At 43.8% G+C, this 144179-nt stretch overlaps 4 protein-coding genes and 3 pseudogenes across 7 annotated transcripts; all 7 read right to left on the reverse strand.

Moving 5' to 3' along the window:
* Positions 1-28925: 28925 nt before the first annotated feature.
* LOC119856745 (olfactory receptor 1019-like) lies at positions 28926-64930 on the reverse strand. Of its 3 annotated transcripts, none has more exons than XM_038404704.2 (2): positions 64340-64930; positions 28926-30105 (listed from the first exon to the last, which is right to left on the reverse strand). In XM_038404704.2, exons 1-2 carry the CDS (start codon positions 64928-64930, stop codon positions 29158-29160), a joined length of 1539 nt encoding a protein of 512 aa, XP_038260632.1. In that variant the 3' UTR covers positions 28926-29157. The 3 variants fall into 3 exon arrangements, with proteins under 3 accessions (XP_038260632.1, XP_038260634.1, XP_038260633.1); XM_038404706.2 differs by lacking the exon at positions 64340-64930 and adding an exon at positions 32399-32407; XM_038404705.2 differs by lacking the exon at positions 64340-64930 and adding an exon at positions 31058-31073 and having other exon boundaries at positions 28926-30110.
* Positions 64931-74463: 9533 nt separating this feature from the next.
* LOC119857702 (olfactory receptor 8U3-like) lies at positions 74464-75306 on the reverse strand. Its single transcript, XM_043517191.1, has one exon. It carries the CDS (start codon positions 75304-75306, stop codon positions 74464-74466), a length of 843 nt encoding a protein of 280 aa, XP_043373126.1.
* An 11030-nt stretch (positions 75307-86336) lies between these two features.
* Positions 86337-86917, reverse strand: LOC119857437 (annotated as a pseudogene).
* Positions 86918-102483: 15566 nt separating this feature from the next.
* LOC119856852 lies at positions 102484-103124 on the reverse strand (annotated as a pseudogene).
* A 12039-nt stretch (positions 103125-115163) lies between these two features.
* On the reverse strand, positions 115164-116101 carry LOC119857869 (annotated as a pseudogene).
* A 9332-nt stretch (positions 116102-125433) lies between these two features.
* LOC119857223 (olfactory receptor 1009-like) lies at positions 125434-125958 on the reverse strand. Its single transcript, XM_038405854.1, has one exon. It carries the CDS (start codon positions 125956-125958, stop codon positions 125434-125436), a length of 525 nt encoding a protein of 174 aa, XP_038261782.1.
* Positions 125959-132814: 6856 nt separating this feature from the next.
* On the reverse strand, positions 132815-135329 carry LOC119857254 (olfactory receptor 5W2-like). Of its 2 annotated transcripts, XM_043517188.1 has the most exons (3): positions 135314-135329; positions 133690-134608; positions 132815-132959 (listed from the first exon to the last, which is right to left on the reverse strand). In XM_043517188.1, the coding sequence occupies exons 1-3, from the start codon at positions 135327-135329 to the stop codon at positions 132917-132919; spliced, it is 978 nt and encodes a 325-aa protein (XP_043373123.1). In that variant the 3' UTR covers positions 132815-132916. The 2 variants fall into 2 exon arrangements, with proteins under 2 accessions (XP_043373123.1, XP_038261862.1); XM_038405934.1 differs by lacking the exon at positions 132815-132959 and having other exon boundaries at positions 133665-134608.
* Between the last annotated feature and the right edge of the window lie 8850 nt (positions 135330-144179).

A 144179-nucleotide genomic window follows, 5' to 3' on the forward strand; every position in this document is an offset into this window, starting at 1 on the left:
GTGCTAAACTTTTTGTAATGTCCTATTATCTGGTTTTTGTATGATTCTTATATAATGAAATATAATATGGTATTTGAACTGTCTTGTCCTAATACTTAAAATTTGTGATATTAAAATGGTAAAAAACAAATTTTCCCTCTCTGGTTTCTCTGCATGATCACAATAATGAATAGCTATTCAATGAATAATTAATCACTTCACTCTTTGGACCCAAATCTGCTCTCTGCTCTTAACTCCCTTTCATTTAAGTGTGATCATTTCCGGAATAAGATACAGTGGTTGACTTAAAATGTTCCTTTTGGTTGAATCAGTATTATAAGTTTAAGCAGTAATATCCTAGTTAAATTGTAAGGACTATCTACCAAACCATTACTCTCTCTGTAAATGGAAGGAACTTTTCCAGTGTTCCTACTGTACTAGTTCATGTGAGACTCAGGTCTGATATATTTCCCTGTGGAACTTACTATCATAAGATATCATTGAGGCACGATTAAAAAAAGGAAGGGACATTTTATGGATAAAACAATATCCAGATTTATAATAAAGGTTAAAAAATATGAGGAGTATTTGTGGCACCTTAGAGACAAACACATTTATTTGGCATAAGCTTTCAGGGACCGATATAAACCATATTCATGAGAGCAGAAAACAACCTCTAACCAGTGGCTGTTAGGAAGAAACTTTCTACAAACAAGTTATCTCATTGCAAGAGGGATGGGCAATGAGAAGAAGGTTATCCTGACCCTATAGATATTTTGTGGATGTTCTAGCCAGAATATAGGTAATGGCCCCTGCTATGAGACATCAAAGTATGCAAGGGCATGTGATCAGCTCATATGACACTGTTCTCTATCTTGTGCCTGTACTTTTCCAGTAACTATGCTGGGGGCTTTGTTTGAGACAATGAAGTTCCTCAACACCTCAGAAGCAATAAAAGGGGGAAGTGACATCATCACTTGGCTTCACTCCCCCCACAACTGAACACCTGGAAAGATGGCTAGAGGACAAAGACTTTGACTGGGGAAGTGGCCCCAGGTGGGAAAGGAGGAATTCCAGCCTGTGTGTGTAAGATTGGTGAGCTGTTTGTACCATCACGGTGAGACACTGCTTGATTCAAATCCTGTCTAGGTTATAGAAGTTAGATTGTTATTTTGTTTTATTTCTTAGGTGATCTGCTTTGATCTGTACACTTATTATTTATAATTACTTAAAATCTGTCTTTTGGTAGTTAATAAACCTGTTTTATGGTTTGTTTGTTTTTTTTACCTAAAACAGTGTGTTGTTTGAAGTGTAAAGGGAAATTTGCTGGTGCATTGTCCTCTCCACATTGAGGGAGGGTGGATGGAGTAATAACTTACACTGATCTGGCTTCTGATCAGGGCAGGACAATACAGGTCTGGGATCCTAGGTTGGGGAGCAAGAGGGAACTGACTGAAGCCTATTGTTGGTTCATAGCAGCTGGCAAAAGCATTCATGTAACTCAGCTGGGTGTGTCCCTGCCTTTGAATGTTTGTGTCGGTGCGAGACCTGTTGCATCATTACAATATGAAAGGGAGCTCGGGTTGGTAAGAGAGAGAGCTTAGCGGTACCCCAGTTCCAGGTTGCACCCCGAGAACACCTGTCACAATCATGCCACCGGGATTAGGGACCCCAGTGCACATGAAGAAGCAGGATAAACTCTGATGCTGATAGCAACTGGATGCTGATGGAAATGCTTTGGAGGCAGAATGCAAATGTGTTCCTGTTTGATATAGGTCTGAAACATTGGAGTTCTGTCTCTCTGCCAATCATCTTTTGTTTTCTTTTAACATCTTCTACCCTTTCTAATTTTGTATTGATTTTTTCCTCATTTGAGTAAAAGAATTAATTTTTTTTTGGTATTTTATTCAGTTGAAAGGTCAGGAATTATATGCTGATGCAGACCAACTAGGGATTTAATTTTCACACAGCTGAGTGGGGAAAAACAAAAAGAAAATGAGTACTTGTGGCATCTTAGAGACTAAGAAATTTATTAGAGCATAAGCTTTCGTGAGCTACAGCTGCATCCGATGAAGTGAGCTGTAGCTCACGAAAGCTTATGCTCTAATAAATTTGTTCGTCTCTAAGGTGCCACAAGTACTCCTTTTCTTTTTGCGAATACAGACTAACACGGCTGCTACTCTGAAACCTGGAGAAAAACAGTAATGTTTAAGAATGCTAATATGTTTTTCCTCAAAACTTCTCTTTTTGAAAATGAGTGAATGATGTTTTGTTTTAAACTTGTTCAGAATGTTTTGAGCGAACATTCTTATGTTTCCTGGGCAAAAAAGGATCGCCTCTGAATCTTCTTCCTGCAAAATCCCATAAGAACAGAAGAAACATAAGAATGACTATATTGGGTAAGACCAGTGGCCCATCTAGCCCAGTATTCTGTCTTCTGACAGTGCCCAATGCTAGGTGCTTCAGTGGGAATGAACAGAACAGGTAATTATGAAGTGATCCATCCCGTTGCCCATCCCTCTCTCAATGTGACTGATTTTCCATTGCCTTGCAGCTTGTATGGTCTTGTACACCTTTGCATCATAAGGCCCTGATCCAGAGCCCACTAAAGTCAGTGGAAAGATTCCTATTTACTTCAGCAGAGTTTGAATCAGCACCACATATGGCACAGTAGTTAGTGACAACACAAGATGGTCAGCAGTGCAGAATCAGGCACCTTGGAACTAGAACTGACAAAAACAGAAATGTAAAACAGTTTGATTCAACATTTCAAAGTTTGGGTTTCTAGGTTTCAATACACACTCGTTTTTAATGTTTGGCAAGGTATTGTCATTTAGCTTTTTCCGTTTTCCTGCTTTCCTCTTTTCTTCAGCCCTCTTCTGAAATTAAAAAGGAAAGACAAAGGGGGTGGAGGGAAGCCGGGGGGAAGAAGAAGCCAGGGAAACACTTAAATAAAAAATATTGGCAAGCAATACTGAAAAAAGATACCATTGAACATTTTGAAAGTGAACACATTTTTTAGTGAAAATTATTAGTTTAGGAATATAAAAAGGCTATTTTTGACTAAAAAAGATTTTCATCTTAAAAAATGTCTGCCACCTCTAATGGTAAACTTTTCTCCACCAAGAATGTGTCAGAGAGAGAGAAAAATTTCCTACCAAATTCTGCTCACATCAAAACATTCTTCCTGCAAACACTAGAATGATGAGCCAAACTTTGTCAAGCCACATAGTAGGCCTTTGCCTCCCCACTCCCACCACTTTGTGGTTAGTCCACATAATAAATTAACAAATCTACAGCAGAGGCCAACAAAGAGGGGCTTAATATTTGAGTTCTAAGTGTAGATGCTCCTACTTTTAGGACCTACTCCGACACAGCCAAAGAAAATGGGAGCTTTACCACTGACTTCAATGGGTGCTGGATCTGGTTCCTAATGCAGTAGATCCTGAGTCAATCTCTGTGTATGTCCTATGTCAGGCGACTGCAGTATTGCCAACCACAAACATTAAAAAATCATGACACAGGTCCTCAAAACTAATAAGATTAAGGAAGACATACAATAGTTCTTTTTGTTTGCCTCCTGGTTTTTGAGCCTTTGGGCGTCATGTAAGTCATGTTTACAAGTTTTTCTTTGTAATCACGAGCGCTAAACAATTAATTATCTTGAAATGAAAGCTGAAATTCACTTGACTCCAGGCACTGGAGCTTTAAGAAAAGCACCAAATGTCATGAGGTAGGCAATAAATTCATGGCAGTTGGCAAAACTGCGAGTTGTCGCACATCCGTGGTTACCGAGATGTTAGTAACTTCTTGTATTTGCTCTTTATTCTTTTTAAAAATGTACCCTGGGAATGAAAATAGAGATTTACATGTTTTAGAAGGTGTCAATCTATTCTTTCTTGAGCTACTGGAACCCAGAAAAAGGTTGGAAAAACAGATCTGGTTTTTATTTTGAATATTTTAATTTTTAAAGCCTAAGTAGCAAAAAGGTATGCCAAGAGAATGCCCTGCCTCCTCCTTGTCAGCTCCGCCCCCTCCCATAAAACCTCCTCAGCTGTGCCATTCTTACCCTGTCTATCCACATAAAGGCCAGGAACAGTATGGCTATAAAACTCTCTGGTGTGTATCTTTTCCCCACTCATGCCAAGCACAGGCAATCTCTGAAAACTGACTGTGTAAAAATGTCACCTGCCTACACCACAGACCTGCTCCCTGTCTGCATTACAGTCACATCTTCTATCTTCAGTGACAGAAATCAGTTTTTACTGCTGATTATTTCTGTTAGCTCTGGAGAACTGATGTAGCTGAGAGAGAAGGAGCTGGACACTTTCCAATCTTATACATCATCAGTAAAATTGTTTCTTTAGGTCCAATCGATTACAACTGGGCAAACCTACTGAAGTTGCTGTGACTGGAGAGGTGTCACTGAGGGCCCAGTTTGGTTAGTGATAATCATGCATGAGGTGGACAATACCCCATTTAACTCTCAGAGAGCAGGCCAAGTTTTCAAAAAACTACCAGGTTTAGCAGTGGGATATGATCTGAGCATACTTGGTGTAGATATTAGTGAGAGACAATAAACATTGAGAGCCATGATGCCATTTTTACTAAGTGACTTTTCAAAGAGCTCACTACATCTTAAAGTGAACATGATGCGAGTGACAGGTGTCTGATGGACAGCTCTGGAGACTGAATACTGCTCTCAGTCACCCACATCAGCCACACTGTGGGCAGCTACAATAAAGAGTTACATGCAAGCCAGTTCCAACTAATGTGCCTCAGTGCTGACCTAGAAACAACATCTCCAGGGGATGATAGGAACATTCAGTCTCTGTGGCCGATTCACTCTTTGCTTTCTCTGCTGAAGTTGCCAACAAGGTACCAATAAGCACTAATTGCAATGGTGGAATTTGTGATGTGGGTAGAGCTGGTCAAACATTTTCCATCAAAATTCTTTTTCATGAAATATTAGGCTTTCAGCTAAATGGATTTTTTTTTTGTCATCTGAAACCTGAATTCCTGAGAGCCCAAATATTTTGTGGATTTAATTTGAAAACTAAAGTACTTCAATTCTGAAATGCTGCCAGGGTACCTCATGGGAGCTGTAGCTCCAGTAACTCAAATGCTTCAATTCTCCACTGCATCTCCCATGATGCACTGGGGCCATGTATCTGTAATGATACGCCTCCTCCCCTCACCAAGAAGGGAGACCATAGCGCATCATGGAACATGTAGCCCAACCAGGGTGTGCGGCCTGTAGAGAAAAGTGGGAGCAAGAGGCTCTTGAACTACAACTCCCATGAGGCACTGCAACAGCATTTCCAAGTCAAAACATTTTAGTGTCCAGCCGGAATATGACACATTATAATTTTTCAATGAAAATTTGAAATTTTCACTGGGAAAACAAATTCCCAACCAGCTCTAGATGTGGCCACCTATCGTGCTAGAAGATGCAGTGAGGGACCCAACTCATTGCACAAAGGCCATCAATCAGACTTAAGATAAATCACAATTTCTGATCACTATCAACTGAGCTTTCAACCTGATGTCTTGAGTGGAAAAGGAGTATAACTCATTCCCAAGAGTTACTCTGTCCTCCCCCTCCAGCCTCTTGGATGGTTTATTTTCCTAGAATAGTCACTCAAAAACTATAGCTGGGTTTGATTTTAGTGTTTTCCATTTAGTGTCCTGCCCTGCAGGATGCGCAGCTCTGAGCATCTGCGTTTCCTTTTGAAATTTGAATATGTATTTAATCCAGTCTGTTCCTGGGCTGCACTGTTTAATTGCTTAATACATCCCATAATGGAGATTAGGAGGTTTGGGGTTTGAGGAGGTCTCCTTTGTGGTTCCAGAGTTCCCAGTGCAATATAAATGTTACTGCACGATCAGCACATGAATTGTTCCCCAGCTCATAGAATCATAGAACTGGAAGGGACCTTGAGAGACCATCAAGTCCATTCACCATATTTTACGGGACTCTGATCTTTACATACTTATGCCCCAACAGCAACTACTCACTGGGCCAAGACCAGGGGGCCTAAGTGTTCTACATGGTGGTGATCCCCATGCTGAACCCCCAATCCACAGCCTGAGGAACAAGGAGGTGAAGGACGCTCTGGGGAGATCACTGCGGAGGGAAAGTGGTTTCAAGATGAATGCATTTTCTTGTCATTTTAATGACCAATAAACCTATTCATCTCCTCTCTTTATAGTTTCAGGGAATGTGGTTGAGGTGGCTGCTCTCTCTGGCACTTGCTCTTTCCATAGGCATTCTAAATAATAACCACATCTCATAGAACTGCTCACTTAAAGCTGGGCATGAAATCACTGACCTTAAAATAGTTTTAGAGACCCATGTCTGCTCACTTTAACAGTCTGTAAGGCTCTCCAATTCGACAGTGATATGCCCTGTATAAGAATGTAGATAGGTAGACAGAGAGGCAGACAGATTCAGAAGTACATGTCACAGAACAATCATTTTGTTAGTGTGAGAGAAGAAACATTTGTACTTTATATTCCGGTATCAGCCAAGCCATAGCAGGATGGCATAGAGTAAATGAACTTAATGTGCTTTAAAAAAAGGAAAACAATGTACAGCTACATATACTATTAGTGTAATAAGATTTGCAGGTTTCAGAGTAGCAGTCATGTCAGTCTGTATGTGCAAAAAGAAAAAGAGTACTTGTGGCACCTTAGAGACTAACAAATTTATTTGACCATAAGCTTTCGTGAGCTACAGCATCTGATGAAGTGAGCTGTAGCTCACGAAAGCTTATCCTAAAATAAACGTGTTAGTCTCTAAGTTGTCACAAGTACTCCTTTTCTTTTTGAAGATCTCTGCAGCATCTCTGCAGATGCTGCAACAAAGTATCTCCAAGAAGGCCAGCTCCCTCCCAGTTCTTTTGTTAATTTTAATTAGTTCCTATAACTTATAGTCCGTGAAAGAGAGTGTGACGTTACACCCCATAATTCTTTATATAAATATGCTTATGGCTGTAAATATGACAAAACTGGAATATGTTTTATGCTAGATATGCCATGTAACATATCTCTGCAAAGCTTATGATCTACAGGATATATTCATCCCATTTGGATGCATGTATCGTTTTTGTACTCAAAGTTATGAATATTGGCTATATCCCCAAGAAGATGCCTGAAAAAAACTGGACCAAAGGATAATAACTACAGGGATGTGAGTGATTGCTTGACGCAGACTAGGATGAAGTCTAGTCTGTAAAAGAGGCTTATTGGAACATCTGTGAGGGTGAGCTTTACCTGCATTTGGTTTTTTCCTGTATTAGGCTTAGACTTCAGTGTTTTATTTTAGTTAGTTAGGTAATTTACTTTGTTCTGTCTGTTATTACTTGGAACCACTTAAATCCTACTTTTTGTATTTAATAAAAAACACTTATTAATTACCTCAGAGTATGTATTAATACCTGGTCGGGGGCATACAGCTGTGCATATATCTCTATCAGTTTTATAGAGGGCGAACAATTTATGTGTTTACCCTGTATAAGCTTTATACAGGGTAAAATGGATTTATTTGGGGGTTTTGGGCCCCACTGTGAGCTGGGTATCTGACTGCTGGAGTCAGGAGCTCTTTTTCAGCTGTTTTCAGTTAAGCCTGCACCTTGTGGGGGACGTGGTTCAGACTTGGATCTGAGTTTGCAGCTGGCAAGCTTGTCTGGCTCAAACAAGGCAAGGTATTGAAGGCAAGGTACTGAAGCTTAGGCTAGCAGGAAAAACAGGCTCAGAGGCAGTGTCAATACATTGGGTGGCAATCCCAAACGGGGTTTCTGTAACCCAACCTGTCACAGTGGCATAGTTGAGCAGGGTCTGTGCACAGCTGATTGCTTTGAGACATTGGTAGTGATTTTAAATGAGTTTTGGGTGTGGTGGCTGGAGAACAGACAAAGTGGTTACTGGTTTGTTATTGTCCGTTTGCTTATTTCGGGTAAGGGAAATAGGGACAGAAAAATAAGCAAAATAAATAAGAATGAAGATCAAAAGAAGCTAAAAGTTCAGAAGTTGCAGACTTCCCAGAAAGGCTGAACACTGGGCACTGGGAAAGTCTCTGTTAACTAAGAAGCCCCTGAGCTGAGTGCATCTCAGTTTCAATGAACTACAGAGGGATGTGGCCCAGCACAAGAAAGCAGGAAAATGACTACCGGTGAGGCAGCTCTAAACTAGAGCAGGCCATACTGAAAGCAGAAGAGAAGGCAAAGGACCAGGAGTTTCAACTGAAGCTCAAAGAAGCAGAGGCAACTGTGCACAGAAGGGCTATGGAACCAGAGGCAGCCAGGGACAAATGAGCCCTGGAGTTAAGAGACAGAGAAATACAGGCCCAGATTGAGGCCGAGAGGCATGAACTGGCTGTTATTGAGTGAAAGGGACAAATCCCTCCAGCTGCTGGCCCCACTTCCCCAGAAATACACAAATGGGAATGACTATGTCTGTGGTATGATGAGTCCAGTGACACTGCCAAATATTTCATCACCTTTGAGAGACTGTGCACCCTCCATACAATTCCTGACGATCAAAAAATGACCACATTGATAGCAAAATTGACTGGCAGAACTCTGGACATATTCAATAAGATGCCTCTTGATGATGCTTCAAACCATGATAAATTTAAGGAACTGGTTTTGAAACAGTTTAAGATTATACTTGAAACCTACAGGGTTAAATTCAGGAGTCTTAAGCAGTAATCTGGATTGAGTAATGTGTCTTTTATAAATGAAATGAGAGATTTGTTTGATAAGTGGGTGAGGGGAAAAGGCATTACAAGCTTGGAAGAAATGTGTGATTTGGTTACTCAGGAACAATTCCTGAATCCGTGCAGTGATGATGTAGAACAGTATTTGTGCGACAAAAAACATGGATGCAGTGGGTGGATTGGCTGAGTTTTCAGACTCTTTTGAGCCATCGCAAGCGGCAATTAAACAGAAACCAGTGGCAGAGGGGTACAGGGTTGGGGAAAAGCAGAATCACCGTTTTACCCTAGGGGAAAAGCAGGCTGGGCGTCCACCTCCCCATTCCCCTGTTACTCATCCCCAAATCTCCTGTACATGCAGAGGAGCTCAAGAGGTGCTGAGATTATGAGTCCACTGAGCACCTGAGGAATAAATGTCCTTTGCTGAGTGGGGACAGACAGCAGGTAACACATGAAGCTGCTGCTTCTCAGAGCCAGGCTGCTGCCTCTTTCCACACAGGATTTGTAAAGGAGGCTTCTATACAACCAAGCAGTGAGCATATGTATGCTGTTAAACTGAATGGGAAAGTTCTCGCAGGATTGAGGGACATGTGTGCAGAGATTTCTGTGGTCAGGAGGGACCTGATCCAGGAGAAGGATTTGTTGCCATGGAAAATGGCAGAATTAGAACTGGTGGGAGGTTACAAAGTCCTTGCATCTTTAGGTAAGGTACTCATGGAAACTGGTGATTTGCAGGCTGAGCTGACGCCACAGTGGCAAACAATTTTGCAGCATTTCAAATGTGGCAGAATCTGTCCCAGGGTTGGTTAACAGGGAGAAGGAATCTTGTGCTCAAAGCCCCTGGGCAGGATGTGTGTGTGAAGTCACATGGGCTAGTGGGGGAATGCGAGAGAGACACTTAAATTCCTCTGTAGCATTGAAGCATGCAGCTTTGGGGGCAGGAATGGCTATAAACAATTCCTGTAGCTCTGGGGCTCAAGGCAAGTCCTTATGGGAGGGGCTGGACAAAACCAGCTCCTGTTCTGTGATCATCTGCCTGGGGGAGGGGAATGTTCCAAATGTTACAAGGAGGCCATCCCAGCTGCTGACTTCCAGGAAATTGAAGGTCAGCAGGGGACAGGCCCTGTTCTGAAGTGCACAGAAATATGTACCCCAAAGGTGGAAGTTGGGGTCCTGGCAACCGCTGTGGTGGGAAGACACCCCAGGGACTCTGTAGCTGGAAGCAAGCCCAACCTGAGGGAAAGAGGGGGATTTTGCTGGCCAGTGAAAGGTCTGTCCTAGCTGGTAGCTGTGAGCCCACAGCTGGACCAGAGTCACCTTCCCTTTTGGGGTATGCAGGAGTATCTGACCCAGAGGAGAGCCCAGAGAGGGAAGTCTAGATAGAAGGTGAGGGGAGACTGGAGGGTCTGCCCACCTTTTGTAGGGAGGCTTTTTTCCAGGAGGAAGGTGAAAAATCTGCATTTAAAATGCCAGACCCCTCTCCTGTGAATCTGGTTTTAAGGGAAGACTGTAGGTCTGATCTACTGGATTGGATTGCCGACCCAGCTGACCTGTTGGTAATTGAGGGGATTTTACCAATCCAAAGCACTCCATTAAAGGATATTATTCCTGATATCCTTATAAAAAAATAACACTTTCTCTTCAAGGCTGGTGGGAGAAAATCCCAGCACTTGGAAAGCTTCACAAAAGGGAGCGGCCGAGGGCAGGCATGGTTGCAGTGTCCCATTCCTTCCCAAAGTCTCAAATATATACCTGAATTAAAAGCCTTCTCCAAAGAAGCAGAAGAATCTGCATCAGAGCACATACCAGGGTACACAAAGGAACTGGGAAATGCAACAGACACTAAACAAGCTGTCAAGGTTCCTTCCCCACTCTGAACTCTAGGGTACAGATGTGGGGACCTGCATGAAAACCTCCTAAGCTTACTTTTACCAGCTTAGGTTAAAACTTCCCCAAGGTACAAACTATTTTACCTTTTGCCCTTGGACTTCATTGCTGCCACCACCAAGCATCTAACCAGTATTATATTATTAGAAAAGAATCTGTTTGGAAACGTCTTCCCCCACCCCAACATTACCCCGCTTTCCTCGGGAAGGTTTGATAAAAATCCTCAATTTGCATAGGTGACCACAGACTCAAACCCTTGGATCTTAAGAACAATGAAAAAGCATTCCGTTTTTTAAAAGAAGGATTTTAATAGAAGAAAAAGTAAAAAGAATCACCTCTGTAAAAATCAGGATGATAAATACCTTACAGGGTAATTAGATTCAAAACATAGAGAATCCATCTAGGCAAAACCTTAAGTTACAAAAAGACACAAAAACAGGAATATCCATTCCATTCAGCACAGCTTATTTTCTCAGCCATTTAAACAAACAGAATCTAACGAATATCTAGCTAGATTACTTACTAAATTCTAAGACTCCATCCCTGTTCTGTCCCCGGCAAAAGCATCACACAGACAGAGAGGCTTTGTTTCTCCCTCCCCCGAGCTTTTGAAAGTATCTTGTCTCCTCATTGGTCATTGTGGTCAGGTGGCAGCAAGGTTATTCTAGCTTCTTACCCCTTTACAGGTGAAAGGATTTTTCCTCTGGCCAGGAGGGATTTTAAAGGTGTTCACCCTTCCCTTTATATTTATGATGCCCCCCAAATCACAGATAGGGTGAAATGCTGGCTGGGATTTCTTCCTGGAGCTCTAGGGAAAAAACAGAGTTAATAAGACACATGCATCTCTAAATATACTACCAAATATATAAAGACTAACAATATGATCCACATCTCAGGGACGATTTTAAAAAATTGATTCTGGAAAACTTTCAAGGGAGAGTACATCAGCCACTTTTTTAGAAGCTCCTGAGATGTGTTGGATGTCGAAATCAAAATCTCGGAGAGCTAAACTCCACCGAATAAGTTTTTTGTTATTTCTCATGGTGGTATGAAGCCATTGTAGCGCAGCATGGTTGGTTTGCAGGTGGAAACGCTGTCCCCAAACACATGGGCATAGTTTTTCCAGAGTGTAGACAATGGTGTAACATTCTTTCACTGACTGACCAGTTGCTTTCCTTCTCAGACAGCTTCTTGCTGAGAAACACGACAGGATGGAATTCTTGATCCGGTCCTTCCTGCATTAGAACCGCTCCCACACCACGCTCGGACACATCTGTGGTTACTAGGAACAGTTTGTCAAAGTCTGGGACCCTTAGTACAGGGTCAGACATGAGTGTCACTTTAAGCTGGTTAAAGGCCTTCTGACACTCTTCAGTCCACTGAAAGTCATTTGGCTGTTTCTTTTTGGTTAGGTCTGTCAGTGGGGCGGCGATTTGGCTGTATTGTGGTACAAATAGTCTGTAATAACCGGACAAGCCTAAGAAGGATTGAACCTGCTTCTTTGACTTTGGGACAGGCCACATTTGGATAGCATCCACTTTGGCTTGTAGGGGGTTGATAGATCCTTGACCCACCTGGTGTCCAAGGTATCTGAAAATATGAACGCATCCTCAAGGTAGGAGATTGCATATTTTCCTGATCCCGCTAGAAGACCATCCAAAAGTTGTTGGAAGGTGGCGGGTGCATTCCGCAGCCTGAAAGGGAGTATATGAAATTCATATAGGGTGGTGAAGGTTGACCTTTCCTTGGCGGATTTATCTAGCAGTACCTGCCATACCCCTTGGTTAAGTCCAAGGTAGAAATGAACTGGGCCCATCCCAGTTTCTCTAATAGTTCATCTGTGCGCGGCATCGGATAGTTGTCTGGGAAAGTTACAGCATTTAGCTTATGGTAGTACACGCAAAAACATATCTCCCCATCTGGTTTGGGAACTAGAACCACTGGAGATGCCCATGCACTGCCAGAGGGGCGGATTACACCCATCTGTAACATATCCTGGATCTCCCGTTCTATAGCAGTTTTAGCTTGAGGAGACACCCGGTAAGGTTGGACTTTAATTGGGTGAGCATTACCTGTGTCAATGGAGTGGTATGGCTGTTCAGTCAGTCCTGGGGTGGCTGAGAATGTCAGTGCATAGTTAGTGCACAGCTCCTGGATCTGCTGTCGCTGCATACGCCCAAGGGTCATGGAGAGGTTCACCTCTTCCACGCTACCAGCACTTTTCCCTTCATAGTAGACACCTTCAGGCCACTCAACGTCATCTCCTCCCTGGGCTGTAAACTGACAAATCTTTAATTTTCTGGAATAAAAGGGCTTTAGAGAATTAATATGGTATACCTTAGGCTTTTGGTTGGAGGTGGGGAATGCTATGAGATAATTAACAGCTCCCAGGCGCTCCTGGACCGTGAATGGCCCTTACATTTTATGGGCCTCGAGAGCCTTTAAGACCATAACCTGGTCTCCTACTTTGAAGGAACGCTCTCTGGCATGTTTATCATACCAGGCTTTTTGCTCTTTTTGAGCATCTTGTAGGTTTTCTTTAGCAAGGGCTAGAGAGGTTCGGAGGGTGTTTTGTAGGTTGGTTACAAAGTCCAGAATGTTAGTTCCTGGAGAAGGTGTAAATCCCTCCCATTGCTGCTTCACCAACTGTAATGGCCCCTTAACCTCACAGCCATATACAAGTTCAAATGGTGAAAACCCTAAACTGGGATAGAGTACAGCTCTGTAGGCAAAGAGCAACTGCTGCAACATTAGGTCCCAATAATTGGAGTGCTCATTGACGACTTTACGTATCCTGGCCCCCAAAGTTTCATTAAACTTCTCCGCCAGGCTATTTGTTTGATGGTGGTAAGGAGTGGCAACCCAAGTGATTTACCCCATGAGCTTCGCAAAGGCTTTCCATAGTTCCTGCAAGGAAATTAATTCCTGCATCTGTTAGGGTGTCAGAGGGCCAACCTACCCTGGCAAAAATGTCTGCTAGTGCCTGGCACACACTTTTAGCCCTGGTGTTCCTTAGAGCTACTACTTCCGGCCATCGGGTGGCAAAATCCATGAAAATCAGTATGTACTGCTTTCCTCTGGGTGTCTTTTTTGGAAAAGGACCCAGAATATCCACAGCTACTCGCTGAAATGGAACTTCAATGATGGGGAGTGGCTGGAGAGAGGCTTTGAGCTAGTCTTGGGGTTTTCTCACTCTTTGACATACCTCACAAGACCGGACATAGGTAGAAACATCCTTGCCCATTCCCTCCCAGTGGAATGACCTCCCCAAACGGTCTTTGGTCCTGTTCACCCAGCATGGCCACTAAGATGATCGTGGGCTAAGCTCAAGAGCTTGGCCTGGTACTTAGCTGGAACTACCAACTGTCTCTGAGGATGCCAGTTTTCCTGGTAAAAAGAAAAGGAGTACTTGTGGCACCTTAGAGACTAACAAATTTATTAGAGCATAAGCTTTCGTGAGCTACAGCTCACTTCATCAGATGCATTTGGTGGAAAAAACATAGGGGAGATTGATATACACTCACAGAGAACATGAAACAATGGGTTTATCATACACACTGTAAGGAGAGTGATCACTTAAGATAAGCCATCACCAGCAGCAGGGTGGGGGGAAAGGAGGAAAACCTTTCATGGTGACAAGCAAGGTGGGCCATTTCCAGCAGTTAACAAGAACATCTGAGGAACAGTGGAGGGTGGGGTGAGGGGGAGAAATAACATGGGGAAATAGTTTTACTTTGTGTAATGACTCATCCATTCCCAGTCTCTATTCAAGCCTAAGTTAATTGTATCCAGTTTGCAAATTACTTCCAATTCAGCAGTCTCTTGTTGGAGTCTGTTTTTGAAGCTTTTTTGTTGAAGGATAGCCACTCTTAGGTCTGTAATCGAGTGACCGGAGAGATTGAAGTGTTCTCCGACTGGTTTTTGAATGTTATAATTCTTGACGTCTGATTTGTGTCCATTCATTCTTTTACGTAGAGACTGTCCAGTTTGACCAATGTACATGGCAGAGGGGCATTGCTGGCACATGATGGCATATATCACATTGGTAGATGCGCAGGTGAACGAGCCTCTGATAGTGTGGCTGATGTGATTAGGCCCTATGATGGTGTCCCCTGAATAGATATGTGGACAGAGTTGGCAACGGGCTTTGTTGCAAGGATAGGTTCCTGGGTTAGTGGTTCTGTTGTGTGGTGTGTGGTTGCTGGTGAGTATTTGCTTCAGATTGGGGGGCTGTCTGTAAGCAAGGACTGGCCTGTCTCCCAAGATCTGTGAGAGTGATGGGTCGTCCTTCAGGATAGGTTGTAGATCCTTGATGATGCGTTGGAGAGGTTTTAGTTGGGGGCTGAAGATGATGGCTAGTGGTGTTCTGTTATTTTCTTTGTTGGGCGTGTCCTGTAGTAGGTGACTTCTGGGTAGTCTTCTGGCTCTGTCAATCTATTTCTTCACTTCAGCAGGTGGGTATTGTAGTTGTAGGAATGCATGATAGAGATCTTGTAGGTGTTTGTCTCTGTCTGAGGGGTTGGAGCAAATGAGGTTATATCGTAGAGCTTGGCTGTAGACAATGGATCGTGTGGTATGATCCGGATGAAAGCTAGAGGCATGTAGGTAGGAATAGCGGTCAGTAGGTTTCCGATATAGGGTGGTGTTTATGTGACCATCGCTTATTAGCACTGTAGTGTCCAGGAAGTGGATCTCTTGTGTGGACTGGTCCAGGCTGAGGTTGATGGTGGGATGGAAATTGTTGAAATCATGGTGGAATTCCTCAAGGGCTTCTTTTCCATGGGTCCAGATGATGAAGATGTCATCAATGTAGCGCAAGTAGAGTAGGGGCATTAGGAGACGAGAGCTGAGGAAGCATTGTTCTAAGTCAGCCATAAAAATGTTGGCATACTGTGGGGCCATGCGGGTACCCATCGCAGTGCCGCTGATTTGAAGGTATACATTGTCCCCAAATGTGAAATAGTTATGGGTGAGGACAAAGTCACAAAATTCAGCCACCAGGTTAGCCGTGACATTATCGGGGATACTGTTCCTGACGGCTTGTAGTCCATCTTTGTGTGGAATGTTGGTGTAGTGGCTTCTACATCCATAGTGGCTAGGATGGTGTTTTTAGGAAGATCACCAATGGACTGTAGTTTCCTCAGGAAGTCAGTGGTGTCTCGAAGATAGCTGGGAGTGCTGGTAATGTAGGGCCTGAGGAGGGAGTCTACATAGCCAGACAATCCTGCTGTCAGGGTGCCAATGCCAGAAATAATCACAGGTTTCAGAGTAGCAGCCGTGCATCCAATGAAGTGAGCTGTAGCTCACGAAAGCTTATGCTCTAATAAATTTGTTAGTCTCTAAGGTGCCACAAGTACTCCTTTTCTTTTTGCGAATGCCAGAAAGAGTTTCCTGGTATAAAAGTCCTCTTTCTACCACAAACCTGGATCGATTAGAAGACCTGAGAGGCGGTGGGTTGCTCCGTGCCGCCATCCAAGCTCTCTGGAGGCTTTCATCTACTTCCTCTTTAGTCTGGAACTGTTCCCTTGATGCTGGAGACATGAGTTCCCCACTGGACCTATACTTGGTCCCTCTGGAAGCAATGTAGGGGATGGGGCTGTTTCCGTTGACTGTGAACCGCTCTCTGCTCGTGCACTATGTTGGGATTCAGGCTCCAGCTGAGTCTCTTGTGTAGGGTTATCAGCTGCTGCCGGTTCAGGTTCGGTGGAGCCCTCTGGGGCTGGGGTTGCAAGTACTGGGTTCAGTGCTGGCAATGGGTCTGGTACTGGTTGTTCTGCCGGTTCCGGAACTGGCTCTGTCTGGGTCTCTTGGACTGGATCCACTAGTGCTGTTGTAGACATTGGCCTGGGGTCCGGGTCCATCACCTCTGACCGGGTCCTGGTAGAAGTTTCCAGAACAGAGCTAGGCGTGATGTGAATTATATCCGATAGGTCACGCGTAGTTAGAGCCTAGGGCTGAGGCACACAAACGAAGTTCACAACTGCAGAGTTCCCAAAGATATTAAGTTTATTACACTCGAGGGTGGTTCCCCCCTGCTAGTCAGGAGGGGACCCCGAATTCAGGTTATACAAAGATTATATACCTTTTAGCAAAGCAAGTTGCCCTCGTGCATCAGAAACCTTAGCCAATAGACAAACCCTTTCCTTATCTATCACCTATCCCTGCTAGGTACCTTCCCCATGATAAACTATTACTTCAACTACACAACATGGTCCTAAAGCAATGCATCAGTAACCTTTCTTATCAGGATGGGAGGCCCACATCACAAGGCCAGGAGGCAGGGAGTTAGAAACAAAGAACAGAAACCGGGAGTCGAGACAGGCTGGAAACAAGGGGAGGGTTTCCACAGGAATGCAGTATCTAAGGAACGCTCCTCCTGGTGCATGATGTGCTTGCTTTTAGACAATGGTGGGCCCCAAACCAAAATCGAATCACATATACTAACTTTTCCTTAACAGTCCCCCACCTTTTCTTTTGTACGTCAGTAAGCTATATCGGGGCTGAGTAACCACGATGCAGGGTTAGCAGTTGCCGACAGCACATACTACAACATTTTAGGCATACAAAAAATAACAAAAGCAATAACAGCCAAAAGAATTAAATACAAATACGTCTTCCCAGGCATCCACATCTCATGAGGTGAGCCAGTTCCAGACCTCCTGGAATCCAGCACTGGTATTGTCGAGGCTGATGTGGTGGAATAAGGCTGCCTGCTGCATGAGGATGTGGATGTCAGTTTCCACCCTGTGGTGCTGATTTACAAATACACAACAGCTTGAGTTAACCAGAGCACAAACCCCACCCTAGTTTGCAAGGAGATAGTCCAGTGCTAGGCAGTTTTGCAATGTAATTTGTGATAACTGAGTTACTTCAATTTGAAGGGCACATAAGGCACCTGCAGTAGCATTTGCCATTCATTTCAAAACAGCTAAAATGTTAACTATAGCTTTTTCTAGCTCTCTTACTCCTAACCATGGCAGAAACCAATGCATAAAGGAGTGAAAGCCTGTGGGCTGTTGTGAAAGAGGGTTTTAAGGGATACTTCATCGGTTTCTCCATACTAGATTGCAGATCTCTCCCTGGGTCAGGGTCTGGTGTACTTTCACGGCGGGTACTATAGCCCCTAAGGTACATGTACCACACCATCCTGCCAGGAGAACCTTATAGGCTGTGTGATTGCATAATCAATACCAACCAGACCCCTCAGGGACTGGCCACGGGGCCCCGGAGTAGGTGGAGGGGCCTGCCGCACCAGAGCTAATCTGGGTGGTGTCCTTGCACTCCACAAAATTCCCCACAAAAACTGTATTTTCCATGCCCTTACTTCTTGACACACATAAAGCATAATTAACCTTGGCCACCATATCAATAGACCATCTTTGGATCGTAACATTCCATTTAAATGTAGTGGTTGCCCATAGCTTAGCTTGGAGTGTTCGATTAAGAGGGATAGGTACCCCTACCAATGGGATCCCCTGACCCAAAATATGTGGGGGTATGAATACAAATCCAACACTGCGTTCAATTCACACCCTGTTTTATAGCACGGGTTAAATTCAAGAAGCTATTGCCCTCCCATCCTTTTACTGGACATGGGAATAGGGAGAGGACCCCCCAGGCAAACCATACCAATGTCGGCATCCTCCTCTGTACTATACAAAAAACACCACCACCAATGTAAGTCCAATAAACAGGAACACAAGAAGTCCTGGTGGGCTGTAAAGGTCCCAATAACTGGAAAGCTCAGTCCATGGGTTAGTAGTGGTGTTCATTCGTGAAGTGGCTCGTCCAATGGCTTGTCAGGGTCAGGTGGAGGTCCCAGTGCCAACTTAACGTAGCTATGATGGATCCAGGAACCTCTACCTGCAACTTTTAAAGCAGAATAAGTACATAACGGAACCTGGTACGGCCCCTCCCACCGGGGTTCCAGAGGGTCGGTGCGGGGGACCTTTTTTACCATTACCCAGTCCCCTGGGTTAAAAGAATGAACCTGTAACCCTAAGGGTGCAGTTTGAAACAATTGAGCTTCAGACTGGTTGTCAGTCAGCTCCTTTTGCAGTCTGGCAACATATCTGGCCAATGTTTCATCTCCATCCAAGAGGCTAGCATGTGCAGGAACATAAGTTCCAAGGACTAAAGCTGGTCTCCCAAACAACACCTCAAATGGGGACAGGCCTAGGGGCATGCGTGGGGTTCGTCTTATGTGCCATAAGACTATAGGCAAGGCATCTGGCCACTTACGTCCAGTCTCCTTACAGAACTTTGCTACCATTGTCTTAATTGTTCAGTTCATGCATTCTACCTGACCTGCAGACTGGGGGTGGTATGGAGTATGTAACTATCAGATAATCCCCAAGCACCAGTACAATTCCTCCAAAATCTTTGCAGTAAAGTGTGAGCCCCAATCTGAATCAATGGCTTCAGGGACACCAAACCTGGGTACAATGTCTTTCATTAAAAACTTTACCACAGATCTTGCATCTGCCTTTCTGGTTGGTATTGCTTCAGGCCATCCGGAAAGTTGATCCACTATGACAAGGAGGTGGTGAACCCTGAGCTTTTAGGCATTTCTGCATAGTCCATCTGCAAGCGTTGAAAAGGGAAGTTTGCCCAGGGTCTCCCCCGCTTCGAGTCGGCATAGAGCCAAGTCTTAGCAGAGAAGGCCAAGCAAGTAGGACAGGAGCCGAGAGCCCGCTTCACCGCTGGATAAACATGGGGCACCACCCAAGATTTTAGTATAGCAGCCGCCATGCCCTGGATACCAGCGTGACCCAAGGAATGAAAATAATACACAGCTGGGAGTAGATAACGGTGGGGGAGAATAGGTTTGTTCCTGATTCCTCAAACCTTATCGGGGCCCTCAGATCCCTCCCAGCGTTTGCAGTCTCGAAGCTCCTCCAAGGATACATCAGCATACAACAGCATCCAGTCAGCAGGCGGGAAGGGCGTATCCAGGGGGAGGGAAGCCGAAACCAGGAGGGGCTGTAGAGCTTCAGCCTTTGCGGCTGAGTCAGCTAATGCGTTGCCCTGGGGTACAAAAGTGTTAGGCTGCCTATGTGCATAACAGTGAACCACCGCCACCTGGCAAGGGGCCTGAATGGCATTCGAAAGGGCAGAAATTAGAGGGCCATTAGCGACTTTTGTGCCTGAGGAGGTTAAAAATCCTCGTTGTTTCCAAAGCTGGCCCGTAGCATGACAAACACCAAAAGCGTACTTAGAGTCTGTGTAAATAGTAACAGTCCTTCCCGAAGACAACAAACAAGCCCTGGTAAGCGCGTATAACTCTGCACCCTGGGCGCTGAAGGAAGGTGGTAGGGGGACAGCCTCGATAACGTCTGCCTGAGAGGTAACTGAATAGCCCGAGACCCGCTGGCCATCTAAATAGTACGAGAACCCATCGGTGAAAAGGAGTAAATCGGGTTTGGTTAAAGGAGTGTCAGCTAAATCCAGGCGAGGCTTACCATCCTGCGCGACGACATCCATACATACATGGTGAGGGGTACCGTCCCCTGGGAGGGGTACCATCATGGCTGGATTGAGGACGTTGCAGCGGTGTAAAGTAGCGTTGTCAGCAGCCAACAGGATTAGTTCATATTTATGAGCCCGCTGTGGAGACAATGCCTGTGTAGAATGTTGTTTTAAGAGAACCTCAACATTGTGAGGGACCCAGACAGTCAGAGGGTGCCCCAAAACAATAGGTTATGACCGTTCAATCATGACAGTGGCAGTGGCAATGGATCGTACACAGGAGACAGAGCTCCGAATGACAGGGTCCAGCTGTATTGAGTAATAGGCTATGGGGCGTGGGCGATCCCCCAGGTATTGCAAAAGGACGCCGCTGGCCACCCCCTGGTGTTCATGAGTGAAAAGAGAAAATGTTTTACGGTAATCCAGGAATCCCAAGCTGGGAGCAGAGATCAGAGTCTTCTTGGTGGATTCAAAATTGGCTTCCATTTCCGGGGTCCAGAAGACAGAATCGGGGGTTGATGTTGTGATGGCCTGGACTAGGGGTTTGACCAGTTCCCCAAAGGCCACTATCCAGGGTTGACAGAACCCCGCAGCCCCCAGGAAAGCCCATAACTGCTTTTTTGTAACCGGGTGCGGGCAATCCCGAATTGCCTGCACCCTGTCAGGAGAAAGCAAACACTCTCTGGGCCGAATCACAAAGCTTAAATAAATTACCTGATCTTTGCACAGCTGCAATTTGGACGGAGATGCACGATGACCTTTATTGACTAGGTCAGTAAGCAAAACAACTGAGTCAATTAAACATGCATTATAATCAGAGGCAGCAATTAACAAATCATCCACATATTGAACTAGGACAGATGAACTAGGCAAGATAATATCTTTTAAATCCTCAGTGAGAATCCAGGAAAAAATAAGGGGGATCCTGAAAACCCTTGGGGAAGATGCGTCCATGTTAGATGCTGGCCCTTCCAGGTGAACATGAACAAATATTGAGAATCGGGGTGAAAAGGGATACTGAAAAATGCCGCACAGAAAGCTATGACAGTAAAAGAAGTGGCTGACTGAGGAATCAGTGTTAGAATGGTGCTCAGATCAGGGATAACTGGATGGGGGGGCTATAACATAACCATTTATAGCCCGTAAATCCTGAACAAACCGATAGACTGGACGCCTGTCCGGTCCCGGTTTAGGCTTCCTTACAGGAAGAATGCGGGTATTACAGGGCGAACTGCAGGGGACTAGATTGCCCTCTATACCCTGCACCCAAACTTTGGTATCGGAAAGAGAGCCCAGAACAAAAGTTAAAGTGGAGAGGGTGGCACTACTAAAAAAGGCACAAGCTGTTCCCCAATTTTTAGATAAATTTGCAACTGTAACCCGAAATCCCATTTCAACTCTCCCAAGGTTCCCAAAATCTCTGCCTCTAGTCACTGGGGGTCAACAAGGTCCTGGGGAGCGTTAGGGGGAAAGGAAGAATTAGTCTCTACCTGACTTTTCCAAGGAGCCCCTCGGGGAAACAGGGGGCACTCTCTTTTCCAATGTCCCGGTTGTTTGCAGTAGTTGCAGTTCCCATTCCTTCCCCCGTTCCATGCTCCTCCCTGACCCGTTCCTCGCCCACGACCCCTCCCTCCTGAACTGTCCCGACCCTGCCAGGGCTGGTTTCCAAAAGGTACCTGCAATGCTGCTGCCAGCAAACTAACCTCTACCTTCTTCTGTTTACACTTTTCTTTTTCCTTTTCCTCATTAGTCCGCATATACTAACTTTTCCTTAACAGGCGTGATGGCTGGTTTAGCCTGGCTGCGGGTGACCATTCCCACCCTCTTGGCTGACTTCACACAATTGGCCAAGTCTTCCCCCAACAGCATGGGGATGGGATAATCATCATTGACTGCAAAAGTCCACGTTCCTGACCAGCCCTTGTACTGGACAGGCAACTTGGCTGTAGGCAAATTGAAAGAGTTGGACTTGAAGGGTTGAATCGTCACTTGGATCTCTGGGTCGATTAAATTGGGGTCCACTAAGGAAGCATGGATAGCTGACACTTGTGCTCCGGTGTCCCTCCACGCGGTGACCTTCTTCCCGCCCACACTCACAGTTTCCCTCTGCTCCAAGGGTATCTGGAAGGTATCTGGGCCTCAGGACCTCTGGTGTGATTCCAGTGCAATGAACTGTAATCTGTTAGGGTACTTGGGGCAGTTGGCCTTTACATGCCCTGGCTCATTACATTTAAAACATCTTCCAGCTGACAGGTCACTGGGGCAACGTGGGTTGCTGGAGAATGGTGTGGCAGGATGATGAGGTGGCTGGAGGGTTCCTTGGGAGGTAGTTGGGGCCTTGGGCAGCCCCTGGTAGTAGGGGGTAGTCTGAGGTTCTCCCTTCTGGTATCCGCTCCAACTGCGACCAGTTTTTTTCTTTTCTGCCACCTCCACCCATTTGGCTCCAATCTCCCCCGCCTCGATTACAGTTTTGGGCTTCCCATCTAGGATGTATCTTTCTATTTCCTCAGGAACACCCTCTAGGAACTGCTCCATTTGCATTAGGAAGGGCAAATCTTCTGGAGATTTAACTCCTGATATCCAGGCATCCCAATGTTTCACAATGTGGTAGGCATGTCGGGTAAATGACACATCTGGTTTCCACCTTAGGGCTCTGAACCGCCGATAGGAATGCTCGGGTGTTAGCCCCATTCTGACTCTCACCTTGGTTTTCAACAGTTCATACTGGTTCATGTGTTCCTTAGGCATTTCAGCCACCACCTCAGCTAAGGGTCCATTGAGCTGTGGCCTCAGCTCTACCGTGTATTGGTCTGTAGAGATGCTGTACCCAAGGCAGGCCCTTTTGAAGTTTTCTAAGAAGGCCTCGGTATCATCGCCTGCCTTGTAGGTGGGGAACTTTCTGGGATAGGAAGTGGTACCTGGAGAAGGATTGCTAGGGTTTGTTGGTATATTATATTGCCTTCTCCATCTCCAGTGCATACTTCCTCTCTTTTTCCTTCTCCTCCATTTTCATCCGCATGAGTTCTATCTGTCTTTCATGTTCATTTTGTTTTTCCTCAGCCTCAACTCTGGCTAATTCCAGCTCTTTTTGAACCATGGAGTCTGTCATCCTAGCCTCTCTGTTTTTAACTAACTTTACACCTGAGAGTTAGAAAGAAAACAAAAACAAAAACAAAACAAAAACAACTTTGCTTGTAAAATTTTGCTGTGCTGTCTGGATACCCATGTTTTCTGATAGTGATTGTCAGCCTACAGAGAAATCCTTAAAAAAAACCAAAACAACAAACCACAACATCCTAACACCTTTGTCTCCAGGCGAATAGACAGAAAACCCCTCTAGTTGCTCTTAGGTAAAAACAACTTCAGGTCTGTGAAGACTTGTGAATTTCCCTGCAGGAGGTTAACTACCCTGCCTTTAGGTAGAGAAAATTCCAGCTCACAAAAAACAATTCCCTTTTGTCTCTGCTCTGGCCCCAAAGCAGAGAAAAAAAATAACCCTCCAACTGCTTTCAGTTTAAAACCTGCTTTCCAGCAGCCCAAATGAAAAAAAAAATATTTCCTTTTCAAATCTGTTCTTCTGGTTAAAAAATTTGATCTCAAAATGATTTCATATGAATCCCACCACTCTGCCACCATATCAAGGTTCTTTCCCCACTCTGAACTCTAGGGTACAGACATGGGGACCTGCATGAAAGCCTCCTAAGCTTACTTTTACCAGCTTAGGCTAAAACTTCCCCAAGGTACAAACTATTTTACCTTTTGCCCTTTGACTTTCACTGCCACCACCAAATGTCTAACCGGTATTATAATTATTGGAAAAGAGTCTGTTTGGAAACATCTTTCCCTCCCAAACATTAACCCCCCCCCCCTTTCCAGGGGAAGGTTTGATAAAAATCCTTACCAATTTGCATAGGTGACCACAGACCCAAACCCTTGGATCTTAAGAACAATGAAAAAAACTTTCACTTTCTTAAAAGAAGCGTTTTAATAGAAGAAAAAATAAAAATAATCACCTCTGTAAAATCAGGATGGTAAATACCTTACAGGGTAATTAGATTCAAAACATAGAGAATCCTTCTAGGCAAAACCTTAAGTTACAAAAAGACACAAAAACAGGAATATCCATTCCATTCAGCACAGCTTATTTTCTCAGCCATTTAAAGAAATCAGAATCTAACGCATATCTAGCGAGATTACTTATTAAGTTCTAAGACTCTATTCCTGTTCTGTCCCCGGCAAAAGCATCACAAAGACAGAGAGAGAGAGGGGCTTTGTTTCTCCCTCCCCCCAGCTTTTGAAAGTATCTTGTCTCCTCATTGGTCATTTTGATCAGGTGCCAGTGAGGTTATCGTAGCTTCTAAACCCTTTAGAGGTGAAAGGATTTTTCCTCTGGCCAGGAGGGATTTTAAAGGTGTTTACTTTTCCCTTTATATTTATGACACAAGCTAAATTGTGTGAACGAAGCCTGTCCGCCGAAGATTTCCTTTTAATCTTGTGTATTTTGCTACTTCATCTATGGGTCAAGACAAAGGAGATAATAGTCATGGTAAACTCTTGAAAGATGTGAGACACACCTGTTTTGTGGAAACAACTTTTGTTCATGCTAGGGATTATGACAAGACAGTCCCACAAGCATGTTGCTTTTTGGCTTATACCTCTAAACAGGCTGGAAACTTGGCATACCAGCAAAAGCATAACAGGCCTACGCTGCTGTGTGGAAGGGGAAACTGAGGCACACCACCTCATGGCATTGGTTGCTAAATGCCAAGACACCTACACTTTAACAGATATTGCTGTCTGCCTTCAATTAGCAATACTACACCCCAACTTGTTTTCAGGCATCCAGGGACCAAGAACTCCAAACCCTGCTAGAACACCTATGAATGACATCATACGGTTTAAAGGTACTAAAAGGGTGTGTGAACAGAAACAAACAGGGATTTTACATGTCCTGCCTCCACTATGGACAGTGTCCAAGCCTCTGGTAGTAAGTTCAGGAGGAGGATGTGATGTTGCACCCCATAATGCTTTCTAGAAATATGCTTATGAGTGTAAATATGACATAACTGGAATGTGGTTTATGCTAGATATGCCATGTAACATATCTCCACAAAGGTTATGATCTACTGAATATTCATCCTATTTCCATGCATATAACATTTTTGTATTCGAAGTTGTGAATACTGGTTATGTACTTGTTTGATTTTAAGTAGCCTCAGTGAAGCAGTTGGTCAGCTTCTTGAGAAAAGACTATTCTCAGTAAGTGCCCAATCATGAAACACTTAAGCTAACAATGTGAGCTTTCCTGGGAATGTGGAGTCATCCTGTAAGGAACTGAGTCATGCATGGACATGTGATGTGCCCATGTGTCTCCAAAACTCCATCTTGGAGCTGAATTCTGCATAGGAGAGGGGAAGGGGTTTCCACCCCCAAGAAAGAGACTATATAAGCCCCTGGGGAAATCTCTCCATTTTCTCTTCAGCTGGATCAAGAGAGGGTGAGATTTACCTCCATTTAGTTTTTACTGTATTAGGCTTAAATTTGCGTCTTTTATTTTATTTTGCTTGGTAATTTACTTTGTTCTGTCTGTTATTACTTGGAACCATTTAAATCCTACTTTCTGTATTTAATAAAATCATTTTTACTTGTTAATTAACCTAGAGTATGTATTAATACCTGGATGGGGGGGCATACAGCTGTGCATATCTCTCTATCAGTGTTATAGAGGGTGAACAAATTATGAGTTTACCCTGTATAAGCTTTATACTGAGTTAAGCGCATTTATGTGAGGTTTGGACCCCATTGGGAACTGGGCATCTGAATGTTAGAGACAGGAGCACTTCTTAAATTGAGCCATGGGCAGGGCAAGGGACACAAACCTTCCTACACTTGACGTTCAGCTCCACTGTACCCCCCACCACATGCACACAGCTAGTGCGTGATGCACACCAAACACACACACACAGGCAGAGTGCCCACTACACACAGACAGACTGACACTGAGCTTAGTCAGATTGCAGAATAATGTCTACTGGGAAGCTGGCACAGCTGGAATATTTCTAACTAGCCTGAAGAAAAAGAACCAAAAGGGTTTCTGCTGCCATGGCAGGGAGATAGGAAGAGATTTCCCAACTGGCCTTTTTCATCAGCAGCTTCTCTGAGGCCTGGTTTATGCTTAAAGATTAGATCAACAGAGCTCAGTCACACAGGGTGGGGAAACTTTTCAGACCCTGTGCGAGGCTGTTAGCTTGTACTGACCCTCAGTCTAATTCTTCCATTGACCTAGCTACTACCTCTCTGAGACATGGATTAACTACATTGATGGAAAAACCCTTCCATCAATGTGGAAAGCATTTACACTCTGGTGCTGCTGCACACCATAGCTGAGTCAATGTAATGGCTTTAGTATAGACATTCCCTGAATCGAGGGGGGAGTTTCCCCCTTCCTATTAAAGCTATTTTTCTCTCCTCTTCCAGTAACTCTTCTCCCTCCCTGGGTAAAGCTCTTTCCTTCTTTTGTTAAGTAAATATGTCCAGAAACATTGAAATTTCTCCTCTAAGGATAATTCTTTTCTTCCCCTCCCATGGATGGCTCACTGTCATTTCAATTAAAGGCTGAAATGCTCTGAAACTGACTTGTTTGCCTCTCACTTCATTGTACCTCTTCATTTTTTCTCCCTTCACTTACAATTATTTGAGGACGGAAGCAGTACTTGCTCAGAACCCTAAAATCAGCCTAAGAGTCTAATTTTTCCCTGTTTGCTAACCACACCTACGTTACCCTTGATACCTCTGGAGCTGCTTCCTTTGGTGGCAGAGGTTAAATTTGGCTTTGATGACTTTGAGATTTACTCCCTGGAGCATCTTTGCTCCCAGGACAACAGGTGTGCATAGCACAGGCAATTAATGTTGTTACCGTGTCTTTCCTTTTGGAAATGGAAAACAGAGAGCCAGAGCATCAGCTGGCCTGGATTGCTGTCTCTCCCGTGAGGTCTTTTTAATATGATACAAAACTGAGTTGAATGTATTCCATTTTATTTGTTGGTCACCTCTCCAAATATCTCTTTAAGTAATTTCCCTGCGTTGGGACACAAAGATATCTGGAAATGCGTGAATATCTTCTTGACTAACAATTTATTGTCAAAAACAATACTGTTTGGATTGACCTGAAACTCTTCACAAATGTGTTAGAAATACGCCTAATAGCTTTGTCCCAGAACAATGAGTGTGTGCGGGGGGAGGATTTAGATGCTGGTCACAAAGCAGCCACCACAGGAAGCGATGGTGGTCCTTCCCTTTCTAATTTTTAGCCCAATAGTCAGGGTGGTCACCCTCTTCTGTCCAGTGCTGGGCCAAGCCATGTGTAACATTGAAGTCCATATGCTTTATGAAAATATGCTTCTGAATAAGATATAACTGGAATATGCTTTAGGCTAAGTGCCCCATGTAACATGTCATTATAAAGGTTATAATCTACTAAGTGTGTTCATCCCATTTCTTTACATGGATTATTTCTATGTCCGGAGTTTGGAGAATAAGGTATAAATTTGTATTACTGATGTAGACATTTTAAATGGAGGCCATTAAAGGTGCTTCAGAATCAATGAACTGTGAATGGCTTTATTTACCTGCAAGCCTTCCTGTGTACCTGTGGGACAACCCAAGAAGAATGGAGACTGGGGTCTTACAGTGACAGGTGACCATCCATCTTGAAGCTGGTACTTTTCCAGATGAGGGTGGAATTCTAAAAAAGGATTCCTGCCTTAGGGAAGTTGCCTAAGGGAAGCAAACAATGAGTGTCTTCAGCTGTCTTAAGTCATGGCCTCCCCACCCCATGGAGATACCTGCAAGCACCTGGAAACAAAAGGACTGTAACCAGAGGAGTGGGTGAGGACAGGCTGGACCCAAGTCAGAAAAGGCATCTGACCTGAGAAGGATTTTACTGCCAGTAACACCTGGGATAAGAAGTTAACATTTGTAACTGATTTCCGAGTGTATTCAGCTTAGCCTTGCGTGTTTTGTTTTATTTTGCTTTGTGACTTATTTTGTTATCTGTTATTTCTTAAAGTCCCTTAAATCCTACTTTTTATAATTAATAAATCACTTGTTTATTTATAAATTCAGTGCAAGTAATTGTTACCTGGGGGACAAACAGATGTACATATCTCTCTTGCAGTTATATAGAGGGCGAACATTTATCATTTTACCCTGTATAAAGTTTATACAGAGTAAAATGGATTTATTTGGGGTTTAGAGGCCATTGGGAGCTGGATGTCTGCATGCTGGAGACATGCATCCTTCTGAGCTGGTTTCAGTCTAGATCTGCAGTTTTGGGGGTGTGACCCAGACCCGCAATCAGTGTTGTGGCAGGCTAGCTTCTCTGGCTTAACAAGGCAAGGTTCTGGAGGCCCAGGCTGTCAGGGAAAATTGGCTCAGAAGTAATTTCAGCATATGAGGTGACAGTCCCAATGAGGGTCTCTGTGATCGAAACTGTCACACTGTGGACATGGGTTTCCTGCATTTCCAGAAAGCATCCCAACCCCTGAGCGATGTGCTATTCCAGTCTGCACTGCTCTCACCTTTTTTGTTCAACTGTGGATAACTAATTAAATAACCCTTGGAACAGAAACGTGAAATTGAGCATCTCACCCTCTAGGTAGATGCCCCTAGCACCAGCTTATAAAATCAAAAAAAGAAAAGGTGTACTTGTGGCACCTTAGAGACTAACAAATTTATTTGAGCATAAGCTTTCGTGAGCTACAGCTGACTTCATTGCTTCACTGTAGCTCACAAAATCTTATGCTCAAATAAATTTGTTAGTCTCTAAGGTGCCAAAAGTACTCCTTTTCTTTTTGGGATACAGACTAACACAGCTGCTACTCTGACACTTATAAAATCATTCTCTGTTTCTTGCCCTGTGAGTCTTCCTCTGTTTTGTCCACTGATTTCAGTTGGGGTCTGCAGACCTTCTTGGAATATTAACAAATTATTAATAATAACAGTACAGTAATGAACAATACTACAATGGGCTCTGCAAAATTAAATTACAACTGGCTGAGAATTGAATTCACCAAGCTTCCACTCCCCATCACTAAACAGGTACACAGTTAAACAGATTCAAGAATGGTTAGGAGTTTATTCATTGCTCTCCTCAGGGCGTCCTTCACCTCTGTGTTCCTCAGGCTGTAGATGAGGGGGTTCAACATGGGGATCACCAGCGTGTAAAGCACTGAGGCCACTCTGTCTCTGTCCATGGGATAGTTGGAGGGGGGACGTAAATACATGAAGAGTTGTGTGCCATAAAACAGGACCACAGCAGTCAAGTGGAAAGAGCAGGTGGAGAACGTTTTGCGCCGTCTCTTGGAAGAGCGGATCTGAAGAATGGTGGAGATGATATAGACATAGGAGAGGAGGACAGTCACAAAGCTACTCACTGCAATACAGCTCATGAAAGCAAATGTCATAATCTCATTGATGCGGGTGTCAGAACAGGAAAGCACCAGCAGCGGGGGAATGTCACAGAAGAAATGATTGATGATGTTGGAGTGGCAGAATGATAGCCGAAATGTAAGCCATGTGTGTATCATTGAATCCACCAACCCCACAGCGTACACCCCAGCCACCAGTTGTTTACAAAGCTGCCTGGACATGGTAACCGTATAGAGCAGCGGGTTGCAGATGGCCACATAACGGTCATACGCCATCACAGCCAGCAAGAGGCACTGAACATCTGCAAAAATGATACAGAGATACAGTTGCACGGCGCAGGCAGTGAAAGAAATGCTTTTCCTCTTGGCTAAGAAATTCAGCAGCATCTTAGGAGAAATTATCGAGGAAAAGCAGAGGTCACAGAAAGACAAATTCCTGAGGAAAAAGTACATGGGGGTGTGGAGTTGGGGATCAGTTGTGATTAACAAAATCATCCCCCCATTCCCCAGCAGGGTGATACCATAAATCAGTAGGAACACCCCAAACAAGGGGACCTGCAGCTCTGGATGATCTGTCAATCCTGAGAGAATGAACTCAGTCGCCTCCGAGTGATTTCCCTTTTCCATCTCCTCTGAACAGAGATCAGGCAGCTACAGAGATGAGGTCAGGTGAATGGTGTGGAAAACCTGCTCCTTCTCTGTAATGAAATAAGTGAAGATAAATGGAGATCAGTTTCTTAATGGACATCAGTACCTGCTCCAGGAAGGGCTTAGTCCACAGAGCCAGATGTTCACAGCTGGTCATTCCAGGTGTTCGATAAAATGCAGACACTGTTCAAATACAATGACACACAGGTTAATCATGCCCCTCACACAAACACTCCTGTTCACTAATCTGAACAGAAAACAGTGACTTGTGATTCTGCTGTGAGAGAATAAGTTTGAAGGGGTCCAGAGTAGGAGCCATGTTAGTGTGTATCCACAAAAAAAGGAGTACTTGTGGCACTATAGAGATTAACAAATTTATTTGAACATAAGCTTTTGTGAGCTACAGTGAAGTGATGAAGTGAGCTGTGGCTTACTAAAGCTTATGCTCAAATAAATTTGTTAGTCTCTAAGGTACCACAGGTACTCCTTTTCTTTTACTCTGAAGGGATTATTCCTTAGCTAAAAAAGGGGTGAGAGTAAAGGAGTGTCAATCTTTCCACTCTTTTGGGCAAGGTGAGCTCTGTGGCTTGGCATGTCTGTTTGGGGTAAAGTTGCTCACTGTGCTGATTAAGCTTTTTGGCATTTACTGGAGCCTGTATGAAAACTCAAAGAAAGAATGGGAAGCCCTGGCTTCAGTGACTAGGTAATTGCCTATTTTTTCCAACCCAGGAGGTCGCTCCTTTGGCTGAAGGGGTCGGAGTTGGGGCTGAGGCGTTAAGTGCTGGAGGTCTGGAATTCAATAGCTGCTGATCCCCATGGTGTCTGCATGTGTGTGTGACTGTAATTCAGGACAACAGCACATACCTGATGAGGAGAGAGAGAGAGAGAGAGAGAGAAAGAGATGTGGTGGCATTTCTCCATTGACAGAAACTGCCAGTTTGGAGCATTCGGGAAGTTTTATACAGAGATGTATCATCTGTGGGACATGATTCCCCAAGCAACTGGGAATACCTGAGCTCAGAGAGCCATAACACCTAATTAACGCGTGAAAGAAATGCTTTTCCTCTTGGCTAAGAAATTCAGCAGCATCTTAGGGGAAATTATCAAGGAAAAGCAAAGGTCAGAGAAAGACAAATTCTTTCCTACTGTGTAAATGTGAACCAAAGCCACATTCGTTGTAATTAATTCCCTGGAGATTAATTTGACCCACTCTTTCCTACTGTGTTATTAAATGATGCAATTTCTACCAGAGTTACATAGTATGAGGTTAGTGGTATATTTCATCCTGCTGTTTTCAGTGCAAGCCAGCTACCGCATAGAGCTGATACTCAAAGGGAGCTTGTTTGTGGAGACCTAAATCTTTTTGCTAAAAACTTAATATTTTGGCTTGGAAATACCACGGGGGTGCATCCAGTTCCACACACCACCAATATCTTAGATGGGCCAGGCTCCCTGGGTCCACTACATCCCTCATGATGCATGATGGTCTCTCCTCTTCCTGAACTTCCCTGGAACATCACCAGAGTCCCACAGCAATCGTTCAGGGAGGAGGGGAGTTAGGAATGTTGATGGAAATCTTATAATTTCCATGGAAAAGATAATTTCATGGAAAAAAGAGTTGACTGGAAAATCCAATTTCCCATCAAAAACACTTGTGAAGAAAAATTTTCAACCAGCCTTAGCAACAAATTCGGAATCAGAGGAACAGAAAGTTAGAAACAGGTGATACATACTTATTGTTGGCAGGTGTAGCTAATGTCTTCTCAGTCATTCATGATTTCAGAATCACCTCATTGTCCTCACCCCAATAAGTGGAATGTAAAACCTGTAAGACACATAAAAGTACTCCAGATTATCTAGCTATTTATAGCATGCCAAGCACCATGGCATCCTATTTCCTTCCCTTGCTAGGTTATTCCCAAAGGTAGGAAAGATAGCTTCACTGATTTTGCTTGATGGAGACCACATGATGACCAGAGAAGCTCAGGAGTTACAGACATGTTTCGGACTTCAGCAGTTCACAAAACTATCCCTCTTGCATGCATATTATCTGCACAAAGAGCTCAGCTTTAAGATGCTAAATAAATCTATGAGTCAACTAGAAATAGTCATGCTCTCATCATAAATATTAATACATTGTGATAATGTATGAGAAGTTATAAGATTACACTGTATCATGTTATTAAAACATGTTCCAAAAGGAGGCTGGCAAACTGCTCTGTCTTAAACAAAGAAATGTGTGTGCTGCATAATTTTGTATTTAAACAGTAACCAGAGTCATCAAGCAGGAAGGGAAACAAAGGAAGCCCAAAAAAGTGAGGAAAAAGCAGCAGGCGACATCCTACTACATAGACATTTTTTCTTTTGGTAACCAGGTGGAAAAGTTTCTCAAAGGGCACATAGGACTATAAAAAGTAGGGGCAGACATTCCAAGCCATCACGCTCTCTCTCTCTCTCTCTCTGCCTGCCCATTGATGCATCTGAAGGGATAAAGGAAGCAGCCCTGGGACTGGGGGTAGGGTCCTGACCTAAGAAGTTTGGTCAGTAAGACTGCTGAAAGCATGTGGTGAGGAAACTTTTGCTTTGAATTTCACATCATTTGTTAACTTAGGCACAAGTTGCATTCCAGCTTTATTTTTCTTGTAACCATGTCTGATTTCTATTTAAATATACTAGATTGGATAAAACAATAAAATAATGTTTATTGACTACAAAGATAGATTTTAAGTGAGTACAAATTAGGAGATATAGAAGTGTCTGAGAAACTAAGTTGCATCCATATTAGTGCTATTAAAGAAATAATGTATAATGTAGCTGGTATTGTCCAGGAGAGGACAAGACATACATTTCTGGAGGGAAGTCAAAGACTGGAGAGTGTGTTGAAGTCATCCTGCATTATAACCAAGGATGGTGAGAGCCTGAGTATAAGCCAAGTATTCCTGGTCAGGCTGCAGTTACACACATGTGCTCAGAGTGTGATTTGCATGCTAGACGGTTATTTGTGAGTGGTCCAGGTGGAAGCCAATTCAGCAAGGCATTGCAAGGTTGCAGGCAGGTGTGACACAGCTGCTGATTAGTCTGGGTTCGACCCTGGTATGTCAAAGCCATCAACCTAGAAAATATCCCAATAACACCAAATGTGTGGTGCTGACTGACAGTAACGTTGGATTGGCATGAAAGGGTGAGGTCACCACAGGGATGGACCCATGCACTGATCCATGGCTGCAGATGCACAAGGACATTGTGCTTATCACCTCCCACCAAGGAAATCCAAGGCAGGCTCAGTGATGACTCTTCTCTTCTTCACTATGGTAGCAGAAATGATCCCCCATGGATGTGCAGGCTTGGCTGGTATTATCAGTGCTCCAGGACATATTGGTGCCCCCCTCTCCTAGGTGGTGCCAACCTGTGAGGCATTGCAGGATTTATTGTATTAGGAGGAAACATTGATGGTACAAATCAGCTACATTCTTTGGTATAATCCATGGGGGAGGGGTTTCAAAGAATGTACAAAACGTCCTGCTTCCTTGAACACCAGTAGAAATAACCAACAGCCAGAAATCTCTGTATTCAGAAACTTCCAAGTCTGTCACTCCAGGTCTGTGCCCTGGAAAAACTATGCACCTACTTCCTCTAGGAGTCATGCTCGTAACTCCTCCTCCTGGCTTCTCTGCCTCCTGTGACCCAGAAGTGCCTCATTGAAAATGCCAAAGTCAGGGAAGGCTGCAAAAAGGAGGATATTCCCCAAACTGGTGCTTAACGCTGAAGATCTCTGCTACATCTCTGCAGATGCTGCTACAAAATATCTCCGAGCATGCCACCTCCCTCCCGTTTCTTTTGTTAATTTTATTTATTTCCTATAATTTATAGTCCATGAAACAGAGTGTGACCTTGCACCCCTAATGCTTTTAGAAATATGCTTATGAATGTAAATATGACATAACTGGAATATGTTTTATGCTAGATATGCCATGTAAACATATCTCTGCAAAGGTTATGTTCTACTCTATATATGCATCTATCTGCATGCATGTATCATTTTTGTATTCAAAGTTATGAATATTGGCTATGTGCTTGTTTGATTTTAAGTAGCCTCAGTGAAGCAGTTGGTCAGCTTCTTGAGGAAAGACTATTCTCAGTAAGTGCCCAATCAAGAAACACTTAAGCTGACAATGAACTTTGAGAGACACCAGTCCACATCTGAGCTTTCCTGGGAATGTGGTGTCGGCCTATGTGACTCCAAAACTCCATCTTGGAGCTAGATTCTGCGTAGGAGAGGGGAGTATATAAGAGAGATACTATATAAGCTTCTGGGGAAACCTCTCCATTTTGTCTTCAGCTGGCTCATTTATCACCACCCCGGGGAGATGCCTGAAAGAAACTTGAACAAAGGACAGTAACTACAGGGGTATGAGTGATTGCTGGACCCAGGCTAGGAGGAAGTCTAATCTGTAAAAGAGGCTTATTGGAACATCTCTGAGGGTGAGATTTACCTGCATTTAGTTTTTACTGTATTACGCTTTGACTTGCCTGTTTTATTTTATTTTGTTTGGTAATTCACTTTGTTCTGCTTGTGGTTACTTGGAACCACTTAAATCCTACTTTTTGTATTTAATAAAATCACTTTTTACTTATAAATTAACCCAGAGATGTATTAATAGCTGATGGGGGGCATACAGCTGTGCATAATCTCTCTATCAGTGTTACAGAGGGTGAACAATTTATGAGTTTACCCTCTATAAGCTTTATATAGGGTAAAATGGATTTATTTGGGGTTTGGATCCCATTGGGAGCTGGGTATCTGAGTGCTGGACACAGGAGCACTTCTTAAGCTGTTTTCAGTGAAGCCTGCATCTTATGGGGGATGTGGTTCAGACTTGGATCTGTGTTTGCAGCAGACAAGCGTGTCTGGCTCAAACAAGGTAAGGTACTGAAGTCCCAAGCTGGTAGGGAAAACAGGCTCAGAGGGAGACTCAGCACATCGGGTGGCAGTCCCAAAGTGACCCAACTTGTCACAGTGGCGTAGTTGAGCAAGGTCTGTGCACAGCTGATTGCTTTGACACACTGGTTGTGATTTTCCGTTAGTTTTGGGTGTGGTGGGTGGAGAACAGACAAAGTGATTACTGGTTGGTTATTATCTGATTGCTTATTTCGGATAAGGGAAATAGTGACAGAAAAATAAGCAAAACAAGTAAGAGTGAAGATGAGAAGAAGCTAGAACTGCACAAGTTGCAGACTGTAGCTTGATTTATGTTGTAAACTCATAATATTAATTTAATTTATCAATGTTAATTTCATTTCATTTAATTAATAATAATAAAAATAATGATTAATTCTTAATATTAATAGTGTGGGTTTTAGGCTCTCCAATCTTTTTGATCAGAAGATAAAAGTTCTTGTCCTGAATCAGGCTCCACAGAATTTACAAAGAACCCTTAGAGGTATGACAGGTAGCTCACACTCAGACAGATATAGCCCTAAAGACCTTTATTAAAATCAATAATAGCAAGTAAATGGTAAAATACCCAAAGTTACATAAGTTACAATTGCAATACTGCTATTCAAAAGATACATATGCTAATACAGTATTATATGCAACAAAGCTTTGGCCTGATGGTAAGAGACACAGGACCAGCCTTGCAGTTCAGGTTTCACAATTCTTGAGTGAGGGATGCAGTGCTTAGAAGAAAGTAATGCTAAAAGCTAACTTAGGGTTTACATAACTAACTTAAACTTAAAATCATAACCTAATAAACAAAACTAAGAATAATAGCTTAGGGAAACCAAGCTTAGTCTAGTTCCCTTGAAACTTAAAGTTTAAGAAGAACAAGTATAGCTTTCTAATAGTTTCCACCAAATGCATCCGATGAAGTGAGCTGTAGCTCACAAAAGCTTATGCTCTAATAAATTTGTTAGTCTCTAAGGTGCCACAAGTACTCCTTTTCTTTTTGCGAATACAGACTAACACGGCTGCTACTCTGAAACCTTCTAATAGTAGTAGTCATAGTAGATAGAATAGATAAAATAAAATAGAAAGAGTGAGTGAAAGTAAGATAGAGTAAGGGAGAATGATAGAGCGGAGTGGTGTGCTCTAGTGAGGTGGGTCACCTCTTTTATAGGACACAAGTGCTGGAAATCCTTCCTCCTATGCTCAAATTTCATTCCTCACCCAAAAAATGTTAGGGTACATTTTCTCCATAGGCTAGTATGTTTGTGGGTATTGATAACACGTACCTACGCACATAAGTTTCCTTGTGGTGTATCTGTTAAGTTTGTGGATATAACATTGAAAAACCCACTACGCCATTCTCCATTGTCTATTGGTCTAGGTAAAAGGTCATAGACATAAGCGTGGGTACTTATCTATTTAGGTAACAAGATGAAGGTCAACTTTACTTTTCTGGGTAAAAGGTCTTAATATAGATGTGTTAACTTACCTTAGCTTAACATACAGGATATGGCCTGTAGGTCTCTTGCATTACAGCCAAACTTACTTTAATATAAATTTATAAACCTATTACAATAAACCAAATACTTAAACTATAAGAAAAGACATATATATATTTATGCATGTAAGTAAGCAGGTTAGTCCTATAGGCTACACACACCCCTTTGACAGGGTGGTTTGCACCAATGAACCTCATCACACAGGTAGGATGTAGGTGGTTAAGAATTTATGGGGAGAGTTTCAACGCCATTTTCATAAAGATGATAGGCTGGGTTGGATTGAATAATAGTAATGTTTTCAAAAGTGGGAATGGGGAAATAACTTAATTTCCTATCAAAGTAGGTTGCTTTGGAGTAAAACAAAAATGTGGTTCTCTGACAGGACACTCCAAAGAACCATATTGGTACCTCTTTTGGTTGGTAACCACGCAAAATTGGTTATTTCCAGCATAGGTCACTCTCTCTATCAGAGTCTTCCTCTTGGTCAGCCTCACCAGGCATGACAATGATTAATTCCATACTTTCTCTCCCTGCAGTCCACACAGAACAGTGTTTGTTTCAGACATGTTACACCTACAGATGTACTGAGGCTCTTTTTAGAGCAACAACTGTGCCACTTTCTAAGTCTGAGTTGGAGTGTGTTAGATCACCAGGGGAGGTGCATTAATGCATTCCCTATAGATGTCATCTTCAAGGGGACCTATAGAATGGACAGCAACCAGTTGCCTGTACACATCCTTGTCTGGGTCAAACTGGTAACGAGACTGTGAATGAGACATACAAAGATTGTGCCATTATACAATCTTTAGAAAGAAAACAACTGTTTAGGTTGGGGTGAGGTGTCACAGATCCCATTTTTCTCATAGCACTTATTGATAAATGCTGCCATGAATCCAAACATGTGGATTGGTCCTTTTCCAGCTTTTGAAAACATTTGGGACATTACCACCTTAATACTTGCTCATTATTAATTAAGTCAGGAACCTGTCCCAATCTTAAGGATCATAATGCATCAGTGATTACATTTACTACGTATTCCCCATATGCAGAGCATATAATCTCCCTTTTAAAAATGTTGATCCCTGTGCTGATCATTGTTTTAAAGGGATCAGCTGATACTTTTACGTTGGGTCTCATTAAACAGTTGGGTTATGTCATACATATTATAAACAGTAAATTGCTTTTCCTGTGGATAAGTCCTGGGCTGAGTATAATAGTCCATTCCTTTTGTGTTGGTATGTCCTGTTTCATGTGCTCAAGGAATTGAGCACGACTGTGTCATCTGGTTTCATGAGGTTGTAACAGTTAATCCCAAATTTGTGATTTTGGCTCAGTCTTACCCTTAGAGCAATGATAAGGGTGTAGTAAATCAGAAATATCAATGTCCATTTTATGGTTGCAATCAGCTGGGCTCCAGGTGTCACGATTCCATCGGATGCTGTTCACTTAAGTCCTGAGGAGGAAATCGCTCCTGTGACCTGGATGATCTATACAACTTTAACTGATTAGTATGATAGATTCTGTTTCTATTACGCTTGCCTCCTGTCATTCTAATCTTATAGACTGCTGAACTGAGTTTATCGATGATTCAGAAGGGTCCGATCCATCAGTTACACAACCCATATTCTGGTGATTTATACAACAACAACATTACTTGGTTTTTAACCTTCCAAGTATTCTCTCTTTGGTTTTGTCAAAGTAAACTTTTGCCTTACATTTGGCTTTTCCCAGTTTAGCTGCTACCTGCAAGTGGAATTGATTTAAATGTTTTTGCAGATTCTGCAGGTAGGTATCCATTTTTATTCCCTCTAATTGAGTGCCACTTGTGTGCCAAATTAAATGTAATTTCGTTGTTCGGTCTGTCATCACTTCAAAGTGTTTTATCAGTAGTTGCAACAAGTGTTGGTCTCAATACCACTAAAATTAGAGGCATGAGAATGTTCAAGTTACATCCATTGGCATTAACCAGTTTCCTCAACATCACTTTTATACTCTGATTGCTTTGTTCTACCATCCCAGATGACTGTGGTCTGTATGGGATGTGTAGACTCTGCAGGACTTCCATTAACTTAAGACAGTCCCTAAAGAACTGTTTCGTGAAATGTGATCCCTGGTCTGATTCTACCTCTGCAGGGATCTCCCATTGAGAGAAGATTTGCATTACTGGGAACTTGGTGGTGGCTTTTGCAGTATTGGCCTTAAGAGGAATGCCTCTACCCACTTTGAAAAAGGACTGAACGCTAATAGGTATTGGTTACCTCTTTGAGTCCTTGGCAAAGGACCCACAAAGTCAATCTGCAAAGCCATCCTAGGAAATTCGTACACCTGAGATTTTAATGGTGCATTTCTTTTGTACAAAGGATCTACTGTTAGTGACCCTTTTCTTTTTGTTTTGGAAAGCTTTAGGATTACTTTCACCATATTTTTATCCAATTTTTGTATTTCTTTATAATCCGTAATGAGGTTTACCTTGATGGTAATAACTAGAACCGTTAACAAAGAAATGATACCTATTTACAGAATTTGTTTTCTGGATCAATGGTTGGAAAAACTTTTGTTTTTCCTCCCCCCTTAAATCCAATTCTTCTGTATGGTGGTACAGGGCTGGGGGAAAGCAGAATCACCATTTTACCCCAGGGGAAAAGGAGGCTGGGCGTCCACCTCCCCATTCCCCTGTGACTCATCCCCAAATCTCCTGTACACGCAGAGGAGCCCAAGAGGTGCTCGGATTGTGAGTCCACTGAGCACTTGATGAATAAATGTCCTTTGCTGAGTGGGAACCGGCAACAGGTAACACATGAAGCTGCTGCTTCTCAGAGCCAGGCTGCTGCCTCTTTCCACACGGGAACTGTAAAGGGGGCTTCTACCAACAAATCAAGTGAGCATATGCATGATGTTAAACTGAATGGGAAAGTTCTCCCGGCATTGAGGGACACGGGAGGGACCTGATACAGGAGAAGGATTTGTTGCCAGGGGAAATGGCAGAATTAGAACTGATGGGAGGTTACAAAGTCCTTGCATCTTTAGGTAAGGTACTCATGGAAACTGGTGATTTGCAGGCTGAGCTGACTGTTGCGACAGTGGCACACAATTTTGCACCGTTTCAACTGGGGAATGATTTATTATATGTGGCAGAATCTGCCCCAGGCTTGGTTAACAGTGAGAAGGAATCTTGTGCTCCAAGCCCCCAGGGATGGGGATGTGAAGTCACATGCGCTAGTGGAGGAATAGGGGAGAGTCTCTTAAATTCCTCTGTAGCAGTGAAGCATGCAGCTTTGGGGGTGCGAATGGCTGTAACCAGTTCCTGTAGTCCCAGGGCTCCAGGCAAGTCCCTGCGGGAGGGGCTGGACAAAGCCAACTCCTGTCCTGTGATCATCTGCCTGGGGCAGGGGAATGTTCCACCTTGTAACAGGGAGGCCGTCCCAGCTGCTGACTGCCAGGAGAGGCCCTGCCCTGGGGTGCACAGAAACATGTACCCCAAAGGTGGAAGTTGGGGTCCTGATAACCACTCTGGTGGGAACAGACCCCAGGGACTTTGTAGCTGGAGCAAGCCCAGCCTGAGGGAAAGAGGGGGATTGTGCTGGCCAGGGAAGGGTCTGTCATAGCTGGTAGCTGTGAGCCCAGAGCTGGACCAGGGTCACCTTCCCTTTTGGGGGACACAGGAGTGTCTGACCCAGAGGGGAGCCCAGAGAGGAAAGTCCAGATGGAAAGTGAGGGGGGACTGGAGAGGCTGCCCACATTTTGTAGGGAGGCTTTTTCCCAGGAGGAGGATGAAAAATCTGCATTTAAAATGCCAGACCCCTCTCCTGTGAATCAGCTTTTAAGGGAAGACTGAGGGTCAGATCTCCTAGAGGAGAACACCCACTCAGCTGGCCTGTTGGGAGCAGAAAGTGGGGTAACCGAGAGGATCTTACTGATCCAAAGCACTCCATTAAAGAAAGTTATTCCTGTTACCCTTAAAAAAAATAACACTCTTTCTTCAAGACTGGTGGGAGAAAACCTCTGCACTTGGGAAGCTTCACAAGAGGGAGCGGCCAAGGGCAGGCATGGTTGCAGTGCCCCCTTTCCTTGCCAAAGCCTCCACCACAGGCCTGAATTAAAAGCCTTCTTCAAAGAGGCAGAAGAATCTGCATCAGAGCCCCTACTAGGGTACACAAAGGAATTGGGAAATGCAATAGACAAAAAACAAGCTAAATTGTGTGAACAAAGCCTGTCCACCGAAGATTTGCTGTTAATCTTGTGTCTTTTTCTACTTCATCTCTGGGTCAAGACAAAGGAGATAATACATCCCTTTAAAGATGTGGGACACACCTGCTTTGTGGAAAAAAACTTTTGTTTATGCTAGGGATGGTGGCAAGACAGTCCCACAAGCATGTTGCTTTTCAGCTTATACCTGTAAAGAGGATGGAAGCTTGGTGCTGCAGCAAAAGCATAACAGGCCTACACTGCTGTGTGGAAGGGGAAACTGAGGCACACCACCTCAAAGCATTGGTGGCTAAATAGCAAGACACCTACACTTTAACAGATATTGCTGTCTGCATTCTGTTAGCAATACTACACCCCAACCTATTTTCAGGGATCCGGGGACCAGGAACCCTAAACTTTGCTAGAACACCTATGAATGACATCATACGGTTTAAAGGTACTGAAAGGGAGTGTGACCAGAAACAAACAGGGATTTTACATGTACTGACACTGCCACACCTCTGTCAGTATGTTCAGGAGGAGGGTGTGACATTACACCCCATAATGCTTTCTAGAAATATGCTTATGAGTGTAAATAAGACATAACTGGAATATGTTTTATGCTAGATAGGCCATGTAACATATCTCTGCAAAGGCTATGATCTACTAGATATATTCCTCCTACTTGTATGCATGTATCATTTTTGTAGTTGGAGTTATGAATATTGGCTCTGTACTTGCTTGATTTTAAGTAGCCTAGTAGAGCATTTGGTCAGCTTGTAGAGAAAGGAGTGTACAAGTTAAGTGCCCAATCAAGAAGCACTTAACAGACAATAGAACTTGTGGACGCCAATCCACATCTGAGCTTCCCCAGGAATGTGGCTTGTCTGGTAAGGAACTTAATCATGCAGGGAAATGTGATATGCCCATATGACTCCAAAACTCCATTTTGTAACTGGATTCTCCACAGGAAGTGGGAGGGGAGTCCACCCAGAGGAGAAAGTCTATAAAAATCACTGGGAAACCCCTCCATTTTGTCTTCAGCTTGCTCAAGCCTGTCCACCCACAAGCATACATGAAAAAAACTGGAACAGAGGACGGTAACTACAGGGGGTGTGAGTGATTGCTGGACCCAGACTAGAGGGAGACTAGTCTGTAAAAGGAAGCTTAATGGAACACTAATGAGGGTGAGGTTTTTAACTGTATTCAGTTTTATTACTGTATCAGAGATAGATCTGCATGTTTTATTTTATTTTACTTGGTAATTCACTTTGTTCTGTCTATTACTACTTGAAACCACTTAAATCCTACTTTCTGTACTTAATAAAATCACTTTTTACTTATTAATTAACCCAAAGTACGTATTAGTACCTGGGGGGGGAGCAAACAGCTATGCATATCTCTCTATCAGTGTTATAGAGAGCGAACAATCTATGAGTTTACCCTGTGTAAGCTTTATTCAAGGTAAAACAGATTTATTCAGGGTTTGGACCCCATTGGGAATTGAGCATCTGAGTGTTAAAGACAGGAACATTTCTTAAGCTGCTTCCAGGAAAACCTACAGCTGTTAGGGGACGTGCTTCAGACCTGAGTCTGGGTTTGCAGCAGGCTAGCGGGTCTGGCTCAAACCAGGCAGGGCACTGAAGTCCGAAGCTGCCCGGGCAGGAAAGCAGGGAAGTAGTCTCAGCAGAAGTAGTCTCGGCACATAAGTTGGCATCTCCTAAGGGGGTTTCTGTGATCCAACCCATCACAGGTGGATGCTCAGCACTCTCTGAAAGTCCAGTCCTTTTGACGTGCTTCAAGCTAAGTACCCAAAATCACTATTTGCTTTTGAAAAGCTTGACTCCAGTGAGCAGCTTTGCTCTTCTAGCCTTCGTCCCCCACCTCAGACCCAAACCCATAAAGGGAGTGAGTGTTAATGAGAATCAAACTCCTATTAGCATTCTTTAAACATCACTGTTTTTCCCCACTCAGCCATGTGAAAGCTAGATCCCGGCTGGTCTGCGTCAGCATAACTCTATTGATGCCAATGGACCAGGTGTAAATAAGAAATGCTCTATTCAAGTTAATTGCCCAGATCTCCTGCCAATGTACATTGGCCATAAACACTATGTAATTCAATGGGGCCCTGATCCCCAGCTGGCATAAATCAGCTTAGATCCACTGAAGTCAGTGGGCCAGATCCTTAGGTGGTGTGAAGCATAGAAGCCCCATTGAAGTCTCTACACCAGATTCTTTGCTGGTGTAACTGACATCGGTCCTTTGGAGCTTCTGGGTGGTGTAAGTTGGAGTGGTCCCATTGATGTCAACAGGCCGGAGCGACTGCGGGTGTGACTTACACCCTCAGAGGATCTGACCTAAGGATCACCAATGCACAGCCTCCTTTGGGTAACTTCTATACTATGTCCATAGGAATCAGAGCCGGCCGACAATGGCACTTGTATTTATTAAAACTCTCACAAATTATGGTTTTGATATTTGACCAGCTTGAGGCCAGATGTACACTAGAAACTTTTTGCCAATATAGCGATATGAGTTAGGAGTGTGATTTTTTTTTTAAACAACATTTCTGTACCAGCAAAATCCATAGGTCCTCTCTACACTTGGGCTGTTACAATGGCACCTCTGTAGCGCCTCAGTGTAGAGGCTATCTATGCTGACGGGAGGTATTCTCTTCTCGACAGAGATAATCCACCTCCTTGAGAGGTGCTAGATAGTGCTGCCTACTTGGGGACTTAGGTTGGGTTAACTACATTCCTTGGGGTGTGATGTTTTCACACCCCTGAGTCACAAAGCCAGGGCTTTTGCTGATTTAGTTATTTCTTGTGGGGGGAATGGATATAAGTTATACAGGCAAAAATGCTCTTTTGCTTGCATAAACTGAGGCTATGCTAGGTGGGTTTGCCAGTGTAGCTGTACCAGTATAGCTAAACAGGCAAACCTTTTATAGGTAGACTGAGCCTACACAAATAGCTTTTTCCATTATTGGTCATTTATGCCTCATCACTCCAGCTTTTGAAACTCTCTCTGTGAAGAGGTTCTGAAAGAGAAATATTCCATTAAATCTGGAAACACCAAGATTCCAGCAAATAAAAAGTTCTATGGGAGCGTTTTGCACAGGGAAAACTTTGAGTGACTGTAACATACTAGCTAAATGCATCATGCCCCACATCTAGTGGCTGGTCCGGATATAAGATAAAAATCTATTACAGAGACCAGCAAATGGAGTAACTATGTGCTCAAGGGCCTATGCTTTGGTGCTGAAGGTCTTGGGTCCTATAAGCAATTATGACACATAGTTTTGGTGCAGGACATGTTTTCTAGGCCTGGGGATTTGTGCACAGCTACGTTTCTAGGGGAGCAGTTGCGGTCACATTGTCCTTGCTTGAATGTGCATGGTTAAGGAGACAGTGAATGGAAAGCTACCACCGTAGCATCACTGCACAGAGAGCAGGCACAACTGCATTCTCTTTGCTTTCCTGAGTCCAAGCATCACTCCCTGCTAATCCCCTTTTGGCTGCGAGCTATCCCCCAAAAGTAGGGGAGAAGTGGGGGGAGATAGTGTCATGTTCCCCCTCCCTCTTAGAAGGCAGCAGAGATGACTGGACATGGACAGGAGGAGGTGCTGTTCCCTATGGGCCTGCTGTAAGTCCCACTGAAGTTAATAGGTCTATTGATTTCACGTCTGGGCCCCATTGATTTCAATGTGAATTAGGCACATTGGAGGGTGTTGCTGCGAGTTTACCAGTCCCTTCTAGTGAGCTCCGTGTACCATGAGCACAGAGGTCAGCCCGGTGGGCCCTCCCAGCACTAGGCTCTTGGTGGGTTCTCCATCCCTTGGTGGGTCCCCATTAAACACTTCGCCTTCTGAGAGCCTCAGGTGCTCTAATGCTCTGCTTACAACTTCCCGTCCCCAGCCTCTGGTCCTGCTCTCAGGCTGCCTGTTACTTGTCCTTCCACAGGCGCCTCCCAGGCTGCTGCCTCTGGCCGGCCCCTGCCCATTCTCAGCAGCTCCCTGGCTGACCCTCATCCTCTCCTGCCCTCTGGGTGTCACCGCCCTGCCTGTTCACATGGACCCCTCCACTGTCACGATGCGGAACATGGGTAGAGACGGCGACTTCTGGTGGACATACATGAACCAGATCCCCTTCCAGAATGAGCTGTGGCCCCATCCTTTCCCTCCAGCTAATTCTGGAGTGGGTTGGGAGGTGGGGTCTGACCATGAGCCAGCAGGTTCATTACACTATCTCTATAGGGCCCGACACCGTAACACACACTCCCACTCCTGTCCCCGGACATGCTCTGCTATACGTTCCCTCGTTTGTGTGATGCCTCTCAGATGCAAAAGGGTAGTGTGGGAGCAGAGAAATTCAGTACGCTCAGAAACAATGAGGAATCCTGTGGCACCTTAGAGACTAACACATTTATTTGGGCATAAGCTTTCGTGAGCTATAACCCACTTCATCAGATGCATGGAGTGGCAGTACACTCAGTCCGCGTGGTGCTTCCTTGCTCAGCATTGGTCCACAGTGATCTTAGAACCACTGCACAGACTAAGGCACTTCCAGGAAGGAAATGGCCTGGAGACTTTAGACTTTCTTTAGGATGGAGATTGCAGGAAAAACCAGCCCCCCTTCAGTACACAAAGGTCACCGTGTATCAACAATTCTGCCCATGAGTTCCATTACATTGCACCTAAGGCTTTATCCGCTGAAACAAATTCAGTGCACTTATGCATGAAATATTTTATGGAAAAGACTTTAGCAGAGCCGTATGAGGTGTGGTAGGGGGCAAAGACTGAAACATCAGGGTGGGGGGGCCTCTAGCACAACAGGGTTGAGGGGCATCAGCAGAGCTGTGTGGACAGGCTATGACTGCAATTCCAGGGGATTCAGGCAAAGAATTAGAGGGGTTATTACAGGTCAGGTCTAGCTATCTAAGTTCCTTATGTGGCTCCTATTCTCACAGTGTTGGAGCACCTTGCAATCTATAGTTGGTGCTGCAGGCGGAGGTAGCTCACTGGAGCCCTTTGCTGCTCCTTGCACATATCAGTCAACAACTTCTTAAGGCTGTCACACCATTTGTAGGTTATGTTGCTCCAATATCATTTTCAAAAAGGTTTTGGGGCACTTAGAAATGTAAATACTACTGACTGTCAAAATCTCAATGACGGAGGGCAGGGACATGAACCCACCTCATCTAACAGGCTAGCATCCTCTGGCCAGTCCCCAGCCTCCAATTGTGTCTTTGCCCCCACTACGACTAGCCTCCCTGTCCTGCCACAGGCCCCATAAGTTCTAGGCTATCTATCCTCTCAACTAATGTGTGTTGGTAGAGATTGTGTGTGTGCGCGCACATATCCTACATATTTAATGTAATGGAAACCAAGGGGATGCAAATTAGGATTTGATGCAGAGCTGGGGGCATGTGTGGGAATCCTGTAAAATAGAGATGAGATGGACAGGACTGGAATGCCAGGGGATCCAGGAGTAGAAATAGAAATGCCAGGAGGGTTGCTACAGATCAGAAATGAAGTGCACTGTCTATATAGGGAGTGGGTGGATTTTCAAAATATTATTTTCTGTCTTTAGCAACTGGTTTTAATTTTTTTTATTCCATTCTGAATTTACCCAAACAGTTTTGAACACAGAGGCTTCTCTTTGCATTATTTTTAAACAGGAAATTAAGTCTGTACACAGGTCCAAAGATTTTAAGGCCAGAAGAGGTCATGATTATCAGATTGTCTCAGGTCTTGCATGCCACAGGTCAGAATATTCCAGTCATTCCTGCAGTGAAGGGAATTATTCTATCCTATGGGAGAGCCTGTTTCGTAACCTGTGGCTGTGATAGCAGTTTCAGTTTAAAACATTTTTATTCTGTCCATATTCTTCTGCTGTTTCTCCGTGGTATTAAGTTGCATCCAATCAAGATCTGTCTGTCCTGGTCTACAAGGTCTGGGCAGCAGGTATTTGGGCTGTAGAGAGAGAGGTGGATATGTAGGTCTGATATTAGTAGAATTAATAGTAATATTTGACTGATACTAATGTAGTCACTGGAACAACAGTTTTGAATTTCAAATGTATCTTCTGTGCAGTTTTGCAGTTACAAATCAAATAATTAGTGTCTGTCTCTGTATATTCCCTCATAGGGAATTCTCTGCTGGTAATGTCTTTAATTCCCCTGTGAGGAACAAGGTAATGCACTTTGGAGATTATGTGTGCTGGTTCAAAATAATCACCCTGGCTCAGGCAACAAAACAAAAATGCAAATTCCATGGAGGTTACACTTCCAGGACCTGAGGCGATCAATTTAGTGTAATTGACCCATCTCTCCAGAAATGATATTAGCTTCTGACCATTTTAATAAGCTCTCGGTGGGCATGATGAGAAAGTTTGTTCCTGCCAAACTGAGATTGCGTAACTTGGCAAGCAAGTTTGGAAGTGTGGTTAAAGTGGGTCCACTGTGTATCATTAAAATCTGAATGTGTATCAAAGACATTGCAAACATTCATTGAAATTAGCAGCTCCCAGAGATAAATGACCAAGCTTGATGATTGCTGTCCTAACTTTGGGGACTCTGAGAGGCTTCTTAAACCAAAAGAGTCCTGTCGAAAGAGAAGCAGGATTTACACAAAAACAGCGAGGAGTACTTGTGGCCCCTTAAAAAGAAAAGGAGTACTTGTGGCACCTTAGAGACTAACAAATTTATTTGACCATAAGCTTTCGTGAGCTACAGCTCACTTCATTGGATGCATTTGGTGGAAAATACAGAGGGGAGATTTATATACACACACAGAGAATGTGAAACAATGGGTTTATCATACACACTGTAAGGAGAGTGATCACTTAAGATGAGCCATCACCAGCAGCAGGGTGGGAGGGAGGAAAACCTTTCATGGCGACAAGCAAGGTTGGCTATTTCCAGCTGTTAACAAGAACATCTGAGGAACGGGGGGGGGGGGCACCTTAGAGACTAACACATTTATCTGGGCATAAGTTTTCATGGGCTAAAACCCACTTCATTAGATGCATGGAGTGGAAAAAAATAGTAAGCTGGTCTATAGACACAGTGCATGAAAAGATAGGAGTTGCCTTACCAAATGGAAGGTCAGTGCTAAAGAGACAATTCAGTTAAAGTGGAAGTGAGCTAATCTCAACAGTAGAATATCAAGGGAGGAAAAATCACTTTTGAAGTGGTAATGGGGCCAGTGTAGACAGAGTGGCCCATTTCAAACTATTGACAAGAAGGTGTGAGTAACACAAACCCTGTCCTGCAACAATTAGCCTTCGTCACCTTGGAGCTATTAATACCACAAAGACACAGATGGGCAGGTGTAATGAGGCTTTCCTGTGAAAGAAGAACTCACACGTTCAATAAAGATCAAACCGAAGACATCCAAAGATGTTTTTAGCTAAATGAAAGTAATATGCTTTTATAGTGGTTGGGAGCTGTTACTAACTGATGCCCTAATTCAGTGTATTTCACAAGCATCTGTTTTAATCTTCAAGCTACCAACATCACACAAAGACACTGCCCGGGAAGGAAAAGGTTTAATAATCTTTGAAATAGTGGCACAACGGAACAAACATCAGGCTTTATAACCTTAAAGTTAGCAACACATCACAAGATGGCCCTGTATACCAAATTCTTATGTCTTTAGCCAAGAAACACCACAAAGGCCTAGTTTCAGAGTAGCAGCTGTGTTAGTCTGTATCTGCAAAAATAAAAGGAGGACTTGTGGCACCTTAGAGACTAACAAATTTATTTGATCATAAGCTTTCGTGAGCTACAGCTCACTTCATCGGATGTAAAGGCCTAGTAGCTGTTTGGTTAGTCTCATGACCCAACACATCTTTTTGTGCATAAATTCCTGTAGAGGCTTGAGGCTACCTATGTTGCACAGGCATAAAGTCAAATAATCTTTAGAATTAAATAATAAGGATCATCACATGTGATCGTCTGCCATAAATATAATAGAGGCAAGATGGGTGAGATAATATCTTTTCTTGGTCCAACTTCTCTTGGTGAAAGAGACAAAGCTCCCAGAGAGCACTGCTTCAGGTCTGGGAAAGGTACTCAGAGTGTCACTGCTAAATGAAAGGTGGAACAGATTGTTAAACATAAAGAATGAACACTTGTTGCAAGAAACTGTTCAGAAGCTAACCACCTCAAACAGGGAATACCCTACAGGCATAAATCCTATGTCTTGGGACTAGCAACAGCACATTAACCTTGTATTAGTGGCAGGGGACCTGATATATCATGTTCACTGCAGCTCTACCCCTTCCATTTCACCCCAGTTACAGATGTTTTGAGGCTCTCCTTGAGCTTGGGGCCTTGGTACAATTGTTCTCCCTTCCTGCCAATCTACATCAGCCCTGACCATATGTCATGTATTTTCCTGCATTCTGTCATGTATTAGGCTTTGCGTGGGGTACTGCCTCCTAGTGGCTGCTCGTGGACTGACATTGATTGTGTCAGTCATCAGCATCACTGGGATTGTCTGCACTAAGACTGGTGCCACTTTCAGCTAATAATAGGCATTGCCTAGGAAATTTCCTATCTTGTAATCTGTGGCCAAATTGCAGTGCACCAAAGGGCCAGAGAATGGAGCTACACTGATTGTCACCCGCTGAGGATCTGGCTTAGGCCGTACAGCGTAAATCTGTGCCTGACAGTCCTGGTCTAGCCACGGCACAGAGGAACTTTATTGCCGGCACAAAGATTCTTAAGTTTGGGGAGAGTCATGATATTCAAACAGTGGCAACAGGTTTAAGGCATAGTAAAATCTGTGCTGGCACCAGAAATGGATTAAGATCTCCCGGGGCCCTAGGCCAGTGCAAGTTGGGGAGCCCCCAGCACCGGAAACAATCACTCTGCCCCACCCCTTCCTCCTAATGTCCCACCCATGGTCCCACCCCATTCTGCTCCTTCTGTCTGAGGCCCCTCCCATGTCCCCACCCTATTCTGCCCCTTCTTCCACAGCCCTGCCCCCGCTGGCTCCTTTCTGCCCCAGCCTTGCTTCAGCTCCGAGACCTGAGAAGCTCTGTGCCCCAACCACAGCCACAGGGCCAGCACAGGGAGTGAGAACTTCTCCAGCCCTGGGGCGGTGGTCGGGGGAGACTTTTCCAGGGGCCCCAAATTGGCTGGGGCCCCAGGCATGAGACATGTGGTAATCCGACACTGCTGGCAACAACATTGCATTGCAGTTTTATGTCTTGGTAGTATTGGACTTGCAACACTGAAGCCATTCCATGCTGTGTAGTTCAAAGATATAATCCTTGGGTTCACAAGACCATATAGCCTGGCTCGAACAATTCCTATTGATAAGCAATTAAAAACTAAATATATCATCACAATTATTCATAGTTACTAGAGAAATGACTCATGAATTAATTCACCCCGTGGACTCAATTCTTCTGTCCTTTTTATCTTGTTATCGAGTGAACACTTATATTAGCATTTCTGATGGTGCCTAATAATATTTTTCTGTTTCAAATAAATCTACAAATAATTATATGTTTAACATATTGGGTTAATTTGTCAAATAAATATACAAAATTTGAGGTCATATCCAATTTTTATGCATGTGGAGAATGAAAAAAATGACACCAACAAAATGTCTAAAGGTATTCTTACAATTTTTGTGGCAACAGATTAATGTATTAATATTGGTATTTATTAGTATCTTGCAGTTTTGTGATGTTTGATGGTTCTTCTCGGGAAAGGTTCCTGCTATTATTGTACATCAAAATATTTCTGTTAGAGGGTCTGATCTTCATCCCATTTAAGTCAGTAGCAAAGCTCCCATAGAATTTAAATAGGGGAGGATTGGATGCCTATCTTGGATGGTGCTAAACTTTTTGTAATGTCCTATTATCTGGTTTTTGTATGTTTCTTATATAATGAAATATAATATGGCATTTGAACAGTCTTGTCCTAATAATTACAATTTGTGATATTAAAATGGTAAAAAAGAAATGTCCCCCTCTCTGGTTTCTCTGTGTGATCACAATAATGAATAGCTATTATATGAATAATTAAACACTTCACTCTTTGGACCCAAATCTGATCTCTACTCTTAACTCCCTTTCATTTAAGTGTGATCATTTCCAGAATAAGATACAGTGGTTGCACTTGAAATGTTCCTTTTGGCTGTATCGGTATTATCAGGTTAAGCAGTGATATCCCAAATAAATTATAAGGACTATCTCCCAAACCATTACTCTCTTTGTAAATGGAAGGAACTTTTCCAGTGCTTCTACTGGGCTAGTTCTTGTGAGACATAGATCTGATATATATCCCTAAGGAATTTACTATCATAAGATATCGTTGAGGCAGGATTAAAAAAGGAAGGGACATTTTAGGGGTAAAACAATATCCAGATTTATAATAAAGGTTAAAAAATTTGAAAATCTTTTTGGGGACTGATATAAACCAAATTTATTAGTGCAGAAACCAACCTCTAACCAGTGGGTGTTAGGAAGAAACTTTCCACAAATAAGTTTTCACATTGTGAGAGGGATGGGAAATGAGAAGAAAGATATCTTGACCTTATGGACTTTTTGTGGACTTTCTAGCCAGAATACAGGTAATGACCCCTGCTGTGAGTCATCGAACCACGCAAGGGCATGTGACCAGCTCATATGACACTGTTCTCCATCGTGTGCCTGTACTTTTCCACTAACTGTGCTGAGGGCTTTGTTTGGGACAATGAAGTTCCTCTTCACCTTAGAAGCTATAAAAGGGGGAAGTGACATCATCACTTGGCTTCACTCCCCCCCACAACTGGACACCTGGAAAGATGGCTAGAGGACAAAGACTTTGACTGGGGAAGTGGCCCCAGGCAGGAAACGAGGAATTCCAGCCTGTGTGGAAGATTGGGGAGCTGTTTGTACCATCACGGTGAGACACTGCTTGATTCAAATCCTGTTGAGGTTATAGAATTTAGATTGTGATTTTGTTTTATTTCTTAGGTAATCTACTTTGATCTGTACACTTATTACTTATAATCACTTAAAATCTGTCTTTAAGTAGTTAATAAACCCGTTTTATGTTTTTTACCTAGGTCTGGAATCCTAGGCTGGGGAGCAAGAGGGAACTGACTGAAGCCTATTGTTGGTTCATAGCAGCTGGCAAAAGCATTCATGTAACACAGCTGGGTATGTCCCTGCCTGTGAATGTTTGTATCAGTGCAAGACCTGTCACATTTTCACAGTATGAAAGGAAGCTCAGGTTGGTAAAACAGAGAGCTCAGCAGTGCCCCAGTTCCAGGTTGCACCCCGGGAACACCTGTCAAAATCTTGCCTCAAGGATTAGGGTTCCCATTGCTCATGAAAAGGCAGGATAAACTCTGTTATTGATAATAACTGTATGCTGATGGAACTGCTTTGGAGGGAGGATGCAAATGTGTCCCTGCTTGATGTAGGTCTGAAATGTTGGAGTTCTAGCTATCTACCATTCATTTTTGGTTTTCTTTTACATCTTCTACTATTTCTAAATTTGTTTTGATTTTTCCTTGTTTGAGTAAAACAATTTATTCTTTTTTCTTTTCTTTTTTTTTGGGGGGGGAGGGGGTATTCCATTCCATTGAAAGGCCAGGAGTTGTATGCTGATGTGAACCAACTAGGGATTTATCTTTCACATGGCTGCGTGGGGGAAAACAGTAATGTTTAAAGAATGCTAATATGTTTTTCCTCAAATCTTCTCTTTTTGAAAACGAGTGAATAACATTTTGTTTAAAACCTGTCCAGGATGTTTTGAATGAATGTTCTTCAGTTTTCCAGGCAAAAAAAGGCTCACCTCTGAAGCTTCTTCCTGCAAAATCCCATGAGAAAAGAAGAAACATAAGAACGACCATATTGGGTAAGATCAGTGGTCCATGTAGCCCAGTATCCTGTCTTCTGACAGTGACCAATGCCAGGTGCTTCAGTGGGAATAAACAGAATAGGTAATCATCAAGTGATCCATCCTGTCACCCATCCCTCTCTGTGTGACTGATTTTCCATTGCCTTGCAGCTTGTATAGTCTTGTATACCTTTGCATCAGAAGGCCCTGATCCAAAGCCCACTGAAGTCAGTGGACAGATTCGTATTTACTTCAGCGGAGTTTGAATCAGCACATCATATTGCAAGTTGTTAGTGACAGCACAAGCTCAGTGGCCCAGAATCAGGCATGTTGGAACTAGATCTGGTAAAAACAGAAATGTAAAACAATTGGATTCAAAATTTCAAAGTTTTGGTTTGTAGGTTTCAATACACACTCGTTTAAAATGTTTGGCAAGGTATTTTTCTTTTAGCTTTTTCAGTTCCAAGGGAGTCAGGGGAAGGGGGAAAAAAGAAACCAGCGAAATATTCAAACAAAAAATATTGGCAAGCAATAATGAAAAAAGATAGCATGGGACATTTTGAAAGCAGACACATTTGTTGTGAAAATTATCATTTTAGGAATATAAAATAGCTATTTTTGTCTAAAAATGTTTTAAAAATGTCTGCCACTTCTAATGGCAAACTTTTCTCCACCAAAAATGAGTCAGAGAGATAGAAAAATTTCCTTCCAAATTCTGCTCACATCAGGACATTCTTCCTGCAAACACCAGAGCCAGCCTTCATCAAGCCACATAGTTGGTCTTTCCCCCGCACATACAAACTTTGTTGTTAGTCCACATAATAAATGAATAAATCTACAGCAGAGGCTAAAAAAGAGGGCTTAATATTTGAGCTCAAATTATAGATGCTCCTGCTTTTAGGACCTACTCCTACACAGCCAAAGGAAATGGGAGCTTTACCTTTGACTTCAGTAAGCACTGAATCTGGTCCCTAATGCTATAGATCCTGAATCAATCTCTGCATATGTTCCATGTCAGATGACTGCAGTATTGCCAACCAAAAACATTCAAAAATCATGACACAGGTCCCCCAAACTCATAAGATTAAAGAAGAAATACAAATAGTTGGTTCTTTTTGTTGGCCTTCTAGTTTTTAAGTCTCTGGTGGGCATGTAGGTCATGTTTACAAGTTTTTCTTTGTACTCACCAGCGCTAGACAATTAATTGTCTTAAAATGATAGGTGAGATTCACCTGACTCCAGGCACTGGAGCTTTAAGAAAAGCACCAAATATCATGAGGCAGGCAATAAAACTATGGCAGTAGGCAACACAGCTTACACAGATGTTAGTAACTTTATTGTATTTGCACTTTATTCTTTTTAAAAATATATCCTGGGCATGAAAATAGAGATTTACATGTTTAGAAGGTGTCAATCTATTCTTTCTTGAGCTACTGGAACCCAGAAAAAGGTTGGAAAAACAGATCTGGTTTTTATTTTGAATATTTTAATTTTTAAAGCCTAAGTAGCAAAAAGGTATGCCAAGAGAATGCCCTGCCTCCTCCTTGTCAGCTCCGCCCCCTCCCATAAAATCTCCTCAGGTGTGTCATTCTTATCCTGTCTATATATGTAAAGGCCAGGAACAGTATGGCTATAAAACTCTCTGGTGTGTATCTTTTCCCCACTCATGCCAAGCACAGGCCATCTCTGAAAATTAACAGTGTAAAAATGTCACCTGCCTACCTGTCACAGACCTGCTCCCTGTCTGCATTATAGTCATGTCTTCTATCTTCAGTGACAGAAATCAGTTTTTACTGCTGATTATTTCTGTTAGCTCTGGAGAACTGATGTAGCTGAGAGAGAAGGAGCTGGACACTTTCCAATCTTATGCATCATCGGTAAAATTGTTTCTTCAGGTCCAATCGATTACAATTGGGCAAACCTACTGAAGTTGCTGTGACTGGAGAGGTGTCACTGAGGGCCCAGTTTGGCTAGTGATGATGATGCATGAAGTGGACAATGCCCCATTTGACTCTCAGAGAGCAGTGAAGTTTGCAGAAAGAGAAAAAAACTCCCAGGTTAGCAGTGAGATATGATCTGAGCATACTTGGTGTAGATATTATTGAGAGACAATAAACACTGATAGCCATGATCCATTTTTACCAAAAAAAAAGGAGTACCTGTGGCACCTTAGAGACTAACAAATTTATTAGAGCATAAGCTTTCGTGACCTACAGCTCACTTCATCGGATGCATGTAGTGGAAAATACAGTGGGGAAATTTTATATACACAGAGAACATGAAACAATGGTTGTTACCATACAGACTGTAACAAGAGTGATCAGGTAAGGTGAGCTATTACCAGCAGGAGAACGGGGCGTGGGGAGGGGGACTTTTTGTAGTGATAATCAAGGTGGGCCATTTCCAGCAGTTGACAAGAACGTGTGAGGAACAGTGGTTGGGGGGGGGGAATAAATATGGGGAAATAGTTTTACTTTGTGTAATGACACATCCACTCCCCGTCTTTATTCAAGCCTAAGTTAATTGTATCCAGTTTGCAAATTAATTCCAATTCAGCAGTCTCCCGTTGGAGTCTGTTTTTGAAGTTTTTTTGTTGAAGAATTGCCACTTTTAGGTCTGTAATCGAGTGACCAGAGAGATTGAAGTGTTCTCCAACTGGTTTTTGAATGTTATAATTCTTGACATCTGATTTTTTGTCCATTTATTCTTTTTCGTAGAGACTGTCCAGTTTGGCCAATGTACATGGCAGAGGGGCATTGCTGGTACATGATGGCATATATCACATTGGTAGATGCTCAGGTGAATGAGCCTCTGATAGTGTGGCTGATATGATTAGGCCCTATGATGGTGTCCCCTGTATAGATATGTGGACACAGTTGGCAATGGGCTTTGTTGCAAGGATAGGTTCCTGGGTTAGTGTTTTTGGTGTGTGGTGTGTGGTTGATGGTGAGTATTTGCTTCAGGTTGGGGGGCTGTCTGTAAGCAAAGACTGGCCTGTCTCCCAAGATCTGTGAGAATGATGGGTCGTCCTTCAGGATAGGTTGTAGATCCTTAATGATGCGTTGGAGAGGTTTTAGTTGGGGGCTGAAGGTGATGGCTAGAAAACCAGTTGGAGGACATTTCAATCTCTTTGGTCACTCGAGACTAGTTCTAGTGAGACCATGAAAATTAATTATATTCACCACTTATGCCCTCATCCATTACAGGTGTCTGCATTATATTAGACAGTGCTAGAATGGAATCATCTTAGGCCAGGGGTGTGCGAAAAACACCTCCCTGAGTGACATAAGTTACACCATCAGAAGCACCAGTGTGGACAGCATTAGTAGGAGCATAGCCAGCAGATTGAGGGAAGTGATTATTTCCCTCTATTTGGCACTGGCAAGGCCACATCTGGAGTATTGCATCCAGTTTGGGGCCCCCCACTACAGAAGGGATGTATTGGAGAGAGTCCAGCGGAGGGCAACAAAAATGATTAGGGGGCTGGGGCACATGACTTACGAGGAGAAGCTGAGGGAACTGGGCTTATTTAGTCTGCAGGAGAGAAAAGTGAGTCGGGATTTGATAGCAGCCTTCAACTACCTGAAGGGGGGGTTCCAAAGAGGATGGTGCTTGACTGTTCTCAGTGGTGGCAGATGACAGAAAAAGATGCAAAGATCTCAAGTTGCAGTGTGGGTGGTTTAGGTTGGATATTAGGAACACTATTTCACTAGGAGGGTGGTGAAGCACTGGAAGGGGTTACCTGGGGAGGTGGTGGAATAGTCACCCTCAGGGGTTACAGAGATAAATTCTTTCTGAGTATTGATCCTGCAAAGGGAAAGTTTTGCGGAAGTGTGTGTTTCTGTGCCCTAATGAAGAAGTTGGCTGAAAATCTGGATGCAACTGTGGTCAGTAGAAATGACTGCTCTTATGTGGGATAGGGTGACCAGATAGCAAGTGTAAAAAATCAGGATGGGGGTGGGGAGTAATAGGTGCCTATATAAGAAAAAGCCCCCAAAAACGGGACTGTCCCTCTAAAATCAGGACATCTGGTCACCCTAATGTAGGATAAAATGTTGACTAGTATTGTTGCCCTGGAATTTGACATTTCTGTATGCACCCCAGAACCTGACAGTACTGTAGTCCACCATTTTGTATGTGCAGCTGCTGCCGGCTGAAAACCAAGCATCACATCACTAGGAATAATAAGCCTTTGTGAGACAAGGTCGGACAGCTACATATTTTCTGTTTGTTATTTAGAATGGGAGGATGGGACAGAAAGTTATGGAGGAGAGTGGATAGCGACCTTGGTTTTAGGGGGTCCTGACATAGTGTTGTTATGGCTAGAAACACTAGAAACGTTTTGAGATAATGAGTAGTTTGTTGAAATTAGGAGAATTGGTGACCCAGTAGAGGTTATTATGCTGCCCTACTAGGAGTCACTATAGATTATGCTCTTTGTTAGAGTTAGCTATAAAAGATTAGATAAAAGAAGTAAATATCTTGGAGCAGTCTGAGGGAGCTTTTCTTTGGGAAAGAGATGCCATCTAAACTCCCCACCAGCTGGATGGAAAGTGGGCCCCTGGAAGTCCAGCTGGTGATTATTTGAAACCATCTTAGACTGTTGGTAACTATATCTGGGATGTTCTAAACTTATTGCTTCTGCCTGTGTGTGCTTAATATATAATCAATTGTCATTTTAGATAAGACCACACTTGCTTGTATTAATTTTTCATCAGCCAGAGCGCTGTGTTCCCATGAATTTATTTCTGACACCATCTGGAGTGAAACAGTTAAATTACTGATGCTGTGGGATCTGACAACCCTAGGTAACAGTATTTTTGAGTTTACCCATCCTTCAAAGAGGGGTAGGTCTATGGCCAGCCTTACAGGCAGTGGTGGTTTGGCGCTGAGTTGCTTAGCCATCTGGGGACTGAGGAAGCTGTGCACATGCCTAGTGGCAGAATTTTAGGTACCTAGACGATTTTGCTAGTGGAAACTTAGGGCTTGTCTACACTTGAAACAATACACTGGCACTGCTGCTGTACTTCAGTGTAGATGCTACCTACACCAATGGGAGGGACTCTCCCATCAGTATAGTTAATCCACCTTCCTGAGAGATGGTAGCTAGGTCAATGGAAGAAGTCTTCTATTGTTCTAACGTTATCTGCATGAGGACTCAGGTCAGCTTAACTACCCCACTCAAGGGCACCTGATTCCTCCTGCCCCCTCCCCTCCTGTAAGCAATAGGGTCAGGACCATTCCTCTGCTCCTATCCCTCTCCTCCTTTGAGTAATGGGAACAAGATGGCTCCTCTGCACCTTCTCCCTCTTCTCCTGTCAGCAAGGGGGAAGATACATCACCGCAGCTCCTCTCCCCTCCCTCCCTGAAATTAATAGACAGCAGGTTTAAAACAAACAAAAGGAAACACTTCTTCACACAGTGCAGAGTCAGCCTTTGGAACTTGTTGCCAGAGGATGTTGTGAAGACCAAAACTATAAGTGGGTTGAAAAAAAAGGAAAAAAAGAATGAGCTAAGTTGACAGAGGATAGGTCCTTCAATGGCGTTTACCCCCTGTTCTGGGTATCCTAAGCCTCTAACTGCCAGAAGCTGGGATTGGGCGACAGGGAACTAATCACTCCATAATTGCCTTGTTCTGTTCATTCCCTCTGAAGCACCTGGCACTGGCCATTGTTGGAATACAGGATACCCAGTGTGGCTCTTCTTATGTACTTAACTAAGGAGGGGATAAGCTGATGGGGTAAAAATGATGGGGTGGGGGATGGAGGGGCTGAAATAAGGGGATCGACACACCAAAACCCCAGATGTATAGCACTGTCCTACCTTCCACGAACTACAGATTGGCAGCTCACCTGGTGTTATTTTGTCCCACAGAGAGCAAGTATGTTCTGCAGCTTCCCACCCCTAGAGTCTTTGGAGGACACAGGCAGTGGGTAGCAAAGGAGGGGGACACAGAATAGCTCAAGAGGCAGAATAGGTGGACAAAGTGCCAGAGGCAAAGGAACCAAAAGATCAAGCGTCAGATGAAACAATCAGACCGTTTGGGAAATATTTAACATTTTCTTCCTTCAGCAAATTTCAAAACCGATGCATCCGATGAAGTGAGCTGTAGCTCACGAAAGCTTATGCTCTAATAAATTTGTTAGTCTCTAAGGTGCCACAAGTACTCCTTTTCTTTTTGCGAATACAGACTAACACGGCTGCTACTCTGAAACCTGAGCCACTTAGGTTCACAGGGCCCACCGTGGTGTGGGGCATCAGGCAATTGCCCTGCTTGTTACCCCCTAATGCCAGCCATGTCTTTTATATGCAGAAAAACAGTTGTTGTGGCACAGGTGGGCCAGGGATCATGTGTGGGATGGGGTGGGGGTGGTGCTCAGAAAGAAAAAGCTTGAGAACCCTTGACCTACAACATCCAAGGCACCAGATTGCCCCGAGCCACACACCCTTTAAAGAAGCACTGGGCACCAGGTTGTCTTCTCAAGTATAAAAAACCCTTATGTTTAAGGGGCCTGGTTCCTCTGTCTCCAACACCAGTTGTGTCAATGGTATGTTTGTTTCTTCAGTCCCCACAACTTGGTCCAAGTAACCTCCCTTCATTAGCTGCTTGATTTTAGGTGTTGGCAAAGCCTGTTTCAAGGGACTTTTAGGGGTTTTCTTCTTTAATCACAGGCCTTTTCAAGCTGCCCATGCTCTTTGATACAAAAATTGGGCAACCACTGTCTTAATCAATAGTTTAGGGAGAAATGAACACTTCAGCAGTCCATTGGGCTGTCTTCTGAGCTAAGGAGGAACTTTTGTTTGAGTTGTAGTGGGACGGGGTGCAGAGAGGGGGCTTTTGAAAAGGAAAGAAGGTAGGATGAAAACCTTCGCCCACTTAGTTGTGTATTTCAGGTTTCATATTTGTTGATAGGTTAAGTATCAAAACCAAAAGACATATGTTCTTCTGACAATAGGCCCATGTACTTGTGTTGGGATGGGGTAGTTGTATGGGCAGTGAAAAATCTGGCCCAACACAAAGTATCCCTGTACCACTCAGTTCTCCCCTTTTTGTCAAGTCTCCTCCTAAATCAGACCCTTTCCCACTCTAATTATACCTTTTTACTTTCCCTCAGTCGCACTGCATTGGGACTTCAGTCTTACCACCGTTGCTTTCAGTCATTCCTCATGTCTCTCGTTTACGGGCTTGTATTATTTAATGATGTAAAGTATCTAGAGTTACAGCATGTGGAAGATCAAAACATAAAGTGTTAAATAAGACCAGTCAATGATAACTGAGGGCCCTTTCAGTGTGATGCTGAAGCGAAAAATGTCATTGTTCTCTGCAGATGTTGTGACAAAATATCCCCAAGCGTGCCAGCCCTCTCCTGATTCTTTTGCTAATTTTATTTATTTCCTACATTTTATCATCCATGAAACAGAGTTTAGGAACAGGAGAAGCAGCAATGGGCTTCAATTGCAGTAAGGGAGGTTTAGGTTGGACATTAGCAAAAGCTTCCTAATTGTCAGGGTGGATAGGTCTGGAATAAATTGCCTAGGGAGGTTGTGGAATCTTCATCATTGGAGATTTTTAAGAGCAGGTTAGACAAACACCTGTCAGGGATGGTCTAGATCAGAGGTGGGAAAAGTACAGCCCGCGGGACGCTCCTGCCAGGCTCCTGAGCTCCTGGCCTAGGAGGCTAGTCCCCGGCCCCTCCCCTGCTGTTCCCCCTCCCCCACAGCCTCAGCACGTCACCGGCGCAATGCTCTGGGCAGCCGGGCAGTGCAGTTCAAGAGCCGCAACCTGTCCCGGTGCTCTGGGCGGTGCTCCAGGCAGCGTGGGAAGAGGGCAGGGGGTGTTGGATAGAGGGTAGGGGATTTCGTGGGTGTGGACAGGGTTCAGGGTGTGGATAGGGGTTGACGCAGTCAGAGAGTGAGGAACAGAGGGGTTGGATGGGGCAGGGGTCCCGGGCAGGGCAGTCAGGAATGAGAGGGGGGACGTTGGATGGGGTGGCAGGGGGCAGGCAGTGGTGGAGGGTCCGGGGACAGGGAGCAGGGGGTGGCGGATGGGGCAGGAGTCCCTGGGGGGAAGTCAGGGAACAGGGAACAGTGGGGTTGGATGGGGCAGGAGTCCAGGGGGAGTTGTTAGGGGGTGAGAAGCGGGGAGTCTGATAAGAGGTGTGGGCCAGGACACATCAGGCTGTTTGGAGAGACACAGCCTCCCCTAACTGGCCCTCCATACAATTTTGGAAAACTGAAGTGGCCCTCAGGCCAAAAAGCTTGACCGCCTTGGGTCTAGAAAATACTTAGTCTTTCCATGAGTGCAGGGGACTGGACTAGTTGACCCCTCAAACTCCACTCCAGTCCTACGATTCTATGATCGTACAAAGGGCCCTGCACCAGGGGGATGCCAGCCTGAGCACAGGGCAGGGCAAGGGACACACACACCTGCCTACACTTAACTTTCAGCTCCACTGTAACCCCCATCTCACACACACACACATAGTGCCCACTGCACACCAACACACACACACACACAGTGCCCGCTGCATGCCAAACACACACATAGACAGAGTACTCACTCCGCACACATAGCCTGACACTGAGCTTGATCAGATGGAGAATAATCTCTACTGGGAAGCTGAAACAGCTGGAATATTTCCAACTAACCTGAACAAAAAGAACCGAAGGTGATTCTGCTGCCCTGGCAGGGAGATAGGACTAGATTTCCCAACTGGTCTCTTCCATCGGCAGCTTCCTTAAGACCTGGTTTCTCCTTAAAAATTAGATCAATTGAGCAGTGTCTCACAGGACTGAGAAACTTTTCATACCATGTTTGAGGCAGTTACCTTGTACTGACCCTCAGTGTTATTCTTCCATTGACCTAGATATTGCCTCTCGAGGACATGGATTAACTATATTGTTGGAAAAAACCTTCCATCAATGTGAAAGCATCTACTCTATGGTGCTGCTGCACACCATAGCTGAGTCAATGTAATGGCCTTAGTATAGACATTCCCTGAATTGATGGGGGAGTTCCCCCCTTCCTATTATTATTAGTTATTTTTCTCTCTTTTTCAAGTCACTCTTCTCCCTCCCTTGGTAAAGCTCTTTCCTTCTTTTGATAGGTAAATATGTTCACAAAAGTTGAAATTTCTCCTCTCAGGATAATTCCTTCCTTCCCCCCAATGAATGGCTCACTGTCATTTCAATTAAAGGCTAAAGTGCTCTGAAACTGACTTGTTTGCCCATGACTTGGTGGAACCATTTTATTTTTCCTCCCTTCATTTACAATGAGTTGAGGACGAAAGCAGTACCTGCTCAGAACCTTAAAATCAGGCTTAGAGTTAAATCTTTCCCTGAATATCTCTGGAGCAGCTTCTTTTGGTGGCAGAGGTTAAATTTGGCTTTGATGACTCTGAGATTTGCTCCCTGGAGCATCTTTGCTCCCAGGACAACAGGTGTGCACAGCATATACAATTAATGTTGTTGCTGTGTCTTTCCTTGTGGAAATGGAACACAGAAGGCCAGAGCATCAGTTGATCTGTATTGCTCTCTCTCCCGTGGGGTCATTTTAACACGATACAAAACGGAGGTAACTGTTTTCCACTTTATTTGTTGGTCACCTCTCCAAATGTCCAGCGTTGGGACACAAAGGTGTCTAGAAATGAGTGAATTTCTTCTGGACTAATCATTTATTGTCAAAAACAATACCATTTTGGATTGACCTAAAACTATTCACAAATGCATTATAAATATGCCTAATAGCTTTGCCCCAAATCAATGTTTGTGTGTGTGTGTGTGTGTGTGTGTGCGTGTGCGGGGGGAGGATTTAGGTGCCGGTGGCAACACAGCCACTGTAGGAGGCAGTGGTGGTCCTTGCCTTTGTAATTTTTAGCCCAATAATTGGGGTGTTCACCTGTGAGATGGGAGATCCAAGTTAAGTTCCCCATTCTGTCCAGTGCTGGGCAAAGCTCTGTGTGACATTGCACTCCATATCCTTTATGAAAATATGCATATTAATATGACATCATTGGAATATGTTTTATGCTAAGTGCCCCATGTAACATATCATTATAAATTTTATAATCTACTAAGTGTGTTCATCCTATTTCTTTAAATGGATTATTTCTATCTCTGGAGTTAGGAAAATAAGACATAAACTTGTATTACTGATGTAGACAAATTAAGTGGAGGCTATTAAAAGTGCTTCAGAATTAATGAACTGTGAATGGCTCTGTTTTCCTGTAAGCCTTCCTGTGTATGTGTGGGACAAACCAGGAAGAATGGATACTGGGGTCTTACAGGGACATGTGACCATATCACCTGATACCGAAATCCATCTTGAAGCTGGTACTTTTCCTGAGGGGGTGGAATTCCAAATAAAGGTTTTCCACCTTAGTGATGTTCTATATTAAGTGGGGAAGCAAACAATGAGTGTCTTCATGTGTCTTAAGAGATGGCCTCCCCACCCCAAAGAGATACCTGCAGGCACCTGGAAACAAAAGGACTGTAACCACAGGGGTGGGTGAGGCCAGGCTGGACTCAGGTCAGAAAAGGCATCTGACATGAGAAGGATTTTATCTGAAGTAACAACTGGGGTGAGAAGTTAACATTTGTAACTGATTTCCGAGTGTATTAAGCTTAGCCTTATGTGGGTTTTTTTTTATTTTGCTTTGTGATTTATATTGTTCTGTCTGTTACTTCTGATATAGAGGATGAACATTTGTCTTTTTACCCTGTATAAGCTTTAGACGGAGTAAAATGGATTTATTTGGGGTTTAGATTCCACTGGGAGCTGGTTTCAGTCTAGATCTGCAGTTTTGGGAGTGTGACCCAGACCCTGGGTCTGTGTTGCAGCAGGCTAGTGTGTCTGGCTCAACAAGACAGGATTCTGGAGGCCCAGGCTGACAGAGAAAATGGGCTCAGAGGATATTTCAGCACATCAGGTGACAGTCCGAATGAGGGTCTCTGTGACTGAACCCAGCACACTATGCACTTGGGATTCTTGCATTTCCAAAAAAATCACCGCCCTTGAGCAATGAGCTGTTCCAGTCTGGGTTGCTCTCAGTCTCTCCTTTCAAATTTGTTCTACTGTGGATAAGTAATTAAATAACCATTGGAACAGAGAGGTGAAGTTGAGAATCTCACCCACTAGGTGGTCCCCTTAGCCACCAGCTAATAGAATCATTCTCTCTCTCTGGCCCTGTGATGCTTCTTATGTTTTGTCCACTGATCTCAGTTGGGGCCTGGAAACCTTGTTGGAATAAAAACAAATTAATAATAATAACAATATAATAAAGAACAATACTCCAACAGGCTCTGCTAAACTACTTTGTAATGGGATGGGAATTGAATTCACCTGTTTCCACTCCCCACCACTAAACCAATACTGAGTTAAACAGATTCAAGAATTGGTTACAAGTTTATTCATTGCTTTCCTAAGGGCGTCCTTCACCTCCGTGTTCCTCAGGCTGTAGATGAGGGGGTGCAACATGGGGATCACCTGTGTGTAAAACACTGAGGTCACTTTGTCTCTGTCCATGGAATAGCTGGAGGTGGGACGTAAATACATGAAAAAGAAGGTGCCAAAAAACAGGACCACAGCAGTCAAATGGAAAGTGCAAGTGGAGAAGGCTTTGCGCCGACCCTCAGCAAAGCGGATCTGCAGGATGGTGGAGAGGATATAGACATAGGAGAGGAGGACAGTCACAAAGCTGCTCCCTGTTATGCAGCTCGTCAAAGCAAACATAACAATCTGATTGATGTGGGTGTCAGAACAGGAGATTGCCAACAGTGGCATGATGTCACAGAAGAAATGATTGATGATGTTGGAGCTGCAGAATGACAGCTGAAATGTACAACACGTGTATATCATTGAATCTACCACCCCCACAGCGTACACCCCAGCCACCAGCTGTTTACAAAGGTGCCTAGACATGGTGACCGTATAGAGCAGCGGGTTACAGATGGCCACATAACGGTCATATGCCATCACAGCCAGCAAGAGGCACTCAACATCTGCAAAAACGATAGAGAGATACATTTGCATGGCGCAGGCAGTGAAAGAAATGCTTTTCCTCCCGGCTAAGAAATTCAGCAGCATCTTAGGGGAAATTATCAAGGAAATGCAGAGGTCACAGAAAGACAAATTCCTGAGGAAAAAGTACATGGGGGTGTGGAGTCGGGGATCAGTTGTGATTAACAAGATCATCCCCCCGTTCCCCACCAGGGTGATACCACAAATCAATAGGAACACCCCAAACAGGGGGACCTGCAGCTCCGGACGATCTGTCAGTCCTGAGAGAATGAACTCAGTCACGTCTGAGTGATTTCCCTCTTCCATCACCTCTGAACAGAGATCAGGCAGCTACAGAGATGTGGGCAGGTGAGGAGAACATGTCCATTCTCTGTAATGAAGTAAGTGAAGATAAATGGAGATCAGTTTCCTAATGGACATCAGTACCTGCTCAGGGAAGGGCTTAGTCTACAGAGCCAGATGTTCAATAAAATGCAGGCACTGTACAAATACAATCACACCCAGCTTAATCATGCCTCCCAGATAAACACTCCTGTTCACTAATTCCAATAAAAAAACAGTGACTTGTGACTCTGCTGTGAGAGAATCAGTCTGAAGAGATGATTCCTTAGCTAAAGAAGGGGTGAGAGTAAAGGAATGTCAATCTTTGTATCCTCTTTGGGCAAGGGGAGCTCTGTAGCTTGGCATGTCAGTTTGGGGTAAAGTTGCTCACTTTGCTAATTAAGCTTTTTGGCATTTATTTTAGCCTGTATGAAAACCCAGCGACATAATGGCAAGCCCTGGCTTCACTGACTATGTAATTGCCTATTTTTTCTTACCAAAGAGGTCGATTCTTTAGCTTAAGGGGTCGGAGTTGGGACTAAGGCTTTTAGTGCTGGAGGTCTGGACTTTAATACCTGCTGACCACCATGGTGTGTATGTGTGTGATTGTAATACAAGATAATAGCACATACCTGCTGAGAAGAGAGAGAGAGATGTGGTGCTGTTTCCCCATTGACAGAAACTGCACATTTGGAGCACTAGGGAAGTTTTATAGTGAGATTTGTGATCTATGGGACATGATTCCTGAAGCAACTGGGAATAACTGAGCTCAGATAGCTATAAAACCTAATTAATGCATTCAGTGAACCAAAGCCAACCTTGGTGTAATTCATGCCCTGGGGATTAATTTGTCCCACTCTTTCCTCCTGTGTTATTAAATGATGCAATTTCCACCAGAGTTACAGAGTATGATGTTAGGGGTATACTTCATCTTGATGTTTTCAGTGCAAGCTGGGTACTGCGTAGAGCTGATCCACAAAGGATTGTTGTTGGGTTTTTTTGTGGAGACCAAAATTTTTTTGCAAAAAACTTAATATTTTGGCTTGGAAATACCATGGGGGTTCCTAAGATACTGCACACCACCAGTCTCTTCCATGGGTCAGGTTCCCAGGCTGGACTACATTCCTCATGATGGATGATGGTCTCTCCTCCTGCTGGACTTCCCTGAAACATCACCAGAGCCATGGTTTAGGGAGGAGGAGAGTTTGGTATTGTCATAAATATAAAGGGAAAGCTAACCACCTTTAAATCCCTCCTGGACAGAGGAAAAACCCTTTCACCTGTAAAGGATTAAGAAGAAAAAAGATAATCTCGCTGACTCCTGACCAAAATGACCAATGAGGAGACAAGATACTTTCAAATCTGGAGCGCGGGGGGGAGGGGGAAGACGACAAAGGGCTCTCTCTGTCTGTGTGTTGCTTTTGCCGGGGCCAGAGCAGGAATACAGGTCAGAATTCCTGTAAAAGGTTAATAAGCAATCTAGTTAGATATGCATTAGATTCTGTTTTGTTTAAATGGCTGACAAAATAAGTTGTGCTGAATGGAATGTATATTCCTGTTTTTGTGTCTTTTTGTTCACCGATGCAAATTGGTGAGGATTTTTATTAAGCCTTCCCCAAGAAAGGGGGTGTAGGGCTTGGGGGGATTTTGGGAGGAAAGACGTTTCCAAGTGGGCTCTTTCCTGGTTATATTTTGTTAGATGCTTGGTGGTGGCAGCAATAAAGTCCAGGGACAAAAAGTAAAATGGTTTGTACCTTGGGGAAGTTTTTACCTAAACTGGTAAAAATAAGCTTAGGATTTTTTTCAAGCAGGTCCCCACATCTGTACCCTAAAGTTCAGAGTGGGGAAGGAACCTTGACGTATTTTGATAGAAAGCTTATAATTTACAGGGAAAAGATAATTTCATGGAAAAAAAGAGTTGAATGGAAAATCCAATTTCCCATCAAAAACACTTGTGAAGAAAAATTTTCAACCAGCCTCAGCAACAAATTTGGAATCAAAGGAACAGAAAGTTAGATACAGCTGAAACAAACTTATTTTTTGCAGCTGTAGCTGATATCTTCTCAGTCATTCATGGTTTCAGAATCACCTCATTGTCCTGGCTCCAGTAGGTGGAATGTAAAACCTGTAAGACATGTAAGAGTCCTCCAGATTATCTGGCTATTTATAACATGTCAATCATCATATGTTACAAAGTGGGACTGTTCTTAATGTTTCCTCTGAATACTGAAGGGGTGCCTCAGTTTCCCCTAGGCATTTCTTAAGTCTCTAGGTGGTGGGATAAGGGAGTGTAATTGTTGCAGAGCAAAGGGCCAGTGTACATAAATGGCCGACACTCTGTCTCCTGGCAACTGATGGCCTGGGCCCTTCCCCGTGTAAGGTGATAGCTAAAGGGTTCGAGAACAAAGGAATCAGGTGACCTCCTGGCCCAGGAAAGGGGCAAAGCCCAGAGGAGGAAGGGCTGGAGTGTGAGTCAGTTTGGGGCTTGCTGGGGACATGGAGTGAAGTGCAGACGTGGTTTTCTGGCTCACTGCCCCCCAAAATAGACCAGGCTGAGGGGTCCTGTTCTCTGTACCTACAAGCTCTGTTTTCGACCATGATCCTTTCGTCAAACAAACCTCTGTTTTACTGGCTAGCTGAGAGTCACGTCTGGCTGCAAAGTTGGGGGGCAGGACCCTCTGACTTCCCCAGGACCCCGCCTGGGCGGACTTGCTGTGGGAAGTGCATGGAGGGGCAGAGGATGCTGAATGCTCCAAGGTCAGACCCAGGAAGGTCGAAGCCATGTGAGCTTCTTGTCCTGAAGACAGTCTGCTCATAGAAAAGAGACTTCCCCAGAGTCCTGACTGGCTTCGTAGGGAGCAGTTCTAGAGCATCGCCCGGGGACTCCATGACACAATGATATCCTATGTCCTTCCCTTGCTAGGTTACTCCAAAAGGTAGGAAAGATAGGTTCACTCATTTTGCTTGATGGAGACCAGATTATGACCAGAGGAGCTCAGGAGGAGACCACAGCATGCTCCAGACTTCTGCAGTTCACAAAACTATCCCTCTTGTATGCATATTATCTGCACAAAGAGCTCAGCTGTAAGATGCTAAATAAATCTATGAGTCAACTAGAAATAGTCACGCTCTCATCACAAATATTAATATTTTTATAATGTATGCAAATTTATAAGATTACACTGTATCATGTTATTAATACATGTTCCAAACGGAGGCTGGCAAACTGGTCTGTCTTAAAGAAATGTGTGCTCTGCATATTTTTGTATCTAAACAGTAACCAGAGTCATCAAGCAGGAAGGGAAACAAAGGAAGCCCAAAAAGGTGAGGAAAAAGCAGCAGGGAACATCCTTCTACACAGACATTTTGTCTTCCGGTAACCTGGTGGAAATGTTTCTCAAAGTGAGGATAGGACTATAAAAAGTAGGGGCAGACAACCCAAACCATCACTCTCTTGCTCTCTCTCTCTCTGCCCATTCATTCACTGAAGGGATAAAGAAAGCAGCCATTGGACTGGGGGATGGGTCCTGACCTAAGAAGTTTGGTCAGTAAGACTGCTGAAAGCATGTGGTGAGGAAACTTTTTCTGTGAATTTCACATCATTTGTTAACTTCGGCACAAGTTGCGTTCTAGTTTTATTTTTCTTGTAATCATGTCTGACTTCTATGACTCCTAATTTGTACTCACTGAAAATCTATCTTTGTAGTCAATAAACTTTCTTTTGTTGTTTTATCTAATCCAGTGAATTTCAATAAAGTGTCTGCAAAGCTAACTTGCAGGCATGTGAGTGCTAATAAATAAATAATGGGCAAATTAACTTGTATTGATGAGGAAAGGACTGGGCAGCACAGGACATCTATTTCTGGAGGGAAACTGAAGACTGGGGAGTGTGTTGTGATAACCCTGCAGTATAAACAAGGGTGGTGAGAGCCTGAGTGTAACCCAACTATTTCTGGCCAGGCTACAGTTACACATATATGTTCAGGGTGTGATTTGCATGCGAGACAGTTGTTTCTGAGTGGCCCAGGTGAAAGCCACTTCAGTGAGGCATTGCAAGGTTGCAGGCAGGTGTGGCACAGCTGCTGATTAGACTGGGTTGGACTCTGGTATATCACAGCCACCAACCTAGAAAATATCCCAGTAACATCAAAGGTGTGGTGCTGACTGACAGTAGCGTTCGATTGACATGAAAGGGTGAGGTCCCCACAGGGATGGGCCCATGCACTGATCCAATGATGACTCTTCTCTTCTTCACTATGATAGCAGAAATTATCCCCCACAGGTGTGCATGCTTGGCTGGTACTATCAGTGCTCCACAGAATGTTGGTTCCCCCTTCTCCTAGGTGGTGCTAACCTGTGTGGTATTGTAGGGTTGGTTACATTAGGAAGAAAAATTGATGACCCAAGTCAGCTATAGTGTTTGGTATAATCCATGGGGGAGGGGGTTCAAAGAATGGACACAAAGTCCTGCTTCCCTGAACACAAGTGAAAATAACCAACAGCCAGTAATCTCTACATTCAGAAACTCCCAAGTCTGTCACTCCAGGTCTGTGCCCACGAAACACTGTGCCCCTACTTCCTCTAGGAGTCGTGCTCACAACTCCTTCTCCTGGCGTCTCTGCCTTCTGTGACCCAGAGCTGCCTGGGACAGGCCTCACTGAAAATGCCAAAGTCAGGGCAGGGTGCAAAAAGGAGAATATTCCCCAAACTGGTCATTAACACTGGAGATCTTTGCAACATCTCTGCAGATGCTTCTACAGAATATCTCTGAGCAGGCCAGCTCCCTCACAATTCTCTTTATTTCCTATACTTTATAGTCGGTGAAACAGAGTGTGACGTTGCACCCCATAATGCTTTATAGAAATATGCTTATGAATGTAAATATGACATAACTGACATAACTGCTTGTGCGGGACGTGGTTCAGACTTGGATCTGGGTGTGCAGCAGGCAGTCGTGCCTGGCTCATACAAGGTAAGGTACTGAAGTCCCAAGCTGGCAGGGAAAACAGGCTCAGAGGTAGTCTAGGCACATCACGTGGCAGTCCCAAAGGGGTTTCTGAGATGCAACCCGCCACACAGAGTTTAAGAATAAAATTTCAAAACAATGCGGGAGTAGGGGAAGAATAGGACAAGAACCAATGGACTTCAGTTGCAGCAAGGGCAGTTTAGTTTCGACAATAGGAAAAACATCCCAACAGTGAGGGTGGCTAAGCACTGGAATAACCTAACCAGGAACTTTGTGGAATCTCCATCACTGGAGGAGGTTTGACAAAAACCTGTCAGGGAGATAGGACTAGATTTCCCAACTGTGCTTTTTGATCAGCAGCTTCTCTAAGGGCTGGTTTATGTTTAAAAATTAGATCAACAGACCTCCGACACATAGGGCGGGGAAACTTTTCACACCTTATGCGAGACAGTTAGCTTATACTGTCCCTCAGTGTCATTCTTTCATTGACTGAGTTACTGCCTCTCGGAGACGTGGATTAACTACATTGAAGGAAAAACCCCTTCCTTCATTGTGGAAAGCATCTGCACACTGCTGCACACCATAGCTGAGTCAATGTAATGGCTTTAGTAAAGACATTCCCTGAATCAATGGGGGAGTTTCCCCCTTCCTATTAAAGCGATTTTTCTCTCCTTTTCCATTATTCTTTTTCCTCCCTTGGTAAAGCTCTTTCCTTCTTTTGAAAGGTAAATATGTTCAGAAAAGTTGAAATTGCTCCTCTCAGGATAGGTCCTTCCTTCCCCTGCTATGAATGGCTCACTGTCATTTCAATTAAAGGCCGAAATGTTCCGAAACTGACTTGTTTTCCAATGACTTGGTGGTACCTCTTTCTTTCCCCTCCCTTCACTAATAATGAGTTGAGTATGGAAGCTCAGAGCCCTAAAATCAGAACCGTAATATCAGAGTTGAATCTTTCCCTCTTTGCTAACTGCACTAATGTTACCCCTAATAATTCTGGAGCTGCTTCCTGGGATGACTTGGAGTTTTGCTCCTTGGATCATTTGCTCCCAGGACAAGAAGTGTGCACAGCATCTGCAATTAATGTTGTTGTCGTGTCTTTCCTTCTGGAAATGGAATACAGCAGGCCAGAGAATCTGGAGTTGGTCTCAATCAATGTCTCTCCCGTGAGGCCTTTTGAATATAATATGATACTGAGCTGACTGTGTTCCATTTTATTTGTTGATCACTGGTGGTTAACACTGAAGATCTCCGCAACATCTCTGCAGATGCTGTAAGAAAGTATCTCCAAGCATGTCACCCCCCTCCCTCTCTCCTGTAATCTCATGTGCTGTTTTCCCTGCCAGCCTGGGCCTCCAGAACTCTGCCTTGTTGAGCCAGACATGCTAGCCAGTGGCAAACAGATCATGGGTCTGGGCCACACCCCCAAAACTGCAGATCTAGACTGAAACCAGCTCAGCAGGATACCTGTCTCCAGCATGCAGACACGCAGCTCCCAAAGGGATCTAAACCCCAAATAAATCCATTTTACTCTGTATAAAGCGTATACAGGGTAAAATGATTCATTGTTTACCCCCTATATCGCCGCAAGAAAGATATGCATAGCTGTTTGCCCTCCCAAGTTAACAAATACTCACACTGAGTTTATAAATAAACAAAAGTGATTTTATTAAGTACAAAAAGTAGGATTTAAGTGGTTTTAAGATGTAACAGATATAACAAAGTAAAACATGCAAGGCTAAGCTTAATAAACTCAGAAATCATTTACAAAGGTTAACTTCTCACCCCAGTTGTTATTTCAGATAATATCCTTCTCAGATCAGATGCCTTTTATGACCTGGGTCCAGCCTGTTCTCACCCACCCCTGTGGTTACAGTCCTTATGTTTCCAGGTGCTTGTGGGTATCTCTGTGGGGTGGGGAGGCTGTCTCTTAAGCCAGCTGAAGACACTCATTGTTTCATTCCCTACTTTATATAGAACATCCCCACGATGGGAAACCTTTGTTTGGAATACGACCCCCCTCAGGAAAAGTACCAGCTTCAAGATGGAGCTCAGTATCTGGTGGCATGGTCACATGTCACTGTAAGACTCCAATCTCTATTGTTCCTGGTTTCTCCCACATGTACACAGGAAGGCTTTCAGCTGAACAAAGCCATTCACAGTTCACTGATTCTCAAGCACCTTTAATGGCCTCCACTTAATATGTCTATATCAGTAATACAAGTTATTCTCCTAATTCCAGACATAAAAATAATGTATGTAAACAAATAGGATGAACACACTTAGTAGATTATAAGATTTATAATGATATGTTACATGGGGCACTTAGCATAAAGCATATTCCAGTGATGTCATATTCATAAGCGTATTTTCATGAAGCACAAGGAGTTCAATGTCACACAGAGCTTTGTCCAGCACTGGACAGAAGAGGAATTGAACCCAGATTTCCCACCTCACAGGTGAACATCCCAACTATTGGGCTAAAAATTACAAAGGCAAGGACCACCACCGCCTCCTACAGTGGCTATGTTGCTACCGGTATCAAAATCCTCCCCTTGCACACACTCATTATTTTGGGACAAAGCTCTTAGGAGTATTTGAAACACATTTGTAAATAGTTTCAGGTCAATCCAAAAAGTATTTGTTTTTGACAATAAATGAACAGTCCAGAAGAAATTCACCCATTTCAAGACATCATTGCGTCCCAATGTTGGGAAATTACTTAAAGAGACATTTGGAGAGATGACCAACAAATAAAGTGGAATACAGTTACCTCAGTTTTGTATCATGCTAAAATGATCACACGGGAGAGACAGCGATCCAGATCAGCTGATTCTCTAGCAGTCTGTGTTCCATTTGCACAAGGAAAGACACGGCAACAACATTAATTCTATTTGCTGTGCATACCTGTTGTCCTGGGAGCAAAGATGTTCCAGGGAGCAGATCTCAAAGTCATCAAAGCCAAATTTAACCTCTGCCGCCCAAGGAAGCAGCTGCAGAAGTATTAAGGGTAACACTGGTTTGGTTAGCATTCAGGGAAAGATTTGACTCTATGTCTGATTTTAGGGATCTGAGCTGGTACTGCTTCCATCCTCATCAGCTTTACAAGGGAGGGAGAAGACTAATGGAAAAGAAGAGAAAAATAGCTTTAAGAGAAAGGGGGAAAACTCCCCCAACGATTCAGGGAATGTCTATACTAAAGCCATTACATTGACTCAGCTATGGTGTGCAGCTTCGCCGTAGTGTAGATGCTTTCCACATTGATGGAAGGGTTTTTCCTTCGACGTAGTTAATCCACGTCTCTGAGAGGCAGTAGCTAGATCAATGGAAAAATTACACCGAGGGTCTGTACAAGCTAACTGGCTCGCACAGGGTGTGAAAAGTTGATCTTTTTTTTAAGCATAAACCAGGCCTCAGAAAAGCTGTTGATGAAAAGACCAGTTGGGAAATCTAGTCCTATCTTCCTGCCAGGGCAGCAGAATCCCCTTTGGTTCTTTTTGTTAGGGCGAGTTGGAAATATTGCAGCTGTCCCACCTGCCCGCTAGAGATTATTCTGCATTCTGATTGAGCTCAGTGTCAGGATATGTGTATTTAGTGGGCACCAAGTCTGTGTGTATGTGTTTGGTATGCAGTGGGCACTGTGTCTGTGTGTTTGGTGTGCAGTGGGCACTGTGTGTGTGCATGTGATGGGGGGTACAGTGGAGCTGAATATGAAGTGTTGGCAGGTGTGTGTCCCTTGCCCTGCCCAGTGCTCAGGCTGGCGTCCCCACTCCTCCCAGTGCAGGGCTCCTTGTGAGACCATAGAATAATAGGACTGGAAGGGACCTCGAGAGGTCATCTATTCCACTCTCCCGCACTCACAGCACAACTGAGTATTATCTAGACCATCCCTGAAAGGTGTTTCTCGAGCCTGCTCTTAAAAATCTCCAGTGATGGCAATTCCACAACTTTACTGGAAAAGTTATACCAGTGCTTAGCCACCTTTACTGTTGGGATGTTTTTCCTAATGTCCAACCTAAACCGCCCTTGCTGTAATTAAAGTCCATTAGTTCCTTTGCTGTCCTCCCCCCTCCCCCGCCCTTGCCCACACACACACACATTGTTTTGCAATGTTATTCCTAAACTCTGTGTGATGTGTTGGGTCACAGAAACCCCTTTGGAACTGCAAGCTGATGTCCTGAGACGTGAAGTTGAACATCTCACCCTCTAGGTGGATGCCCCTAGCCATCAGCTTATAAAATCATTCTCTCTTTCTGGACCTGTGAGTCTTCCTCAAGTTTTCTCCACTGATCTCAGTTAAGACCTGCAGAACTTGTTGGAATACCAACAAATTAGTAATGATAATAATATAATAATGAACAATACTACCATGAGCTCTGCGAAATTACATTGCAATGGGCTGGGAATGGATTCACCTGTTTCCACTCCCCATCACTAAACCAATACACAGTTAAACAGAATCAAGAAATGGTTAGGAGTTTATTCACTGCTTTCCTCAGGGCATCCTTCACATCCTTGTTCCTCAGGCTGTAGATGAGGGGGTTCAACATAGGTATCACCACCGTGTAAACACAGAGGCCACTTTGTCCATGTCCATGGAATGGCTTGAGGTGGGACATAAATACATAAAGATGAGCATGCCAAAAAACAGAACCACAGCGGTCAAGTGGAAAGTGCAGGTGGAGAAGGCTTTGTGCTGGCCCTCGACTGAGCGGATCTGTAGGATGGTGGAGATGATATAGACATAGGAGAGGAGGACAGTCACAAAGCTGCTCACTGTAATGCAGCTCATGAAAGCAAACGTCATAATCTCATTGATGTGGGTGTCAGAACAGGAGAGTGCCAACAGTGGGAGGATGTCACAGAAGAAATGATTGATGATGTTGGAGCCGCAGAATGACAGCCAAAATGTACAACACATGCATATCATTGAATCCACCACCCCCACAGCATACACACCAGACACCAGCTGTTTACAAAGCTGCCTGGACATGGTGACCGTATAGAGCAGCGGGTTGCAGATGGCCACATAACGGTCATACGCCATCACAGCCAGCAAGAGGCACTCAACATCTGCAAAAATAATAGAAAGATGCATTTGCACAGTACAGGCAGTGTAAAAAATGCTTTTCCTCTTGGCTAAGAAATTCATCCGCAACTTAGGGGAAATTATAGAGGAAATGCAGAGGTCACAGAAAGACAAATTCCTGAGGAAAAAGTACATGGGGGTGTGGAGTCGGGGATCAATTGTGATTAACAAGATCATCCCCCCATTCCCCACCAGCGTGATACCATAAATAAGTAGGAACACCCCAAAGAGGGGGACCTGCAGCTCCGGACGATCTGTCAGTCCTGAGAGAATGAACTCAGTCACGTCTGAGTGATTTCCCTCTTCCATCACCTCTGAACAGAGATCAGGCAGCTACAGAGATGTGGGCAGGTGAATGGTGCGAAAACCTGTCCTAAAAGTGAAGATAAATGGAGATCAGTTTCTCAATGGACATCAGTACCCACTCCAGGAAGGGCTTAGTCCACAGAGCCAGATGTTCACAGCTGGTCATTCCAGGTGTTCAATAAAATGCACATGCTGTGCAAACACGAAACGCAGGTTAATCATGCCCCCCACACAAACACTCCTGTTCACTAATCCGAACACAAAACAATGTCTTGTGACTCTGCTGTGAGAGAATCAGTCTGAAGGGATTATTCCAAAGCTAAAGATGGGGTGAGAGTAAAGGAGTGTCAATCTTTCTAGGTTTCAGAGTAGCAGCCGTGTTAGTCTGTATTCGCAAAAAGAAAATGAGTACTTCTGGCACCTTAGAGACTAACAAATTTATTTGAGCATAAACTTTCGTGAGCTACAGCTCACTTCATTGGATGCATTCAGTGGAAAATACAATCTTTCTACCCTCTTTGGGCAAGGGGAGCTCTGTGGCTTGGCATGTTGGTTTGGCGTAAAGTTGCTCACTGTGCTAATTAAGCTGTTTGGCATTTACTGGAGCCTGTATGAAAATCCAGAGACATCATGGGAAGCCCTGGCTTTAGTGACTAGGTAATTGCCTATTTTTTCCAACCCAGGAGGTTGCTCCTTTAGCTGAAGGGGTAGGAGTTTGGGCTGAGGCTTATGGTGCTGGAGGTCTGGAATTCAATACCTGATGATCCCCATGGTGTCTGCCTATGTGTGTGACTGTAATACAGGACAATAGCACGTACCTGCTGAGATGAGAGAGAAAGAGATGTGCTTGTGTTTCCTCATCGAAAGAAACTGCCAATTTGGAGAATTCGGGAAGGTTTATACTGAGATGTGTGATCTATGGGACATGATTCCTGAAGCAACTGGGAATACCTGAGCTCAGAGAGCCATAACACCTAATTAACACATTAGTGAACTAAAGCCATATTTGGTGTAATTCATGCCCTGGGGATTAATTTGGCCCACTCCTTCCTACTGTGTTATTAAATGATGCAATTTCTAGCAGAGTTACAGAGTATGAGGTTAGGGGTATATTTCATCCTGCTGTTTTCAGTGCAAGCCGAGTACTGCATAGAGTTGATACACAAAGGTTGTTTGTGGAGACCAAAATCTTTTTGCTAAAAACTTAATATTTTGGCTCGGAAATACCATGGGGGTGCATCTGATACCACACACCCCCAATATCTTCCATGGGCCAGGCTCCCAGGCTGCACTACATCCCCCCATGATGCATGATGATCTCTCCTCTTGCTGAACTGCCCTGGAGCATCACAAGAGTCCCATAGCCATGGTTTAGGGAAGAGGGGAGTTTGGTATTTTGATGGAAAGCTCATAATTTCTGGGGAAAAGACAATTTCTTTGAAAAAAATAGTTAAATGGAAAATCCAATTTCCCATCCAAAAAATGTCTCAAAAAAATTTTCAACCAGCCTTAGCAACAAGTTTGGTGTCAAAGGAACAGAAAGTTAGATACAGGTGAAACATACCAATTCTTTGCAGGTGTAGCTGATATCTTCTCAGTTATTCGTGGTTTCAGAATCACCTCATTGTCCTGGCCCCAGTAGGTGGAATGTAAAACCTGTAAGACATGTAAGAGTACTCCAGATTATCTAGCTATTTATAGGATGCCAATCACCATGGTATCCTATGTCCTTCCCTTGCTAGGTTACTCCCCAAAGTAGGATAGATAGGTTCTTTCATTTTGCTTGATGGAGACCACATGGCGACCTGAGGAGGGAAAGAAAGGAAGCCCAAAAAGGTGAGGAAAAAGCAGCAGGGAACGTCCTTCTACATAGACATTTTGTCTTCTGGCAACCAGGTGGAAATGTTTCTCAAATCGGGGGTAGGACTCTAAAAAGAAGGGGAAGGTATTACAAGGCACTGTGCTCTCACTCTCTCTGCTCATTCATTCACTGCATCTGAAGGGATAAAGGAAGCAGTAATTGGACTCGGGGAGGGATCCTGTCCTCAGACGTTTGGTCAGTAAGACTGCTGAAAGCATGTGGTGAGGAAACTTTTGCATTGAATTTCACATCATTTGTTAACTTAGGCAAAAGTTGTATTCTAGCTTTATTTTTCTTGTAACTATGTCTGACTTCTATGCCTCCTTATTTGCACTCACTTAAAACAATAAAACAAAGTTTATTGACTAGACAGATAGATTTTATCTAATCTAGTGTGTTTAAATAGAAGTGTCTGAGAAACTAAGTTGCTTGCATGTTAGTGGTATCAAAGAAATAATGGACAATGTAGCTTATATTGTCCAGGAGAGGATTGGGCAGCATAGGGCATACTTTTGTTGAGGGAAATAGAAAACTGGAGAGTGTGTTGGGGTCATCCTGCAGTATAACCATGGGTGGAGAGAGCCTGAGTGTAACCCAACTATTCCTGGCCAGGCTGCAGTTACATACACATGTTCAGGGTGCAATTTGCATGTTAGATGGTTGTTTGTGAGTGTCCCAGGTGGAAGCCACTTCAGCAAGGCATTGCAAGGTTGCAGGCAGCTGTGACACAGTTGCGGTTAGTATGAGTTCGACCCTGGTATGTCACAGCCACCAACCTAGAAAATATCCCAGTAACACCAAAGGTGTGGTGCTGACTGACAGTAGTGTTCGATTGACAGGAAAGGGTGAAGTCACCACAGGGATGGGCCCAAGCACTGATCCATGGCTGCAGATGCACAAGGACATTGTGGTCATCACCGCCCCACAAGGAGATCCAAGGTAGGTCCAGTGATGACTCTTCTCTTCTTCTCTATTATAGCAGAAGTTATCCCTCATGGATGTGCAGGCTTGGCTGGTATTATCAGTGCACCAGCACATATCGGTGCCCTCTTCTCCTAAGTGGTGCCAACCTATCAGGCATTGCAGGATTGGTTGTATTAAGAGCAAAAATTGATGATGAAAGTCAGCTATATTCTTTGGTAGAATTCTTCAAGAAGGGGGAAACTGTGAAGTCTGTCACTCCAAGTCTCTGCCCAGGAAACACTATGCCCCTACTTCCTCTGGGAGTCATGCTCATAATGCCTCCTCCTGGCTTCTCTGCCTCTGTGACCTGGAGGTACTGGGGCAGTTCTCAATGAAAATTCCAAGGTCAGGGCAGGCTGCAAAAAGGAGGATATTCCCCAAACTGGTAGTTAACACAGATCTCTGCAGCATCTCTGCAGATGCTGCTACAAAATATCTCCGAACAGGCCAGCTTCCTCCTGATTCTTCTGTTAATTTTATTTATTTCCTATCATTTATAGTCCGTGAAACAGAGTGTGATGTTGCACCCCATCTATCTTCTGGGGGAAGGGATTTCCACCCACAAAAAGAGAGTATATAAGCTCCTGTGGAGTAAGATCTGTGCACAGTTGATTGCTTTGAAACAGTGAGATAGTGACTTTAAGTGACTTTTAGATGTGGTGAATGGAGAACAGACAAAGTGGTTATTGGTTTGTTATTTTCTGTTTCCTTATTTCAGGTGAGGGAAATAGGGGTGGAAAAGTAAGAAATATAAGTAATCATAAAGATCAGAAGACGCTAGAACTGCATAAGTTGCAAAGTGCCCAGAAAGGCTGAACACTGGGCACTGGGCAAGTCTCTGTTAACTAAGGGAACATCTACAGTACGAAATTATTTCTAAATTATTCTATTTGAATTTTCAGAAGCTATTTTATACATTCGGTCTTCTGTGACCTCACTAAAGAGCACGTATTCGGAGGATTGCATCCACAGTACCAAGTCTAGCATCAAATGTCAGAGCGGTGCACTGTGGGTAGCTATCCCACAGTTCCCACAGTCCCCACCACCCATTGGAATACAGGGTTAAGCTCTCAGTGCATGATGGGGCAAAAACATTCTCGCGGGTGTTTCTGGGTGTGTGTCGTCAGAATGCTACGGCAGACAATTGTTTCGCATCTTTTTGGCATGCAGACACCATATTACTTTCAGCAGACAGTGCACCGCTGCTCTCCTGCTACTATGAATCCATCTCCCATTTTCTCTCATCTTCCAATGTAATCTTTACTTGGCTTCCGCTGCCAACTCTGCTCGGCCATCGTGAACCGAGCAGCACAGCTTCTGCCGCCAACTCTGCTCTCCCGCTATTGCCATGCTTCTGAGCTTCTCCATGTTGTCTGTCCTCTGCTCCCACCTTTGGGAAAGCTACAGAAGACAAACATTTTCCACCATTCTTTGGCTACCGTGAACTGAACAGCACAGCTTTCGCTGCCACTCTGCTCTCCTACATTTCATGCCATTTTTCCAGGATTACCCATGCAGGCGCCATACCCATGGAACCCGATCAGATCTCCGCTGCAGTTTTGACCATTGTAAGCACCTCACACATTATCCAGCAGCATGTGCAGTACCTGCAAAACCGGGCAAGGAAGCAACTACAGCACGATTACTATACTGATGAGAACATGGACACAGATGGCACGGAATGTGGCAAATGGGAGATCGTGGTGCTATTGGGCCAGGTTCATGCTGTGGAATGCTGATTCTGAGCCCGGGAAACAAGCACAGACTGGTGAAACTGCATAGTGTTGCAGGTATGGGATGATTTCCAGTGACTGAGAAACTTTCGAATGCATAGGGCCACTTTCATGGAACATTGTGACTTGCTGTCCACTGCCCTGAGCATAAAGACACCAAAATGAGAGCAGCCCTCACAGTTGAGAAGCGAGTGGCCATAGCCCTGTGGAAGCTTGCAATGCCCGACAGCTACCGGTCAGTCGGGAATCAGTTTGAAGTGGGGAAGACCACTGTGGGGGCTGCTGTACTGCAAGTAGCCAACACAATCATTGACCAGCTGCTATCAAGGGTAGTGACTCTGGGAAACGTGCAGAACATTGTGGATGGCTTTAATGAGCTGGGGTTCCCTAACTGCAGTGGGGCGATAGACGGAACCCATATCCCTGTCTTGTCCCTGGAACACCGAGGCAGCCAGTACATAAACTGCAAGGGGTACTTTTCCATGGTGCTGCAAGCACTGGTGGATCACAAGGGACGTTTCACCGACATCAACGTGGGATGACCGGGAAAGGTGCATGATGCTCGCATCTTCAGGAACTCTGGTCTGTTTGAACAGCTGCATGAAGGAACTTACTTCCCAGACCAGAAAATTACTGTTGGGGATGTCAAAATGCCTATAGTTATCCTTGGTGACCCAGCCTACCCCTTAATACCATGGTTCACGAAGCCATACACAGGCACCCTGGAGAGTAGAAAGGACCAGTTCAACTATAGGCTGAGCAAGTGCAGAATGGTGGTAGGATGTGTGTTTGGACATTTGAAAGCGTGCTGGTGCAGTTTACTGACTTGGTTAGATCTCAGCACCACCGATATTCCAATTGTAATTGCTGCTTGTTGTGTGCTCCACAATATCTGTGAGAGTAAGGGAGAGACATTTATGGTAGGGTGGGAAGTTGAGGCAACTCACCTGGTAGCCAGTTTTGCACAGCCAGACAACAGGGCGATTAGAAGAGCGCAGTAGGGCGTGCTGCACATCAGAGAAGCTTTGAGAGCCAGTTTCATTACTGGCCAGGGTACGGTGTTAGAGTTGTGTTTGTTTCTCTTAAAGTTACCCATCCCCTATATATATATATGAAAGGAAATAAAGTCACAGTTGTTTAAAACCTGTTCTTTATTATTTGTTGCACAAAACATTGAGAGAAAACAGAAGCTAGTCAGGGGAGGAGGGCATTGGGTTAGGGGGGTGGAGGACAAGGGAAGGACAAGTCCAGGTCCTACTGAAAGGAGAACTGTCAGACTGGAGGGTGGTTACCAGTGGAGTTCCTCAGGGATCGCTTTTGGGACCAATCTTATTTAATATTTTTATTATTCACCTTGGCACAAAAAGTGGGAGTGTGCTAATAAAGTTTGCAGATGATACAAAGCTGGGAGGTATTGCCAATTCAGAGAAGGATCGGGATATTATACAGGAGGATCTGGATGACCTTGTAAACTGGAGTAATAGTAATAGGATGAAATTTAATAGTGAGAAGTGTAAGGTTATGAATTTAGGGATTAATAACAAGAATTTTAGTTATAAGTTGGGGACGCATCAATTAGAAGTAATAGAAGAGGAGAAGGACCTTGGAGTATTGGTTGATCATAGGATGACTATGAGCTGCCAATGTGATATGGCTGTGAAAAAAGCTAATGCAGTTTTGGGATGCATCAGGAGAGGCATTTCCAGTAGGGATAAGGAGGTTCTAGTACCATTATACAAGGCACTGGTGAGACCTCACCTAGAATACTGTGTGCAGTTCTGGTCTCCCATGTTTAAAAAGGATGAATTCAAACTGGAGCAGGTACAGAGAAGGGCTACTAGGATGATCCGAGGAATGGAAAACTTGTCTTATGAAAGGAGACTTAAGGAGCTTGGCTTGTTTAGCCCTAACTAAAAGAAGGTTGAGGGGAGATATGATTGCTCTCTATAAATATATCAGAGGGATAAATACAGGAGAGGGAGAGGAATTATTTCAGCCTAGCACCAATGTGGACACAAGAACAAATGGGTATAAACTGGCCACCAGGAAGTTTAGACTTGAAATTAGATGAAGGTTTCTAACCATCAGAGGAGTGAAGTTTTGGAATAGCCTTCCAAGGGAAGCAGTGGGGGCAAAAGATTTATCTGGCTTTAAGATTCTACTCAATAAGTTTATGGAGGAGATGGTATGATGAGATAATGTGATTTTGGTAAATAATTGATCTTTAAATATTCAGGGTAAATAGGCCTAATCCCCTGAGAAGGGATATTAGATGGATGGGATCTGGGTTACCCAGGAAAGAATTTTCTGAGGTATCTGGCTGGTGAATCTTGCCCATATGCTCAGGGCTTAGCTGATCACCATATCAGGGGTCGGGAAGGAATTTTTCTCCAGGGCAGATTGGAAGAGGCCCTGGAGGTTTTTCGCCTTCCTCTGTAGCATGGGGCATGGGTCACTTGAGGGAGGCTTCTCTGCTCCTTGAAATCTTTAAACCACGATTTGAGGACTTCAATAGCTCAGACATAGGTGAGTTTTTTTCATAGGAGTGGGTGGGTGAGATTCTGTGGATTGCATTGTGCAGGAGGTCGGACTAGATGATCAGAATGGTCCCTTCTGACCTTAGTATCTATGAATCTATGAGTAACCAAATCAAAATTTAGGATATGTCAGTTTCTGCTGCTTGTGCAATCCTCTGGGGTTGACTGTTTGGGTCCCCATAGCCTCCCCCCTACCCCATGTTCTTGGGCATCTGGGTGAGAAGGCTATGGAACTTGGAGAGGAGGGAGGGTGGTTATTCAGGGGCTGCAGTGGAAGTCTGTGGCCTTGCTGCCTTTCCCGCATTAGGTCCACCATACAGGGGAGCATCTCAGTTCGCTCCCCCATGAGCTTGAAAACAACATCCTGCCTGCTCTGTAACTGAGGTAACCGTATTCCACTTCATGTGTTGGTCACCTCTCCAAAAGTCTCTTCAAGTAATTTCCCATCATTGCGACACAAAAGTATCTAGAAATGGCTGAATTTCTTCTGGACTAATCATAGAATCACAGACTTTAAGGTCAGAAGGGACCATTATCATTGTCTAGTCTGACCTCCTGTACAACGCAGGCAACAGAATCTCACCCACCCACTCTTGTAACAAACCTCTAATCTCTCTCTGAGCTATTGAAGTCCTCAAATTGTGGTTGAAAGACTTTGAGGTGCAGAGAATCCTCCAGCAAGTGACCCATGCCCCACGCTACAAAGGAAGAAGAAAAAAACCCAGGGCCTCTGACAATCTTCCCTTGAGGAAAATTCCTTCCCAACCCCAAATATGGCGATCAGCTAAACCCTGAGCACGTGGGCAAGACTCATCAGCCAGGCACCCAGGAAAGAATTCTCTGTAGTAACTCAGATCCCACCCCATCTAACATCCCATCACAGGCCATTGGGCATATCTACCGCTAATAGTTGAAGATCAATTGATTGCCAGAATTAGACTATCCCGTCATATCATCCCTTCCATAAACTTATCAAGTTTAGTCTTGAAGCCAGATATATCTTTTGCCCCACTGCTTCCCTTAGAAGACTGTTCCAGAATTTCACTCCTCTGATGGTTAGAAACCTCTGTCTAATTTCAAGTCTAAAATTCCTACTGGCCAGTTTATATCCATTTGTTCTTGTGTCCACATTGGTACTGAGCTTCAATAATTTTTCTCCCTCCGTGGTGTTTATCCTTCTGATATATTTATAGAGAGCAATCATATCTCCCCTCAGCCGTCTTTTGGTTAGGCTAAACAAGACAAGCTCCTTGAGTCTCCTTTCATAAGACAGGTTTTCCATTCCTCTGATCATCCTAGTAGCCCTTCTCTGTACCTGTTCAAGTTTGAATTCATCTTTCTTAAACATAGGAGACCAGAACTGCACACAATATTCCAGATGAGGTCTCACCAGTGCCTTGTATAATGGTACTTAAACCTTCTTATCTCTACTGGAAATACCTCGCCTGATGCAATCCAAGACCGCATTAGCTTTTTTTCACAGCCATATCACATTGGCGGCTCATAGTAATCCTGTGATCAATGAATACTAAGAGATCCTTCTCCTCCTCTGTTACTTCCAAGTGATGCGTCCCCAGTTTGTAACAAAAATTCTTGTTATTATTACTTAAATGCATGACCTTGCACTTTTCACTATTTAAATTTATTAATAATTTATTGTAAAAATAACAATGCCATTGGGCTTAACCTGAAACTATTCACAAATATGTTACAAAGTCTCCTAATAGCCTTGTCCCAAAACAATGTATGTGGGGGAGGAGGAGTTAGGTGCTGGTCGCAAAGCAGCCACTGGTAGGAGTTGGTGATGATCCCTCTCTTTGTAATTTTTAGCTCAATAGGTAGGGTGTTCAGGTGTGAGGTGGGAGATCCAGGTTCAATACCCCCTTCTGTCCAGTGCTGGGCAAAGATGTGCACTTGGTTTTCCTGTATTTCTGGAAAGCATCCCAGCCCCTGAGTGATGTGCTATTCCAGTATGGGTTGATCTCAAGCTCTCCTTTCAAAGTTGTTCTACAGTGGATAACTACTTAAAAAACCATTGGAACAGAGACATGAGGTTGAGCATGTCGGTGCCTCAAATCACTTGTCTATAGAGTCATTCTCTCTTTCTGGCCCTGTGATTCTTCCCGTGTTATATCCATAATGCAACAGTTTCAACAGGAGAGACTGTGGCTATATCTACACTACTGGCTCAATCGGGACTACTGCAATAAATGAAATGGTCTTGATTGAGCAGGTCTGGGGAAGACATGCTAAATCGATGGGAGAGTGCTCACCTGTTGAAGTCAGTCTCTGAGGGAGGTGGAGTACAATGTCCCATTTTGGATATTCCTCAGGGCAGGTCTACACTAACGCTGTTGGATGATCTGTGTTACACTACTTCAGTTATGTAACTCTCTGGTTGACATAGCACGGTGTGGACACTGCTGTAAGTCCGACTAACTGAGTCAACTTGAAGTAGCATAACTTAGATCAATTTACACCAGTAGCGTAGACCAGTCCTGAGAACAATGCAGGACAGAACATAGCCCAGTCGCCAGGATACTGTCTGTCGATGTGGGAGACCCACTTTTAAATTGTTTCTCCCCATCAGACAGAGGGGGGTTTGACCAGGATCTCCCACTTCCCACTGGAGTGATCTAATCACTCATTTAAAGTCTACAAGGGAAGCAGCACCATTAGTGCCTCTTCCATTCCCATCCCTTTTGTCAGTGTCCTACATTGTCTTTGCATTTATATCGAAAAGTATCCATGAAGAAAAGGACATTTTCCATTTCTGGTCATGCTAAATAGTTCCTTCGACCACACAGGACATTTCTGTCAATATTTTCAATTTGCCAAACATTTAAGGAATTTTCAGATTTGGATCAGATTGAACTGAATTCGTTTTTCAATGTTTTGTAACCACCCATGAATTCAAAAATCCCCCATTGGTCCAGCTCTAGCCATTTCTCGCTCTCCATAACCTGAGCTGTAAAATTCCCAGAATCCCTATTCTTCAGAGTCCATAGGACTTACTCGCAGAACTAAGAGTAAGACCTCATAGCTAACCTGCTGATGTGGTATAAACATCTAGTGTCTGATATGACGTTTTCTTTCTGCTTAATTTATGTTCTAGAGAAAACTCACCTTTTCCATATTATTTTGTATTCAGTTCAGTGCAGATTCTTACAGTGGTCACACACATACCATGTTCTCTTTTGGATATGTTACCCTTGTTCTTATTTCTTTTGTTGCTCCCTTAACATAAAATAAAGGCCATTGTGATGGAAATCACCGTTCTCCTCCACATGCATGGATATAAACAAGACGAAAATCTACACAACAACCCAGCAGAGGAAATAAAGGGCTGCAGAATATCAGGAGGGTGTGCAAAACTTCCTTTGGTTCAGCCATGGAAACTACACACTTCATACTTGCAACTGCATAACAAAACCAAACCTTCTACAAAGCAGAGGGAGATAGAGTTGATGCCCCCATCTTTTTTCCCAATACAAATAGATCTATGCTTTCAAAGCACATCACATATATTCACACATGTGAAACAGGTGCCCCCTGGAATTTTGCTGGAAGAATAGCTTAATAAAGCCCTGATCTTAGTTGGGGCCTGCAGGCCTTGCTGGAATAAAAACAAATCAGTAACAATAACAATAATGAGCAATACTATCATGGGATCTGTGAAATTACATTGCAATGGTCTGGGAATTCAATTCACCTCTTTCTGCTCCCCAGCACTCTACCTGTACTGAGTTAATAGATTCAAGAATTGGTTAGGAGTTTATTCATTACTTTCCTCAGAGCATCCTTCACTTCCGTGTTCCTCAGGCTGTAGATGAGGAGATTAAACATGGGGACCACCAGAGTTTAAAACACTCAGGTTATTTTGTCCGTGTCCATGGAATAGCTGGAGGTGGGATGTAAATAAATGAAGAGCTGGATGCCTTAAAATATGACCACTGCAGTCAAGTGGAAAGTGCAGGTGGAGAAGGTTTTTGTTGGCCCTTGGCAAAGCAGATCTGCCGGATGGCAGAGATGATACAGAAATAGGAAAGGAGGACAGTCATAAGGCTGCTCACTACAATACAACCAATGAAGGCAAACATAACAATCTCATTGATGTGGGTGTCAGAGCAGGAGAGCACCAGCAGTTAGGGAATGTCACAGAAGAAATGACTGATGATGTTGGAGCTGCAGAATAACAGCCGAAATGTACAAAATGTGTGTATCATTGAATCCACCAACCCCATAGCGTACACATCAACCAGCAGCTGTTTAAAAAGCTGCCTGGACATAGTGACTGTATAGAGCAGCGGATTACAGATGGCAACATAATGGTCATATGCCATGACAGCCAGCAAAAGGCACTCAACATCTGCAAAAATAATAGAGAGATGCATTTGCACAGTACAGGCAGTGTAAGAAATGCTTTTGCTCTCTGCTAAGAAGTTCAGCAGCATCTTGGGGGAAATTATAGAGGAAATGCAGAGGTCACAGAAAGACAAATTACTGAGGAAAAAGTGCATGGGGTATGGAGTTGGGGATCAATCGTGATTAAAAAGATTATCCCCCCCATTCCCCACAAGGGTGATACCATAAATCAGTAGGAACTCCATAAACAGGGGGACCTGCAGCTCCGGACAATCTGTCAGTCCTGAGAGAATGAACTCAGTCGACTCTGAGTGATTTCCCTTTTCCATCTCCTCTGAACAGAGATCAGGCAACTACAGAGATGTGGGCAGGTAGATGGTGCAGACAACCTGTCCGTTCTCTGTAATGAAGTAAGTGAAGATAAATGGAGATCAGTTTCCTAATGGACATCAGTGCCTGCTCCGGAAAGGGCTTAGTCCACAGAGCCAGATGTTCACAGCTGGTCATTCCAGGTGTTCGATGAAATGCACACGCTGTGCAAATACAATGACAGTCAGGTTAATCATGCCCTGAACACAAACACTCCTGTTCACTAATCCGAACAGGAAAAAGTAATTTGTGACTTTGCTGTGAGAGAATCAGTCTGAAGAGATTATTCCTTAGCTAAAGAAGAGGTGAGAGTAAAGGAGTGTTAAACTTTCTACCCTCTTTGGGCAAGGGAAGCTCTGTGGCTTGGCATGTGTGTTTGGGGTAAAGTTACCTACTGCGCTAATTAAGCATTTTGGGAAAGCCCTGGTTTCAGTGACTATGTAATTGCATATTTTTTCCAACCCAGGAGGTTGCTCCTTTAGCTGAAAGGGTGGGAGTTGGGGCTGAGGCTTTTGGTGCTGGAGGTCTGGAATTCAATACCTGCTGATCCCCATGGTGTCTGCATGTGTGTGTGACTGTAATTCAGGACAATGGTATGTACCTGTTGAGAAGAGAGAGAGAGATGTGTTGGTGTTTCCACATTGACAAATACTACCAGTTTGGAGCATTCAGGAAGCCTTATATTATGATGTGTGATCTGTTGGACATGATTCCTGAAGCAACTTGGAATACCTGAGCTCAGAGAGCCATAACACCTAATTAATGCATTCAGTTAACCAAAGCCACCCTTGGTGTAGATTTTCCTTCACATTCCCCCCTTTTGTGCCTTTTTGGCACCACTAATTGGGCCTATACTTTTATAGCCGTGAGCCTGTTAATTTTCTCCTTTTTGTCCTTCTGTTCTTCTGCCCAAACTGTGTCACACACTTCATGTAGAATCATTAGTGCCACCTGCTATCTTTCGCTGAGGTTGGGAGTTTAGGGCTGGATAGGCAATGATAAATACATTTCTTACAGCAACAGTAACATAACCCTATACTAAACAGCATTCCCATGGTGATAATATGATGTGGTTGGGATTGTTGTATAGTTTTTGCCATGAAACACAATACATTAGTCTGGGTACACAAAGTAGACATTCTATAGGTAGTATAAAAGGCATTCTTTTTGGCTTGATATATATTTTGGAGCATGTGAATTTGTCCCTGTAATTTGGAAATTTCATGAACCTCTGGTACGATTGAAAGCAAATTTTGGAATCGGTCAGGTACTGAAGCTGTCCAGTTAAAGGGTATCTGAAATCTAAGGTTAATTGTAGAGTTTTATCCACAGGCCAATAAATGATATGATTGCCTGCAGCTGTGGTGAGATTAAAATGTACATCATTCAAGGTGGTGGTTTCAAGAGGCACACAGCTATTATTAGCTTGGAAAAGTAGGTGTCCTGTCAGGGTAGTACGGTGTCCCATACCCTCCCAACAAATGTTGTCATGAACAGTGACAACTTCTCCTGGTTTTAGTCTTTGTATACACTGAGGAGGTTTTAATGGCCAGAGTGTCCATTGGCTTCCAATCCCTACCCAAATGTCGGGCGTTATTCCAGGAGCACTGACTACAAATTGGTTGGGCATACCAGGAAGTTCAAGTTCCCAAATGTCTCAGTGAATTATCCAATCCCACATGCATCATCCCCGCGGACCCGGCAGGATTCAGTAGGTGGGAGCCCATACCCCTCCGACCAGTCCGTATGCTTGGAAGGAGCACTGTGAACGTCTGCGTCTCCATTCAGAAAATCTCCAAGTATGTGTCCACGGCCACAGATTAGATGGAACTCCTGAGGTATTTGTAAGGGCAGTAGGCCATGCCGGATGTTCAAGATCCTTCTGAATGGCCGTAAGCTGGTCATTCAGAAAATTCTGAACCTCTGCACAAGCCTGATCCCACCACAATGCCTTTCCAGCCTTGATGATACTTAGTACCATTTCTGTTAACAGCTTTTGGGTCATTGAACTAAGGGCGGATATAAGGTATAATTTACCAACACCCGCCTGAACCTGGGCTAGCTGTGCTCCAGTAATAAGGCCCGTGGTTTTTTCCAACTGTCCCAATTTTTCCTCATGTTGCTGACCTTTATGGATATTCCAGATTGCAGCTATGCAATTTGCACCATCCCATAGGTGTTCAGCTAAGTCTCTCTTCTTTCAAGCGGAAACCCAGGTCCGTTGCTGTGCCAACCGAATGGCAGCTCCTTTTGAACAATTAAGATATATAGAGGTAATCTGAAAAATAGATAAGAGTGGTGTAAATTGTAAGTCCCTAGTGTAGCATTAATTACAGTCCATCGGTGTCCCAACACACTAACACATCTCTCCCTTGTGAAGTATTAGACCACATCTGTTGGCTAAACACCTTCACAAAAAGGCTGAGAGGCATCACATCAATGGCCTAGGATGGGGTATATTACAATAGGGTACAGGTAAAATGATCAGTTACTGGGTAACATTTTTTAGTACAGGTAATTTTTTCAGCACCAGAACAAACTTTTGGGGTATTTGTTTGATTTTATTTACCATTTGGGTGATTAAATAACAGTAAGGGCCTTTTTTTATCTATTATGCTACAAACTCCTGGAATGGTCATCATATTTGTCCAGCTATGGGCCCCATTAATTTTAATTTCTGACTTTTGGGACTCAGTTGCAGTGATATCATATATTTCTATTTCCACCAACCCATCAGTTCTCCACTCAATCATTTGCTCATATGAATGGTCCTGAACCTTAAAAAATAATTTCTCCTAGCAAAATTTCCATAAATCACTGAAATGCGAGGTTTTGGCCATTGGGTTTCATTTGAATATAGGGTATCATCTATATTTGGGTAGGCTGTGGGGGTGGTGGTGAGGTTAATGGAGGAAGGGGTGATGGGGTTAATGGTTGTGGTAGCAAGGCATTTTGGATATTCATTGTCTGGGAGCCAATTAGGGAGGACAGTACATCCCCAGGGTACTTACCCAACGGAGCATTTTGCCGCCCCCAGGAGAAACCCCAAATACCAAGTAGTGCCACATTCCCAAGCAAAGTGTCCACAACTCCCTCCTTGCCAGTAAACAATAGTTTGTCTTTTCCATCAGGGCTAATTCTTAATGTCTTTTGTAGTCAGGAATCCCTGGACTTTGGTGGTTTCAGCAGAGCGACTGTTCCTTCTTCTTTCTTGGAACAGCCATGCTTTAGCATTATGCAGGGGAGAGCTTACTAGCACATCACCCTGTAATGGTTTGGTTCTACCAAGTAAAGTCCAAATGCGCAGTAGTTTTGTCAGTGGATAAGGGAGAGGTTACCGGCTTTTCACCTTATCCTTCACTCCTGCTGTCCAGAAGGAGCAAGAACGCCAGAAGGAAAGATAGACTGATCATCAGTCGGAGAGTCATTACTGTGAGAAACAGGGGCAGGTAGTCAATTCCTGGCACTTCACAGAGGTGCTGATTATTAACAGGTCTTGATAAGGGTCTTTCAGCATGGGGCCAGGGCAGTTCCTTGCTCTTGGACCTCTATGTAGATCCAGTCTCCTGCTTTCAGTGAGTGGCAGGGCTGCTGTATGTAAACAGACCTAACACATATTGTTAGTGCCTGACAATAATTAAGCATTGTGTCATCCATTAAATGACTGTCTATCTGAGCCGGCGTCAGTGGGGGCACAGCCAGTAGTCGCATCGGGTGCCCTCTTAGAATTTCATGAGGGCTGAGTCCAGTCTTTTGGTTGGGAGTGGCCCTCATATTTACTAATGCTAATGGGAGGGCATTTGGCCACTTTAAATTTGTTTGAGTGCAGATCTTGGCCAGTTTATTTTTCAAAATCCCATTTTGATGTTTTACTGTCCCAGCAGACTGCGGGTGGTGGGGGCAGTGGAGATTGTGTTGGATCTGTAAAGCTGCACATAACTTGTTAAAATTTGTTCAATAACATTAGGTCCACTATCACTTTTGCTACTCATAGGTAGGCCAAATTGTGGTTCAAAATCCTTAAACAAAGTTTTACAACAGTTTTGGCATCTGTCTTTTTACAGGGAAAGGCCTCAACCCAGTTGGAAAATACATTAACTAAAACTAACATACTTATAATTATAACATTAGATGTTTAAATGAAATCAATTTGAATATTTACAAAAAGTCCCCAGGAAGGGGGATGTGCTGCCTGCCCAACCTTGACAGCTTTACCAACACTATGTTGCTGGCAGATTACACACTGTTGGCAGTATTGCTTAAAACATTTCTTTTTTTACAAATACTCTTGCTGATTGCAGGCAAAACTGAAGAATTACTCCCCATATTTTCCTGTATTTGTTTTATAGGCAGGTCAGGTTTCAATGGCTTCTATCTTTATTATTTAGGTGATTTGCATTAACAGGGACATTCTCAGCTTGCTTTCGGATTCAAAGTTATCAGGTGCTTAGAGACTTTGTCTCAAAAGGACACAATTAACTTCTAACTTTTAACTTTTGCTTTTAAACACACATTGATTTGAAAAGGAAAACACAACCCATTTTGGCTTCCCTTTGGCAAAGTGACCAATGATTACACAGAGCCACCTTAAGACTTAGTGTGGGGCACTGACAACAGCTTTTATCTGCTATTTGTTACCAAAACAGATTTAAAATCTTTTTCCATTTTTCTGGCTTTGACTGTCCTTCTGCAGCCACAACTTTGGTCTTTATTTAAAAACATTTTAAATCTTATAAAGCATTAAGTCACCTTAAGGATTAAATGCTAAATACCAAAATTAAACAACACTAGTTTCTTTTGTCTGGCAAAAGTATTTTTTGGTTTTACAATTTTAAAACAACACCAATTTATCTTAAATTTATAAAACAAAGATTGTACACACTGGGAGTGTTTTTTAGCTAATTTGCCTAACTTGTTCATCGTTTGCCTGGATTATTTGCAGAAATTCTTCCAGAGAAATGTGCCCTTTCTTCAAAGGAATGGCTGCAAAGAAACCAAGAATTTTCTTTTTATAACACCGTCTTTTAACATTTGTACAAAGTTTCACTGCTTAATTTCCTCCAGTAACTACAGAGTTAACCTCTCACTTTCTTTCTTTTAACTTCCTCTACTGTGGTTGCCTGCTTGTCTGGGCCCGATCCTTTTTTTTTTCTTGTTGCATTATTTCTTTCCATGGACACAGGCATTGATTCACTACCAATTTAGCAAGGATGGTGGGCTTTTTGACTAACCCCCCTTTTATTTATTTATACACACATTTATTTCTCATATCTAGATGCATCTTATTTAACAATAACCTTAATTCTTTATGTCCAGACTTAATACAACCTTTCCCTTATTTGAGGCAGTAACAACCCCTCAACACCGGTGCTTTGTAGGAAAGGATAGTAGCAGGGCTAGGGACAATGGGAAAGTTAGGGAGTACAGCAGTATTAACAGCATGGTAAAATGGGGGAGTTACACTCACTGACTGTAGGAATAATGACTCCTTGCTGAATGCAGGAGGTAAGAACAGGTTGGGTTTTCCCTTGGCCTGTTTTGATAGAGAGTACTGCTGCACCTCGGGAAGGGATCTTGCTGGGTTTAGGTGAATCTTAACGGGTTGGGCAGATCCAGTGCAGCCAACCTGGTTGGCATGATCAGCTCATAAAGCTTACAAGGAGGGAGAGACTTTAGCTAGCAGTTTCTGTTGCAACGAGGAAGGGTTGGGGTCGGTCTTCTCCTGTAAACTGCCAGGACCTCATTGTGAGCAGGATCAGGCACGTCCAGATAGACACCATTTGGGGAACAGCAGATTATATAATTTAATTTACACAGCAAGTCTTTTCCCAAAAGGTTAGCAGGTGAACAAGGGCTTAGGAGGAAAGCATGACGGTCAAACAAAGGACCAATAGAAATGGACAGAGGTGAAGAGATGGGGTGGGGAATAAGAGTATTGCCCACCCCTACCATTTCTGGATCGACCAGGGCGGTAGGGACATTTACTGCATCCAGTGGCCCATTTGCTTACAATAGTAACACGCACTATCACTGGGTCCCTAGGGGAGGTGGATGGTGTGGACTTGGTTTGGCCTTCCTCTTCTCCCCCCGCAATGGGTGGTTATTATGGGGTCCTTGTATGTTCTGGAGCTGGAAGGTCATTAACATAGTTTTAATGTGGAGGTGAGAGTATTTGGGTTTTATTCAAATTCTTATTTTTGCTTAGTTTACAGGTGCTATTTTTTGTTCCAGTTGGCTTTCTTTGGGCAGACTGAGAATTTTATCAAACAGCTTCTACCTGATTTTATTTAACTTTTCCTGGTCATGGCCTGGATTTTGCTTGGGCCAATGAGCTTCTTCACAAAGGTGACTCAGTGTTTCCCTAGGCATGACCCTTTGTAGAAGCTGGTTTAAATCTGCCCATGTAGGGTTATAACAGTTTATAACAATTTGCAATTCAATTCTTATTTTTGGAAATTTTTTAAGTAAGTTATACAATTCCATAGGAGACCAAGGTGCATGTGCAAACATCAAGGTCTCATGACCCGAAGCATCAAAGCCCAGGAATTGGTGCAAGGGGAACATTTCCTAAGTACAGGGAGACACTGTCTCAGGGGTGAACGTAAGGGGCTTCTGTTACTTAATATTTCTTGCGGGCTTAGTTGGATTTAAATTCTTTGCCAATTTTCTTTTTATCTCTTTTAATCGTGTTGTAAGTTATTCCTGGGAGTCCTTGTGACCCCTCATTTGAGGTTCACGGAGCCAGTTTTTTTTTCCTTCTGTTTCTTCATGCCAATAGAAATATATCTCAGAGTGACATTGGCCAGAAGTGCACTTCTGAGGTGCACAATCTTGTCAAGGTCGAAACTTTCCCTCTAACTTTAAATTATCCCTGTCCCTGGTATACCAATTCCATTTTTTCCAGAAACTTGCAAGTGAACTAGTGTATGCCTTTTGGTGGGATGGTGATCCTTTTTGAATCATTGGTCCTCATTTTAGCTGGTGAGTGCAGGAATCCCTTTTGGACCCCCTAGCTCCCAGAATCCCTATGGATCTTTCACTCAGCTGGCGAGTGTGGGAATCCCTTTTGGACCCCCTGCTCCCAGAATCCCTACGGATCTTTCACTCGTCCCACTCACACAGGGAAGGTTTGTTTAGAGCCTCCATGACTGTCTTACAGCACCCCTTCAGCAAAAAGCGTCAGTTGGTGCCACATACTCTGTTGCTTCGGGCGAGGTGATCAGACCAGTCATTGGTTTTTCAAACCGCTTTCAGGTGGGAACCAGAGACAGGGGAGGAAAGAGGGTACAGAAACAGACCGTCCAAGGATGGAAGGGATGGGATCACATACTCCTGGATCCAGATAGGCCTCTTGCCAGTTATGAGCCCACGGCTTTGCAGGGCACTCTGGGCGTCTTCCTGTGACTCACACTCACATCTGTCTACCGACCTTCACTTTCACACTGGCACACGGAACCAGGTCTATTCATGAACTGCCCATGTCTATCCACGACCTGCCCAGCCACAGTCAGTGGCTCTTCCTGGGAAACCAAACCTGGATGGGACTCTAACCCACCCCAAGGGCATCAGGCATGTCTGGCAGCAAAAGGCCGAATAGAGCGTGCAACTCACCTGAACCTAGAGCCTACGGGCAGTCCTCCACCAGAAACCCACAATAGAGATTTCAAAAGGTCTCTTACCTTTCAGATGGGCCCTGGGTCTGGTGGGGAACTGCTCACGGTCCTCCTAGGGGTCGGCTGTCTATCCGAGTCATGGAACCAAGATTGTGGTGTAAAATTAACCACCTGTTGTGTTTGGATCAGAACAAACCCGAGGCTCCTTTAGTCAAGCATGCACAAACAGGGAGAGTCAGCCAGAGTTGCTCTGGCATAAATAGAAATACAGGAGCTTATATTGCTGAAAACCACAATTTGTCAATTGTCAAATTTGTCAATTTGTCATTTTCCTTATTTGGCATATAATGCAAGCTTTAACTATCGCTTTGCCTTACTTGGAGTTTAGCAAAACAAGCTTTTCCTGTTATTGACAGGTGTTTTCTTTGTGTTTAATGTTTTTTTTTAACTTTTAGTGGTTATGGTTACATTTCTTAAGCTGTGCTGTTGCAATGGCCCCTTAATGGAATTTTCCTCACTCTCTTCTTATGCTTCATTTACATAGTTACTTTGACCAAAGTTTTATGCCTATTAATTTAGGCCTACTAGATTTTCCTTCACAACAGTAATCAGAGTCATCAAGAAGGAAGGAAGACAAAGGAAGCCCAAAATGCTGAGGAAAAAGCAGCATGGAACATCCTTCTACATGCACATTTTGTCTTCTGGTAACCAGGTGGAAATGTTTCTCAAAGGGGGAATAGGATTCTAAAAAGAAGAGGCAGACATCCCAAGGCAGTGTGCACTCTCTCTCTCTCTCTCTCTCTCTCCCTCTCTCCATTGATTCGCTGCATTTGAAGGGATAAAGGAAGCAGCCATTGGAATGGGGGATGGATAGTGAACAAAGATGTTTGGTCAGCAAGACTGCTAAAAGCATGTGAGGAAACTTTAGCATTGAGTTTCACATCATTTGTTAAAATAGGCAGAAATTGCATTCTAGCTTTATTTTTCTTGTAACCATGTCTGATTTCTATTCCTCCTTATTTGCACTCACTTAAAATCTATCTTTGTAGTCAATAAACTTTGTTTTATTGTTTTATCTAATCCAGTGCTTTTAAATAGAAGTGTCTGAGAAGTTAAGTTGGATGCATGTAGGTACTATTAAAGAAATAATGGACAATGTAACTTGTATTGTCCAGGAGAGGTCTGGGCAGCACAGGACATACATTTCTGGAGGGAAACTGAAGACTGTGGAGTGTGTCGGGGTCATCCTGCAGTATAACCAAGGGTGGTGAGAGCCTGAGTGTAACTCAACTATTCCTGGCTAGGTGGAATTTACACACACATGTTCACGTGTGATTTGCATGCTAGACGGTTGTTTGTGAGTGTCCAGGTGGAAGCCACTTCATTAAGGCATTGCAAGGTTGCAGGCAGGTGTGACAGAACTGCTGATTAGTCTGGGTTGGACCCTGGTATGTCACAGCCACCAACCTAGAAAATATCCCAGTAACACCAAAGGTGTGGTTCTGACTGACAGTAGTGTTCAATTGACATGAAAGGGTGAAGTCACCACAGGGATGGGCCCATGCACTGATCCATGGCTGCAGATGCACAAGGCCATTGTAGTCATCACCTACCCACAAGGAGATCCCTGGTAGGCCCAGTGATGACTCTTCCCTTCTTCACTATGGAAGCAGAAATTATCCCCCATGGGTGTCAAGGCTTGGCTTGTATTATCAGTGCTCCAGGGCATGTTGGTGCCCCCCTCTCCTAGGTGGTGCCAACCTGTGAGGCATTGCAGGGTTGATTGTATTAGGAGGAAAACTGATGATCCGAGTCAGCTATATTCATTTGTATAATCCATGGGGGAGGGCTTACAAAGAATGGATGCAAAGTCTTCCTTCCCTGAACACCAGTAGAAACAACAACAGCCAGCAATCTCTGTATTCAGAAACTCCCAAGTCTGTCACTGAAGGTTTGTACCCAGGAAACACAATGCCCCTAATTTCTGTAGGAACGTACAACTCCTCCTCCTGGCTTCTTTGCCTCCTGTAACCTGGAGGTACCTGGGGCATCCTCACTAAAATGCCAAGCTCAGGGCAGGCTGCAAAAAGGAGGATATTCCTCAAACTGGTGGTTAAGACTCAAGATCTCTGCAGCATCTTTGCAGATGCTGCTACAAAATATCTCCGAGCAGGCCAGCTTCCTCACAATCCTTTTGTTAGTTATAGTCTGTGAAACAGGAGTGTGACGTTACACCTCATAACGCTTTATAGAAATATGCTTATGAGTGTAAATATGACATAACTGGAATAAGTTTTATGCCAGATATGCCATGTTACATATCTCTGCAAAGGCATCTACTGGATATATTCATCCTCTTTGCATTCATGTATCATGTTTGTATTCAAAGTTATGAATATTGGCTATGTACTTTGATTTTAAGTAGCCTCAGTGAAGCAGTTAGTCAGCTACTTGAGAAAAGACTATTCTCTGTAAGTGTCCAATCAAGAAACACTTAAACTGACAATGAACTTTGAGAGATGCCAGTCCACATCTGAGCTTTCCTGGGAATGTAGCATTGGCCTGTAAGGAAGTGAGTCATGCATGGACATGTGACTTGCCCATGTGACTCCAAAAGTCCATCTTGGAGCTGGATTCTGCATTGGAGAGGGGAAGGGGTTTCCAACCACAAATGATAAAATATATAAGCCCCTGGGAAAAACCCCTCCTTTTTGTATTCAGCTGTCACAAATATAGGCCCTCCACCCCACGGAGATGCCTGAAAGAAACTGGAACAAAGGACAGTAACTATAGGGGTGTGAGTGATTGCTCGACCCAGACTAGGAGGAACTCCAGTCAGTAAAAGAGGCTTATTGGAACATCTCTGAGGGTGAGATTTACCTCCATTTAGTTTTTACTGTGTTAGGCTTAGACTTTCATGTTTTATTTTATTTTGTTTGGTAATTCACTTTGTTTTGTCTATTATTACTTGGAACCACTTAAATCCTACTTCTGTATTTTAATAAAATCACTTTTTACTAATTAATTAACAGTATGTATTAATATCGGGGGTCAAACAGCTGTGCATATCTCTCTATCAGTGTTACAGAGGGTGAACAATTTATGAGTTTACCCTGTATAAATGTAATAGAGGGTTAAACCAATTTATTGGGATTTGGACCCCATTGGGCGCTGGTCATCTGAGTGCTGGAGACAGCAGCAGTTCTTAAGCTATTTTCACTTAAGCCTGCAGCTTGTGCGGGACGTGGTTCAGACTTGGATCTGTGTTTGCAGCAGGCAATCGTGCCTGGCACATACAAGGTAAGATACTGAAGTCCCAAGCTAGAAGGGAAAACAGGCTCAGAGGTACTCTAGGCACATCAGGTGGCAGTCCCAAAGGGTTTTTGAGATGGAACCCATCACACAGTGTTTAAGAATAAAATTGCAAAACAATGCGGGAGTAGGACAAGAACCGATGGACTTCAGTTGCAGCAAGGGCGGTTTAGGTTGGACATTAGGAAAAACATCCCAACAATGAGGGTGGCTAAGCGCTGGAATAACTTGCCCAGGAAGGTTGTGGAATCTCCATCACTGGAGATTTTTTAAGAGCAGGTTAGACTAACACCCATCAGGGAGATAGGACTAGATTTCCCAACTGTTCTTTTTGATTGACAGCTTCTCTGAGGCCTAGTTTATGCTTAAAAATTAGATCAACAGAGACCCGTCGCACTGGGCGGGGAAACTTTTCATTTCCCATGCAAGGCAGTTACCTTGTTCTGACCCTCAGTGTCATTCTTCCATTGACTGAGCTACTGCCTCTCAGGGACATGGATTAACTACAATGATGGAAAAACCCTTCCATGAATGTGGAAAGCATCTGCACTACGGCACTGCTGCACACCATAGCTGAGTCAATGTAATGGCCTTAGTATAGACATTCCCTGAATTGATGGGGAAGTTTCCCCCTTCCTATTAAAGCAATTTGTCTATCCTTTTCCTGTCACTCTTCTCCCTCCCTTGGTAAAGCTCTTTCCTTCTTTTGATAGGTAAATATGTTCAGAAAAGTTAAAATTGCTCTTCTCAGGATAGTTCCTTCCTTCCCCTCCCAAGAATGCATTTCAATTAAAGGCCAAAATGCTCTCAAACTGTCTTGTTTGCCCATGACTTGGTGGTACCTCTTTGTTTTCCCTCCCTTCACTTACAATGAGTTGAGGACAGAAGCAGTACCTGCTCAGAACCCTAAAATCAGAACCATCAAATCAAGAGTTAAATCTTTCCCTTTTTGCTAACCACACCAAGGTTACCCTTAATTCCTCTGGATCTGCTTCCTGGGATGACTTTGAGATTTCCTCCCTGGAGCATCTTTCCTCCCAGGTCAACAGGTATGCACAGCATATGCAATTCATATTGTTGCTCTGTCTTTCCTTGTGGAAATGGAACCCAGAGGGCCAGAGTATCAGCTGGTCTTGATCGCTGTCTCTCCTGTGAGGCCTTTTGAATATAATGCAAACTGAGGTGAGGTATTCCCCCCATTTGTTGGTCACTGGTGGTTAACACTGAAGATCTCTGCAGCATCTCTGCAGATGCTGCAACAAAGTATCTCCAAGCATGCCAACCCCCTCTCCTTCCTGTCATCTGATGTGCTATTTTCCCTGCCAGCCTGGGCCTCCAGAACCCTGCCTTGTTGAACCTTCTCAGGTCAGATGCCTTTTTTGAGCTGGGTCCAGCCTGTTCTCACCCACCCCTGTGATTACAGTCCTTATGTTTCCAGGTGCTTGTGGGTATCTCTGTGGGGTGGGGAGGCTGTCTCTTAAACCAGCTGAAGACAACCATTTGCTTCCCCACCTTATATAGCACTTTCACAAGGTGGGAAAACTTTGTTTGGAATTCCACCCCCCTCAGGAAAAGTAACCAGTTTCAAGATAGAGCTCAGTATCTGGTGACATGGTCACATGTCACTGTAAAACCCCAATCCTCATTCTTCCAGGTTTCTCCCACATGTACACTGGAAGACTTGCAGGTAAACAGAGCCATTTACAGTTCACTGATTCTAAAGCACCTTTAAAGGCTTCCACTTAATATGTCTAAATCAGTAATACAAATTTATATCTTATTCTTCTAATTCCAGACATAAAAATAATCCATGTAAACAAATAGGATGAACACACTTAGTAGATTATTAGATTTATAATGATATGTTACAAGGGGCACTTAGCATAAAGCATATTCATTATGTCTTATTCAGAAGAATGTTTTCCTAAAGCATATCACACGGAGCTTTGCCCAGCACTGGACAGAAGGAGAGTTGAACCCGGATCTCCCACCTCACACGTGTCCACCCCAACTATTGGGCTACAAATTACAAAGGGAAGGACCGCCACTGCTACCTACAGTGTCTGGGTTGTGACCAGCATGGTTTTGGAACAAAGCTATTCGGCGTATTTGTAACACATTTGTGAATAGTTTCAGGTCTATCCAAACGGTAATGTTTTTAACAATAAATTATTAGTCCAGAAGAAATTCACTCATTTCTAGACACTTTTGTGTCCCAAAGCTGGGAAATTACTTAAAGAGACATTCGGGGAGGTGACCAACAAATAAGGTGGAATACAGTCACCTCAGTTTTGTATCATGTTAAAATGACCTTGTGGGAGAGACAGCGATCCAGGCCAGCTGATGCTCCGACTGTCTGTGTTCCATTTCCACAAAGAAGGACACAGCAACAACATTAATTGCATGTGCTGCTCACACCTGTTGTCCTGGGAGCAAAGTTGCTCTAGGGAGCAAATCTCAAAGTCATCAAAGTCAAATTTAACCTCTGCTAGCCAAGAAAGCAGCTCCAGATATATTAAGGGTAACATTGGTGTGATGAGCAAACAGGGAAATATTCGGTTCTGATTTTATCTATGCAGGGATCTATGCAGGTACTGCTTTCGTCCTCAACTCACTGTAAGTGAAGGGAGGAAAAACTAAGAAGTTCAATGAAGTGATAGGCAAGCAAGTCAGTTTCAGAGCATTTCAGTTTCATGACATTCATGGAAAGGGAAGGAAGGAATTATGCTGAGAGTAAAGATTTCTGAACATATTTACCTATCGAAAGAAGGAAAGAGCTTTACAAGGGAGGGAGAAGAATGATGGAAAAGGAGAGAAAAAGAGCTTTAATAGGAAGGGGGAAAACTCCCCCATCGATTCAAGGAATGTCTTTTCTAAAGCCATTACATTCACTCAGCTGTGATTTGAAGTAGCGCCATAGTGTAGATGCTTTCCACGTTGATGGAAGGGATTTTCCTTTGATGTAGTTAATCCAGATCTCCGAGAGGCAGTAGCTAGGTCAATGGAAAAATTACACTGAGGGTCAGTACAAGCTAACTGCCTCGGACAGGGTGTGAAAAGTTTCCCCGCCCTGTGTGATGGAGCTGTGTGATCATTTTTTGATGTAGTTAATCCAGATCTCCAAGAGGCAGTAGCTAGGTCAATGGAAAAATTACACTGAGGGTCAGTACAAGGTAACTGCCTCAAACATGGTATGAAAAGTTTCTCAGTCCTGTGAGACACTGCTCAGTTGATCTAATTTTTAAGGAGAAACCAGGCCTCAAAAAAGCTGCCCATGGAAAAGACCAGTTGGGAAATCTAGTCCTATCTCCCTGCCAGGGCAGCAGAATCCCCTTCAGTTCTTTTTGTTCAGGCAAGTTGGAAATATTGTAGCTGTCCCAGCTTCCCAGTAGAGATTCTTCTGCATTCTGATTGAGCTCAGTGTCAGCCTCTGTGTGTGTAGTGGACACTCTGTCTCTGTGTGTGTATGTTTGGTGTGCAGTGGGCCGTGTGTGTGTTTTGTGTAGTGGGCATTCTGCGTGTGTGTGTAGTGGTCATTGTGTGTGTGTGTGTGTGTGTGTGTGTGTAGTCTGCCTTCTGTGTGTGTGTGCATTTGGTGTGCATTGGGGACTCTGTGTGTTGTGTGTACTGGGCACTCTGTCTGGTGTGTGTGTTTGGAGTGCAGTGGGCACTATGTGTGTGCATGTGGTGGGCGGTACATTGGAGCTGAATGTCAAGTGGAGGCAGGTGCATGTTCTTTGCCCTGCCCAGTGCTCAGGCTGGTGTCCCCGTTCCCTCCAGTGTAGGGCTCTTTGTGTCATCATAGAATCATAGGACTAGAAGGGACTTCAAGAGGTCATCTAGTCCAGTCCCCTGCACTCACAGCACAACTGAGTATTAACTAGACCATCCCAGACAGGTGTTTGTCTAACCTGCTCTTAAAAATCTCCAGTGGTGGAGATTACATAACCTTACTGGGTAAGTTATTCCAGTGCTTAGCCACCTCACTGTTGGGATGTTTTTCCTAATGTCCAACCTAAACCTTCCTACAATTGAAGTCCCTCTGTTCTTCTGCTGTTGTCCCCCTGCCCCCTCAATCCTCCCCCCCACACACACATTGCTTGTGATTTTATTCCTGAATACTGTGTGAAGGTTTGGGTCACAGAAACCCCTTTGGAACTGCCACCTAATGTCCTGAGACATGAACTTGAACATGTCACCCTCTCAGTGGATGCCCCTAGCCACAAGCTTATAAAATCATTTTCTCTTTCTGGACCTGTGAGTCTTCCTCAGGTTTTCTCAACTGATCTCAGTTTGGGCCTACAGACCTTGTTGGAATACAAACAAATTAATAATAATAATAATAATAATAATACAATAATGAACAATAATCCCATGGGCTCTGCAAAATTAGTTTGTAATGGGCTGTGAATTGAATTCACCTGTTTCTACTCGCCACCATTAAACCAATACAGAGTTAAACAGATTCTAGAATCGGTTAGGAGTTTATTCATTGCTTTCCTCAGGGCGTCCTTCACCTTTGTGTACCTCAGGCTGTAGATGAGGGGGTTCAACATGGGGATCACCAGAGTGTAAAACACTGAGGTCACTTTGTCTCTGTCCATGGAATAGCTGGAGGTGGGACGTAAATACATGAAGAGGAGGGTGCCAAAAAACAGGACCACAGAGGTCAAGTGGAAAGTGCAGGTGGAGAAGGCTTTGTGCCTGCCTCGACAGAACAAATCTGCAGGATGGTGGAAATGATATAGACATAGGAGAGGAGGACAGTCACAAAGCTGCTCACTGTAATGCAGCTCATGAAAGCAAACACCACAATCTCATTGATGCAGATGTCTGAACAGGAGAGTGCCAACAGTAGGAGGAGGTCACAGAAGAAATGATTGATGATGTTGGAGCTGCAGAATGACAGACAAAATGTACAATACATGTATATCATTGAATCCACCACCCCCACAGCATACACCCCAGCCACCAGCTGTTTACAAAGCTGCCTGGACACGGTGACCATATAGAGCAGCGGGTTACAGATGACCACATAATGGTCATACGTCATCACAGCCAGCAAGAGGCACTCAACATCTGCAAAAATGATAGAGAGATGCATTTCTTGACCTGCTGCTCACAAACCGGGTAGAATTAGTGGGGGAAGCAAAAGTGGATGGGAATCTGGGAGGCAGTGACCATGAGTTGGTTGAGTTCAGGATCCTGACGCAGGGAAGAAAGGTAAGCAGCAGGATACGGACCCTGGACTTCAGGAAAGCAGACTTTGACTCCCTCAGGGAACAGATGGCCAGGATCCCCTGGGGGACTAACATGAAAGGGAAGGGAGTCCAGGAGAGCTGGCTGTATTTCAAGGAATCCCTGTTGAGGTTACAGGGACAAACCATCCCGATGAGTCGAAAGAATAGTAAATATGGCAGGCGACCAGCTTGGCTTAATGGTGAAATCCTAGCGGATCTTAAACATAAAAAAGAAGCTTACAAGAAGTGGAAGGTTGGACATATGACCAGGGAAGAGTATAAAAATATTGCTCGGGCATGTAGGAAAGATATCAGGAGGGCCAAATCGCACCTGGAGCTGCAGCTAGCAAGAGATGTCAAGAGTAACAAGAAGGGTTTCTTCAGGTATGTTGGCAACAAGAAGAAAGCCAAGGAAAGTGTGGGCCCCTTACTGAATGAGGGAGGCAAGCTAGTGACAGAGGATGTGGAAAAAGCTAATGTACTCAATGCTTTTTTTGCCTCTGTTTTCACTAACAAGGTCAGCTCCCAGACTGCTGTGCTGGGCAACACAAAACGGGGAAGAGATGGCCAGCCCTCTGTAGAGATAGAGGTGGTTAGGGACTATTTAGAAAAGCTGGACGTGCACAAGTCCATGGGGCCGGACGAATTGCATCCGAGAGTGCTGAAGGAATTGGCGGCTGTGATTGCAGAGCCCTTGGCCATTATCTTTGAAAACTCGTGGCGAACGGGGGAAGTCCCGGATGACTGGAAAAAGGCTAATGTAGTGCCCATCTTTAAAAAAGGGAAGAAGGAGGATCCTGGGAACTACAGGCCGGTCAGCCTCACCTCAGTCCCTGGAAAAATCATGGAGCAGGTCCTCAAAGAATCAATCCTGAAGCACTTAGAGGAGAGGAAAGTGATCAGGAACAGTCAGCATGGATTCACCAAGGGAAGGTCATGCCTGACTAATCTAATCGCCTTTTATGATGAGATTACTGGTTCTGTGGATGAAGGGAAAGCAGTGGATGTATTGTTTCTTGACTTTAGCAAAGCTTTTGACACGGTCTCCCACAGCATTCTTGTCAGCAAGTTAAGGAAGTATGGGCTGGATGAATGCACTATAAGGTGGGTAGAAAGCTGGCTAGATTGTCGGGCTCAACGGGTAGTGATCAATGGCTCCATGTCTAGTTGGCAGCCGGTGTCAAGTGGAGTGCCCCAGGGGTCGGTCCTGGGGCCCGTTTTGTTCAATATCTTCATAAATGATCTGGAGGATGGTGTGGATTGCACTCTCAGCAAATTTGCGGATGATACTAAACTGGGAGGAGTGGTAGATACGCTGGAGGGGAGGGATAGGATACAGAAGGACCTAGACAAATTGGAGGATTGGGCCAAAAGAAATCTAATGAGGTTCAATAAGGATAAATGCAGGGTCCTGCACTTAGGATGGAAGAATCCAATGCACCGCTACAGACTAGGGACCGAATGGCTCGGCAGCAGTTCTGCGGAAAACGACCTAGGGGTGACAGTGGACGAGAAGCTGGATATGAGTCAGCAGTGTGCCCTTGTTGCCAAGAAGGCCAATGGCATTTTGGGTTGTATAAGTAGGGGCATAGCGAGCAGATCGAGGGACGTGATCGTTCCCCTCTATTCGACACTGGTGAGGCCTCATCTGGAGTACTGTGTCCAGTTTTGGGCCCCACACTACAGGAAGGATGTGGATAAATTGGAAAGAGTACAACGAAGGGCAACGAAAATGATTAGGGGTCTAGAGCACATGACTTATGAGGAGAGGCTGAGGGAGCTGGGATTGTTTAGTCTGCAGAAGAGAAGAATGAGGGGGGATTTGATAGCTGCTTTCAACTACCTGAAAGGGGGTTTCAAAGAGGATGGCTCTAGACTGTTCTCAATGGTAGCAGATGACAGAACGAGGAGTAATGGTCTCAAGTTGCAATGGGGGAGGTTTAGATTGGATATTAGGAAAAACTTTTTCACTAAGAGGGTGGTGAAACACTGGAATGCGTTACCTAGGGAGGTGGTAGAATCTCCTTCCTTAGAGGTTTTTAAGGTCAGGCTTGACAAAGCCCTGGCTGGGATGATTTAACTGGGACTTGGTCCTGCTTTGAGCAGGGGGTTGGACTAGATGACCTTCTGGGGTCCCTTCCAACCCTGATATTCTATGATTCTATGATTCTATGACCATGGAAGAGATTGTTGGTGTGTGGTGTGTATACTCTTCCCTGGTCATATGTCCAACCTTCCACTTCTTGTAAGCTTCTTTTTTATGTTTAAGATCCGCTAAGATTTCACCATTAGGCCAAGCTGGTCACCTGCCATATTTACTATTCTTTCGACTCATCGGGATGGTTTGTCCCTGTAACCTCAACAGGGATTCCTTGAAATACAGCCAGCTCTCCTGGACTCCCTTCCCTTTCATGTTAGTCCCCCAGGGGATCCTGGCCATCTGTTCCCTGAGGGAGTCAAAGTCTGCTTTCCTGAAGTCCAGGGTCCGTATCCTGCTGCTTACCTTTCTTCCCTGCGTCAGGATCCTGAACTCAACCAACTCATGGTCACTGCCTCCCAGATTCCCATCCACTTTTGCTTCCCCCACTAATTCTACCCGGTTTGTGAGCAGCAGGTCAAGAAAAGCGCTCCCCCTAGTTGGCTCCCCTAGCACTTGCACTAGGAAATTGTCCCCTACGCTTTCCAAAAACTTCCTGGATTGTCTATGCACCGCTGTATTGCTCTCCCAGTAGATATCAGGAAAATTAAAGTCACCCATGAGAATCAGGGCATGCGATCTAGTAGCTTCCGTGAGTTGCCGGAAGAAAGCCTCATCCACCTCATCCCCCTGGTCCGGTGGTCTATAGCAGACTCCCACCATGACATCACTCTTGTTGCACACACTTCTAAACTTAATCCAGAGACACTCAGGTTTTTCCACAGTTTCGTACCGGAGCTCTGAGCAGTCATACTGCTCCCTTACATACAGTGCTACTCCCCCACCTTTTCTGCCCTGCCTGTCCTTCCTGAACAGTTTATAACCATCCATGACTGTACTCCAGTCATGTGAGTTATCCCACCAAGTCTCTGTTATTCCAATCACGTCATAATTCCTTGACATCACCAGGACCTCCAGTTCTCCCTGCTTGTTTCCAAGGCTTTGTGCATTTGTATATAAGCACTTGAGATAACCTGTTGATCGCCCCTCATTCCCAGTATGAGGCAGGAGCCCTCCCCTCACAGACATTCCTGCCTGTGCTTCCTCCCGGTATCCCGCTTTCCCACTTACCTCAGGGCTTTGGTCTCCTTCCCCCGGTGAACCTAGTTTAAAGCCCTCCTCACTAGGTTAGCCAGCCTGCTGGCAAAGATGTTCTTCCCTCTCTTCGTAAGATGGAGCCCGTCTCTGCCCAGCACTCCTCCTTCATGGAACACCATCCCATGGTCAAAGAATCCAAAGCCTTCTCTCCGACACCACCTGCGTAGCCATTCGTTGACCTCCACGATTCGACGGTCCCTACCCAGGCCTTTTCCTTCCACGGGGAGGATGGACGAGAACACCACTTGCGCCTCCAACTCCTTTATCCTTCTTCCCAGAGCCACGTAGTCCGCAGTGATCTGCTCAAGGTCATTCTTGGCAGTATCATTGGTGCCCACGTGGAGAAGCAGGAAGGGGTAGCGATCCGAGGGCTTGATGAGTCTCGGCAGTCTCTCCGTCACATCACGAATCTTAGCTCCTGGCAAGCAGCAGACTTCTCGGTTTTCCCGGTCAGGGCGGCAGATAGATGACTCAGTCCCCCGGAGGAGAGAGTCCCCGACCACCACCACCCGCCTTCTCCTCTTGGGAGTGGTGGTCGTGGAACCCCCAACCTCAGGACATCGCATCTCATGCCTCCCAACCAGCGGAGTCTCCTTCTGCTTTCTCCCCCCAGACCTATCATCTGGTCCACTCTCCGCAATGGTACCTGTGGAGAGAACATGAAAGCGGTTAGTTACCTGTGTCTGTGTTACTGGAACCCGGACATTCCGCTTACCTCTTCTGGAGGTCACATGTTGCCAAGCTTCTTCACTGGCCTCTTGGCTCCTCTGTGCAACCTGCTCCATATCTTTAGAGCTTTGTGCCCCTAGAAGGCTATCCTGAGTTTGGTCCAGAAAATCCTCAGTCTCTCGTATACAACGCAGGGTCGTTGCCTGTTGCTCCAGACCTTCAATCTTCTCTTCCAATATGGAGACCAGCTTGCACTTTGTACAGACAAAGTCGCTTCTGTCCTGTGGAAGAAAGACAAACATGGCACATCCAGTGCAGGTCACAACAGCTGAATCCCCCCCTTCCATATCACCTACCTACTATGAGCTTCCTCAGAGACGTTGGCAAGATGTAAGCCTCACTGGGCTCACTCCAGGCGAACTCCCAGGCAAACTCCTGCTGTGAGCTGCTCTGCTGTCCCCGCTGCTCAGCTGGTTCGAGAGGCTCTGGCTATTTTCAAACAGCCAGGCTTCCCTGACGCAAACACACAGACACCCTAATGCCCGCCCCCTGCAGGCTAGCAGCCAATCAGACACTCACTCAGGCTCTCTCCCTGCCCTCCCAGCAAACACACGCTCGGATACTTCCTCAGCAAGCAAACACACACACTCGGATACTTACCAGTCCCAGGCAAACTCCTGCTGTGAGCTGCTCTGCTGTCCCCGCTGCTCCGCTGGTTCGCTGCCGCTCAGCTGGTTCGCGAGGCTCTGGCTATTTTTAAACAGCCAGGCTTCCCTGACGCAAACCCTGGTCTAGGCTCCTAGTCTGCAATACATCCCCCATGATGCATGATGGTCTCTTCTCTTGCTGAACTGCCCTGGAACATCACCAGAGTCCCACAGCCATGGTTTAGGGAGGAGGGAACTTTGGCTTTTTTGATGGATTGAATTGAATTGAATTGAAAATCAAATTTCCCATCAAAAAAACTTCTCAAGAAAAATTTTCAACCAGACTTAGCAACAAATTTGGAATCAACGAAACAGAAAGTTAGATACAGGTGAAATGTGCTAATTATTTGTAGCTATCGCTGATATCTTCACAGCCTTTCCTGGTTTCATATTCGCCTCATTGTCCTGGCCTCAACAGGTGCAATGTAAAACCTGTAAAAAATGTAAGAGTACTCCAGACTATTGAGCTATTAATGGCATGCCAATCACCATGGTATCCTATGTCCTTCACTTGCTAGCTTACTCCCCAAAATAGGAAAGATAGATTCACTCTTTTTTGCCTGATGGAAACCACATGGTGACCAGGGGAGCTCAGGACGAGACCATAGCATGCTCTGGACTTCTGCAGTTCACAAACCTATCCCTCTTGCATGCCTCTATCTGCACACAGAGTTCAGCTTTAAGATGTTAAATAAATCCATGAGTCAACTAGAAATAGTCATGCTCTGTTCATAAATATTAATACAATATTTTGATAATGTATGTGGCATTAAAGATAGCACTGTATCATGTTATTGAAACATTTTCAAAGTGCTTTCTTTATCCCTTCTGATGGAGTGAATCAATGGAGAGGCAGAGTGAGAGAAAGGTGTCTTGGGATATCTTGCAAACTGGTTTGTCTTAAACAAAGAAATGTCTGCTCTGCTTATTTTTGTATCTAAACAGTAACCAGAGTCATCAAGCAGAAAGGGAAACAAAGGATGCCAAAAAAGGGGAGGAAAAAGAAGCAGGGAACATCCTTCTACATAGACATTTTTTCTTCCAGTAACTAGGAGGAAATGTTTCTCAAAGGAGGTAAAAGACTATAAAAAGAAGTGTCAGACATCCCAAGGCAGCACTCTCTCTCTCTCTTTCTCTCTTCCCATTGATTCACTGCATCAGAAGGGAGAAAGAAAGCAGTCTTTGGAATTGGGGAGGGGTTCTGACCTAAGAAGTTTGGTCAGTCAGACTGCTGAAAGCATGTGGTGAGGAAAGTTTCACTTTGTATTTCACATCATTTATTAATGTAGGCACAAGTTGCATTCTAGTTTTATGTTTCTTGTAACCATGTCTGACTCCTATGCCTCATTATTTGTACTCACTTAAAACCTATCCTTGTAGTCAATAAACTTTGTTTTATCATTTTATTTCATCCAGTGTGTTTAAATAGAAGTGTCTGAGAAACTAACTTGCATGCATATTTGTGTTATTAAAGAAATAATGTATAATGTAACTTGTATTGTCCAGGAGAGGACTGGGCAGCACACGACATACATTTCTGGAGGGAAATCAAAGACTGGGGAGTGTGTTGGGATCACCCTGCAGTATAACCAAGGGTGGTGAGAGCCTGAGTGTAATCCAACTATTCCTGGCCAGGCTGCAGTTACACACATGCTCAGCGTATGATTTGCATGGCAGACGGTTGTTTGTCTGTGGCCCAGGTGGAAACCACTTTATCAAGGGTTTGCAAGGTTGCAGGCAGGTGTGACACAGCGGCTTATTAGTCTGGGTTGGACCCTGTTATGTCACAGCCACTAACCTAGAAAATATCCCAGTAATACCAAAAGTGTGGTGCTGACTGACAGTAGTGTTTGATTGACATGAAAGTGTGAGGTCAGCACAGGGATGGGCCCATGTACTGATCCATGGCTGCAAATGCACAAGGACATTGTGGTCATCACCTCCCCTAAAGGAGACCCCTGGCAGGCCCAGTGATGACTCTTTCCTTCATCACTATGGCAGCAGAAATTAACCCACACAGGTGTATAGGCTTGGCTAGTATTATCAGTGCTCCAGGACATGTTGGTGCCTCCTTCTACTAAGTGGTGCCCCCTTCTCTGTATTCAGAAACTCTGAAGTCTGTCACTCCAGGTCTGTGCCCAGGAAACACTGTGCCCCAACTTCCTCTAAGAGTCATGCTCACAACTCCTCCTGATTTCTGTGCCTCCTGTGACCCAGAAGTACCTGGGGCAGTCATCACTGAAAATGCCACATTCAGGGCAGGCTGCAAAAAGAAGGATATTCCCCAAACTTGTGGTTAACACTGGAGATCTCTGCAGATGCTGCTACAAAATATCTCTGAGCAGGCCAACTCCCTCCCAATTCTTCTGTTAATTTTATTTATTTCCTATCATTTATAGTCCGTGAAACAGAGTGTGACATTGCACCCCATCTCCCTTCTGAGGAAACGGGTTTCCACCCACAAGCGAGAGAGTATCTAAGTTCCTGTGGAGCAGGATCTGTGCACAGCTGATTGCTTTGAGACATTGCTCATGATTTTAAGGGAATTTTGGGTGTGGTGGGTGGAGAACAGACAAAGTGGTAACAAATTTGTTATTTTCTGTTTCCTTATTTCGGGTAAGGTAAATGGGGAAGGGAAAATACGCAAAATAAGTAAGAGTGAAAATCAGAAGAAGCTAGAACTGCACAAGTTGCAAAGTGCCCAGAAAGGCTGAACACTGGACACTGGGAAAGTCTCTGTTAACTAAGAAGCCCATGAGCTGAGTGAATCTCAGTTTCAGTGAACTGCAGAGGGGTGTGGCCCAGCAGAAGAAAGCAGGGAAATGACTACCGGTGAGACAGCTGCTAAACTAGAGCTGGCCAGTCTGGAAACAGAAGAGAAGGCAAAGGACAGGGAGTTTCAATTCAAGCTCAGAGAAGCTGAGGCAACTGTGCACAGAAGGGCTCTGGAAGCTGAGGCAGCCACTTACAATGAGTTCTGGGGTTAAGAGACACAGAAATACAGGCCCAGATTGAGGCCCAGAAGCATGAACTGGCTGTTGTGGAGTGGAAGAGACAAAACCCTCCAGGAGCTGCCCCACTTTCCCAAAAATACCCACTATGTCGGCAGTATGATGAGTACAGTGATTTTGCCAAATATTTCATCACCTTACTTCCCCTCCCATAAATGGCCTACTGTAATTTGAATTAAAAGCCAAAATGCTCTGAAACTGACTTGTTTGCCCATGACTTGGTTGTATCTCTTTTCTCCCCCTCCTTTCACTTGCAATGAGTTGAGGACGGAAGCTATACCCTCTCAGAACTGTAAAAATCAGACTAAGAATCGAACTTTTCCCTGTTTGCTAACCACACCAATGTTATCCTTAATAACTCTGGAGCTGCTTCCTGGGATGACTTTGAGATTTGCTCCCTGAAGCACCTTTGCTCCCAGGACTACGGATGTGCACAGCACATGCAATTAATGTTGTTGCCTTCCTTGTGAAATGGAATACAGAGGGCCAGAGCATCAGCTGATCTGGATCGCTCTCTCTCCCATGAGGTCTTTTGAATATGATACGAAACTTCATGTGTTGGTCACTTCTCCAAAAGTCTCTGTAAGTAATTTCCCAGCGTTGGGACACGAAAGTATTGAGAAAGGGTGAATTTCTTCCAGGCTAAACATAGAATTCTAGACTTTAAGGTCAGAAAGGACCATTGTGATCATTGAGTCTGACCTTCTGCACAACGCAGGCCACAGAATCTCACCCAGCCACTCCTGTAACAAACCTCTAACCTCTGCCTAAGCTATTGAGTCATCAAATCGTGGTTTAAAGACTTCGAGGTGCAGAGAATCCTCCAGCAAGTGACCCATGCCCCACGCTGCAAAGGAAGGAGAAAAAACCCCAGGGCCTCTGACAATCTGCCCTTGAGGAAAATTCCTTCCCAACCCCAAATATGGTGATCAGCTAAACTCTGAGCACGTGGGCAAGACTCACCAGCCAGGCACCCAGGAAAGAATTCTCTGTAGTAACTCAGATCCCATCCCATCTAACATCCCATCACAGGCCATTCGGCATATCTACCACTAATAGTTGAAGATCAATTAATTGACAAAATTAGGCTATCCCATCATCTTATCCCTTTCATAAACTTATCAAGTTTAGTCTTGAAACCAGATATGTCTTTTGCCCCCACTGCTTCTCTTAGAAGGCTGTTCCAGAATTTCACTCCTCTGATGGTTAGAAACCTCCATCTAATTTCAAGTCTAAACTTCCTGCTGGCCAGTTTATATCCATTTGTTCTTGTGTCCACATTGGTAGTGAGCTTAAATAATTCTTCTCCCTCCGTGGTATTTATCCCTCTGATATATTTATAGAGAGCAATCATATCTCCCTTCAGCCTTCTTTTGGTTAGACTAAACAGGCTAAGCTCCTTGAGTCTCCTTTCATAAGACAGGTTTTCCATTCCTCAGATCAGTTTGAATTAATCTTTCTTAAACATAGGAGACCAGAACTGCACACAATATTCCAGATGAAGTCTCGCCAGTGCCTTGTGTAATGGTACTAAAACCTCCTTATCTCTACTGGAAATACCTCACCTAATGCATCCCAAGACCGCATTAGCTTTTTTTCACGGCCATATCACATTGGCGGCTGATAGTCATCCTGTGATCAACGAATACTAAGAGATCCTTCTCCTCCTCTGTTACTTCCAAGTGATGCGTCCCCAGTTTGTAACAAAAATTCTTGTTATTATTCCCTAAATGCATGACCTTGCACTTTTCACTATTAAATGTATTAATAATTTATTGTAAAAAACAATGCCATTGGGGTTGATCTGAAACTATTCACAAATGTGTTACAATGTCTCCTAATAGTCTTGTCCCAAAATAATGTGTGTGGGGGAGGAGGAGTTAGGTGCCAGTCGCAAAGCAGCCACCAGGAGGAGGTGGTGATGCTCCCTCTCTTTGTAATTTTTAATTCAATAGGTTCATAGGTTCAATAGGTTTAATTCAATAGGTAGGGTGTTCAGGTGTGAGGTAGGTGAGGTGAGGTAGGTGAGGTGAGGTAGGGTGAGGTAGGTGTGAGGTAGGTGAGGTGAGGTAGGGTGTTCAGGTGAGGTGAGGTAGGTGAGGTGAGGTAGGGTGAGTTAGGTGTGAGATAGGGTGTTCAATAGGTTTAATTCAATAGGTAGGGTCTTCAGGTGTGAGGTAGGGTGAGATAGGTGAGGTGAGGTAGGTGAGGTAGGTGTGAGGTAGGGTGTTCAGGTGAGGTGAGGTAGGGTGAGGTAGGTGTGAGGTAGGGTGTTCAGGTGTGAGGTGGGAGATCCAGGTTCAATTCCGCCTTTTGTCCAGTGCTGGGCAAAGATGTGCACCTGGGTTTTCTGTATTTCCAGAAAGCATCCCAGCCCCTGAGTGATGGGCTATTCCGGTATGGGTTTCTCTCAATCTCTCCTTTCAAAGTTGTTCTACAGTGGATAACTAATTAAAAAACCATTGGAACAGAGATGAAGTCGAGCATGTTGGTGCCCAGAACCCCTTGTCTGTAGTCATTCTCTCTTTCTTGCCCTGTGATTCTTCCCATGTTTTATTCACAATGCAACAGCTTCAACAAGAGAGACTGAGGCCATATCTACACTACTGGCTCAATCGGGACTACTGCAATAGATTAAATGGTCTTGATTGAGCAGGTCTGGGGAAGACATGCTAAGTCAATGGGAGAACGCTCACCTGATGAGGTCTGTACTCCACCTCCCTCAGATAGGATGTTCCATCATGGATCTTCCTCAGGGCTGTTCTACACTAACGCTGTCGTATGATCTGTGTTACATTACTTCCGTTACATAACTCTCCAGTTGACATAGCACTGTGTGGACACTGTAAGTCAGACTAACTTAGTCAACTTGAAGTAGTATAACTTAGATCAATTTACAGCAGTAGTGTAGACCAGTCCTGAGAATGATGCAGGACAGAACATAGCCCAGTCGCCAGGACACTGTCCAGAAACATGGGAGACCCACTTTCAAATTACTTCTCCCCATCAGACAGAGGGGGGATTGACTGGGATCTCCCACTTTCCACAGTAGTGATCTAATCACTGAGTTAAAGTCTACAAGGGAAGCAGCACCATCACTGTCTCTTCCATTTCCATTCATTTTGTCAGTGTGGTCCTACATTGTCTTTGCATTTATATCGAAAAGTATCCAGGAAGGAAAGGAAATGTTCCATTTCTGGTCATGCTAAATAATTCCTTCGACCCCACAGGACATTTCTGTCAATGTTTTCAATTTGACAAACATTTAAGGAATTTTCAGATTTGGTTCAGGTTGAACTGAATTTGTTTTTCAATTTTTTGTAACCACCCATGAATTCAAAAATCCGCTATTGGCCCAGCTCTAGCCATTTCTCACTCTCCGGAACCCGAGCTGTAAAATTCCAAGAATCCCTGTTCTTCAGAGTCCATAGGACTTACCCGCAGAACTAAAAGTAAGACCTCATAGCTAACCTACTGATGTGGTATAAACATCTAGTGTCTGATATGACTTTTTCTTTCTGTTTAATTTATGTACTTGAGAAAACTCACCCTTTCCATATTATTTTGTATTCAGTTCAGTGCAGATTCTCACAGTGAATGCATACATACCATGTTCTCTTTTGGATATGTTACCCTTGTTCTTACTTGTTTTTTGCTCCCTTAACTTAAAATAAAGGCCATTTTGATGGAAATCACCTTTCTCCTCCACATGAATGGATACAAACCAGGCGACAATCTCTACAACAACCCCACAGAGGACATAAGGGGCTGCAGAATATCAGGAGGGGGTGCAAAACTCCCTTTGGTTCAACCATGGAAACCACACACTTCATACTTGCAACTGCATAACAAAAACCAAACCCACTACAAAGCAAAGGGAGAATGATTAGATGCCCCTCTCTTCTTCCCCAATACAAATACCTCTATGCTTTCAAAGCACGTCACAAATATTCACACATCTGAAACAGGTGCCTCCTGGAATTTTTATGCGGTAATAGCCTAATAAAGCCCTGATTTTAGTTGGGGCCTGCAGGCTTCATTGGAATATAAACAAATTCATAGTAATATCAATATAATAAAGAACAATACTCCCATGGGCTCTGCAAAATTACTTTATAATGGGATGGGAATTGAATTCACCTGTTTCCACTCCCCATCACTAAACCAGTACTGAGTTAAACAGATTCAAGAATTGGTTATGAGTTTATTCATTGCTCTCCTCAGGGCATCCTTCATCTCCATGTTCCTCAGGCTGTAGATGAGGGGGTTCAACATGGGGATCACCAGAAAGTAAAACACTGAGACTCTTTTGTCCGTGTCCATGGAATAGCTGGAGGTGGGACATAAATACATGAAGAGTTGGGTGCCATGAAAAAGGACCACCACAGTCAAGTGGAAAGCGTACGTGGAGAAGGCTTTGCGCCGGCCCTTGGCAGAGCGGATCTGTAGGATGGTGGAGGTGATATAGACATAGGAAAGGAGGATGGTCACAAAGATGCTCACTGTTATGCACAACGTGAAAGCAAATATCATAATCTCATTGATGCGGGTGTCCGAACAGGAGAGCACCAACAGTGGGAGGACGTCACAGAAGAAATGATTGATGATGCTGGAGCTGCAGAACAACAGCCAAAATGTAAAACAAGTGTGTATCATTGAATCCACAACCCCCACCGCATACACCCCAGCCACCAGCTGTTAACAAAACTGCCTGGATATGTTGACCATACAGAGCAGTGGATTACAGATGGCCACATAACGGTCATACGCCATCACAGTCAGCAAGAAGCCCTGAGAATCTGCAAAAACAATAGAGAGAGACATTTGAACAGCACAGGTAGTGTAAGAATTGTTTTTCCCCTCAGCTAAGAAATTCAGCAGTATCTTAGGGGAAATTATCGAGGAAAAGCAGAGGTCAAAGAAAGACAAATTATTGAGGAAAAAGTACATGGGGGTGTGGAGTCTGGGTCAATCGTGATTATCAAGATCATCCCCACATTGCTCACCATGGTGATACCATAAATCAGTAGGAACACTATAAACAGGGGAACCTGCAGCTCCGGACGATCTGTCAGTCCTGAGAGAATGAACTCAGTCACCTCTGAGTGATTTCCCTCTTCCATCTCCTCTGAGCAGTGATAAGGCTGCTACAGAAATGTGGGCAGGTGAATGGTGCGAAAACCTGTTCCTTCTCTGTAATGAAAAATGTGACAATAAATGGAGATGAGTTTCTTAATGGACATCTGTACACGCTCCAGGAAGGGGTAAGTCCACAGAGCCAGATGTTCACAGCTCGTCATTACAGGTGTTTGATAAGATGCACACACTGTGCAAATACAGTGACACTTCATTCCCCTCAAACACTCTTGTACACTAATCCAAACAGAAAACAATGACTTGTGACTCTGCTGTGAGAGAATCAGTGTGAAGGGATTATTCCTTAGCTAAAGAAAGGGCGAGAGTAAAGGAATGTCAATCTTTCCTCCCTCTTTGGGCAAGGGGAGCTCTGTGACTTGGCTTGTCAATTTGGGGTAAAGTTGCTCACTGTACTGATTAAGCTGTTTGGCATTTACTTGAGCCTGTATGAAAACCCAGAGATAGAATGGGAAGCCCTGGCTTCAGTGACTAGGTAATTTGCCTATTTTTTCCAACCCAAGAGGTCGCTTCTTTAGCTGAAGGGATAGGAGTTGGGACTAAGGCTTTTAGTGCTGGAGGTCTTGAATTTAATACCTGCTGATCACCACGGTGTCTGCATCTGTGCATGTGTGACTGTAATTCAGGACCAGAGCACGAAACTGCTGAAAAGAGAGAGAGAGAGACATGGTCACATTTCCCCATCGATAGAAACTGCCAGTTTGGAGTATTCGGGAAATTTTATACTGACATGAGTGATCTATGGGACATGATTCCTGAAGCAACTGGGAATACCTGAGCTCAGAGAGCCATAACAACTAATTAACATGTTCAGTGAACCAAAGCCAGCTTGGTGTAATTGGTGCCCAGGGAATTAATTTGTCCCAATCTTTCCTATTGTGTTATTAAAGGATGCAATTTCTAGCAGAGTTACGGAGTATGAGGTTAGGAGTATATTTCATCCTGCTATTTTCAGTGCAAGCCGAGTACTCTGTAGAGCTGATCCACAAAGTGATTTTTTTTTTGTGGAGACCAAAATATTTTTGCTAAAAACTTAATATTTCGACTTGGAAATACCACGGGGGTGCCCCTGATACTACACAGCACCAATCTCTTCCAAGTTCCTGGCTGCCCTGCTGGACTACATCCCCCATGATGCATAATGGTCTCTCCTCTTGCTGAACTGCCCTGGAACATCACCAGAATCCCACAGGCATGGTTTAGGGAAGTGGCGAGTTTGGTATTTTGATGGAACACTTATAATTTCCAGGGAAAAGATAATTTCATGGGAAAAATAGTTGAAAGGAAAATCCAATTACCCATCAAAATACTTCTCAAGAACAATTTTCAACTAGCCTTCAAAAGAAATTTAGAATCAAACGAACAGAAAGTTAGATACAGGTGAAAGGTACTAATTGTTTGCAGGTGTTGGTGATATCTTGTCAGTCATTCCTGGCTTCAGAATAACCTCATTGTCCTTGCCCCAGTAGGTGGAATGTAAAACCTGTAAGATACATAAGGGTACTCCAGATTATCGAGCTTTATGGCATGATAATCACCATAATATCCTATGTCCTTCCCTTGTAGGTTACTCTCCAAAATAGGAAATGTAGGTTCACTTATTTTTGCCTGATGGAGACCACATGATGACCAGAGGAGCTCAGGAGGAGACCACAGCATGCTATGGACTTCTGCAGTTCACAAACTATCCCTATTGCTTGCATATTATCTGCACATAGAGCTCAGATTTAATATGCTAAATGAATCTATGAGTCAACGAGAAATAGTCATGCTCTCACAGCAAATATTAATACAACTTTTTTTGATAATGTATGTGAAGTTATAAAATGACACTGTATCATGTTCCAAACTGAGGCTGCCAAATTGGTCTGTCTTAAACAAAGAAACATGTGCTTGCTTAATTTTGTATCTAAATAACAGCCAGAGTCGTCAAGCAGGAAGAGAAACAAAGGTAGCCTAAAAAGGTGAGGAAAAAGCAGCAGGGAATATCCATCTACATAGAGTTTTGTCTTCTGATAACCAGGTGGAAATGTTTCTCAAAGAGGGGGTAGGACTATAAAAAGAAGGGGCAGATATCCCAAGGCACTGCTCTCTTGCTCTCTCTCGCTCTCTCTCTCTCTGCCCATTGATTTACTGCATCTGAATAAACAGATAAAGGAAGCAGTGATTGGACTGGAGGAGGAGTCTTGAGCAAAGAAGTTTGCTCAGTAAGAGTGCTGAAAGCATGTGATGAGGAAACTTTTGCTTTCAATTTCACATCATTTGTTAACGTAGGCACAAGTTTCATTCTAGTTTTATTTTTCTTGTAACCACGTCTGACTTCTATGCCTCCCTATTTACACTAACTTAAAATCTATCTTTGTAGTCAATACACTTTGTTTTATTGTTTAATCTAATCTAGTGCGTATAAATAGAAGTGTCTGAGAAGCTAAGTTGCATGCATGTTAGTGTTATTAAAGAAATAATGGACCATGTAGCTTGTACTGTCCAGGAGAGGACTGGGCAGCACAATCATAAAAATAAAGGGAAGGATAACCAACTTTCTGTATACAGTGCTATAAAATCCCTCCTGGCCAAAGGCAAAGTCCTTTCACCTGTAAAGGGTTAAGAAGCTAAGATCACCTTGCTGGCACCTGATCAAAATGACCAATGGAGAGACAAGGTACTTTCAAATCAGGATGGGGGAGGAGGGAAACAAAGGGTCTGTCTGTCTGGTTGATGCTTTTGCCGGGAACAGATCAGGAATGTAGTCTCAGAACTTCTGTTTGTTAGTAAGTAATCTAGCTAGAAATGTGTTAGATTTCCTTTTGTTTAATGGCTGGTAAAATAAGCTGTACTGAATGGAATATATATTCCTGTTTTTGTTTCTTTTTGTAACTTAAGGTTTTGCCTACAGGGATTCTCTATGTTTTGAATCTGATTACCCTGTAAGGTATTTACCATCCTGATTTTACAGAGGTGATTCTTTTACCTTTTCTTTAATTACAATTCTTCTTTTAAGAACAGGTTTCAGAGTAGCAGCCGTGTAAGTCTATATTCACAAAAAGAAAAGGAGTACTTGTGGCACCTTAGAGACTAACAAATTTATTAGAGCATAAGCTTTCATGAGCTGCAGCCGATGAAGTGAGCTGTAGCTCACGAAAGCTTATGCTCTAATAAATTTGTTAGTCTCTAAGGTGCCACAAGTACTCCTTTTCTTTTAAGAACCTGATTGTTTTTTCATTGTTCTTAAGATCCAAGGGTTTAGGTCTGTGTTCACCTGAACAAACTGGTGAGGATTTTTATCAAGCCTTCCCCAGGAAAGGGAGTGTAGGGCTTGGTGGGATATTTTCGGGGAAGACGTCTCCAAGTGGTCTCTTTCCCTGTTCTTTGTTAACACGCTTGGTGGTGGCAGCATAGGGTTCAAGGACAAGGCAAAGTTTGTACCTTGGAGAGTTTTTAACCTAAGCTGGCAAGAATAAGCTTAGGGGGTCTTTCATACAGGTCCCCACATCTGTACCCTAGAGTTCAGAGTGGGGAAGGAACCTTGACACATGTTAGTGTTATATAAGAAATAATGGACAATGGACTGGGCAGCACACGACATACATTTCAGGAGGGAGATCGAAGACTGGGGAGCATGTTGGGTGACCCTGCAGTATAACCAAGGTATGGTGAGAGCCTGAGTGTAAGCCAACTATTCCTGGCCAGGCTGCAGTTATACACACATGCTCAGGGTGTGATATGCATGCTAGACAGTTGTTTGTGAGTGGCCCCCGTGGAAGCCACTTCAGTAAGGCATTGCAAGGTTGTGATAAACCTGCTGATTAGTCTGGGTTGGACCCAGTTATGTCACAGCCACTAACCTAGAAAATATCCCAGTAACACCAAAAGTGTGGTGCTGACTGACAGTAGTGTTCGATTGATTGACATGAAAGGGTGAAGTCACCACAGGGATGGGCCCATGCACTGATCCATGGCTGCAGATGCACAAGGACATTGTGGTCATCTCCTCCCCTCAAGGAGATCCCTGGCAGGCCCAGTGATGACTCTTCCCTTCTTCACTATAGTTGCAGAAATTATCTCCCACAGGTGTTCAGGCTTGCCTGGTATTATCAGTGCTATGGCACATATCGGTGCCCCTTTCTCCTAAGTGGTGCCAACCTGTGAGGCATTGCAGGATTAATTGTATTACGAGGAAAAATTTATGATACAAGTTATCTATATTCTTTGGTATAATCCTTGGAGAGGGGTTGCAAAGAACGTACGCAAAGTCCTGTTTCCATGAAAACCAGTAGAAAAAACCTACAGCCAACAATCTCTGTATTCATAAACTCCCAAGTCTGTCACTCCAGGTCTGTGCCCAGGAAACACTGTGCCCCTACTTCCTCGAAGAGTCAGGCTCATAACTCCTCTTCCGGGCTTTCTGCCTGCTATGACCCAGAGGTGCCTGGGGCAGTCCTCACTGAAAATACCACGGTCAGGGCACTGAAGATCTCTGCAGCACCTCTGCAGAAGCTGCTGCAAAATATCTCCAAACAGGCTAGCTCTGTCCCGATTATTCTTTTCTAAATTTTATTTATTTCCTATAATTTATAGTCCATGAAACTGAGTTTAGGAATAAAACTGGAAAGCAATGTGTCTGCAGGGGATGGGATAGTACAAGAACTGATGGACTTCAATTTCAGAAAGTGCGTTTTAGGTTGGACGTTAGGAAAAACATCCCAACAGTGAGGGTGGCTATGCACTGGAATAATTTGCCTAGGAAGGTTGTGGAATCTCCACCATTAGAAATTTTTAAGAGAATTTTAGACAAATGCCTGTCTAGATAATACTTAGCACTGCCATGAGTGCAGGAGAGTGAAATAGATGACCTCTCGAGGTGCCTTCCAGTCCTATGATTCTATGATCTTACAAGGAGACCTGTACTGGGAGGAGGGGGGACACCAGCCTGAGCCGTGGGCAGGGCAAGAGAAACGCATCTGCCTCAACTTGACATTCAGCTCCACTGTACCCCCCAACATATGCACAAACATAGTGCCCACTACATACCAAGCACACACAAACACACACAGAGAGTGCCCACTACACACAACAAACACAGTGCCCACTTCATACAACACACACAGTTACAACTGTACACCAAAGACACAGACACAGCCTGACAGTGAGCTCAGTCAGAATGCAGAATAATCTCTACTGGGAAGCTGGGACAGCTGCAATATTTCCAACGAGCCTGAACAAAAAAAACCAAAGGGGATTCTGCTTCCGTGGAAGGGAAATAGGAGTAGATTTCCCAACTGGTCTTTTCCATCAGCAGCTTTTCGAAGGCCTAGTTTAGGCCTAAAAAAATAGATCAACAGAGCTCCGTCACACAGGGCGGGGAAATTTTTTACACCCTGTCCAAGGCAGTTAGCTTGTACTGACCCTCAGTGAAATTATTCCATTGACGTAAGCTACTGCCTCTCGGAGACATGGATTAACTACATTGATGTAAAAACCCTTCCATCAATGTGGAAAGCATCTACACTACGTCACTGTTGCAAACCATAGCTGAGTCAATGTAATGGCCTTAGTATAGACATTACCTGAATTGATGGGGGAGTTTTTCCCTTGCCTTGTAAAGCTATTTTTCTCTCCTTTTCCAATCACTCTTCTCCCTCCCTTGTAAAGCTCTTTCCTTCTTTTGATAGGTAAATATGTTCACAAAAGTTGAAATTTCTCCTCTCAGAATAATTCCTTCCTTTCCCTCCCATGAATGGCTCATTTAAGTTAAAGGCTGAAATGCTCTGAAACTGATTTGTTTGCCCATGACTTGGTGGTACCTCTTTGTTTTCTCTCCCTCCACTTACAATGAATTGAGGATGGAAGCAGTACCTGCTCAGAACCCTAAAATCAGAACCGTAAAATCAGAGTTGGATCTTCCCTGTTTGCTAACCACACCAACGTTTCCCTTAGTACCTCTGGAGCTGCTTCTTTGGATGACTTTGAGATTTGCTCCCAGGATAACAAGTGGGCACAGCATATGCAATATATGTTGTTCCTGAGTCTTTCTTTGTGGAAATGGAACACAGAGGGCAAGAGAATCAGCTGGTCTCGATCGCTGTCTCTCCTGTGAGGGCTTTTGAATATAATACGAAACAGAGGTGACTGTGTTCCCCTTCATGTGTTAGTCACTGGTGGTTAATGCTGAAGATCTCTGCAGCTGTTGCAACAAAGTATCTCCAATCATGCCACCCCCCTCCCTCCCTCCTATCATCTGGTGTGCTGATTTCTCTGCCAGCCTGGGCCTCCAGAACCCTGCCTTGTTGAGCCAGACATGCTAGCCACTTGCAACACGGACCAAGGGTCCAGGCCACACCCCCAAAACTGCAGATCTAGACTGAAACCAGCTCAGGAGAATATCTGTCTCCAGCATGCAGACACCCAGCTCCCAAAGGGATGTAAACCCCAAATAAATACATTTTACTCTGTATAAAGCTGTATATTGGTTATTTAATTAGTTATCCACAGTAGAAAAACTTTGGAAGGAGAGATTGAGAGAAACCCAGACTGGAATAATCATCACCCCCAGGGCTGGGATGTTTTTTGGAAATGCAGGAAACCCGAGTGCATAGTGTGTTGGGTTCAGTCACAGAGACACCCTTTGGACGCCAATGATGTCCATTAAGAAACTGATCTCCATTTATTGTCACTGTGGGGATACCTTAAGCCAGCTGAAGACACTCATTGTTTGCTTCCACACTTTATATAGCATTTCCCCAAGGCGGGAAAACTTTTTCTTCGAATTCCACCCCCCTCAGGAAAAGTACCAGCTTCAAGATGGAGCTCAGTATCTTGTGACATGGTCACATGTCACTATAAGACCCCAATCTCCATTCTTCCTGGTTTCTCCCACACGTACACAGAAAGGCTTGCAGGTAAATAAAGCCATTCACAGTTCATTGATTTTGAAGCACCTTTAAAGGTTTCCACTTAATATGTCTAAATCAGTAATGCAAGTTTATATCTTATTCTCCTAATTCCACACATAAAAAAAATCCATGGAAACAAATAGGATGAACACCTTCGTAGATGATAAGATTTATAATGATATGTTACAAGGGGCACTTAGCATAAAGTATATTCCAGTTATGTCTTATTCAGAAGGATATTTTCATAAAGCATATGGAGTGCAATGTCACACAGAGCTTTGCCAAGCACTGGGCAGAAGGGGGAATTGAACCTGGATCTCCCACCTCACAGGTGAACACCTCAACTATTGGGCTAAAAAATTCTAAAAAGGGAAGGACCTCCACCTCCTCCTACAGTGGATGTGTTGTGACCGGCATCTAAATCCTCTGCACACACACACTGTTTGGGACAAAGCTATTCGTCATATCTGTAACACATTAATTAATAGTCCAGAAGAAATTCATTCATTTCTAGACACCTTTGCTTCCCAATGCTGGGAAATTACTTAAAGAGACATTTGGAGAGGTGACCAACAAATAAAGTGGAATACAGTCACCTCAGTTTTGTATCATGCTAAAATGATCACACGGGAGAGACAGCGATCCAGACCAGCTGATTCTCTGGCAGTCTGTGTTCCATTTCCACAAGGAAAGACACGGCAACAACATTAATTCCATTTGCTGTGCATACCTGTTGTCCTGGGAGCAAAGATGCTCCAGGGAGAAAATATTAAAGTCATCAAAGCCAAATGTAACCTCTTCTGGCCCAGGAAGCAGCTCCAGAGGTATTAAGGGTTATGCTGGTGTGGCTAGCAAACAGGGAAAGATTCGACTCTGTCTGATTTTTGGTTCTGAGCAGGTACTGCTTCCGTCCCTCTTAATTCATTGTCAGTGAAGGGAGGAAGAACAAAAAGGTACCACCAAGTCATGGGCAAACAAGTCAGTTTCAGAACATTTCAGCCTTGAATTGAAATGATAGAAAAGGAGAGAAAAATCGCTTTAATGGGAAGTGGGAAACCCCCCCGATCGATTCAGGGAATGTCTATACTAAGGCCATTACATTGACTCAGCTATGGTGTGCAGCAGTGCCATACCGTAGATGCTTTCCACATTGATGGAAGGATTTTTCCTTCGATTCAGTTAATCCACGTCCCCGAGAGGCAGTAGCTAGGTCAATGGAAGAATGACACTAAGGGTCCGCACAAGCTAACTACCTTGCACAGGGTGTGAAAAATTTCCCCGCCCTGTGCGACAGAGCTCTGTTGATCTGTTTTTTAGGCCTAAACCAGGCCTCAGAAAAGCTGCCGATGGAAAAGACCAGTTGGGAAATCTAGTCCTATCTCCCTGCCAGGGCAGCAGAATCCCCTTGGGTTCCCTTTGTTCAGGCAAGTTGAAAATATTGCAGCTGTCCCAGCTTCCCAGTAGAGATTATTCTGCATTCTGATTGAGCTGTGTCAGGCTGTGTGTGTGTGTGTTAGTGTGCAGTTGGTACTGTGTTGTGTATAGTGGGGACTCTGTGTGTGTTGTAGTGGCATTGTGTGAGTGTGTACTGTGCCTTCTGTGTATGTGTGTACATTTCATATGCATTAGGCACTCTGTGTGTGCATATGGTGGGGGGCACAGTGGAGCTGAATATCAAGTGTTGGCGTGTGTGTGTCCCTTGCCCTGCCCAGTGCTCTGGCTGGCATCCCCCTTCCTCCCAGTGCAGGGCTTCTAGTGGGATCATAGAATCATAGGACTGGAAGGGACCTCAAGAGGTCATCTATTCCACTTCCTTGCACTCACAGCAGAATTGAGTATTATCAAGAAAATCCCTGACACGTGTTTCTGTAACCTGCTCTTAAAAAGCTCAAGTGGTGGATATTCCACAACCTTCCTAGGCAAGTTATTCCAGTGCATAGCCACCCTCACTGTTGAGATGTTTTTCCTAATGTCCAACCTAAACCACCTCTCTCCGACCACACACACATACTTTTTTATTCCTAATTTTATTCCTAAACTCTGTATAATGGGTTGGGTCACAGAAATCTCTTTGGAACTGCCACCCAATCCTGAGACATGAAGTTGAATATATCAGCTTCTAAGTGAAGGCCCCTAACCATGAGCTCATAAAATCATTCTCTCTCTTTGACCCTGTGATGGTTCCCATGTTTTGTCCGCTCATCTCAGTTGGGACCTGCAGACCTTGTCAAAATACAAAAAAAATTAATAATAATAACCATACAATAAAGAACAATACTCCCACAGGCTCTACAAAATTACTTTATAATAGGCTGGGAATTTAATTCACCTGTTTCCACTCCCAACCACTAAACCATTACAGAGTTTATTCATTCCTTTCCTCAGGGCGTCCTTCACCTCCATGTTCCTCAGGCTGTAGATGAGGGGGTCAACATGGGGATCACCAGAGTGTAAAACACTGAGGTCACTTTGTCTCTGTCCATGGAATAGCTGGAGGTGGGACGTAAATACGTGAAGAAGAGAGTGCAAAAAGACAGGACCACAGAGGTCAAGTGGAAAGTGCAGGTGGAGAAGGCTTTGCGCTGGCCCTCGACTGAGAGGATCTGTAGGATGGCGGAGATGATATAGGCATAGGAGAGGAGGACAGTCACAAAGCTGCTCACTGTAATGTAGCACATGAAAGCAAATAGCACAATCTCATTGATGCGGGTTTCAGAACAGGACAGCGCCAACAGTGGGAGGACGTCACAGAAGAAATGATTCACGATGTTGGAGCTGCAGAATGAGAGCCGAAATGTACAACACGTGTGTATCATTGAATCCACCATCCCCACAGCATACACCCCAGCCACCAGCTCTTTACAAAGCTGCCTAGACATGGTGACCTTATAAAGCAGCGGGTTACAGATGGCCACGTAACAATCAGACGCCATCTAAGCCAGCAAGAGGCACTCAACATCTTCAAAAAAGATAGAGAAATACATTTGCACAGCGCAGGCAGTGTAAGAAAAACTTTTCCTCTCGGCTAAGAAATTCAGCAGCATCTTAGGGGAAATTATCAAGGAAAAGCAGAGCTCACAGAAAGACAAATTCCTGAGGAAAAAGTACATGGGGGTGTGGAGTCAAAGAAATGTGTGTGCTGGTTTATTTTGTATCTTAACAGTAATCAGAGTCATCAAGCAGGAAGGGAAACAAAGAAAGCCCAAAAAGGGTGAGGAAAAAGCAGCAGGGAACATCCTTCTACAAAGACATTTTGTCTTCTGGAAACCAGTTGGAAATATTTCTCAAAGGAGAGATAGAACTATAAAAGGAAGGGGCAGACATCCCAAGGCACCAGTCTCTCTCTCTCTCTGCCCATTGATTCACTGCTTCTTAAGGGAAAAAGGAAGCAGCGATTTAACTGGGGGAGGGGTCCTGAGCTAAGAAGTTTGCTCAGTAAGACTGCTGAAAGCATGTGGTGAGGAAACTTTTGCTTTCAATTTTACATCATTTGTTAATTTAGGCACAAGTTTAATTTTTCCTGTAACCATCTCTGACTTCTATGCCTCCTTCTTTGCACTCACTTAAAATCTATCTTTGTAGTCAATAAATTGTTTTATCTAATCCAGTGTGTTTAAATAGAAGTGCCTGAGAAACTAAGTGGCATGCATGTTAGTGCTATTAAAGAAATAATGGACAATGTAGCTTGTATTGTCCAGTAGAGGACTGGGTAGCACAGGATGTAAATTTCTGGAGGGAAATCAAAGACTGGGGAGTGTGTTGGGGTCACCCTGCAGTATAACCAAGGGTGGTGAGAACTTGAGTGTAACCCAACTATTCCTGGCCAGGCTGCAGTTACACACACATGCTCAGCATATGATTTGCATTCTAGACAGTTGTTTGTGAGTGGCCAGGTGGACGCCACTTCAGCAAGTCATTGCAAGGTTGCAGGCAGGTGTGAGACACCTGCTGATTAGTCTGGGTTGGACCCAGGTATGCCACAGCCACCAACCTAGTAAATATCCCAGTAATACCAAAAGTGTGGTGCTGACTGACTGGAGTGTTCAATCGACAGGAAAGGGTAAGGTTACCACAGGGATGGGCCCATGCACTGATCCATGGCTGCAGATGTACAAGGCCATTTTCATCATCACCTCCCGCCAAGGAGATCCATGTCAGGCCCAGTGATGAATCTTCCCTTCTTCACTATGGTAGCAGAAATTATTGCCCATGGGTGTGCAGGCTTGTCTGGGATTATCTGTGCCCTGGGGCATGTTGTTGCCCCCTTCTCCTAAATGGTGCCAACCTGTGAGGCATTGCAGGGTTGATTGTATTAGGAGAAAAAATTGATGATACAAGACAGCTATATTCTTTGGTATAATCCATGTGTTGCAGGGAGGGTGAGGTTACAAAGTATGTACATAATGTCCTGCTTCCCTGAACACCAGTAGAAACAACTAACAGCCAGCAATCTCTGTATTCAGAAACTCTCAACTCTGTCACCCTAGGTCTGTGCCCAGGAAACACTATGCCCCTACTTCCTCTAGGAGTCATGCTCATAATCCTTCTCGTCGCTTCTGTGCCTCCTGTGACCCAGCGGTCCGCGGGACAGTCCTCATTGAAAATGCCAATGTCAGGGCAGGATGCAAAAAGGAGGATATTCCCCTAACTGGTGGTTAACACTCAAGATCTCTGCAGCATCTCTACAGATGCTGTTACAAAATATCTTCGAGCATGACAACTCCCTCTTGATTCTTCTGTTAATTTTATTTATTTTCTATAATTTATAGTCCATGAAAAAGAGTGTGACTATGTACCCCATAATGCTTTATAGAAATATGCTTATGCATGTAAAATGACACAACTGAAATATGTTTTATGCTAGATATGCCTTGTAACATATCTCTTCAAAGGTTATGATCTACTAGATATATTCATCCTATTTACATGCATGTATCATTTTTTATTCAAAGTTATGAATATTGGCTATGTACTTCTTTGATTTAAAGTAGCCTCAGTGAAGCAGTTGGTCAGCTTCTTGAGAAAAGACTATTTTCTGTAAGTGCCGAATCAAGAAACACTTAAGCTAACAATGATCTTTGAGAGATGCCAATCCACATGTGAGCTTTCCTGGGGATTGTGGCGTTGGCCTGTAAGGAACTGAGTCATGCATGGACATGTGACTCCAAAACTCCATCTTGGAGCTGGATTCTACATAGGAGAGGGGAAAGGGTTTCCACCCACAAGAGAGACGCTATAAGCCCCTGGGGAAACCCCTCCATTTTGTCTTCAGCTGGCACATAAGATAGCCCCACATCATGGAGATGCCTAAAAGAAGCTAGAACAAAGGACAGTAACTACAGGGGTGTGAATGATTGCTGGACCCACACTAGGAGGAAGTCTAGTCTGTAAAAAAGGCTTATTTCAACGTCTTTGAATGTGAGATTTACCCGCATTTATTTTTTTTTTTACTGTATTAGGTTTAGACTTATGTGTTTTATTTTATTTTGTTTGGTAATTCATTTCGTTCTGTCTGTTATTACTTGGAACCACTTAAATGGTACTTTTTGTATTTAATAAAATCATGTTTTACTTATCAATTAACCCAGAGTATGTATTAATTCTGGGAGGGAGGGTGGGAGGGGGCAAACAGCTGTGTGTATCTCTCTATCAGTGTTATAAAGGGCAAACAGTTTATGAGTTTACCCTGTATAAGCTTTATACAGAGTAAAATGGATTTATTTGGGGCTTGGGCACCATTGGGAGCTGTGTATCTGAGTGCTGGAGACAGGAGCACTCCTTAGTTGTTTTCATTTAAGCCTGCAACTTGTGGGGGATGTGGTTCAGATTTGGATGTGTGTTTGCAGCAGCCAAGTGTATCTGGCTTAAACAAAGTAAGGAACTGAAGTCCCAAGCTCGCAAGGAACACAGGTTCAGAGGGAGACTCAGCACATTGGGTGGCAGTCCCAATGGGGTTTCTATGACCCAACTCATCACAGTGGCATAGTCGAGCAGGGTCTGTGCACAGCTGATTGCTTTGACACACAGGTAGTGATTTTATGTGAGTTTTGGGTGTGGTGGGTGGAGAACAGACAAAGTGGTTACTACTTTGTTATTTTCTAATTGCTTACTTCGGGTAAGGGAAATAGGGACAGAAAAATAAGCAAAATAAGTAAGAGTGAAGATTAAAAGAAGCTAATGGAGTGCCTATCTTTTAAAAAGGGAAGAAGGAGGATCCAGGGAACTACAGGCCAGTCAGCCTCACCTCAGTCCCTGGAAAAATCATGGAGCAGGTCCTCAAGGAATCAATTCTGAAGCACTTAGAGGAGAGGAAAGTGATCAGGAACAGTCAGCATGGATTCACCAAGGGCAAGTCATGCCTGACTAATCTAATTGCCTTCTGTGATGAGATAACTGGCTCTGTGGATGAGGGGAAAGCAGTCGACGTGTTGTTCCTGGACTTTAGCAAAGCTTTAACCAGCAAGTTAAAGAAGTATGGGCCGGATGAATGGTGGATAGATATAAGGTGGATAGAAAGCTGGCTAGATTGTCAGGCTCAACGGGTAGTGATCAATGGCTCCATGTCCAGTTGGCAGCCGGTATCAAGTGGAATGCCCCAAGGGTTGGTCCTTATGACTTATGAGGAGAGGCTGAGGGAACAGGGATTGTTTAGTCTGCGGAAGAGAAGAATGAGGGGGGATTTGATAGCTGCTTTCAACTACCTGAAAGGGGGTTCCAAAGAGGATGGATCTAGACTATTCTCAGCGGTAGCAGATGACAGAACAAGGAGTAATTATCTCAAGTTGCAGTGGGGGAGGTTTAGGTTGGATATTAGGAAAAACTTTTTCACTAGGAGGGTAGTGAAGCACTGGAATGGCTTACCTAGGGAGGTGGTGGAATCTCCTTCCTTAGAAGTTTTTAAGGTCAGGCTTGACAAAGCCCTGACTGGGATGATTTAGTTGGGTATTGGTCCTGCTTTGAGCAGGGGGTTGGACTAGATGACTTCCTGAGGTCCCTTCCAACCCTGATATTCTATGATTCTATGATTCTATTAATGGCTCACTGTCATTTCAATTAAAGGCTGAAGTGCTCTGAATCTGACTTGTTTGCACATGACTTGGTGGTACTTCTTTGTTTTTACTCACTTCACTTTCAATGATTTGAGAAGGATGGAAGCAGTCCCTGCTCAGAACCCAAAAATCAGATTTAGAGATGAATCTTTCCCTGTTTCCTATCCAGACCAATGTTACCCTTAATACCTCTATCACTGCTTCCTTGGTGGCAGAGGTTAAATTTGGCTTTGATGACTTTGAGATTCCCTCCCTGGAGCATCTTTGCTCCCAGGACAACAGGTGTGCACAGCACATACAATTAATGTTGTTGCTGTGTCTTTCCTTTTGGAAATGGAACACAGAGGGCCAGAGCATCAGCTGCTCTGGATCGCTGTCTCTCCCATGAGGTCTTTTTAATATAATACAAAACTGAGGTGAATGTATTCCACTTTATTTGGTGGTCATCTCTCCAAATGTCTCTTACAGTCATTTCCCAGCATTGGGATACAAAGGTGTCTAGAAATGGTGAATTTCTTCTGGACTAATCATTTATTGTCAAAAACAATACTGTTTGGATTGACCTGAAATTCTTCACAAATGTGTCACAAATACTTCTAATAGCTTTGCCAAAAACAATGCTTGTGTGGGGGGGGGAGGGTTTTGGTGCCGGTCGCAAGACAGGCAGTGTAGGAGGCAGTGGTGGTCCTTCCCTTTGTAATTTTTAGCCCAATAGCTGGGGTGTTCATCTCTGAGGCGGGAGATTCAGGTTCAATCCCCCCTTCTGTCCAGGGCTGGGCAAAGCTCTGTGTGACATTGCACTCCATATCCTTTATGAAAATATGCTTATTAATATGACATCACTGGAATATGCTTTATGCTAAGTGTCCCATGTAACATATCATTACAAATCTTATAATCTACTAAGTGTGTTCATCCTATTTGTTTACATGGATTATTTCTATTTCTGAGTTAGGAGAAAGAAAAGGAGTACTTGTGGCACCTTAAAGACTAACAAATTTATTAGAGCATAATAATTTGTTAGTCTCTAAGGTGCCACAAGTACTCCTTTTCTTTTTGCGAATACAGACTAACACGGCTGCTACTCTGAAACCTAAGTTAGGAGAATAAGATATAAACTTGTATTACTGATTTAGACATATTAAGTGGAGGTCATTAAAGATGCTTCAGAATCAATGGACTGTGAATGGCTCTGTTTACCTGCAAGCCTTCCTGTGTAGGTGTGGGACAAATCATGAAGGGTTGGATAACAGAAACCCCCTTGGGGCTGCCAACTGATGTGCCAAGAATACTTCTGCCCCTGCTTTCCCTGCAAGTTTGGGACTCCAGAACCCTGCCTGGTTGTGTCAGATACACTTGCTGGATACAAACACAGACCCAGGTCTGAACCACATCCCCCAAACTGCAAGCTTAACTGAAAGCAGATTAAGAAGTTTTCTTGTCTCTAACACTCAGTTGCCCAACACCCAGTGGGGTCTAAACCCCAAGTAAATCCATTTTACCCTGTATAAAGGTTATACAGGGCAAACTCTTAAATTGTTTGCCCTCAAAAATACTGATTGAGAGATATGCACAGCTGTTTGCCCCCGCCCTGGTATTAATACATACTCTGGGTTAAATAATAAGTAAAAAGTGAATTTATTCAATACAGAAAGTAGAATTTAAGTCGTTTCAAGCAGTAATAGACAGGACAAAGTGAATTACTAAACAAAATAAAATAGAACATGCAAGTCTTTGCCTAATATAGTAAGAAAACTGAATACAGATAAAACCTCACCTTCAGAGGTGTTCCAGTAAGCTTTCTTTTACAGACTAGTCTCCTTCTAGTCTGGGCTCAGCAATCACTCACACCCCCTGTAGTTACTGACCTTTGTCCTAGTTTCTTTCAGGTAGCCTCTCCACCCCCTCAGGATATATCTTGAGCCAGCTGAAGACAAAATGGAGAGTCTCCCAAGGCTTTAAATAGACTTTTCTCTTGTGGGTGGACATCCCTCCCCCATCCTTTGTAGAATTCCAGCTCCAAGAAGGAGTTTTGGAGTCACGTGGGCAAGTCACATGTCCATGCATGACTCAGTTCCTTACCAGCCAAACCACATTCCTGGGAAAGCTCAGATATGGATTGGTGTCTCCAAGTTCATTGTTGGTTTAAGTGTTTCTTGACTGGGCACTTACTGAGAATAATCTTTTCTCAGGAAGCTGACCAACCGCTTCACTGAGGCTATTTCAAATTAGACAAGTACATAGCCAATATTCATAACTTTGAATACAAAAATGATACATGCATACAAATACGAGGAATATATTCCATATTCAGAACCTTTGCAGAGATATGTTACATGGTGTATCTAGCATAAAACATATTCCAGTCATGTCATGTTTACATTCTTAAGCATATTTCCATAAAGCTTTATGCGGTACAATGTCACACTGGCGTCTTACAATGACATGTAACCATGTCACCTGATACTGAAATCCATCTTGAAGCTGGTACTTTTCCAGAGGGGGGTGGAATTTGAAAGAAAGGTTTTCCGCCTTAGGGATGTTCTATCTAAAGTGTGGAAGGCAAACAATGAGTGTCTTCAACTGGCTTAAGAGGCGGCCTCCCCACCCCACAGAGATACCTGCAAGCACCTGGAAACAAAAGGACTTTAACCAAAGGGGTGGGTGAGATCAGGCGAGACCCTCGTCAGAAAAGGCACCTGACCTGAGAAGGTTTTTACCTGAAGTAACAACTGGGGTGAGAAGTTAACATTTGTAACTGATTTCTGAGTGTATTAAGCTTAGCCTTGCTTGTTTTACTTTGTGATTTATTTTATTCTATCTGTTACGACTTAAACCCACTTTAATCCAACTTTTTATACTTAATAAAATAACTTTTGTTTATTTATAACCTCATTGTAAGTAATTGTTACGTGGGGGGGGCAAACAATTGTGCATATGTCTCTTGCGGTGATATAGAGGGCAAACATTTATCATTTTACCCTGTATAAGCTTTATACAGAGTAAAACAGATTTGTTTGGGGTTTAGATACCATGGGAACTAGGCATCTAAATGCTGGAAACAGGTATCCTGCTGAGCTAGTTTCAGTCTAGATGTGCAGATTTGGGGGTGTGGCCCAGACCCTTGGTCTGTGTTGCAGCAGGCTAGCATGTCTGGCTCAATAAGGCAGGGTTCTGGAGGCCCAGGCTGGTGGGAAAACAGGATCAGAGCTAATTTCAGCACATAAGGTGACAGTCCCAATGGGGGTCTCTGTGATAATCCTTTCAAAGTTGTTCTACTGTGAATAACTAATTAAATAACCATTGGAACAGAGACGTGAAGTTGAGCATTTCACCCTCTAGGTCGATGCCCCTAGCCACCAGCTTATAAAAGCATTCTCTCTTTCTGGACCTGTGATTCTTCCCGTGTTTTGTCCACTGATCTCTGTTGGGGCTACAGACCTTGTTGGAATACAAACAAATTAATAATAAGAAGAATACAATAATGTACAATACTACTCTGGACTCTGCAAATTACATTGCAATGGGTTGGGAATTGAATTCACCTGTTTCAACTCCGCATCAGTAAACCAGTACAGAGTTAATCAGATTCAAGAATTGGTTAGGAGTTTATTCATTGCTTTCCTCAAAGCATCCTTTACCTCCGTGTTCCTCAGGCTGTAGATGAGGGGGTTCAACATGGGGATCACCAGCGAGTAAAACACTGAGGACATTTTGTCTGTGTCCATGGAATAGCTGGAGGTGGGACGTAAGTGCATGAAGAGGAGGGTGCCAAAATAAAGGGCAACAGCAGTTAAGTGGAAAGTGCAGGTGGAGAAGGCTTTGCGTCGGCCCGTTGCGGAGTGGATCTGCAGGATGGTGGAAGCGATATAGAGATAAGAGAGGAGGATTGTCGCAAGGCTGCTCACCACAATGCAGCATATGAAGGCAAACGTCACAATCTCATTGATGCAAGTGTCAGAACAGGAGAGCACTAACAGCGGGGGGATGTCACAGAAGAAATGATTGATGATATTGGAGCTGCAGAATGACAGATGAAATGTACAACACGTGTGTATCATTGAATCCACCAACCCCACAGCATACACACCAGACACCAGCTGTTTACAAAGCTGCCTGGACATGGTGACCGTATAGAGCAGCGGGTTACAGATGGCCACATAACGGTCATACGCCATCACAGCAAGCAAGAGGCACTCAACATCTGAAAAAACGATAGAGAGATACATTTGCACAGCACAGGCAGTGAAAGAAATGCTTTTCCTCTCGGCTAAGAAATTCAGCAGCATTTTAGGGGAAATTATCGAAGAATAGCAGAGGTCACAGAAAGACAAATTCCTGAGGAAAAAGTACATGGGGGTGTGGAGTCGGGTGTCAATTGTAATTAACAAGATCATCCCCCCATTCCCCAAAAGGGTGATACCATAAATCAGTAGGAACACCCCAAACAGGGGGACCTGCAACTCCGGACGATCTGTCAGTCCTGAGAGAATAAACTCAGTAACCTCCGAGTGATTTTCTTTTTTCATCTCCTCTGAACAGTGATCAGGCTGCTACAGAGATGTGAGCAGGTGGATGGTGCGGAAAACCTGTCCCTTCTCTGTAATGAAGTAAGTGAAGATAAATGGAGATCAGTTTCTCAATGAACATCAGTACCCGCTCTGGGAAGGGCTTAGTCCACAGAGCCAGGTGTTCACAGCTGGTCATTCCAGGTGTTGGATGAAATGCACACACTGTGCAAATAAAATGAGACACAGGTTAATCGTGCCCCCCTCACAAACACTCCTGTTCACTATTCCGAACAGAAAACAGTGACTTGTGACTCTGCTGGGAGAGAATCAGTCTGAAGGGATTATTCCTTAACCAAAGAAGGGGTGAGAGTAAAGGAATGTCAATCTTTCCACACTCTGTGGTTAAGTTCCTCACTGTGCTTATTAAGCTTTTTGACATTTACTTGAGCCTGTATGAAAACCCAGAGACATAATGGAAAGCCCTGGTTTCAGTGACTATGTAATTGCCTACTTTTTTCCAACCAAGGAGGTCGCTCCTTTAGCTGAAGGGGTCGGAGTTGGGGCTGAGGCTTTTAGAGCTGGAGGTCTGGAATTCAATAGCAGCTGATCTCCATGGTGTCTGCGTGTGTGTGTGTATGTGTGTGTGTGTGACTGTAATTCAGGAGAATAGCACATACCTGCTGAGAAGAGAGAGAGAGATGTGGTGGCATTTCCCCATTGATAGAAACTGCCAGTTTGGAGCATTTGGGAAGTTTTATACTGAGATGTGTGATCTATGGGATATGATTCCTGAAGCAACTGGGAATACCTGAGCTCAGAGAGACACAACAACTAATTAATGCATTCAGTGAACCAAAGCCACCCTCAGTGTAATTTGTGCCCTGGGGATTAATTTGACCTACTCTTCCTCACTGTGTTATTAAATGATGCAATTTCTACCAGAGTTACAGAGTATGAGGTTAGGGGTATATTTCATCCTGCTGTTATCAGTGCAAGCTGGGTACCACGTAGAGCTGATCCACAAAGCGTTGTTTTTTTTTTTTTGTGGAGACCAAAATCTTTTCTCTAAAAACTTAGTATTTCAGCTCGGAAATACCATGGGGGTGCCTCTGATACCACACACCACCAATCTCTTCCATGGGCCAGGCTCCCAGGCTGGACTACATGCCCCCATGATGCAGGATGGTCTGTCCTCTTGCTGAACTGCCCTGGAACATCATCAGAGTTCCACAGCCATGGCTTAGGGAGAAGGGAAGTTTGGCTTTTTTGATGGAAAGCTGATCATTTCCAGGGGAAAAAATAATTTCATGGAAAAAATAGTTGAATTGAAAATCCAATTTCCCATCAAAAAACTTCTCAAGAAAAATTTTCAACCAGCCTTAGCAACAAGTTTGGTGTCAAAGGAACAGAAAGTTAGATACAGGTGAAACATACTAATTCTTTGCTGCCATAGCTGATATCTTCAGAGCCATTCCTGGTTTCAGAATCACCTCATTGTCCTGGCCCCAACAGGTGCAATATAAAACCTGTAAGATACATAAGAGTACTCCAGACTATTGAGCTATTAATGGCATGCCAATCACCATGGTATCCTATGTCCTTCACTTGCTAGCTTACTCCCCAAAATAGGAAAGATAGATTCACTCTTTTTTGCCTGATGGAGACCACATGGTGATCAGGGAAGAGACCATAGCATGCTCCGGACTTCTGCAGTTCACAAAAGTATCCCTCTTGCATGCCTCTATCTGCACACAGAGTTCAGCTTTAAGATGTTAAATAAATCCATGAGTCAACTAGAAATAGTCATGCTCTGATCGTAAATATTAATACAATATTTTTGATAATGTATGTGAAGTTATAAGATTACACTGTATCGTATTATTAATACATGTTCCAAACTGAGGCTGGCAAACAGCTCTGTCTTAAACAAAGAAATGTGTGTTTTAATTAATTCTGTATCTAAACACTAACCAGAGTCATCAAGCTGGAAGACAAACAAAGGAAGCCCAAAAAGGTGAGGAAGGAGCACCACGGAACATCCTTCTACATGCACATTTTGTCTTCTGGTAACCAGGTAGAAATGTTTCTCAAAGGGGGGATAGAATGATAAAAAGAAGGGGAAGACATCCCAAGGCACTGTGCTTGCTCTCTCTCTCTGCCCATTCATTCACTGCATCTGAAAGGATAAAGGAAGCAGCCATTGGAATGGGGGACAGGTCCTGACACAATCTGTTTGGTCAGTAAAGACTGATGAAAGCATGTGGTGAGTAAACTTTTGCTTTGAATTTCACATCATTTACTAACTTAGGGACAAATTGCATTTTAGCTTTATTTTTCTTGTAACATGTCTCAATTCTGTGCCTCCTTATTTGCACTGACTTTAAAATTATCTTTGTAGTTAATAAACTTTGTTTTATTGTTTTATTTAGCCCAGTGTGTTCAAATAGAAGTGTCTGAGAAACTAAGTTGCATGCATGTTAATGTTATTAAAGAAACAATGGACGATGTAGCTTGTATTGTACAGGAGATGGCTGGGCAGAACAGGACATTGGGGGGCAGGGGGATAGCTCAGTGGTTTGAGCATTAGCCTGCTAAACCCAGGGTTGTGAGTTAAATCCTTGAGGGGGCCACTTGTGATCTGGGGTAAAAATTGGGGTTTGATCTTGCTTTGAGCAGGAGGTTCGACTAGATGACTTACTGAGGTCCCTTCCATCCCTGATATTATATGATTCTATGACATATATTTCTGGAAGGATATCAAAGACAAGGGAGTGTGTTGGGGTCACCCTGCAGTATAACCAAGGGTGGTGAGAGCCTGAGTGTCACCCAACTATTCCTGGCCAGGCTGCAGTTACACACGAGTGCTCAGGGTGTGATCTGAATGCAAGACAGTTGTTTGTGATTGGCCCAGGTGGAAGCCACTTCATTAAGGCATTGCAAGGTTGCAGGCAGGTGTGCCACAGCTGCTGATTAGTTTGGGTTGGACCCTGGTATGTCACAGCCACCAACCTAGAAAATATCCCAGTAACACCAAAAGTGTGTTGCTGACTGACAGGAGTGTTTGATTGACAGGAAAGGGTGAGGTAACCACAGGGATGGGCCCATGCACTGATCCATGGCTGCAGATGTACAAGGCCATTTTTGTCATCACCTCCCGCCAAAGAGATTCATGTCAGGCCCAGTGATGACTCTTCCCTTCTTCACTATGGTAGCAGAAATTATCGCCCATGGGTGTGCAGGCTTGTCCGGCATTATCTGTGCTCTGGGGCATGTTGTTGCCCCCTTCTCCTAATTGGTGCCAACCTGTGAGTCATTGCAGGGTTGATTGTATTAGGAGAAAAAATTGATGATACAAGACAGCTATATTCTTAGTATAATCTTTGGTCTGTTCCCAGGAAAGACTATGCCCCTACTTCCTCAAAGAGTCATGCTCATAACTCCTCCTCCTGGCTTTCTGCCTCCTGTGACCCAGAGGTGCCTGGGGCAGTTCTCAATGAAAATGCAAAAGTCAGGGCAGGGTGCAAAAAGGAGGATATTCGCCAAACTGGGTGGATAACACTGAAGATCTCTGCAGAAGATGCTGCAAAATATCTTCAAGGAAGCCAGCTCTGTCCCAATTATTATTTTCTTAATTTTATTTATTTCCTATAATTTATAATCACTGAAACAGAGTTTAGGAATAAAACTGCAAAGCTACTTGTTTGGGTGGGAACAGGATAGGACAAGAACCAAATGACTTCAATTTCAGAAAGGGCGGTTTAGGTTGGACATTAGAAAAAACATCCCAACAGTGAGGGTAGCTATGCACTGGAATAAATTGCCTAGGAAGGTTGTGGAATCTCCACCACTGGAGATTTTTTAGAGAATTTTAGACAAACACCTGTCAGGGATGTTCTAGATAATACTTAGCACTGTCATGAGTGCAGGGGAGGAGGGGACACACACACCCTGACAGTGAGCTCAGTCAGAATGCAGAATAATCTCTACTGGGAAGCTGGGACAGCTGGAATATTTCCAACTACCCTGAACAAAAAGAACCGAAGGGGATTCTGCTGCCCTAGCAGGGAGATAGGACTAGATTTCCCAACTTTTCTTTTCCATCAGCAGCTTCTCTGAGGCCTGATTTATGCTTAAAAATTAGATCAACAGAGCTCTGTCACACAGGGCGGGGAAACTTTTTACACCCTGTGCGAGGCAGTTAGCTTGTACTGACCCTCAGTGTCATTCTTCCATTGATGTAGCTACTGCCTCTCCAAGATGTGGATTAACTACATCGATGGAAAATCCCTTCCATCAATGTGGAAAGCATCTACACGGTGGCACTGCTGCACACCATAGCTGAGTCAATGTAATGGCCTTAGTATGGACTTTCCCTGTATCGCTGCGGGAGTTTCCCCCCTTCCTCTTAAAGCTATTTTTCTCTCCTTTTCCAACCACTCTTCTTCCTCCTTGTAAAAGTCTTTCCTTCTTTTTAAAAGTGAATATGTTCACAAAAGTTTAAATTTCTCCTCTCAGAATAATTCCTTCCTTTCCCTCCCATGAATGGCTCAATATCATTTCAATTAAAGGCTGAAATGCTCTGAAACTGACTTGTTTGCCCCTGACTTGGTGGTACCTCTTTGTTTTCCCTCCCTTCACTTCCAATAAGTTGAGGACAGAAGCAGTACCTGCTCAGAACCATAAAATCAGAAACAGTAAATCCAGAGTTGAATCTTTCCCTGTTTGCTAACTACACCAACATTACCCTTAATACCTCTGGAGCTGCTTCCTGGGATGACTTTGAGATTTGCTCCTGGAGCATCTTTGTTCCCAGTGAAACAGGTGTGCACAGCACATGCAGTTAATGTTGTTGCTGTGTCTTTCCTTGTGGAAATAGAACACGGAGGGCCAGAGAAGCAGCTGGTCTCGATCGCTGTCTCTCCCGTGAGGCCTTTTGAATATAATACGAAACTGAGGTGACTGTATTCCCCTTCATTTGTTGGTCACTGGTGGTTAACACTGAAGATCTCTGCAGCATCTCTGCAGATGTTGCAACAAAGTATCTCCAAGCATGCCACCCCACTCTCCCTCCTGTCATCTGGTGTGCTGTTTTCCCTGCCAGCCTGAGCCTCCAGAACCCTGCCTTGTTGAGCCAGACACGCTAGCCTGCTGCAAGACAGACCAAGGGTCTGGGCCACACCCCCAAAACTGCAGATCTAGACTGAAACCAGCTCAGCAGGATACCTGTCTCCAGCACGCAGACACAGAGCTCCCAAAAGGATTGAAACCCCAAATAAATCCATTTTACTCTGCGTAAACCTTATATAGTGTAAAATGATACATGTTCGCCCCTTATATCACTTCAAGAAAGATATGCACAGCTGTTTGCCCTCCCAAGGTAACAATTACTCACACTGAGTTTATAAATAAACAAAAGTGATTTTATTAAGTATAAAAAGTAGGATTTAAGTGTGTTTAAGTCTTAACAGATCGAACAATGTAAATCACAAAATAAAAAGTGCCAGGCTAAGCTTAATACACTCAGAAATCAGTTACAAATGTAAATTTCTCACCCCAGTTCTTATTTCAGGTAAAATCCTTCTCAGATCAGATGCCTTTTCTGACTTTGGTCCAGCCAGTTCTCTCCCACCGCGAGTGTTACAGACTTTTTGTTTCTAGGTGCTTGGAGGTATCTCTGTGGGGTGGGGAGGCCATCTCTTAAGCTGGGTGAAGACACTCGTTGTTTGCTTCCCCACTTTATATGGAACTTCCTCAAGGCTGGAAAACTTTGTTTGGACTTCAACCCCCCTGAGAAAAGTACCAGCTTCAAGTACCCCTCAGGAGCTCAGTATCAGGTGACATGGTCACATGTCACTGTAAGTCCCCAGTCTCTCTTCTTCCTGGTTTGTCCCACATATACACAGGAAGGCTTGCAGGTAAAAAGAGCCATTCACAGTTCAATGACAGGTTTCAAAGTAGCAGCCGTGTTAGTCTGTATCCACAAAAAGAACAGGAGTACTTGTGGCATCTTAGAGACTAACAAAGTTATTAGATTTAGTAGAGTATGAGGAACAGTATCCCCGATAATATCACGGCAAACCTAGTGGCTGACCTTTGTGACTTTGCCCTCACCCACAACTATTTCACGTTTGGGGACAATATATACCTTCAAGTCACGGCACTGCTATGGGTACCCGCATGGCCCAACAGTATGATAACATTTTTATGGGTGACTTAGAACAAAGCTTCCTTAGCTCTCGTCCCCTAACAGCCCTACTCGACTTGCGCGACTTTGATGACATCTTCATTATCTGGACCCATGGAAAAGAAAAGGACTGAAGAACTAATGGATCTAAAGGCAGTTGAGGCCTGGGATTACTTTAAATCAAAACTGCAGAAGCTATCGGAAGCCTGTATCCCAAGAAAGGGGAAAAAATTCATAGGAAGGAGTTGTAGACCAAGCTGGATGAGCAAGCATCTTAGAGAGGTGATTATGAAGAAGCAGAAAGCATACAGGGAGTGGAAGATGGGAGGGATCAGCAAGGAAACCTACCTAATTGAGGTCAGAAGATGTAGGGATAAAGTCAGAGAGGCTAAAAGTCGAGTAGAGTTGGACCTTGCAAAGGGAATTAAAACCAATAGTAAAAGGTTCTATAGCCATATAAATAAGAAGAAAACTAAGAAGGAAGAAGTGGGGCCGCTTAACACTGAGGATGGAGCGGAGGTTAAAGATAATCTAGGCATGGCCCAATATCTAAACAAATACTTTGCCTCAGTCTTTAATAAGGCTAAAGAGGATCTTGGGGATAATGGTAGCATGACAAATGGGAAGGAGGATATAGAGGTAGATATTACCATATCAGAGGTAGAAGCGAAACTGAAACAGCTTAATGAGACTAAATCGGGGGGCCCAGATAATCTTCATCCAAGAATATTAAAGGAATTGGCACCTGAAATTGCAAGCCCATTAGCAAGAATTTTTAATGAATCTGTAAACTCAGGAATAGTACCGAATGATTGGAGAATTGCTAATATAGTTCCTATTTTTAAGAAAGGAAAAAAAAGTGATCCGGGTAACTACAGGCCAGTTAGTTTGACATCTGTAGTATGCAAGGTCCTGGAAAAAATTTTGAAGGAGAAATTAGTTAAGGACATTGAAGTCAATGGTAAATGGGACAAAATACAACATGGTTTTACAAAAGGTAGATCGTGCCAAACCAACCTAATCTCCTTTTTTGAAAAAGTAACAGATTTTTTAGATAAAGGAAATGCAGTGGATCTAATTTACCTAGATTTCAGTAAGGCATTTGATACCGTGCCACATGGGGAATTATTAGTTAAATTGGAGAAGATGGGGATCAATATGAACATCAGAAGGTGGATAAGGAATTGGTTAAAGGGGAGACTGCAACGGGTCCTACTGAAAGGCGAACTGTCAGGTTGGAGGGAGGTTACCAGTGGAGTTCCTCAGGGATCGGTTTTGGGACCAATCTTATTTAATCTTTTTGTTACTGACCTTGGCACAAAAAGTGGGAGTGTGCTAATAAAGTTTGCAGATGATACAAAGCTGGGAGGTATTGCCAATTCGGAGAAGGATCGGGATATTATACAGGAGGATCTGGATGACCTTGTAAACTGGAGTAATAGTAATAGGACGAAATTTAATAGTGAGAAGTGTAAGGTTATGCATTTAGGGATTAATAACAAGAATTTTAGTTATAAGCTGGGGACGCATCAATTAGAAGTAACGGAAGAGGAGAAGGACCTTGGAGTATTGGTTGATCATAGGATGACTATGAGCTGCCAATGTGATATGGCTGTGAAAAAAGCTAATGTGGTTTTGGGATGCATCAGGAGAGGCATTTCCAGTAGGGATAAGGAGGTTTTAGTACCGTTATACAAGGCACTGGTGAGACCTCACTTAGAATACTGTGTGCAGTTCTGGTCTCCCATGTTTAAAAAGGATGAATTCAAACTGGAGCAGGTACAGAGAAGGGCTACTAGGATGATCCGAGGAATGGAAAACTTGTCTTATGAAAGGAGACTTAAGGAGCTTGGCTTGTTTAGCCTAACTAAAAGAAGGTTGAGGGGAGATATGATTGCTCTCTATAAATATATCAGAGGGATAAATATAGGAGAGGGAGAGGAATTATTTAAGCTCATCACCAATGTGGACACAAGAACAAATGGGTATAAACTGGCCACCAGGAAGTTTAGACTTGAAATCAGACGAAGGTTTTTAACCATCAGAGGAGCGAAGTTTTGGAATAACCTTCCAAGGGAAGCAGTGGGGGCAAAAGATCTATCTGGTTTTAAGATTCTACTCGATAAATTTATGGAGGAGATGGTATGATGGGATAATGGGATTTTGGTAAGTAACTGATCTTTAAATATTCAGGGTAAATAGGCCAAATCCCCTGAGATGGGATATTAGATGGATGGGATCTGAGTTACTATAGAAAATTCTTTCCTGGGTATCTGGCTGGTGAATCTTGCCCATATGCTCAGGATTTAGCTGATTGCCATATTTGGGGTCGGGAAGGAATTTTCCTCCAGGGCAGATTGGAGAGGCCCTGGAGGTTTTTCGCCTTCCTCTGTAGCATGGGGCATGGTTGACTGGAGGGAGGCTTCTCTGCTCCTTGAAGTTTTGAACCATGATTTGAGGACTTCAATAGCTCAGACATGGGTGAGGTTTTTCATAGGAGTGGTGGGTGACATTCTGTGGCCTGCGCTGTGCAGGAGGTCGGACTAGATGATCAGAGTGGTCCCTTCTGACCTTAGTATCTATGAATCTAAAAGAAGCCCTTGAGGAATTCCACCATGATTTCAACAATTTCCATTCCACCATCAACCTCAACCTAGACCAATCCACACAAACGGTCCATTTCCTGGACAGTACTGTGCTAATAAGCGATGGTCACATAAACACCACCCTATAGCGGAAATCTACTGACCGCTATACTTACCTACATGCCTCCAGCTTCTATCCAGGACACACCACACAATCCACACCACACAGCCAAGCTCTGAGATACAACCGCATTTGCTCCAACCCCTCAAATAGAGACAAACACCTACACTATCTCTATCAAGCATTCTTAAAACTACAATACCCACCTGTTGAAGTGAAAAAATAGATTGACAGAGCCAGAAGAGTACCCAAATTTCACCTACTACAGGACATGCCCAACAAAGAAAATAACTGAACGCCACTAGCCATCACCTTCAGGCCCCAACTAAAACCTCTCCAGTGCATCATCAAAGATGCTATCCTATTCACCTATCCTGAAAAATGATCCCTCACTCTCACAGATCTTAGGAGACAGACCAATCCCTGCTTACAGAAAGCCCCCAAGCCTGAAGCAAATACTCACCAGCAACCACACACCACACAACAAAAACATTACCCAGGAACCTATCCTTGCAACAAAGCCCGATGCCAGCTCTGTCCACATATCTATTCAAGTGACACCATCATAGGATCTAATCACATTAGCCACACTATCAAAATCACAAAGTTCAACCACCAGGTTAGCCGTGACAGTATCGGGGATACTGTTCCTGACGGCTTGTAGTCCATCTTTGTGTGGAATGTTGGTGTAGAGGCTTCTACAT

Source organism: Dermochelys coriacea, chromosome 6 (assembly GCF_009764565.3).
Source record: "Dermochelys coriacea isolate rDerCor1 chromosome 6, rDerCor1.pri.v4, whole genome shotgun sequence".
Classification (NCBI taxonomy): Eukaryota; Metazoa; Chordata; order Testudines; family Dermochelyidae; genus Dermochelys; species Dermochelys coriacea.

Excerpts from the sequence above, each read along its gene's own strand:
- LOC119856745 (XM_038404704.2), bottom strand. The coding sequence starts at position 64,930 with ATGGAAGAGGGAAATCACTCAGACGTGACTGAGTTCATTCTCTCAGGA. Across the intron at positions 30,106-64,339 it reads ACACCCACATCAATCAGATT|ATGGAAAAGGGAAATCACTC; the intron begins GTTATGTTTGCT and ends TGTTCAGAGGAG.
- LOC119857702 (XM_043517191.1), bottom strand. The coding sequence starts at position 75,306 with ATGGAAGAGGGAAATCACTCAGACGTGACTGAGTTCATTCTCTCAGGA.
- LOC119857223 (XM_038405854.1), bottom strand. The coding sequence starts at position 125,958 with ATGGCGTCTGATTGTTACGTGGCCATCTGTAACCCGCTGCTTTATAAG.
- LOC119857254 (XM_043517188.1), bottom strand. Across the intron at positions 132,960-133,689 it reads GATGCTTTGAGGAAAGCAAT|AATAAACAAAAGTTATTTTA; the intron begins GAATAAACTCCT and ends AATGAGGTTATA.